The 127,862-nt window shown below is 49.8% G+C and overlaps 2 protein-coding genes and 1 long non-coding RNA gene across 11 annotated transcripts in view; 1 reads left to right on the top strand and 2 right to left on the bottom strand.

Annotated features, from left to right (window-relative positions):
* MMP17 (matrix metallopeptidase 17) overlaps positions 1-7,683 on the bottom strand; it is a 24,015-nt gene extending 16,332 nt beyond the window's left edge. Inside the window, exons 1-2 of one of the 3 annotated variants that reach the window (XM_082417141.1) lie at positions 2,140-2,459; positions 1,328-1,429 (exon numbers count right to left, since the gene is read on the bottom strand). In XM_082417141.1, the coding sequence (XP_082273267.1) occupies positions 1,328-1,429; positions 2,140-2,313 (276 nt within the window). In that variant the 5' untranslated portion in view covers positions 2,314-2,459. Of the gene's footprint in view, positions 1-1,327; positions 1,452-2,139; positions 2,460-7,448 lie in introns of those variants that run through there. The other 2 variants (XM_082417142.1, XM_082417143.1) reach the window with 2 other exon arrangements.
* Positions 7,684-21,702: 14,019 nt separating this feature from the next.
* On the bottom strand, positions 21,703-110,964 carry SFSWAP (splicing factor SWAP). Of its 7 annotated transcripts, XM_082417331.1 has the most exons (19): positions 110,362-110,964; positions 107,641-107,810; positions 106,926-107,057; positions 101,676-101,761; positions 95,697-95,922; positions 94,635-94,747; positions 93,549-93,684; positions 69,891-70,131; positions 68,750-68,881; positions 68,114-68,207; positions 67,000-67,171; positions 59,558-59,788; positions 58,269-58,459; positions 40,234-40,499; positions 35,101-35,310; positions 33,679-33,804; positions 23,643-23,798; positions 22,399-22,471; positions 21,703-22,016 (listed from the first exon to the last, which is right to left on the bottom strand). In XM_082417331.1, exons 1-19 carry the CDS (start codon positions 110,577-110,579, stop codon positions 21,951-21,953), a joined length of 3,039 nt encoding a protein of 1,012 aa, XP_082273457.1. In that variant the 5' UTR covers positions 110,580-110,964; the 3' UTR covers positions 21,703-21,950. The 7 variants fall into 7 exon arrangements, with proteins under 7 accessions (XP_082273457.1, XP_082273452.1, XP_082273451.1 ...); XM_082417326.1 differs by lacking the exon at positions 35,101-35,310 and having other exon boundaries at positions 23,643-23,795; positions 110,362-110,961; XM_082417325.1 differs by lacking the exon at positions 35,101-35,310 and having other exon boundaries at positions 110,362-110,960.
* Positions 110,965-118,996: 8,032 nt separating this feature from the next.
* On the top strand, positions 118,997-125,501 carry LOC309639897. The gene is made up of 2 exons (XR_014251914.1): positions 118,997-119,141; positions 125,215-125,501. It is a non-coding gene; the product is annotated as an uncharacterized lncRNA (long non-coding RNA).
* The last annotated feature ends 2,361 nt before the right edge of the window (positions 125,502-127,862 follow it).

Below are 127,862 nucleotides of genomic sequence, written 5' to 3'. Positions count from 1 at the left end.
GTCCAGTACCACGCGGAATCCCTCTGGAGTTTCCTCAGACCGTTCACGATGCGGGGTGAGGACGCCGTCCCCACTCTCCTTCCCAGGTAATGGTCCACCCAGGCAAGTGCCTTTCCCCACCCAGGCCAGTCGCTTTGGGTGGGCAGGGGCTGACACACCCTGGGAGGACCACCCGTCTCCCGGCCGTTCCTTCTGACCGCAGCAGACCCCTGCTCCCAGCCCTCGCGGGGCTCCACGGGGTTCACAGAGGGGCTGTGCCCTCTGCTGCTGGGCAGCCTGGCCAGAAGGCCACGCGCAGTTTTGGGCTTCAGGCCTCAAGAGCACTTCAGGTGGTTTGGAAATGTTTGCTAACATTGAAAAGCAGGAGGTTTTAGCCGCAGGTCTGAGTGGCTGGCTCTGTGTCAGCTTGCAGCACGAGGGCAGAGCGGAGGGCCTGTGCCGGCCTGGGACAAGCACCGCTCTGACCACGGCCAGCAGGGCCCTGCCCGGGCCCTGGGCACTGCAGCGCGCAGCCCATTCCCACAAGAATGGGACCAGATCTGAGGGGCTGGCGGGAGGGAGGGGCTCCCTCCCCCCTTTCCCCACAGGCTTGGGCTCAGACATCCCCCCTGGCCCCAGTGCAGCTCCCTCCCCCGTCACAAAGCCGGTCCCCTCTCTTCACACCCCCGGCCCACCTCCTCCCCGGGGCCCCCCCAGTGGTGGGGGGCTTCTGTGTCGATTCCTGGACAGCTTGCTGGGGGAAATCCTCAGGAGGTGTCTGACAACAGGACAAGCCCCTGGTGGGTTTGCTGGGGGGACGCCCGCAGGTGATGCATGAATCGGGGGGGCCTGAAGAGCCCATGGGGACCCTAGCTCAGCCCTGAGCCATCCTGTTCTCTCACCTTCGGTGGAAACACAAGCGTCCCCAACAAGAAGCCCCCATCCCTGCTGGGAAGGAACAGTCAGCCCTCGAGCCCTGGGAGGGAGGGGGCGTCTCAGACAGCCCCTTTCTCTCTCTCTTCCTCTCTCCCTCTCGACCTGCCAGCTCGTCCCACTCTTCAGGGGAGACAAGCAAATTCCCAAAGGGCCGGGGTTTCATTTTTTTTCCTGGTAGTACGTACACGTTGGAAGATCACAGAGGAACCAGGCTGAGAAGCCGTCCTCAGGGCCGGGGTCCTTGCATGGGGCAAAGGCTGACAAAAGCCCCGCCTCGGCTGCCCCTGGAGCCCATGCAGCCCCGATCCCTGCACCCACCATAGTGGTGCCTGCGTCAGGACCGCCCCTGGGGTGGGGGCCCAGACCTCTTGCCCCCCAGGTGTCCCCAGCCCTGCCCCTCGCCCCCCAATACCTTACAGAGCCTGTGGGTCGCCTGGGCCAGCCCCCTCCTGTGCTCATCCACTGGTCCTCCCTTCACTGTCACCACGGTGACCGTGTCTCCAGGGCAACAAGGCTGTGTGGGTGGAAGGTGAACTTTCCAGAAGGCTGAGGGGGGGGGGAGCGAGGGGAGCCCCAAACTCGCAGGGGCCGCCCCGCCTTGGAGAATCCCTGACAGCCAAGGACATGCTCTCACCCTCCTACCCACAAGGACCCCCGTGAGCTGAGCCATTACTGCAGATGGGGAAACTGAGGCCCAGAGAGGTGGGCGTCCTGCCCAAGGCACTGGCAGGAAGTGGGGCGCCGGCCCCTCCCGCAAATGCAGTCACCTACCATCCCTCCCGTGGCTTTCCCATTCCCCCCGCCCAGCCCCCGCCTGGTCTTGTTTTTCTCTGCATCGTTTATCGCTGGTTGACACAACACGCATTTGTTCACAGCGCTGACGATGTTTAACGAAGTTCAACGCACACACCACAAAACTCCCTCCTGACCTCAGCAAAGTCACAGGCAAGCGGGCCATCGCCGCCACAGAGCGGCCTCGCGTTCACGTCTTGGCGGCCCCTCGGCCCAGCAGGTGAGCCGCCAAGCGCAGGCACCCGCGGCCTCGGTGCTGGCTCCCAGGGGGCGCAGCAACCAACCTTCCGCAGACGGGCGGACCCGTGGGCGAGGCAAGGCCGCGCTGTGCTATGCTTTACGGCGCCGGTAAACAAGAAGTGCCTACTGTGTGCAGTGCCCCCGCAGGTCCTTCCCATAGCCCCAGGCCTGGCCACTGCTGTCCCCACTTACAGGTGGGGAAACGAGGGCTCGCCGGACGTGCTGGCAGTGGGAGCAGGACTGGAGCGAAGCCAGCCGGGACCCCGGGACGCCTGTCGGCTCGCCGATGCCCCGTGAGGGGCCTGTGTCTGGCCGGGACGGTGGGGACGGACGGCTGAACTGTCGGCGCCCCCCTTCGCCCTCCATCTCTAACTGGACTCCGCCAGCCTCGTCTGTAGGGGGTATGGAGAGCGGGTGTCATTAGCCCCACGGCACAGTTGAGGAAATGCAGGCCCGGGGCAGTGCAGGCACCGTCACAGCACTGGGGGGGCGGAGGTGGGCGGGCAGTGGCTTTAGAGCACCCACCCCCAGACCCAAATAATAACAGACCCTTCAGCACCCACTGCGTGCCGCCGGCTCTGCACCTTCACCCACTCATTCCTCAGCACCCACGAGGGCGGTGTCACCATCACCTCCACGTGCAGCGGCGGAAATGGCTCGCGGTCACAGCGCGCAGCTCTGGCTCAAGTCTGTGTCTGACCCGCTTGGCCATCCGGGCGCTAAAGACCCAGAGAGAAAGGAGTTGGTGGCCCCCCGGCAGGGTGGGTCTTCCTCCAGCGGCTGCCGGCGGTTGGGATGACCCCTCCCCCCAGCATCTTCCCCAGGGGGATGCTCCCAGAACCCCCTCTGACGGTCCACCCATCCATCCGACACCCTCGCCGAGGGATCCCTGTGCCAGGTGCTGGGGGGACAGGGAAGATCTGGGGAGACACCGTCCTGCTGTCTACCCAGGAAGGAGTCTTGTGTGGAAAGCCAAAATAGACATGTGATAAGTGTCACAGATGATAAATGATAAGTGATCCTAATGGCCAATGATTATTGAGCGCTGCTCAATTACTCACAGCACCCACAGGGGAAAGCTGTGAGAACAGGGGTCTGTGGGGTTCAGTTCACGCTTGGCACACAGTAGGCGCTCAATAGAGAACTACTGAAATGATCTTATAGGTGGGCGCTATTATTATGACCATTTTACAGATGAGGAAACTGAGGTGCAGAGAGGTCAGGACACTTGCCCACGGCCACACAGCCAGACAGTGCAGAGCTGGGAGGGGAACCCAGGCTATCTGGCTTCAGGGCCTATTCCCAGGACCGCTGTGCTATGAGGGGAAGTGAGACAGGCTGGAGGGGCTCCTTAAATGGGTACTGGGGGGGGGTGGCACCTGAAGGATGAGAAGGAGCTGGCCAGATGATGAGCCGAGGTGAGAATTCTTGGCAGTGGGAACAGCTAGTGCAAAGGCCCTGTGGCAGGAACCAGCCTTGGAAGTTCAGGGAGCAGAAAGGAACGGGTAGGACTGGGACACAGAGGGAAGAGAGGATGGAGGAGTGGGCAGGCGGGCCAGGTAAAGGCGGGAAGTGGGCTCCGCATCCTGCCCAGGCCACTGTCCATCCGTCCCGAGAGCTGGACAGTGCCTGGGGGGGACACAGCAGGCTGTCGGCTAGCGTGTGACAGACGCACCCGTCACCCCTCCCGTGCTCAGCACAGGCCCTGCACCCACAGCATCTCACTGGAAGCTCCGAGCCACCATTAACCGAGAGGCAAAAACCACATGCAGGCAAAGCACCCTCGGAAACCCCCAGGAAGGCACTGCGTCAGGGAGGAGCCCGGTGAGCCCTCAAGCCCTTGTCCCCGTTCCGGCACCCCCTCCTCAGACCACGAAGGCAGCTTACTTCCTGCAGACGCTGTGGTGAGAGATTCAGGGGCATCACCCAGGGAACGTCCCCACCGCCCCGTTCTCATGGCCCCACTTTACAGACGAGGAGACTGAGGCCCACCACTCAGATCCCAGGCTGTGAGCAGCAGCCTGGGATCCACACCCAGAGGCTGGTCCCAGAGCCCCTTGAAAGAGCAACGACATTTCCTCAGCTGCCAGGCTGGTCGCCAGCCTGTTTAGTCAGTATCCACAGTCCCGGGGCTCAGACCACAGGCGGCCAGTGTGGTCCTGCCCACGCCACAGGCCCCCGCTACAGGCCCCCGCGAAAGCACCACAAAGACTTCTCAGTCATCCAGACCCCCAAGGCCATGAGTGTCTGGGAAATGAACTCACTTGTTGACAACGTGCCTCCAGGGTCGGGGAGGGGCCCAGCTGGGTCCTAGGACCGTCACATTTAAATTCAAGCTCTGGGAGGGGAACTGGGAGCCGAGGCTCCCCTCTTGCCGGCTCAGTGAGATCATCCCTGGTCCCCTTGGTTGGGTTCCCTGACTGCAGCCGAGAGGGATGTTCCTGGCCCCAAGCCAGGTCTGATACGGGTCCTGAGTGCACCGAGGTGCCAGAGGCTTGCTGGGGTGCTGGCACTGAGCAGCGGCGACCCAGAGGCGACTGGCTGAGGTCACCCCCGCCACCCCCCTCCCTACCCCCGGGAGGGGGATATGTGCTCACAGATGCTCCAGCCCCTGCCCAGCCCCGTGGGCCGCTGAGGGCGCTGCTTATTCCCGGCCACCCGCACATACTCTCAGCCACAAACCACTGTCACCGTCTGGGTGTCAGAGATCAAAAGACCTGCCGACACGCGTGGTACAAGGCACAAGAGCTCACAGACTTTGTTGCTGGGATAGAAACCTGAGAACGAACTTTAGAGGACGGTGGCATATCTGCCAACATACGATACGTTACGTGCATGCCTGTCACCTGGGCTCCCCCAGGGCTGGGTCCCTCACATACTCACGTCGCAGTAAGCGGGCATCCTGGCAGCTCCTGGCTATGGCGCAATATTAGGAACAGCCTGCACGTCCGTGCGGGGGTCTGGCTAACGGATGTGACATCCGTGCAGTGAAATGCGACGGGTGGGCAGAAAGAACCGGGAGGACCTAGACGTTCCCATACGGCCGGTTCTCCAGGCTAGACTGGGAAGTGAAACCAGCAGGGCACACAGCAGTGGACAGCAGGCTGTCATCCGTAGCAATAAGGGACCGAGGTCCCCATGCCCTTTTACGTGCCCAGACAACCTCTGGAAGGATCCTCAGGAAATGAGGGAGACAACGGCCCCTGCAGACCCTTCTGTACGGCCTGAATATTTTGCTGTGGGTATTACCTACTCAGAAATAAAATAATGAAAACGGGCCCAGAAGGACTTGCGGCTCAGTCGACAACCCCAGGAGGGCACGGGGCTCTTTTGTCCCGCTCCGCCGAGGCCGAAAGCCCACCGTTGGACGGCGAGGCAGGCCTCAATCCGCTGCTTTGTTCTCTGAGGCTCGGGCGGGCTGGGCTGGGGAGCCCCCTCCCGGGGACAGCCAGCGCACAAGAGGCCCGCTGGGCACGGCTCTGTCTGGCAGAAGCTGGGTCACACTTACAAAGGGGCGCTTCTCCTCACTGGCAGCCCTAGACCCGAATATCCAGAGTCAGTGGGCCCCTGGGGGCAGCCTGCAGAGCGGGGGGAGAGGAGCCCTCCCTCCTCCCCGCAAATCCCTGCTGGTCTCCCAGCCTTCCTGCACCTCCGGGTCTGATGCGCTGAGGTGTCATTCCCCCGAAGGCCACCAGAGACCGCCCTCGGCCCACAAGTCGGGGGCAGGAGGCAGGAAGGTTTCTCTCATTCAGGCTGGAGGGGCCCCGGCCTTCCCTGGGTGGGGGTGGGGGGGGGGTCTCCCTGCGGGGGGCAGCATCCTCTGCTCTTTACGCGCCGGGTCGGATACCAGGGCCCTGCTGTCTCTGGGGCTCCAGGCTGGGGAGCCACGTCCCCTGCCCAGTGCCCCGGGTGCCGGGGGAACCCGGGGGAGCAGGGAGAGGAGGAGGCACGGAGGTGCAAGCCAGGAGCAGGAGTGTGGACCTGACCCGCTTCCTCTGGGTGGGCGGCGAGAAACTTCAGAACGGCACTGGGTGTGATACACGAACTTGGCTGGGCCCGGAGCTCCACGTCCTGACTGTGCGGGCCTGACCCCCAGGAACCCTCCCGTGGGGCCCCTCACAGCTGGAAGGTGGGAGCCTGGTTCTACTACCACCCAGCCCAGACCTAGAGACCTGATGCCCTCAGAGCATGCGCCCGAGGAGGGCATCCAGGACACCCCAGGGCCCGGAGGAGGTGGGTAAAGGCACTCCAATTTCAGAGCAGTTTGGCTGGGAGGAAGCGGCTCTGGGGACCCTCTGGCGTCTGGAGGCAGACAGCAGGGACTGTGGTTGTTCCCCCCCAGGCGGCTGCAGGGGTTGCGGCAGCTGGGCGGGGGTGGCCCAGCCTGTTTCTCATCCAGAAACTGTGGCCGAGTCCTGCCAACCACGGGGCTGCGGATGCCACCCAAATGCCTGCACTGGCCTGAAAGCCACCTGGAGCTCGAGAATGCCACCGGCCTGGGAGAGGAGCCTTATCGCACCCCTTTAGGAGACTGCCATGGGCCGGGGGCGGGGGCAGGGAGCCAAGGTCCCCGGCCCTGTCCCTTCATCTGTGCAAGTGAGGGCAACTGCAGGGGCGGAAGCCTCAGAAGGAATCTGCTTCACCCACCGCCCTGCTCTCGCCCTCGCCTGGCCTCCCGGGGCCCGGGGGTGGTGAGACCCATAAAGTCTGATCTAAATCTTCCAGGTCCCGAACAGGAGACTCCAAGCCTGGCGGGCTGAACGGGGGAGGGGTTGCGGGAAGAAGCCACTGCGCAGTCCCCCAGTATGGTTTCCAAGCCAGTGGGACAGCTGATACTGAGGGAGGGGCGCAGGAGAAGGCGGGACGGCGACATCCGAGCCTGGGAATGGGAGGGGGACTCCACCAGGCTCAGGACAGGGACAAGGGTGGCAAGGCACGGCCGGCCACCCTGGGGGTGGAAGGGGACAGGGACTAGGGCCAAGACCCGTGCCCAGTGGGGGGCTGGGAGGCCGGCTCCCTTGCTCCCCAACATCTTCAACATCTCAACGGAGCAAACTCGAAACCACCGACTTTCCGGGGCGCCCACACTCAGCAGCCCTGTCTTTTTCTCGGTTGTGGGCGCGCACCCCTCCCCCCCGCCACTCCCACTGGGAACGCACTCGGGACCGCCCTGCTCTGGGCGGCTGCGACTGCTGTCCCACCCGCCTCAGGGGCCCCTTCGGGGCTGCACGGAGCCGGGAACGGGGCTGGGGCCAGGTGAGCCCCCAACCTCCGCGGGCTCCGGCGACTGCGGCGGGCTCCGAGTGCACGGAGCCCGGGAGGGACCCGCCGCCTCTTTCCCAGACCCGGGTGTGCGCGCGTAAGACACTCAGCCTGTGACCCAGCCTCAGCCTTCCTGCCCAGGAGATGGGTGCAGGGCGTCCGAGTTCCCGCAGGCACCGAGGCGCCCCGATGGGGTCTCCCCGGCCCGCGGGAGCCCCGCATCCCGGCCGCGCACTCACCACTCCCAGGCTGAGGTCCTCGGCTCGGGGCGCGGGTGCGGCGCAGCCCCCACGGGCGGCCAGCGCGAGCAGAAGCAGCGGCAGCGGCGGGACCCGGGCCCGGGGAGGCGGCGAGCCGGGCCCCCGGGTGGCGCGGCGCCGCATCGCGCTCATCGGGCGGACGGCGCGGCGCTTGCAGTCCCCGCTCCCGTGCGCCCCGCGCCCGCGCCAGGCTGCCTGCCCGACCGAGCCCCGCGCCGCCTCCCAGCGGCGGGGCGGGGCATGCTAATATATGCTAATGACCGCCGCCTGCCCTCGCCCCGCCCCCGCCTTAAAGGGCCCGCGCCCCGCTCCCGCCAGAGTCCCGCGCCCCCAGGAGGATGCTCAGACCTCACCCACGCCCCGCCCGGCGAGTCCACACGGGGACCTTGGCTGCGGCGGCCCGAAGGAAGACACTTCCCGAGTGTCCCCAGACGGCCCCGGGGCGGCGGAAGCCTGCAGGCGGGGGCACAGTCCGCGGCTCTGTGCCGACCCCCGGGGAACGGACCCCGCCTCCCGCCCGACCGCGCGTACGTGGACCCCGCGCCAAGCACGGGTTCACGGTCGGGGCTGGGGACCCGGAGCGGCAGCCGCAGCGCGGCCGGCGGGCGCTTGGGGGAGCCTTTGCACCGTGGTAGAAAGGAGGTGGGGTCGGGCGGCGGTGGAGGAGGGAGGGTGGGAGGGGTCGGGGTAGGGGTGGGGGCAGGGAGGGGCTGGGGGCGTGGGGGGAGCCGGGCTGCAGCGGGGCTGGGGGTGGGAGCTCGGGAGGGGCTGCGGGAGGGGGTGGGGTGAGAGACTAAGAGGGGCGCGGGCGGCGGCCCTGACTCTGGTGGGGTCTGGGCGCAGCTGGGAGTCAGCGAGGACCGCGGGTCCGTGGTCGCTGTGGGTTTGGGGAGGAGAATGATAGTAGGTGACGTGTGTTGGGAGGTCAGTGCGCGCCCGGCACAAGCTCAGAGCCTGCCATATATAATCGTTCACTTCTCACAACATCTGTCGTGATAGAAACTATCATTGCCATTTTTCAAATGAGGAAACTGAGGCCCAGAGAAATTAAATAACTTGGAGGGGGGGTGGGTCACAGAGCCAAAGGATCCTGGGCAGGGCGTTCAGATGCAAATGCCCCTACACCTTAGTTCTGTTTCTAAAACTGCTCCCCTCCCCCACCCCTTCACGCCTCCCCTCCCCCCATCACAGCTGGTGCTATCAAGATTGAGGTCCCATTCTACGGACAGGGAAACTGAGGCCCAGGCGCTTCTGCTTGACCCACATTCCCCCAGTCTGAGGGGAGTGGTGGCCCCTCCACCCAGGTGAGGGCTGGGTTTTCGGGCAGAGCCTCCTCTCCACTGTCCTCCCGTGGCTGGGGTCTTGCTCATCCTACCCTGTTACTCTCCAAGCCTCAGTGGCCTGTTCTGGAGCACGGAGATTCTGCACCTGCTCAGAAGACCGTTATACTGACCCGCTGAGATCACTTGCAGTGAGGACCCTGCATACAATGACCATTCACAGGCACATCCCCCAGCTTTGCTCAAGTGCTACTGGCAAAAACCTAGCTCAGACTGGCTCTGGTCAGGGAAAGGAAATTTATGGGCTCATTAAACCAGGCCATCTCAGAGCAGGCTGACGTCAGGCAAGGCTGGATCAAGTTGCACAAGGACGTGATCAGAATAGGGTTTCTCTCTCCATCTCTGTGTTGGCTTCATCCTCAGGCGAGATCTCTCCAAATGGCAGCAAAGACAGAGCGGGCAGCTGCACCCGACATTCTTCCAGTTCAGCAAACCCGGCCGACCGACTCTCAGGCCACAGTCCCAGGGCCATCTCTCATTGGACGCTGTGGGCCGTGTGCCCATCCCTAACCAAGCATGTGGCTGGGGGGGTGGAAGTGAGCAGAGCCACCTGCACTGATGGTGGGAAGGAAGGGGTTTTCTAAAGGAACTGAGATGCTGACGTCAGAGTAAAGGAGGGCGGGTGGCAGCCAGGGCCGGCTCAAGGGGCTCGGAAGAGATGCCGGAGCAGTCGAGCCCATGGTGTAACAGTTCTTCCTGCATTTGAGAGGGGACGCTGGCTGAGGAGCTGTAGGCGGCACTGAAGGCGGTGAAGAGCCACGGCAGTGGCAGTGGCAGGGCCACAAGCATAAGAAGCGGCCGACAGACAGACATGGTTCTCCCTAGGTAGGTCCAGATGGTGCCTGGTGAATGGTGCGGGAACCAAGGATGCTTGGCTAGATGTCGGGGGACATGTCACTTCATGGCGGGTGCTGTGTGGCACCACAGCTGCTGTTTTCTCCTCGAGCCTGCCACTGCATTCTGGCATTTGAATGTGGCCCAAATACAAGCGCAGACGAGAGGCCACTTTTCACCCATCAGATGGGCGACGTTGAGAAAGTCATCTGTCATCACTCACCGAGGAGGGAAGGGGGACTTTGGTGCTCCTGGAGGGGGTGCCAGCTGGTACAGCCTCGCTGGGAGGCCATCAGGGAGCAGCTATTAAAATTTGAAACGTACATTTCCTATGGCCCAGCATTCTTGGTGTCTGCCCTAGAAAAACACTCGCATCTTTGTACAAGACGGCTGATGCAAGATGTAATAGTTAACCAAAAAAACCCCCAGAAACTGCCTAACTGTGTGCGCTGGTGCTGGCCGTGGTCAAGGACACAGGTGACGGGCAGAGTCCCCCTGCGCCCGTTTGCCGGCCTGTGTTTGCTGCGGTGGGGTCATGTCCCGCTGCAGAAATGGGCACCTTTTCTAAGACCCGCAGGTGCTGTGTAGGCTGGTGGCTGGCCTGGGATGACCACACTGGGACGTACCCCAAAGACGGAACACCACACTGAGTGAGAAAGAGTGGACTAGATCCAGGTGTACCAACGAGGCTACTCAGACTTACTGTTGAGTGAAAAGGAAAATTATGAGAAAAAAAGCAGAGAGCAGAAAAAGCCCACGAAACAACTACATAGTTCCATTTACCATGTGTACCACGCACAAACACGTGTGTCATCTCTTCTGAGCTTGGTCTGCTCAGGGGAACAGATGAGGACCAACAGGTAGGTACCAGGATGTGAAGGGACCAGGGCCTTCAGTGTCTCAGCACGGTTTTACATTCTTACCAGGAGCAGCTATTCCTGGTTTGCTTGTGTAACTTAAGGTCAGTGGGAAGAGCAGGGTACAGGTGTGTGTTGGATGGGAAAGGTCAACTTGCTCAAGGAGGTCCCTCCTCCAAGATGGGGCCCCAAGGGGAGGTGGTGCCCTTAGACCAGGCCCCAGGCCTTCAGTCTAGCAGAGCGACGGGGCACTGGCCGCATGCCTGAATCCCTGCCCTTGTGGGGCTGACACCCGGCGGGGTGGGCATAGATGAATCGGGTGCAAAGTGGAACAGTGGCTCCCAGAGGTTCCAGGCCCCATCCCTGGAATCCACGGATGTGTCCCCTTATGTGGTAAGGGGAGCCTTGCAGATGTGATTAAGTTAGAGATCTTGAGATGGGGGTGGTCGCAGTGTCCTCACAAGGGCCCTTGAAAGAGGGAGGCGGGGGAGGCTCAGAGTCAGGGGAGGAGGCCACGTGGTGATGAAAGCAGAGGTCGGAGTGATGCAGCCAGGAGCCGAGGGATGCAGGTGCTTCTAGAAGCTGGACGAGGCGAGGAGCAGAGCCTCCCCGGGAGCCCCAGAAGGAGCCAGCCCTGCTCACACCTTGCTTTCACCCCAGCAAAACTGTCTCTAGACCTCCGGACTCCAGAACGGTGGGAGAACAAATGTGCCTCACTTTGCACCACTAGGTTTGTGGTCACAGTTACTGCAGCCACAGGAAACTCCTGTGCATCTTATGGGCGGGATCGGGAGGATGGGATGTCAGCTTCGCAAAGGCCTGAGGGAAGAGCAGTCAGCCAGGGGGCCAGCCCGTGCAAAGGCCCCGGGGCAGCCTCTGTGTGTTGGAGGTTCAGGCATGGGGCTGGAGTGCCGAGAGGGGGAGGTGGTTTTAAAACTTGTCCTTGGGACTTCCCTGGTGGCACAGTGGTTGAGAATCCACCTGCCAATGCAGGGGATACGGGTTCAAGGCCTGGTCCAGGAAGATCCCACATGCCGCGGAGCAACTAAGCACGCGTGCCGCAACTACTGAGCCTATGTTCCGCAATTACTGAAGCCCGTGCGCTCTAGCGCCTGCGTGCTGCAACTACTGAGCCCGCATGCTGCAACTACTGAAGCCTGCACGCCTAGAGCCCGTGCTCTGCAACAAGAGAAGCCCCTGCTCGCCGCAACTAGAGAAAGCCTGCACGCAGCAACGAAGACCCAACACGGCCAAAAACAACGACAAAAAACTTGTCCTTGAACTCTTGGCTATGCTTCCCAGCAGGGGCTACACCCCTGGTCTTCGTGCCCCCCTCCATCAGCAGATGGTCCTGAAGGGCTCACGTGATGACTTCTGAGCCTGCCTTAGGAAAGGCCACAGGCTTCCCTGGACCCCCTGGCACTCAGTGCAAGACACTTGCCATCTCAGTGGGGGCGGAGAGAGGGAGAGAGAGAGAGGACGCACAGGAGCCCCAGCTGTTCGAGCCGGCCCTTTGCGTCTTCCCAGCTCAGCAGCCAGCTTGCGGGTGAAGAAGCTTTGGGTGGTCGGCGGGTGGCTGCAGGGAGGCCTTGAGGAGCACTGCCCGGCCGAGCCCGGACAGCTGCAGGCGTGGGCGGTAGTCAGGATGGCTGGGACGTGTTTAGTACTGCCACATTTGGGATGTTTTTGCTGGTATCTAGATGCCGTGTGAGTCTGCTAGGGCCGCCGTAACAAGCACCCAGACATTTATGGTCCCGTGTCCTGGAGGCTGGAAGTCCGAGATGGAGGTGTCGCAGGGCTGGTTCCCCCGAGGCCTCTCTCCTGGGCATGTAGACGGCTGTGTCCTCCCTGTGTCCTCACGTGGTCGTCCCTGTGCGTGTCTGTGCCCTGATCTCCTCCTCCTATAAGGACACCAGTCACACTGGACCGGGGCTCATGCTATGGACTCATTTTACCTTAATCACCTTTAAGACCCCATCTCCAAGTACAGTCACATCTTGAGGTGCTGGGGGTCAGGATGGAAACATCCAGATTTTGGAGGAACACAGTTCAGCCCATAGCAGATGCCCAGATGGAGGGAGAGGGGGTCGTAGCCAGAGGTGAGAGGTCGTCAGGGCGGGGACCGGGTGCGCAGGGGGTTGTGCGGGCCGAGTGGCCATGGGGGCCGGGGTGGGATGTCGCTGGTGTCCCTGGGCCCCGCCCCACTCAGCTCCCAAGTGCAACTCTTGGTCCTGGAGCTGGACCCTCTGCCCAGCCCTTGCCCCCGGGGAGCAGCCCAGCCCCTCCCTCTCCGGGGGACCTGCCTGAGAGGGAGGCGGGTCCCCATGCCACGGCCTCCAGAGAGGGCGTTACAAGAGAAATCAGTTCCGGTTCAGAAGACTTGTATTCACCTCTTAGTATTTGAAGAGAAGCTGCTCTAACTGCTGGGATCGTCTGTGGGACGTGCTTTCCGGCGCTCCCCGTTGTCTTCCGTCCAGGACGAGTCTCTGGCCCCCTTGGCCCCATGGGTCCCTGTGCAGGAGGAACAATTTTAGGCGCCTCCGAGAAACCCAGTTTAAGAGGGAAAATTAGAGAGTTGGTTTCAGGCATGGCTGGTTCCAGGGGCTCTGGGCCCAGACTCTGCTTCCTCCCTTTGGCTGAACTTGCGTGCTCCCCCACCCTTCCCAGAAGAGGAAGCCCTCCTTTTCTTTTGGCCGTGCCACGCGGCACGCAGGATCTTAGTTCCCCAAACAGGGATCAAACCCGTGCACCCTGTGCTGGCAGCTCGGAGTCTTGACCACTGGACCGCCAGGGAAGTCCCGAGGAGGCCCTTTCTAACGTTTCAGGGAAGGTCCTGGGTTGTCTCACTTGGGTCTTGTGCTCTTCCCTGAGCCCATCACTGGGCCAAGCAGAGGTGAGTTCTGATTGGCTGGCCTGGGTCTTGGGCTGATGGCCTGTCAGCCCCACCCTTACCACATGGGCCAAGTCGGGGAGGGGTGGCTTTCCGGAGGAAAATTGGGGTGCAGGTGCCAGAAAGGGGTGTCGGCAGGAAAGAGGCCGACAGTGAATGTTCCCGCACCCTTTCCAGGCTTGTCGTCCGTTCGCTGTGCTCTGGGAGCTGATCTAAGGATGTACAGACCCAACTCAGTGAATTCTGGCTGCCCTACTTGGAGGCGATGCAGCTACTCCCAATTTAAAAAGAACCAAAGCTGAAAACCTATGTCCACAGACAAACTTGTGCATGAGTGTCCGTTGCAGCATTATTCATAATGGCCAAAACATGGAAACTGCCCAAATATCCATTGACCCGTGATGAATGGACACACAAATGTGCTGTATCCACACAATGGAGTATTATTCGGCCCTAAAAAGCTATGAAGTTGTGACGCATGTTGCAGCGTGGAAGAGCCTGGAAAACACTATGTAAGTGGAAAAAACAGGAAGACAAGGCCACGAGGTGTACGATTCCATTTATAGGAAATGTCCAGAACCAGCAGATCCAGAGAGATGGGAAGCAAAGCGGTGGCTGCCAGGGGCTCGGGGAGGGGAAGGGGGGCGACTGGTAATGAGTAGGTGGTTGGTTTATTTTGGGGTGGTGGGAATGTTCTGGAATTGGATAGTGGTTGATGGTTGGACGGTGCTATGAGTGTACCAAAAGCCACTTTAAAGGAGTGAGTGACATGGTGTGTGAGTCGCCGCTTAAAAGGAAAGATGGGGATGGCGGGTTAGGGGCTCTGCTCCAGGCCCGCTGGTGAAGGGCCGGCAGGCCGGACCCGCCTGCCCCGTCTGTGCTGTGTGGCCGCTGCTCTTCCGGCCCCGGCTGCACAGTGGACAGCTGCTCGCAGGGGTCAGCAGGTTGTGAAACTGAGACGAAGCCAAGTTACTGTGCATCACTGAATCAGCGGTACCACGATCTCAGAGAGCGCGAGGAAGGGGAAGGGCCGCCACGCACACGGTGACGGGCTGCTTTGTCACGTGCACTTGGTTTCCGACTTATGCGAAGAGCTTTCTAGACTCAGCAAGACACAGCTCTTCACCATGCATCCCTATTAAACACACATTAAAGAACAAGGAAAGTTAAGCAGGCTGGTGAGGTGTTGGAGGCGCTGTCAGGTCTGTGCTCTGTCCGTGTGGCGGGGAGGGGTGGGTGGAGGGCGGGGGAGGGGAGGGATGGGAGAGGGCGGGGGAGGGCGGGGGAGGGGGTGGGTGGAGGGTGGGGGAGGGGTGGGATGGGGAGGGCGGGGGAGGGGAGGGTGGGGGAGGGGAGGGGAGGGGAGGGTGGGGGAGGGTAGGGATGGGGGAGGGTAGGGGAGGGGAGGGATGGGGGAGGGCAGGGGGAGGGGGAGGGATGCTCCTTCGTAAATAGCCCTGGGAGGAGCGCAGCCGGCTGGGAACGCACGGAGAGCGTCTGACGCCCACACTGCCCTCAGCCTATAGCCGAGTGTTCCTCGGAGCTCAGGCCTGCCCCTGCACAGCATCTGGAGTTTCCTTCCAAGGCCCTGTATCAGGGCGAGTGGTGTCCCCCCAAACTCACGTCCACCCAGAACCTGAGAATGTGAGCTTATTTGGAAAGAGGTTGCTGCAGATGGAATCAAAGCTGAGGCTGGAGATGAGCCCATCCTGGATTGTCCGGGTGGGGCCTGAACCCAGTGACAGAGTCCTTGGAGAGGAGGTGAGAAGGCGGGAAGCACACGGGCAGGTGGCAGCAGGGCCGGGAGCCGTGCGGCCACGAGCCAAGGACACAGCAGCGCCCAGGACGCCGGCAGCACCAGGGGCGGGACGAACAGCAGCGCATCCGCCCTCAGAGCCCCAGCCCTGCGGCACCCGGGCCTCGGGCTTCTGGCCCTGCGGCATCCGGGCCTCGGGCTTCTGGCCCCCAGAACTGAGCGGACAAACTCCTGAGTTTTCAAACCCTGCTTAGTGGTGGTTTGGGCGGCTGCCCAGGACCCTGACACACCTCCCAGCTGTGCCCACCCTGCCTTCCTGCTGTTCGCTAAACCAGGGCCGGGGCGACCTTCCCCACACGTGGAGGGATGGTGCCACCTGCCTCAGCGTCAGGGGCTTCCGTTGTGCTCGGGCGGCAAGTCCCAGCTCGCACCCCAGCCCGTGGGCCCAGTCTGCTCCGCCCCTCCTCCTTCACCCCGGGCCCCCCGGCCCCAGAGCTCCACCCGCCCCTCATCACTTCCCGCAGGTCTCGCCCGCGCCTCTTCCTGAGAGGTGCCCCCTGGCTGAAGCCTCTGCAAAGCAGCCCCTGCCCTCGCCCCACTCCCCGCTGCGCAGTCCCCACCACCCGCCGTCTGGTACCTTCTCGTCTGTTCATTCCGGGCCCCCCTCCAGGCCGGGGGCTTTGCTGTCCCGCCCTCAGTGGCTCTCAGCAGCACCATGAGGGCCTCAGGAAGGATCCCCCACCTCCGAGGGGAGGCTGCCCCAGCCCACCGCCAAGGCGGCGAGGAAGTGAGCGGACCAGCCACTGCCGGGGCTCCAGAGGCCTGGTGTCCCGGGTCCCCCGGGCCCTCAGCTCCCCCCGCCCAGCCCTTCGTGCGGGGCTCCCCAGAGGCTGGTCCTGGGTCGCCCTCTCGCTGCTCTGCCGCCCGGCATGCTGACTCTGGCGGCTCCAGTTACCAGCCACGTGCTGGGGCACGAGGCCCCTTTGAGACCTTTGGCCGGCAGCCTCCTGCCTGGACAGTCCATGGACGCGCCACGCCAGGCAAACCCGTGTGTCCCCAGCGCGGGTGCGTCAGCTCCCCACCACACCCCCTGCGCTCCTGACTCCGTGGCGGGTGTAGCCGTGAACCCCGAAGCCCAGGCTGGAAACCTGGGCGTGATAGTTATTTCTGTAGAACTGCTTATTGTGTGTCTTTAACCCAGAAGCGCTCATTCTGAACAAGTCTGTTACAAATAATGGCAAAAGGAAATGCAGCTCTCCACCTTGACTTGATTGAAGTCAACAAGTATTTCCTCTGGTAGCGTTCGAGCCCCTAGTTCCAGCTCTCTATTCACACGACGTTTTGGAAGATTAGCTCTGGAGCCCAGTCGAGGGGCACCCGCGTTCGGATGGCAGCCTCAGCAGCAGGCGACGGTGCCCACCAGGCGTTCTGCATACGATGGACGCCGTGTGTGACTGAGGCCACTCTTCCCGAGTGACGCCCCTGTCCCCTCCCCGCCGGACTCTGGGGCCCAGGGTTCCAAGCGCGCTGGGCAAGCAGGTTTGACAGCTTATGTGCGCTCACCGCACAAGCTAACGCGCGTTCAAAACGCGGGCGTTCCTAGGTGCCGGCTTTAGAAGGCAGAGTTTGCGTGTTTGAGTTTCTCTTTTCTTCTTTTTTTTAAAAAAGTAAACTTTGGGAATTCCCTGGCGGTCCAGTGGTTAGGACTCTGCTTCCTCTGCAGGGGGATCCCTGATTGGGGAACTAAGATCCCGCGTGCCCCGCGGTGCGGCCAAAAGAAGAAACTTTAAAATTTGGAACAGTTTTGCATTTACAGAAAACTTGTGAAGACAGTGCAGAAAGGGCCCGTGTGCCTCACACCTACTTTCCTGTGCTGTTAACATCGTACGTGTTGTGGAGCGTTGTCACCAGCAGTGAACCGATGTCCACGCATTATTATTAACTGAGGTCCCTGCTGGATCAGACTTTCTCATTTTCCCCCTAACGTCCTATTTCTGTTCTGGGATCCCATCCAGGTGCTCCTGGGGTCTCGTGTGCCAGCTGAAAGAAGTATGTGTGTGTAGTAACCCGCGTGTGTAGTAACCTGTGTGCGCGCGCATATGCATAAACGCTTCTACATGCAACCTCACGTAGCTACGTTCAGCTAGACGTGCGCTCACGCTGAGGTCTCCGCATCTAATCCGTCACCACAGGCATCATCTGGCCTCTCCCCTTGCCGACCTGGGGCCCTGGGAGTCACTTTGGGCTCCTCTTTCTGTGTCTCTGTCTGTCTCCCTCATGGGTCACTGAGCCCCGAAGGCCTGGCCCCGCCCCCATTCCCGCCCTCTGCTCGGCGTCCCCTCTCCCCCAGGCCCACCGACCGCTGCCGTGGACCAGGCTGTGCTGTCGGGCCTCCCGCTTCCAGGGCTTTGTCATCACCTGGCCCGTGTGCTGAGCCTGGGCCCACGCTGGGCTGGAGGGCGCTGGCCCCTGGAGTGGGTTTTGCGCACCGAGTTGAGAGCTGGGAGGCCCCGTGCGCCCACAGAGGGTCTCCGCGTTAGAGGGCGCAGCCGGCCTGCCCTCCGCCACCTGCCCGCCCCCTCTGTCCCGGGAGACCCCGGCGCTGGTTGTGCAGCTTGAACGTCGGAATGAACGGGGAGCCGCTGGCCGTGCTTCCTCAACCCCCCGCTTAACGCCTGACCCCCCCCCCCAGCTCCCCTGAGCTGCCCGCGATGAGTAGCTCACGCCCCCCGAGGTGGAGTGAGCTGGGGCCCTGCCCTCGCACGCCCGTCTGTGGAGGCAACGCGTGCCAGCATCCTGTCCCGCCAGCCCTGCGAAGCCGGAGCCCGACGCCTGCTGGCTGCGTGGACGGCGGGGCGGCCTGGTCTGTCACGGGGACTCAGCACCGGCCCCAGACGCCAGGCAGGCAGCCCCCGACCTGCGGGCACGGAGCGGGGTGAACGGCTGGCTCTCGGAGGGCCCGGCGTCCTTCGCATCTTCTTTGGGCAGCCGCGCCCGATTTCCCTGGGGCTTGGCCTGCGTCCCTCTCTCGCCCGGGGACCTATGGCCACGCCGTGCCCGCCGAAGCCCCTGCCGACGCTGAGCCCGGACAGAGCTGGAGGGAGACCGAGAAGGCAGCCGCTCGCCTGCTCCCTCGCCGGGAGGTGGAAGGGCCGCTCCTACTCGGGCTCGCCCAGCCCCACGCCGGGAGCTGCCCTGCCCGACTCCACCCTCGGCCAGGTCAGCGGAGACGCCCTCTGCCGCTCCCCCCGCCCGTCGTCAGGGGCTCCTGGGGCCCCCCGAGGAGCTGGAGGCGGCTGGAGGGAGGGGCGCCGGTCAGAGGCAGGGCGGTCTGAACGCGTGGGCGGCAGGTGGCGGAAACGGATCAACGTCGGCCCCGGAGAGCGACCCGTGTCCCTCCCGTCGGTGCAGCGAACTGTGCGGGGTGAGGGGTGCTGGCCGGCCTGTGAGAACTTTCTCTTCATACTTTTTCAATAAATCGAAACGTGTTCTAAAGCTTATTACAGAGAAGATAAAGGAGCTTTCTGTACAGATACAGAAGTAGCTCCAAGACGCAGAGTAACCGCAGGCGCAGGGGAAGCAGGCACGCAGTTTGCTTTTCTGTGTGTAGGAGACGGGGATGCGGACGTGGGCCGGGCGGAGGAGACCATAATTTCCCACTTCCTTGTAGTTGTAAAAAGCAACTTGGAAGGACACACAAGGAAGTAATATTTAAGCAGGTGGAGGACTCACTTGAATATATCAACACAAATGGAACCCCAAACTGCTGAAAACCGCCTGTCGGTTCGGCCGTCGGGTTGAGCTTCCAGCCCCTTCTGGCAGCAGCCCGGCCCCGGCGCTCTCTGCTTGGCTTTCTCCCGCTGCCCGTCGTCTCTTCTCTCCGGGAATCTGGGTCACGGAGAGCGAGCTGATCTGGACGCAGGTCTCACCCGGGCGGGTGGGGACATCCAGGCAAAGCCTCACTGGAAGCTGGTGGGAATGTGTTTTTTAAAAAATATTTATTTTTGGCTGCGTCCTGTCTTCGTTGCGGCACACGGGCTCAGTTGCCCCGCACGGGCTTAGCTGCCCCGCGGCATGTGGGATCTTAGTTCCCCGACCAGGGATCGAACCCGGGCCCTCGGCAGTGAAAGCGCTGAGTCCTAACCACTGGACCGCCGGCACATTCCCAAGGAGAGAATATTTTTAAAGGGGAAAAAGTATTTAGCAGAATGTTGAGAACACGGGAAGCTGCCCAGTGACAGGAGGGCAGTCCATCCCCGGGGGCCCCGAGTTCCCCATCCCCAGTCGCCCACAGAGCACATCCCGGGGCCGGTGTGCGTGGCTTCGGCAGCAGCAGGGATGACTCGTGCGTCATACACACCGTGAAGAGCCCGATTCCCTGGCATTTTTAGGTGCAGGAAGCTGCCACGCCTGCCCCACCTCCCGCCCGGGATCCTGCCTGGACCAGCGCCGACCGATGGGAGACCGGACTGATGACCTCTTCTCCTCCAGTTCCCGCGGCGGTGATGGTGGTCGCCAGTCTCACGTACCCTGACACCGAGTCCATGGCAGGTGTCGTCTGGGCGACGTCCGTGTAAAGACCGCGTCTCCTCACTGCACCATGAAGCTCCCCTGGCAGCTTGATGTCACCCGTCATCACCCCAGCCCGCTTGGCTGCAAACAGAAATGTCCACCGTGTTAGACGGGGCCTGACAGACGCCGGACGAAGCCCACGGCCCCAGCCCGGGCGTCCTCTGCCAGGGCTTCCCCGCAGCTGACGTCGGAGGATGCACCCCCATGACAGAGGCCCGCTCCACAGCGCTCGGTCAGTGACTGTCCTGCTGGTGTCGGCCCAAGTGGTCATTTTCCTGCCAGGACTCTTCCTCTGGCTCATAACCCCAGTTCCTTCACAGTGGAAATGATGCAGCCAATCGACGGCTCTGCACAAAACAGCAAAGGCGTCCAAGTAGCAGGGAGAGAGAAGGTCACGGTCGGGGCTCACCAGTCTTGTCTAAGGACACAGAACCCATACGCCATGAGAAAAATGAAGGACCGTGTAAAAGAAGCAGTTTTTGCAGGTTAAAAATATAAAGTCAAGAGAGAAGTGACAAACTGGGAGAAAATTATTTACAAAATAAATAATACAGAAAGGAGCGCCTATAGTGCAGTAAGAAACTCAATAGTAATAAACAGCCAAAGTACAAGGTTGGTTTACAGAGGAGAAATACAACTGGATTTTTAAATACAGAGAAGTTGCTCAATCTTACTCATGATTAAAGAAATGAAATTAAAATGTGAGAACTTTGTATCTTTCTGATTCAGCCAAGGTAATGTTTGCGTCACACGGCTTTGGGGAGGGTGCAGAAAAGGCACTCGGGTTTGGTTGGCAGAGAGCCCTTTCTGGAAGGCAATTACTTGCATCGAAATCAAAAGCACACGTTCCCTGTGACTTCCACCGCTAGGGATGGAGTCTGCAGCCTCCGTGGTACCTGTGTGCCCAGGTGACGCCTGCACCAGGATGTCCAGTATGGCTGGCTCTCGTGGGGGGACGCTTCAAACAGCAGGAAACTTGGCGTCCATCCGGGAGGATGCCCCCGACACACACGCACCCGGTCCGTGTGCCAGGACCGTGTCCAGTGGACGGCGATGGCCAGGGCAGGTCCTTAAGTGCCGACACGGCCCTGTCTCAAAGGCAAACACGTAGGACAAAGTACAGAACTATGCGTGAAGTGGCCACCACTGTGCGAAGGGACAGGTGTGCACGACACCGATTTGCGTACGCGTCTGCCGGGCAGCGGGACCTCGGCCAGAGCGGGAAGTGGGTCCTCGCCCGCGGCCCCGTCCCCCGTGGCCCCGCCCCCCGTGGCCCCGCCCCCTCCCATCCGCCCACAGACAGCTCCCAGGGGTGTGTCCTGCTTTCCCGACGATCTCGAGCAGGACTCCTGGGAAGGGGTCTACTTTCTAAGCAGGAAAACGTCAAGGTTCCATTTCTGGGTTTTGGACGATGGGCAGAACGAGGGCGGACTCCGTCTCGGGCGCAGGCGCGTGTGAGAGGGCTGCGCGGGACCCTCGTGCTGCGGCGCCGGAGGCCCCCACTGCTGGTGCTCGAGGGGAGGCACAGACCACCCGGGGCCGTGAGCACTCTGCAGAGAAAGGCCCGGGACCCCGCGTGACGCGACCAAGCGCCCCTCCGTGGCCGTGGCTGAAGCCTGCGGTGGGCTCACCGGGGGCCAGCCGAGCAGGGCCCAGTGAAGGGACGGCCTCATTCAGCACCATCCACCCGGGTGAACGTGGAGGACATCTTGGTGCTAAACATAGAAAGAAACCCACCCAAACGGCGACGCCCTGCCCAGGGGGCGGGGTGGGGCGGGACCTCCAGGCCACCTGCCTCTCCTGCTTTGCGGGGGCTGAAACGGCTGTGGCCTTGTGCCCCGGTGCAGGGCCCGGGGAGCAGGACAGGCGACTCCTACAGCCGTCCCCATGCCGCACGACACCCACGTAGCAAGTGTTAGAGGCCAGTGACAGACGGCAAACAGTAAAGAACTCACAAGCCAAACAAGGAAGAAACTGCCCACGGTTACTAGCTAGAAAAGGTGTTTTCCTCCCATTTTATTTGATAATACATTTTCACAGAAACAGGATATTATTTACAAATATACAGGTAAGAGACTGCTGGTCAAAAATCTTAAACCTAAAATGTCATCAAAAATTAATTTACAAAACCCGCCAACCGTCCAGGAGCCCCAGCGGGATGGTCTTTGCAGGACGGGGCTCTCTGCTCTGCCAGCTCCTGGGGCCCCAGGCCCAGCCGCCCACGGCCGAGTCTCAGGAGGCACTGGTCTGCATGTTTTTGGAAGCTGCGAGCATCGCTCTTACTTTGGCCATGAGGTCCTGTGCGAGGAGAGACAGAGGGCATCCCTGGGGCTCCCGTTAAGACTCGGGAAGCGGACGCTCCACACAGGGAAGTAGCTCGCGAACGTGTTAGCGGGTGAAGACCGAGGAAACTGGGGGCAACGTGCTGGGTGGCTGGGGACACACCCAGGCAGGCTCAGGGCCCAGGAGGAGACGCTCAGGCCTGGCCGGGAAGGAGGAGACGGGGCTGCCCGGAAAGGGGGGCCCAGGGACCAGCGGCCCCGGGCAACGCCGACACCACGGCCTCCAGGGGACCAGCCGGGACCCCCCGTCAGGACCCACAAGATGAGGGGACACAGGGAGTGGAAACTAGGCCCTTTAGAAGAAGATGGGAGGAAAGAGAGACCCACTCCCACCTTACCTGAGTGATTTTGCTCTGCACGGAAGAAACAATTGCTGAGGAGATCTGACCGTCTTTTTCCTGAGAAACTCCCCTAACGCAAGTAAAGAGAGAGGTCAGAGGCTTAAAATATACTTTAAAAAGCCGTTTTACCTGTTTCCGGTATCCTTAAAAAAGAAATCAACATTATAAATATATGTATTTCACTTTTATATTTTATGTAACACATTTGAAATATTTCATAAAATGCAACATTACTCAAAGATATGTTCATATAAACATTATATAAGACACATCAAAAAAAAAAAAAAGAGATGAAGAAAAGGACAGAAGCATAGAAAGCTAGCGCCACACTCCCTGAGTCTGACCACAACCCGAGTGGGCGCCTCTGGCGCATCGTGAGGACTTTCGGGGGCCTGGACACGACACACAAGTGGTGGTCGGGGCCTGCACTGAGTCACATTTTACCTTTAAAGAAGCCGCACCTTAGATTCTGACCCACCTCACGTGAGCTGCGGCCTCTGCTGCTCACCCACCAGCATCGGGCACTGTAACGCACACTTGCGGAAGCAGGGGGTCTACAGGCGGGATGGAGGACCTGATCCCCTGCCCCCGACCCCTGCCCAGGCTCTGGGTGGGTGGGTGTGGGCGGGCGGCTTTTCGAAATGGGACTGTCTGGCAAATGTCCCCCGACAACCACGGGCAGCCAGGCAACGGGGGTCACCTGCGCTGGCACGGGGAGACGGCGGGACCATCAGTGTGGACGCCGACATCCCCACGGCCTGTGCGGTCAGGAAGTGACGGGTTCACCCCTGCCTGTTCGGGCTAAGAGGGAGCGATGGGTGGATGGGGGTCCTGGGACCCTGTTGCTGCGGAGTCCAGTGCCTGACCCCTACTTTGGTCACAGCGGGCTCCCCAGCTCCCACCCCATACGGCCCACGTGAGGACAAGGCACCATCGGCGGGGAGCCTGGAGAGACACTGGTTTGGGGACCGCTGCTGGCACACTACGCGGCCGCCCCGCACCCGCTCACAGGGTTCCCTCTGCCCGAGCGCGGGGCGGGCGGCCCGGGGCACCGGAGGCGGCTTCTGGACCCGCGCTGCCCAGGCGGCCTCGGTGCTGACCCACCTCGGTGTCCGCCCTCTCCTCATCCGGAGCCCGAGTGACACATGCAGGAGGACGTGGGGCGCAGGGCCCGGGGCCGGGGGTCTGCCAGCCCGCCCCTCTCGGAGACCCCCGTGGCCCAGAGGTCAGGGTGGGGTTACCTGGAGCGCTCCTGGCTGGAGCCCCGACTCTCCACAGGAGAGATGCTGGCCGAGTGCCGGCGCGCGGCCTGCTTGCTCGGGGAGGCTGGCTGGGAGCCGGCCTTGGACTTGGTCCGCGACCGTGAGCGCCTCTTCTTCTTCTTCTCATGGGGGCTTCTGGAAGGAAAGCGGTTTTAGACAAAGGCACAGCGCTGGCTCTGAAGGAGTTCTGGGCGCTCTCCATGGGACAATGCGGCAATTTCACCCACCCTTCTATACACATTGACTCCTTTTTAAAGCTATACACATTTAATTAACTTGAAACGGATGGATATAACAAAATAAAAGTCGTGCAGAAGTAAAACGTAGACCACCTTCTCGGCAGAAGTCCTGAAGTCAGGTGTCTGTGGGTTTAAAACACGATCAGCACTTTATCTGCATTTAAAATAACCCAAGATAAGTAACCAAGCGCTGTTTGTACTGCTTGTTCCTTTACGCTGACTTAATGGGAACTTCCAACCAGAAGTGGAAAATCATTAACACCGAGTGCTGCGAGCACAGACGCTCGCATGTCCTTCCGGCCCGAGGCTGACGGGCCCCCGGGGCCACCTGCTCTCCCGCCGGCCCTCACGGCCGTGCCTCGCTGCCCACGGCCCACGTCCTCCGAGTCGCCAAGGCCCGTGATTCCACGTCAGAAACGCCCCCCAGCTCCTCCTCCCCCTCCAGACCCGCAGCCCGCACTGCACTTTGCCTGGGCCCACCGCCTCCCGCCCAGAGGCAGGTCTCACTCCACTCCACGCCCTGCCCTGTGACCCGCCTCCCCACGGCCCTGAAGCACAGCCAGCAAGAGGGAATGTGCAGGTGGCGGAAGCGCTGAGGTGCAGGCCCCTCCCCGCTTCTCCTGAGACCACCGTTGCCCGCCCTTCAGAACCCGCGGGCGCCACAGCTGCAGGCCGCCCTCCTGCTGGGACCGTCTCCTGGAGTCTCTGCAGGCACAGGTCACCGCTGGTTTCATCAGCCCCCGTCTCAGTTTCTGCCGCTCCCCCCTTCCTCCCGGGCTGCGTGTTGCTGCAAAGCACGAGAGGGTGGATCCCTGGCCGTGGGCAGCTGGGCGACCCGACAGGAACTGGACCTCGGGAGACACCGCCCGATGCCCGCGCCCTCGTCCTCAGAGCGCGGCCGGGGGGTGGACGACGGGCTCCTGGCGCTGTCACTTCCCCTGCGTGTCGCCACTGCTCTCGATACGCACGTCCTGGGTCACCGCCTGCACAGCTCACACCCCTCCTGGCTCCTCGGGACTCAGGTGGCTCACGGGCCCTTCCCAGCCTGGAGACACCCCAGGGCCTGTCTACACGCCCACCCACCCCAAGACCAGTGCACCTGTCAGCCCGCCTGTCACTCGTCGGGGCACTTCCCTGGGGCGGTCCCGTGGACCCCTGGTGCAGGCGGCTGCTGGCCAGCGAAGCAAGCTGACCCTCCCGCCGGGCAGGGCGCGGCTTTCTGGCTCTGCCTCAACAACACGGAGCTGGCCCTGGGTGGTGGCAGCCGGGCAACTTCAGTTCAGCTGTGGGAAGTGTCCCTGGTGCGCTGGCCTACGTGCAGGCCAGGAGCAAGAGAAGTGGTCCATAAAGAAGAGGTGCTGGGTACACAGAAGTGCGAAGTGCACACCACAGGCCTACTTCCTACGCTGCAGACGTTTTGTGACTTTTTGTCTGTAAACACATGGCTAGGATTTCAAAGGAAGCAGCAAATAAAAAAATAAATAAAATATTTATTTGGGACATGACATACGTCCCAAATGATTTCAGCCCCAAATCCGGCTAAGTTCCTACGGCTGCCTACATGAATTAATTAAAGGTAGGTGAGCAATCCTGAACTGTAAATCACGTTCAATTTCACTACAACTTGATCTCATGACAAGACTTTCTAAGCGTTTCCTTAAGGAATTAACTAATCTTTTTGTTTTTTAAATTGAGGTGTGCTTTATATCCAGCGAAATGCAAAGGTCTGAAGTGCTATTTGATGAGTTCTGGCAGACATGGTGAAACCCAGACCCCTGTCACGACCAGGAAATTCTACCATCCAGAAGGTTCTTCCACTGATGCTGTCAGGCATCTGCGTCCCCTGCCCCACCATCACAGATACGCACTGCTCTGATTTCTATCACATGAATGAAAACTTCAGATAAATCGCATCACACAGTATTAGTCTTCTGTGACTGGCTTCTTTCGCTCAGCAGGATGTTTCTGAGATTCTTCGTGAGGTGGGTTTCTTTTCGCTGCTGGGTAGCATTACACTGTATGAATCTGCCATCACTGGTTGAGGCTTTCTCCTGTTAACAGACACTTGGGTTGTTTCCGGTTTTTAGCAATTACAAACCAAGTTGCGTCTGTGGTCAAATGTTTATGGCGAGTAAACACCTGGGACTGGCACGGTCAGGCCATGCAGCAGTATACGTTTAACTCTGTAGGAAACCACCAAACTGTTTCCCAAGTGTTTCAACACTTAGTCATGCCCGTCTTGCTTATTTTCGGCCGTTCTTGTCAGTGTAAAGAACACCTCACTGTGGTTTTAATCTGCATTTTCCCGACAGATGACTGAGGAAGCTGGGCACCTTTTCATATGCTACCTTCACTGGCTATTTAAATATATTCTTTTTTTCCACCAAGGTATCTGTGGTTTATTTATCAAGAGAAACTATTCCTTAGCCCAGATATGCACAGTTCATAGTTTCGAAACACAAGTATGTGACAAACTACCGTGGAACTCAACCCAAAGAGATTCTTTACATTCCAAAATCACTTTGCACTCTAAGAGATACCAGCCTTCCTCATCTCCTCAAAATCTTCTACGGAATCATCACTTCTGTAGACATCCTCCTTCTTGGTTCAGCCACAGCAAGCTTACAGACAGCTTGCAACACCCGGGGACACACCGAATGCCCCAGCAGCAGGAAACTGCAGACGCCTGGCCAGGAGGCTGCACAGCTGAGGTCTCGCTAAGGGACTCGAAGCTCTTCTCCTCGACAGCTCGATGACGACAACCTTCCAGACCGATGGAGAAATGGACCGCAAATACATTCTTCTATGAAATGTCTCTCAAGCCCTCTGCCCCTTTTCTAATTGGGCTGCCTTTTTGGAATTGACATAGGCCTTTGTCAAAGATACACATTGCAAATATTTCTCCCCGTCTGGGGCCTGCCGATGCACTTTCTTAACTGTCCCTTTTGAATGAAGTTTTTAATTTCAATGAAGTCAAATTTATAATTTTTTTCTCTTACGGTGGGATTTTCTACATCCTCAGGAATCTCTGCCACCTCATAAATGTATTCTCCTTGTTTCTTCAAAAACAGAATGGTTCTAGTTTTCATGTTTAGGTCTGTGATCCATCTTGAGTTAAGCTTGGTATCTGGGGTACAGGTCACTTTTCTTCCATTCTGATGTCCAGTTGTTCAATCAAGTTGTGCTGAAAGGACTTTTCCTCACTGCACTGTTTTGGCTCTTCACCTTTTTCAGGTGTACAGCGCACACTGATTACTGTAGCTCTCTAGTAAAGTCTTGAATTGGTAGCAAGAGTCCTCCAACTTAGTTTTCAAGGTTGCTTTAACCGCTAGTCAGCGCGCCAGTATCTACAAGAAGCCTAGGGGAGTTTTGATTGGGATTGTATTGGATCTGCAGATCATTTTGTGGAGAAGAGCCATCTGAACAATACGGAGCCTTCCAATCCATGAATATGGACTTTCCCTCCATTTATTTAGGTTTCCTAAACATTTTCTCTGAAATGTTTTGTGATTTTCAGTGTAGAGAGATCTTATACATATTTCCTTACATTTATCCATAAGTACTTTGCTTTTTTGATACTGTTCCAATTAGTATTGTTTTTAACTTCATTTTTCGGTTCTTCTAGGCCAGTATACAGAAATAAACTTAGAGGTTCCTTAAGATTTTACATGATTATGTAAGAAGACACAGTTTTATGCTCTCCTTTGCAATCTTTAGGCCTTCTATTTCTTTTTTCTTGCCGCACTGTCGAGGCTATGAATTCTATTACAGAGCAGACACCTTGGCCTTGTCTCCGATCTCAGGGGGAAGGTACCAGTAAGTGTGATGCTAGCTGTAGGTTTTGCAAAGATGTCCTTTGGGAATTCCCTGGCGGTCCAGTGATTAGGACTCCACACTTCCACTGCTGAGGGCCCGGGTTCAATCCCTGGTTGGGGAACTAAGATCCCACAAGCCACAGGGTGTGGCCAGGAAAAAAAAAAAAACATGCCCTTTACCAGATGGAGAAAGTTTCCTTCTATTCCTGCTTTGCCAAGTTTTTTTTTCCCCCCCTTTTTTCTTTTTAATGAATGGGTGATGAATTGTGTCAAATATTTTTTCTGCATCTATTGAGATGTCATATGATTTTCTTCACTTTTTCTGTTAATACTGTGAATTACAATGACTGGTTTTTGAATGTTAAAGAACCTTGCATTTCTGAGACAAAACCCATTTGGTCCTGATGTATTATCCTTTTAGTTAATTGCTAGACTCAAATTAGCTAATACTTTGTTAAGGATTTTTGCACTTATTTTCCTGAGAGTATTAGTTTATGAATAAACACATGCGTGTGCACACACATCCACACCCCCCCCCAACAAAACACACCACACTCCACACCACACAGATGTGCACACACTGTTCATCTGCTTTAGGACGGTCTCATGAAATGAACTGGGAAGTGTTCTCTCTTCTATTTCCTTTGAAGTGTCTTTAAAATTGGTTATCCCTTTTTTCTTGAATGTTTGTTAGACTCTATTGATAAAAGTCATCTGGGCCTGGAGTTTTGTGGAAAGGTTTTAAATTATAAATTCAGTTTCTTTAGCAGATGTGGAGCTACTTAGATTTTCCATTTCTTCTGCTGTCCATTTGGGTAGTTTGTTTCTTTTTTTTTTTTTTTAATAAATTTATTTATTTATTTATTTATGGCTGTGTTGGGTCTTCGTTTCTGTGCGAGGGCTTTCTCCAGTTGCGGCAAGCGGGGGCCACTCTTCATCGCGGTGCGCGGGCCTCTCACTGTCGCGGCCTCTCCCGTTGCAGAGCACAGGCTCCAGATGCACAGGCACAGTATCTGTGGCTCACGGGCTTAGTTGCTCTGCGGCATGTGGGATCTCCCCAGACCAGGGCTCGAACCCGTGTCCCCTGCATTGGCAGGCGGATTCTTAACCACTGCGCCACCAGGGAAGCCCGGGTAGTTTGTTTCTTTCAAGGAATTTGTCCATTTCACCTATGCTGTTAAATTAACCAGAATGAGATTTATTTCCTTATTATCCTTTTAATGTCTATAGGGTCCTTCATTCTTGATCAATCTAAATAAAGATTTATCATTTTTAAAAATCATTTTCAAAGAACCATCATTTGGTTTTACTGTTTTCCTCTGTGAGTCTGTTTTCTATTTTGTTGATTTCTGATCTTACTTTTATTATTTCCTTGCCTCTATTTACTTTGAGTTTAATTTGTTCTTCTTTTTCTAGCTTAAGACAGAAGATTAGTTTTTAGACCTTTCTTTTTTTTTCTAATATAAACACTTAAAGTTACTAACTTCCTTCTGAGTACAGCTGCAGAAGGAGTATGTTACATTTTCATTATCATTCATTTCAACATATTTTCTGCTTTCTCTTGTGATTTCTTCTTTGACCTATGGGTAATTTAAAATGTGTTAACTTCCAAGTATTTGGGGACTTTCCAGATACCCTTCTACAGATTTTTATGTGGTAGGAAAACATACTCTGTGTCATCTGAGTCTTTTGGAATGTGCTGGGACTAATTCAGTGTTACAGGGAACGATTTAGCCTGGTGACTGACCCACGCGCATGTCACGAGAGTGTGCATGCTTCACTGCAGGTGGTAGCGTTTAGCTGGTTAACAGTGCTGTTCATATTTGCTGCATCTGTAGTGTTCTACTGCCTGCCTTTCCCTTTAGTTCTGTCAGTTTTGTTTCAAGTATTTTAAAGCTCTTTTATTCAATGCACGCATATAAAACATTATGCCCTCATGAAGAGCTGGCCCCTTCATCATTATGAAACTGCCTTCTTTATCTCTAGCACCACTTTTTCAAGTCTGCATGGTCTCCTGTTAATACAGCCACACAACCTTTCTTCTTATTAGCATTGTACAGTGTATCTTTTTTCTATCTTTTAGATCTTAACCTATCTGTATATTTAAAGTGTCTCTTATAAGCAGCTTAGTATTAAGTTTTGCTTTTTAATGCAGTCTAAAATCTCTGCCTTTTAACTAGAGTTTTTAGTCTGCTTACATTTAATGTAATTATTTGTATGGATGGTGTTAACAATCTTCTTGTTTTCTAGCTGTCCATTTGTTCTTTTTCCTCCTCTTCCCCACTTTTCTGCTGTCTTTTACATTAATAAAGCATTTTTATGGTTCTCTTTAACAGTCTCTATTGGATTTTTAACCTTTTTTTTTTTTAGTGGTTGCTCTAGAGAATTATGATATGCATCTTTCAATTGTCATAATCTACACTGAGTTAATAACGCTTCATGTATGATACAAGAACCACAGAACAGTAGCATATTCCCATTCACTCACTCAACAAGCGTTTGCTGATGTGCTCAGTGAGTGCTGAGCTGTAGGAATTCAATGCTAAACCCTGCCCCCCACCCTAACCAATCACATACTATTTACTGTCATAAAGTAACTGGAACTTCCTGTTGGAGTGTACTGTAATATGATTTGGCTAAACATTTTCATGAATTTTACTTTTAAAAATATTCACTCTGCCCAGATCTGGATCTCCAAACACTAGAAGGAACCAGGATTCCTAGGAGAAACAGCTGACCCCAGGTCTGGGGCAGGGAAAGCACCAGCTAAGCCTGGAATATCTTGGGCCAAAAGTGACAAAGTACTCAAAGAATAATGGGGCCAAATGTGAGACAATGTTACCATCAAATAGAATATAATGGCAACGGATTGTTGCACAACAAATAAAAAACAAATCCCCAAACCCAAAGTCCACAGTGATACTAAAACAAAGGGGGGTGTTTAGAGAAGAAATGAGGAGAAAGCTGCTGGCCACAGGACACTCACACTGTTCCAGTGCCACCCCACAGATGACTTGTTAGTTCAAAGAGGAAAAGGTACAATTACACAGCAGACACAACCAAGTGATCAAACTCAGTGTCACTGGCAATGGGACAAAGGGACACTTGTGTGCCTCCTGGTGTGATGCAATGGGAAGTTACACAACTTGCCAAAAATACTTAACATGAACACAGCCAAAAGGACACAGTAAGACAAATCCAGAGTGTGGGACCTTCAATGATACAGGTGACCTGGGCTTGTCAAAGTCATGAAATATACACTCACAGGAGGGTGTGAGGGAGGGAGGAAGAGGAGGAGAGAGAAAGGAAAGCAAATGTGGCAAAACGTTAACACTGAATCAAGCTACAAGTTACATGCAGATGGGTGTTTTTAAGTAGTAAGTTAAAAACTTTCTAGTAAGTTAAAATTTTTTCAGAAATAGAAGTCAGGGACCTCCCTGGTGGTGCAGTGGTTAAGAATCTGCCTGCCAATGCAGAGGACGTGGGTTTGAGCCCTGGTCCAGGAAGATCCCACATGCCGTGGAACAACTAAGCCCGTGCACCACAGCTACTGAGCCTGCGCTCTAGAGCCTGCGAGCCACAGCTACTGAGCCTGCACTCTAGAGCCCGTGCTCTGCAACAAGAGAAGCCACCGCAGTGAGAAGCCCATGCACTGCAACGAAGAGCAGCCCCCGCTCGCCGCAACTAGAGAAAGCCCACGTGCAGCAACGAAGACCCAACGCAGTCAAAAATAATAAATAAATTAATTAATTAAAAAAATGTTAAGTTAAAAAAAAAAAAGAAAAAGAAAATAGAAAAAAAAAAAGTCAGTGAAAGCAGCACTCAGTGATCAGCTTGTAGAAATAATCCTTCAAATCTGGCAGGAGGCACTTTCCCCTCAGTCGGGGTGACCTGACGGGATTAAAGAGACCCTGACTTGGCGGACGAGTTAGTCGCCTGCTGCCACACTGAAGCAGAGACCCTGAAGCTACTCCGAGTAGAAGGACTGAGGGGACAGCCTGACTGCTGGGTTCACACAACTCGCCTGCTAACAGAACACATTCTTGGCCTACAGAAACTCGGGGTTTGTAATCAAGCCCAGGAAGTCGACCAGTAATCGTGCACGTGTTCACCTCTACTGGGCTCCTCCTGAGTCCACCACTGTCCGCGACCCCTGAGTCAGGTCACAGGCTTGATCCCGTCTATCAGGGCAGGGTAGCCAGGCCCTGCAAGTAAGCTGAATCTTAACTTCTTTTGTCTGACTTATTAAAGTTCTGATGATAACACAAGCTCTGATGAATCCTAATATAATCACCGTCTTCTCTAGTGATAGCTCTTTTAATGCAAAGGTTGATTTGAGGGCAAAGCAAGAACTCTTCTGTTAGGAGAGACCTTCGGCTACAAGGAATTAATTTTAGACCATGCCCTTTACATATACCAAGGGTGATGATAAATTTCAAATGTCAATTACTTGCATAAGGAATAAAATTTAAAATGGACTTCAATTTTCATCATTTTACCCTGCAACAGTCACGTATGCTTAGTGTGGGAGTTCCAAGGCAAAAAATGAAATTTATAAACAGACGGAGTGAGTCTGTACATGAAGCCTTCACTGAAATATATCAGTTTTACAGCTCCTTTCCTGATTTTTCTGTTTTAAGAAAAAGAGATGACATTTTATCATTTAATGGAACTATTGCATAACTAGCCAGACTGCAGGAACATTTTTCAGTTAGAAATGCCTTTCAGAACTGCTCCTGCATGTATACATGTAGCTGATTCACTTTGCTATACAGCAGAAACTAACACAACATTGTAAAGCAACTATACTCCAATAAAGATGTTAAAAAAAAAAAAAAAAAAAAAGAACTGCTCCTGTTGAGGGTGTTTGCTGATGGAGGGGCGTCTCTGAGGCAGGTTTGGGTGATGGCTGGGTTCATTTGTCCAAGAATGGTGGACACCTGAAATGCAGATGTGTCCTCTGGAAGACTCTGGAAGGTTCTGGAACCCCGGGTGTCCTGACACTCAGCAGCATGGCGTCATGAAGTCTGAGACTACGATGGGCAACAATGGCGTCTTGCCCTTTTCTGGGTGTCTCGGTTACCGGGACGGCAATGTTCCTTGTCTACCTAGCAGAGCCGGGGCCCGCCTTAACTCCAGTGCAGGGACACAAAAAACGGGAAGCCCTCGTTTTCAGAGAGAATGGAAATACAGAAGCCAAGTGACATAAAGCATTCAGGTGGCATCACCCACGCTGGACGGGACGATCCCCAGATGGCACCCCTCAGCTGAGAGGGAAACGCCCACTGGTCCACCGGCCATGCTCCTGGCTTGGGTCCTGTGTCTCAAGTCAGTGGTGGTGCCAGGGCCTCTGGTGGCAGAGGTCAGCCCCAGAGCTCTCTTCCTGGGAGCGGGGGCAGGGGCCCTGGCTTGCTGAGCGTCCAAGGCCCAGACTGGGGGTGACGGCGACATGGGAACCAGCCTCTCTCACTCTCCTCAACTAGACAGGTCTCTCCTAGCGGTCAAGGGGCCAGAGGATGGGCCCTCTCCCTGCTCTCAGACCCCACGAGGACCCTGTGGCCTTCTCCTGGGAGCTGCAGCCGAGGCGTGGCCACCTGGGCAGCAGGAGGGATCCACCTGAGACCTGAACTTCGGATTCTCCTTGTCACTCGTCCCTCCACTCCTTTCCCTTCTCGACACGTACAGGGTAAGGAGCTGTGTGTGGGGGTCTAGGGGCAGCTAGACTTGGGGGAAATGTGACCCCAAGAGCTCCCAGCAGGGCCAACCAGCTGCAAAGACAGGCGGGCTCCAGCACAGGCAAGCGCCCTCTGCTTCTGAGTTCCAGAGCAGTGCAAACGCTGCCAGGATGACTCGGGATCGGCCAAAGCGGCTGCTCCCCGGTTCCGGACAGCTCTGTGCCGGAGACGTGGGAGCCCCACCTTCCAGCGCAGGTCCCGTGTCTGCGAAAGCTCCGCCGCCTACCTGGACCGGGTCCGCTTCCTGCTGACTCCAGGGCTGTTACTCATTCGGTAGGCGGTGGGGACACTCCTGTCCTCCCGCCGTCTCTCGGGGGAGTGCGCTCGTCTCCGAGGGGACCGGGACCGGGACCTGGCAGAGGAAAGCAGGCATTTCAGTCCTGTGTGGGGTGGGCAGGGGAGCACCTCCACTGCTGAGACGGAGGCCAGCCCTGGCCTGAGCCCGTGGGGCATGGCGGGTCCCTGCCTGTCCTTTCAAGGCCCGCCCCCCGCCTCCCTACTCTGCTGACCCGGAACTGGATCCAGGCTCACAGGCAGAACGCTCATCACACCAATGCTAAGCTTCTAAGCGGGGCACAACTCATGCTGAGGCCGGAGCCATGAGCTGCTGGTCCGGACGCTCAGCGGTAGCCAGCTCCCGCGCACCGGGGTCTCCCTGCAGCTCCTGGCGGACGCGGGCCTACTGCTGCTCTTCCTTCCTCTTGCCTTTGCCCATTTGGTCTCCCTAAAGAACGTTCAGCTCACTGGTATTTCTGTCAAAATTAGGTAAGGAAAGGCAACAAGATTCAAGTGAGTTGTTTCCTCTTGTTCTGAACACTGGCAAGAGGAAGAAACGGAAACGTGATGAAGTTCGAGGACCCCCTGGAAATCTCTCTTGTTTGCACTCGTCTTATGGCCTCTCAGCGTGCAGAACAGGCTGCAGGCCCGCTGGCAGGACGCCTGAACCTTCAATCCGATTCAGACCATGCCGTTCCCAGGAAAATTTTGGCTAAATCGTTTGTTTACGAGATGTCTAATATTTTTTCCTCCCTTTCCTGTGCCTGGAAAAGGACTAGTCTATTCATGCAGTGCCGTGATCCACACAGGGCAACCATGGCCCACAGACACCAGCACGCAGAACTCCAACTCGAGACCCTCACCCACGGGGTCAAGGTCCTAACGGAGGGCCCTTTAACAATGGGTTTAGGACTCTTATTTTAGTTTTTTGTCTATTCAGTGAAATTACTGTTTTGGGGAGACCTGAAATAAGCAGAAATCTGGGCGGGGGGGGGGGGAGAATTTCTTTCTGTTCTGTTTCTATGACAACCCACTCAAAAACGATACACAGAAGAGATGTTTTGATTTTGTCATCTAAAGAAGTTCTACAAGGAATCATTTTAGTCACAGTAAAACCCCCAACAGCGCACACCGTTGTCGCAAAGATCAGCCTGTAATCACATTTCACCCTCTGTGTCACAGGGGAAACCCTGAGTCACTCCGGAAAAACACCGCAGCCACGGAATGACCTGCTCCGAGAGAAACGCGTGCCTCGGCTCTGGGGCTCCTCTGACACAACTGCTTTTCAGCTTATACAATGGTTGTGATTTTTGTTTCCAGAGCTTTCCTAAGATTTAAGTAACAGATTACAAAGGTGAGGTCAGTCAGACACCTTGACATTTTACCAGGCTTTCCCTCAAAAGAGCTCCAGGAGTCAAATCTGTTCGTGGTCGAGGCTGCCCGGTAACTGCCTTGCTGTGCTGCCGCCACTGCCGAGCTGCCCTGACAAGCCTCCGAGCTCAGCATCCCTGGGAGGCCGTGGGTCTGTGGTACGGAGGCACATACTTCACATTCAGAAGGACATGTGCTGGCCTGCGCGGTGCTAGAGCCCCGAAAAAAGCTCTGCTCAATCAAAGCCATAGCACCTACGGAACGCTTAAACACAGACTTCTACAATAAACTCAATAATCAGGAAAATAAATTAGTTTTTAGTGTCTGCAAATCCCTAACTTTGACATACAAGAGCACTTTGCAGTGGCCACTGGTACTAGCTTTCTTTGAAGTGAAGTGCCTGTTAGCAGTAGAGTCCAAGTTACCTGGGAAAAAGCCCATCTCAGAACGAAGGGCCATGAGCTACACCAGATGATACTTAGGTTTTATTTTAATTAAAGAAGCTCCAATGCTTTTATTCTGTTAAGTAGGGTCTGAATATTGCTACCATGACACAGTGCAAGAAACAGGAATTCCATTTTAGTAAGTAAATCATCTGTATAACGTGACCAGAGGCCTTCTCATAAAGAAAATGAAATAGTCTGAATTAAAAAATTTTCAAGCATAATGCAACTCAGATTTTTTTTCTTAAATGATCATAATGGTTTGCTTTCAAAGAGAGTCATAAGGAAACTTCTCATCTGAATGACAGTGATATTTATAAGTAGCTTCTTTCCACCAGCGTTTAACCATTTCAGGAACCCACTTCCTCCATTCCTGTTACTTTACTACTCACAGGTCCTCACGGAACTGAACAAGCAGCGCTGGGGACCCGGCAGCAAGGATCTGGTACCAACCAGGCTCAACAAGCAAGAGGCTCCCAGGTTTTAGTTCTTCTCAAGCTTGAACTGTGGACCCGACTTCACCCGCAAACCCTTCCTCCCCTCCTGCGGGGGCAGCGTCTCTCCCCAGCGCTGTCACCAACACGGCGGCCGGGCTCTGCCTGGGGTTACGATTCACTTCCTGGAAACCAGCACGTGAACCGGCGCCTCGGGGGAACGCCAAGCACCCCACCCTCCTCTAGGGGCCAGGATCAGGAGATTAAACCAATCGCCCTCACCGGTTTGCTACGCAGTTATCAGGGGGAAAACGTAAGGAATTACAAATTTCAAACTAAAATACGACCCCAATTTTGCCCGCCTGAGTTCTTTTTGAACATTAAATATAGCACTTGCAAAAGCCACATTAACCCCCAGATCCCAGACCCCTCCCCGAGTGAAAGCCCCGAGGGAGCCTGACTTCTGGAAGCGACACGGGGGGCCCTGACCCTCCTCCACACAGAGCACCTCGCACCGCGGGGCTGCAGAGTACCACCCAGAATCCCCCCAACCTCAGAACGAGCGAGACCAACCCCCCACCAACTAACCAACGACACGATGCCGCAGGCAATCTCATCAAAAGCTTTACAAATAAGCTGAATTTCAAGCTTCAGTCTCATTGAGCTTTGTTTTAAAATACCTACACTGTTACAAGTGGATTTTAATTTTAGGCAGTGAATTGCATGAGTACATCTTCATCCCATTAAGGTATAAAACCTAATGTGATATAAAAGTAGAAAACAACAGAGAAAGAAGTCTTATACTTTAATCAATATTGATTTAAAAGACACCGAATACTGTCTTTCGGTAATCACTATGCTTTCTGAGAAGCAAAAGACTGATTTCCAAAACTAAAGATTTTTCTATGACGAATTCACCTTTGGAGAGCCAGAGTCATCTATAATTTAAGACATATTTGATAAATGGGACTTCAACCATACGAGCATTAACATATTAACATAAAAATTACTTACGACATAAAAGCTTTTTAATCTTAACTTTCTACATTTTATATAGGATTTCAGTAATTTAATATACAAGAGAAAATATATTTCAACTGTAATATCCTACAACAGGTAGAAAGAAATATTAACAAAAGTCATTTTACTTGGAGCTGGCGGTAGTCTTTTTAAAACAATTGATTAAGTTGTGTCAGGCCCAAGAAACAAGTCTCATATATCCTATGCAGACATTATGTCTGTTATGGGTTAGTCTATCTGAAAAGACAGATAGTTAAAGAGAAAATTATGACAGTATCATTAGCAACTTCAATATTTTGGTTAAAATTTAAATTTCTTTTTTTTATACTTCAAACAATTCATATCACCAAGAATACCAACCTCTCTCATTTTATAACTGTTTATTTTATAAATCCAGTTGGATCCCTAGAAATTATTAGTGTGAGCCTGGATTAAGAAAGCAGGTCTGTAACCAGCTTAAGAAAAAATGCAGTATTTTCAAATAAAAGTCACTCTTCTCAGAAATAAGAGCTGAGGCAGGATTCTACCTGGTGAAGGTGACTTATCTGACTTATGTCCGCAGGGCCCGGAGACCCACCACGAGACAGCTGGTCTCTCCTCCGTACCTCCGGTCAGAGACCTGCAAGCGGCCTCCGGGCCCTGAGCTCAGCGGTGCTCTGATTTCAAGAAGCAGCACCGCCACATGGAAGCTTTCAAGGCAAACGCTCCTGGACAAATACTCGGAAGGTTTGGTTTTATAATATTATTTTAAAAAAATGTTATAATAAAGTTGTGCTCTGCCTTGATATTTTATCTAAACTGCAACATCAAACATCAAAGATCTGACTTATTTAGTGAACTTAAGTCAGCTGATTTAACTCAAATTAAAAGTATCACACAGATACTATTGAGATTAAAAAAAAAGTTTGAGAGTTATGAAAATACTCAGCTCTTTTTACACATAAAATATTTTAACTATAGGTCAAATTAAGGTATAATTGGTGGTTTGCCATCACAGAACTCACACTAAAAATTTTTTGAACTTAACTTTTTCTTTTAACTGAAAATTACAAACTAAGGATTAGGATTTTGCTTCTTGCAGTTCTCAGCACCGAATATATGAAAACAATATAAAATATACTTGCATATAAAATATGTAAATCTATTCTAAAATTAAAAAATATTTTAAATGTATTAAAATAATATACAAAATGACTTACTCTATTATATATAGACAGTCAATAAATATCACATAAATCCTAGAAAGTTAAAATTCCAGTGTTTCACGAACACTTCCAGTTCTGAACAGACCAACCTGTGGGAAAGGTCTGTGGCCATCACATCTGACCAGACAGGCTCACTTCAGTACTAGACACCAGCATCTACTGTATGTGCTGAGCACTCACCATGAAAACCAACTCATTTCTTACACTAGGAAACAATCTAAGGAACCCTGAGAGTTACCAATCCCCCAGATGGAAGTTTATGAATGAATTATACTCTCTTCTCTTTGAGCCCTGGAATAAAGGATAACTAGGAAGAATTTTACTGGGTATGTTATTACTCAGAGGGCTTGTACAGGCCTATTTATTTATTTCCACTATATAATGTTATAAGAAATTTTTTCAAATAAGAAACTTTAAAAAGTTTTGATATATACATACAAATTTCTGGGGACTTTCAAAAATTGAAAATATGTCAGCAAACTTGTTCATTTAATTAAACAACAACAAGCTCTGTGTGTGTGTCTGTGTGTGTGTGTGTGAGAGAGAGAGAGAGAGACAGAGAGAGAGGGAGAGAGAGAGAGAGAGAGAGAAGGAGAGGAGAGAGAGAGGGAGGAGTGATGGAACTTCTAAAGAACTAGCAAAAACGCAGAGGGCGGGACTTCCCTGGTGGCGCAGTGGTTAAGAATCCACCTGCCAATGCAGGGGACATGGGTTTGAGACCCGGTCCGGGAAGATCCCACATGCCGCGGAGCAACTAAGCCCTTGCGCCACAACTACTGAGCCTGTGCTCTAGAGCCTGCGAGCCACAACTACTGAAGCCTGCGCGCCACAACTGCTGAAGCCCGTGTGCCTAGAGCCCGTGCTCCACAGCAAGAGAAGCTACAGGAATGAGAAGCCCGCACACCTCAACGAAGAGTAGCCCCCGCTCACCACAACTAGAGAAAGCCCGCGTGCAGCAACAAAGACCAATGCAGCCAAAAATAAATAAATAAATAAATAAATTTATTAAAAAGAAATGCAGAGAGCCAAAGATCAAACTTATTCTAATTTCATTGTAGACAAGTGTAAATACTTGTCAAGCCTTTAAGGTCTGGTCTGGGTAAAAATAGGGAAAGCATGTTGTTCTAGGATATATTCAAGACAGGCAGATGTGTATACAAGTACACTTTTTTTTTTAAACATAAAAAATAAAAAGTATAGGGCACCTGCATTTTTCCCATGGAAAGGAAAGAACTAACACCAGGTGTAGAAGAAGAACTAGATCAGTACAAGTGCTGTGCTAAAGAGAAACTGAGAGAAGTCCAGTCAACATTCAGTAATAAATCAGAAGGCATGAGGTAAGTTTTAAAATTAAAAATTTGCTTTCCTGAACCTCCTGCAAGGCAGGTGCTTTAAAAAAAAGAAAAATACCTGCTTTACTAAGCAGCAAATTCTGTGATCCTTACAGGTTTTCATGTTTATTACTTCTGTTGCCTGAAATGTTAAGCTGCTTCCTCAAAAGCTGGCTCCTTGTAAAGGTGGTTTTTGGTCGAACAGTGACTGTGGGTGAGAGGTTTGGAGAAGCAAATTAATCGAGAAAACAGACGTGTGCCACTGTGCTCCCTCCTTTATGTGCACTTGTAGGTGCTGTGCCAGGGAAGCTGAACACAGCCAAGGTACAAATTCCTGCTGCTTCGCCATCTGCACATTCACAAGGAGTTAGCCCGGGAAAGCCTACTCGTTCACACCAAGCAAAAGACCCCCAACCTGTGAATCTTCCACACATTTCAGCCGATATGCTAGGCTTGCTTCTAAGACCTGTTAAAATGTAAACACCACTATTTTTAAAAAACCTGGCAGTAGCTGATGAACCTTAGAAAGTCAGGTTAAAAAAATATTTTGAAAAGATCTTATTTGGGTTGGCAGGGCGCATCTCATCAACACACGCAGGCGTGTGGGTCTGTGTTGACGGGGGGCTGGGCTAGGGAGGCCCCGCCCAGCTCTGCTGGTGAGCAGGTGCGGGGGTCTGCACCCACACCAGACACACACCCACCTTGAGCGCCGTGCTGTCCGATAGGCACTGGGAAGGCAATGCTTTGCTTTCGAGTGGGATCTAGACCTGGACTTGGATGACGAATGGTACTTGGGAGAGCGTGATCTTGTTCGAGACCGTTTTTTGTGCTTTTTCTTTTTCCTCTCTCTCTCTTCTTCTCTCGGCGGGTCTTTGTTTTTGCTTGAGCGCCCTTCCGGAGGCTTAATGTCTAAAGTGGGCAGAGGTCTGCCTCCGGCCAGTAGAGGGCAGGACACAGTACTGGCTTCCTGGGAACAGAAGCAAACGTCTGGATGTTAACAGGGAAAATGCGACATTTAAAAATGTGTGTTTATAAGCTTCCGACTTTGGGGCCCTCTCACCAATAACAAACCAACACCTCTTAGAGCGGACCATGCCTCCCTCTGTGGCGCTAAAAATACTGCCCTGGCATCTTAGGGAGAATGACGGCTCCTTCGAAGTCAAGAGCTGAATGCCCACCTCTCCTGGCCGAGCCTTCCCGTGCAGGGTTCCCTCCCAAGCCTGCTGGGCGGTGGCAGCTGGATTTGACGAAAGGAACGTGGCACGAAGGGCACCGTGTTAGGAAAAGAGCCCCGCTTGCTCTTTTGTAAATAATTGTGACTTTCCACCGAAAAGGAGATTCCTCTGGTACTGCGTTTTTATGAATCTCTGCTCTGCCTGAACCAAAAGAGGTTCCTCTTTGATTTTTAAAAATCTCTTTGTCACAAGGAAAATACATTTCTTTCCTTCTTTCTTTGTACCTGTATGAGGTGATGGATGTGAACTCCTAACTCCTACTAACGTACTGCGGTAGTTATTTTGTTTTATATGTAAGTGAGGTCATGCTGTGTACCTTGAACACACAACGCCGTGTGTCAACTGCTAACCAGAAAACGGTCACTCGCCGTCTGCTCTACAAGGATGAAGTCACTGGCCACTGCCGCCGCTGACCTTTGACACACACTGAAAGGAGTTCAGGGTGGAGATCAGGAAGGAAGCCCTCTGTGCTCTGGGAAAAAGTGGCAGAGCAGGCCTTCAGATAGACATTTTCAGGAGAAGATTTTATGGGCCTAACTTCTTGCACCTCCTCATGCCTAGAAAAGCACGGACGTCACGAGTGGTGACCTCTGCGCCTCTGATCTTCTTGCACCTCCTCATGCCTAGAAAAGCACGGACGTCACGAGTGGTGACATCTGCGCCTCTGGTCTTCTTGCACCTCCTCATGCCTAGAAAAGCACGGACGTCACGAGTGGTGACATCTGCGCCTCGTGACCAGCGGCCACCTTCTGCCGAGATGTGTGCTCGACTGCACGCACCCCTTCACCAAAGTCACGTGTATGCTGACCCCCGGCCCCCAACCTCTGCGCTCCTGAGAGGCTATCATCCTCATGTTGCCCCAAATAAAACTTAACTCACAACTCTCACGTTGTGCACTTTTTTTCCGTTGACACAATTGTATCTCAGTAAAACTGAAAGAAAAAAATAAAGCCACTAATGGGAATCACAACAAGATAACCCCATCAGTGCAAGTCAGCTGTGCTCCACACATGCGAATGCACCATACCACGGCAGCGCACGTAGTAAGTTATCCGTCGCCCTTAAAAACCTCTCTACCCAAGCATGACAGACACACGGAGGAGTGCGCAGACCTGCAGCACGCTGCCTGCTAAACTCTCACAGTGGGGCACCAGCACACACATCAAGAAGCCCCCACCCTCAGCGCGGTGGCATCCGGAGCGCTCCCATTTCCAGGACTTTGTTCTAAAGACACAGCCACCTCAGTGTTGGGGACGCGCACCTAGGACCACATCGCACTCTGTGATGAGCAACAATTCTAAACCGCCTGAATGACCATCGAAAGGGTACTCCTGGTTCACTGTGGTCCGTCCAAGCAGTGAATTAGTACTCAACTTTAAAAAATGATGTGGTAATCCTATTTTTATTGACATTAACATTTGTCCACATCACACTGTAAGATGAAAAAATGAATTTACAAAAAAAAAGAAAAAAAGAAAAACCCCAACAAACCCAGAACTCCAACAAACCAGCACCAGTATTTTATATTTGCATCTGTGGCCACCCACCGGCAGCCCTTCCCCTTGTCCTGAGAAAGGTCATTTCCTCAATGCATTTTACGTGAATTTTAACTACAGCCAGTAAATACCACACGCAGAGATACACCAAGGAATCTGCAATGTATCATTTTGTGCCTCGGAGGAGTCAGCCGTAAGGTTTACGGAAAACAATCCCAGGCAGGGGCTGCGGCCCGGCCCCGTCTCGCGGGCCGCGTGGGTGCTGGCTGCTGGCGGGCGCTGGGCTCCAGCAGGACCGGCCTCCCCTCTCTTCTCCGCAGGTCCACTGGGACAAGGCCAACTGGATGAGGGAAAACGACACTTTGTGCAAATGGCTCTTCTCAAGCTGCGCTTCTTGCCCTGGCTCTGAGAGGCCCAGCGGCGGTGCTCCCGCGGCCGGACGAGGATGCCACCCTGGGTTAGGGGTCAGGGCTGCGACCCGAGGGCAGTGCTCTGCCTGCCTATCCTTTACACTCGCAACACCGTCTCTCACACCTTCCCTTCCTTGTGAGCTGAGAGGCAGCAGGGCCCAGAATCGCTCAAGAACCGTACGCCCTGTTCCCAAAGCAGTTTGTTCCCGCCGAGGTACCCTTTGCAGCCGGGGCCACCGCAGAATTGGGGGCGCACGGGCGGCCTGGCGTTCCTGGCTGGGCTTCACTCGCCTCCTCCATGTCGGCGCTGCCCAGTTCACTTTTACGGTTCTGCCTAAACTGCCTCCAGGGAACCCACTTCACCGTGAGACAGTTCTTCCTATCAAAAAGGTCTTTCTCACTTCAAATTCTTTTAGTGCAATAATATTTTTCGGGTTACATTTTAAAATAATTGGTTGTTGTTAAACAATTCTAACATGTAGAAATGAACTTTTACTTCTAAGGATACCTAACTCCCGCTCTGGCACTCCATAAACATATATACAAAACGATATGTTAAGACGAAAATAAATAAAACGTGGTGCGCTTTCTGACTTTACAGGCTGGCGGAAGGGAGACGCTGCTGTGCCGCCAGCCACGCTGCCTAGTAGAGAACCCGCTGCCGCACGGCTGGAAGAACCACTTCTAGTGCATTTAAAAAAATCCCGGTAACTGTGGACTCTAAATTAGGAATATACATGGCACGAACAAGGAGACGGAACTGGGCTAAGAGCCGCCAGTGAGCACGTCCATGCCGGCACGCACGAGGCCTCCGGCAATGGGGAGTTAGTGGGCACGGCCCCAGGGGCCCCAGGAGCCCCAGGGCGGTCAGGGCTGCTGCGGAGATTTCCCCCGGGGAGCAGAGAGTCTACTTTAGGAGAACTGAGACGTGGTTCCCATCCTTTATGTAAGTGGTTTGTTGAGTGAGGAGAAACACAGGATGGCTGTCCTTCTCCCTCGGGGTCCTCCCTTGCCTGCACATGAGGACAGAACCACGGCGCTCACGAGTGATGACTAGCGCTGCACTGAACGGGGGAGCGATGGGGAAACACGCCCCCCCGTGACGGACGCCTGCCAAGGATACGAACCAGGTGGGCGAGGCACTGCACGTGCCCAGTCCAGGACAACAGGAGAGGGTGAGTGGCAGCTCAGGAGATGAATTCCTATTTATACGGTATTGCCAACCTGAGAATTTGTACCTCTGAACTTTATTACTGCTTCTTTTGCCTTCATCCTAACTAACGCCCGTCATTAGGAACACTTATTTCACCACTGTGGTTATAGTTTAGTACTTCATTTTGAGGCAAGGGAATAAGTGAATCAATATATTCAAAATATAACTCGTCATTAAGTCATGGGGTCTATTTATTCCAATAAAATGATTGATTACCCTTCACCATTAAAGTGAAAATCAGCAACTGAGGGGCGGGGGCCTTGGCTGGGCTGAATTAAGAAGATGCATTGTGACGACCTCACTGTTTTTTTCAGCCTAAAAGTATTAAGAGGATATTAAAAAACCCGGCAGTTAAGACTTGAGAATAAGAAAAAAAAAAGGATAACCAAGCCCACACGCCCCGGGGCAGCCCCCCAACGATGGTGACCCCAGGGGCAGGCCGTCTGTGCCAGCACGTCTCGGGGTCCTGAGATGTACGCTCTCCCCAACACGGCTCCACTTCTGAAACCAAGCAACCCCATGACGCGTCCCACCACGCAGGGCGGCGGCTCTCGTGACTGTGACTGCACCAGGGGGAAGCAGGCGCGGGTCACGCCCCTCACGCAGGGTGAGGCTGAAGAGACTTCCAGGCCGCCCGCACTGCCAGACAGGACGGCTGGATGCAGGAGCTCTACCCAAACACAAGCCGAAGGGCCTGGTCTGCCCGGGCCTACAGGGCTGCTCAGAGGCAGGGCTTCCGTCACGTCCAGTCTCAGGGAGCGGCCAGCACCTGGGACACGTCCGGACAGGCGTGTGTCCTGGCCTCTCCAACTACACCCAAGGCGTTCCTGGGTGCACAGCTGGTGCCGGGGGCACGGACTCAACAACACAGAGGGAGTGGTTCGCGGATGTTAGCGACATGAGCAGAACTATTTCAGGAAAACATCACTCGGGCTGTTGAGAAAAGCGCGGTGGCCACCTGCTCCCTCTGCAGCCCGGCACCCTCTCCCCTACTTGCAAAAGCACCGCCGGTGTGGCCAGTGGCCCTCTCTGCGCTCTCAGCGCGTGAATTCTGGATGAAGATCTCCAGCTGAAGCGGAAGACAGACGAGACATTCTGCTCTCCCCGGCCACCGTGCTACGCTGAGGGAGAAGCACACGACCCGAGGCTGGCCCAGGTCAGCAGGTTCAAGGCCAGGACCTCGGCTGAGCGGGGCGGGGCTGCGGAGTGAGCCGCTGAGACAGGGGCCGGAGGGAGCAGAGCTGCGGAGCTCAGCCCGCCCGGGAGGCCGAGCCTGCAGACGAACCCTCGAGACATACGTGAGCCCCAAGCAGGCTGCGCCGCCCTCACAGCTCAGAAGGTGAACCCGACTAGTCACTGGACTTGCTTAAGTCATTTGGGGGGCAGTCGGGTGGTTTTCTAGCAGGTGTAATCAGGGCCCTGACTGATGCAGCAATCCAGGCTTTCAAACTACTGGAAAAAAGAGATTTAAATGCCCAGCTAGCTCTGTAATCTAGACCTGGCTGCAGTGACGGAAACGTTGTTTCTGCACTGCCCCCCACTGCAGTTAGCTACCAGCCGTGTGCGGCTACGGCGCGCTTGAGACGTGGCCAGTGTGATCAAGGACATGAGTCCTGAACTTTAATGGAGTGAAGCTGAAATTGCCACGTGTGGCTGGTGCCACCGTACTGCACGGTGCACATCCTGAAGGGGCCAACGGCCCTGCTAATTTGTACCATAAGTTATATGAAACCCCAAGACCAAGTCACTGCCGGGTCAACACCCTCGCTGCAGCCCCACACCTCCCTTGTCTGGTTTCTGAAGGCGCCTGGCTGAGGCTCTGCACAGGGCGACCCGTGAGGAGCTAGCTGCCTGTGATGCCCGCGGGGGACACAGCAACAGAGCCGTGCGGCAACCAGTGTCCGACAAGCAAAGCGGCCTTTTGGGGATGGAATGTTAATACTCCAGCAAAAATGATCAAAGCACAGATCCTCATGGGGGCGGAGAACACACAGGTTGGTCTGAGTCATGACTGGCAAAATCAGGAAGGAACTTTAGACAGATCAGTCATTTATAAGAGTATTTAAGGGCTTCCCCGGTGGCGCGGTGGTTAGGAATCCGCCTGCCAATGCAGGGGACACGGGTTTGAGCCCTGGTCCGGGAAGATCCCACGTGCCGCGGAGAAACTAAGCCGGTGCGCCACAACTACTGAGCCTGCGCTCCAGAGCCCCTGAGCCACAACTACTGAGCCCACGAGCCACAGCTACTGAATCCCACACGCCTAGAGTCCGTGTTCCGCAACAAGAGAAGCCATCGCAATGAGAAGCCCACGCACCACAATGAAGAGCAGCCCCCGCTTGCCACAACTAGAGAAAGCCCGTGCGCAGCAACGAAGACCCAACGCAGCCAAAAATATAAATAAGTAAATTAAAAAAAAAAAGAGTATTTAAAAACTTGCGCCCCTTATTTTGGTAACAGTGGGAAACAATACTGATCAGTCTTTGATCACAATGAAGTATTTGTCAACAAATTAGCACACAAACTAGCAACTGTTATTTCCTGCTGTGGGAAAATAAATTGCTCTAAAGCAGACTAACATACATTTTAAAATAAAATCTTATTTCTGAAGTAACACTACATTAACCACGAAATGGGATAATTACACAACGAACTCAAGATTTTTTATACGTTTGAAATCAGACTTTGAAACGCATCCTCTAAAACTGCATTTGCAAATGTCTACCCGTGCACGTCAAGCCCGAGTCTCCCGACTCGACCTCCCAGGCAGGGCAATCGCCCAGATCTGACTGCTGAGGCCTCTTTCCAGATGACTCCGCCTTTTCCACTCCGCTGGCACCCTCTCCTGACCTCTAATCAGCAGTGCCCGCTCAGAGTGCTGTTGCCGCCGTATCCATATTCTTCCGTGGAAACGTACTGCAGCGGTTCAGCCTCTCCCAGACCTGTCCCCATCGCCGTGCTGGATCTGCCCCTTCCTCCACAGACCCTGCAGTGCGGGGTGGGGCCAATCACTGCTGCCTGCGCAGGCTTCACCCGCCTCCGCAGCTTGTGGGTCTTTGGCCCCGGAGTGCCCTCGCCCCCGTCACCTCTCCAAATGACCGTGGTTCCCCAAGACCCCGCCCAGTCCCCAAGCACTCTACAGACCCCGCCCTGTGCCACCTCTGCTGTCCTGGGGGCCCGGGGCCCTCACCCTCTTGCTCAGAACTGCTCTGTGCCCCGCAGGGCTGACCTGGTGGAAATGTCCACGGGCAGACGCCAACCACACGAACGCGACCGGTCACGGGGTAAGAAACAGGCTTCTGATTCACACCCCAAAGCGCCCTGGATTACAACGTAGGCTCAACAAACGTGGGCTGGTTTTTGTTCCCCTTTCCTTTTCAAACTCTTGTTGGACCTGTAAACTTGGCAGGATCATTAACTTGCAAAAATTACTGTTATCTAAACAATGTCCTGAAGTCTGTTGTTACCACGTAAATGACGGCATGATTCAACAGGGATTCAATTCAAGACTTCTGATTTCTCTTTGTTTTGAATTAAGAGCACACACAAGCAAACACACACCAAAAATGGGATGGTATATACACAGATTCCTAAGTACTACTGAAGAATAGTGTTTTAAATATTTTATATACTGCTTAAAAATGTAGCATACTAGTGTCTGTCCACATCAATAAACACACTCCAAGGCATCATTAAAAGTTATACCTGAGCATGTAAAAATCACCTCTCCTAAGAGATCGATGGAACCGAACAGACAAGCACGCACTAACAGAGCATGTACAGCTGGGATTGAGTGTATAATAAAGGGGCCCTTGAACTAGTGCAAAAAGACGTGTGATTTAGTGGGTTGTGTTGTGTCTAGCTATATGCTCCCCAGAATGAAATAAACTCCCAGTGGGGCGGATTAAAAGACAAAAAGGAAAGTGTTGGTAACTTTGGTGATACAGAGTTAACACAAAACAGGAGAGAAAAGCCAGCCAGCCAGGAGAAAAGTAAAGGCTATGGAAGGGGTTCACAGCAGGGGAATAAAAAGGCCACAAAATCCGTAAAAAGTTACTCAGTATCACCTATAATTAAAATATGTAGGTGAAACCAAACAGATACCATCTTTCCCATCTATCAGACTCCCAGAATTAAGGTGGATGGCAGCCAGTGACGGCGGGCATGCAGACAGTTACGTTCACACACCACAGAGACAGACAAAATGAAAACAAAACCCCCCAAATCTGCTATAATCGTTCTAGGTGCTAATTTAGCAGTAAAATAAATTAAAAAAATTTTAAATCTGAAATTTAAAAATCAATTCCACGGTCAGGGATTTATCCTGTGGATATACTCACCTCAGTGAGTGCACAAGGCTTAAAGTAGCACTGCTGTAACAGTAAAACCCCAGGAGCGGCTTGCATTTCCACCAGCACAAGTATGGCACATGCAGGTGGTGCTTGATTTCAGGACTGATGTATGAAAGGACTGATAGTCACTCATCCTGTAAACGGTTACCAAGTGTCTATTACACACCAGGCACTACTCTGACATTGATATGGAAAGATCCCTAGCAGAAGGGAAAAAAATCGAGATACCAGAATAATGGATAGGGCACAGTCCTATTATTGTAATATTTAAAATCTATACCTAGATAAATAGGATGATGGGTGCCAGGGGCTTGGAGAGGGGAGTGGGGAGCTGGCGTTTAATGCGGACAGTTTCAGTTTGGGAAGATGAAAAAGTCCTCGAGAGGGATGGTGGGGACGGTTGCACAACTACATGAATGTACTTAATGCTACTGAATTATATGCTTAAAAAGGGTTAAAATGATAAATTGCATGTATATTCTACACAATAAAAAATTAAAAATGGATACTTCCACAGGAATTAAAGCAAAAGAAGGAAAAGACTTTTACTCTTCATTTTATACCTCTCTCTAGCATTTGAACTTTCAAAATCACTGGATACACTGCTTTTGTAGAAAGCAAAGTGAAAATAGAAAGCGCCTCTAAGGCAGATGAGCTGCAAGATGACAGCAAAACCCTGCCAGGTTTTGAGCCAGGCCTTCTGAACAGTGTCCCTGTTCAGCCCTACATGTGTCTGCTCAGACGGATCTGGGGTGCGACCTATTCCCAATGGGCCAACCCCATCAAACTTCAAGTAATCCCCCTGCCACATACACACTAAAATTATACACCTGGGCAGTGAGGTCAGATGTGCCAGCATCTGAGAGTCAAGTGCACACAGAACAGTCAACAAACTCAGGGTCACCTGTTTCCAGAAGCTGCTTTAGGCTGAAAATATTTTCAAGTGTGAATCTCATTTATGACAGTTCCCAATTTAATTCAAGTATTTTTGTTTCAAAGCAATTAAAGACATCACCATCAGAGGACCTTCAAGATGGCGGAGGAGTAAGACGTGGAGATCACCTTCCTCCCCACAAATACATCAAAAATACATCTACATGTGGAACAACTCCTACAGAACACCTACTGAATGCTGGCAGAAGACCTCAGACTTCCCAAAAGGCAAGAAACTCCCCACGTACCTGGGTAGGGCAAAAGAAAAAAGGAAAAACAGAGACAAAGAATAGGGACGGGACCTGCACCAGTGGGAGGGAGCTGTGAAGGAGGAAAAGTCTCCACACACTAGGAGCCCCTTCACTGGCGGAGACAGGGGGTGGGCGGGGGGGGGGGAAGCTTCGGAGACAGGGGGTGGGCGGGGGGGGGGGGAAGCTTCGGAGCCACGGAGGAGAGCGCAGCCACAGGGGTGCAGAGAGCAAAACGGAGAGATTCCCGCACGGAGGATCGGCGCCGAGCAGCACTCACCAGCCCGAGAGGCTCGTCTGCTCCCCCGCCGGGGCGGGCGGGGCTGGGAGCTGAGGCTCGGGCTTCAGAGGTCAGATCCCAGGGAGAGGACTGGGGTTGGCCGCGTGAACACAGCCTGAAGGGGCTAGTGCACCACAGCTAGCTGGGAGGGAGTCCGGGGAAAAGTCTGGACCTGCCTAAGAGGCAAGAGACCATTGTTTCAGGGTGCGCCAGGAGAGGGGATTCAGAGCACCGCCTACATGAGCTCCAGAGACAGGCACAAGCCGCGGCTACCAGCCTGGACCCCAGAGACGGGCATGAGATGCTAAGGCTGCGGCTGCCGCCACCAAGAATCCCGTGTGCGAGCACAGGTCACCGTCCACACCTCCCCTCCCGGGAGCCTGTGCAGCCCGCCACCGCCAGGGTCCCATGATCCAGGGACAACTTCCCCGGGAGATCACACGGCGCCTCAGGCTGGTGCAACGTCATGTCCCACATTCCATACCCCTCCCTCCCCCGGCCTGAGTGAGCCAGAGTCCCCGAATCAGCTGCTGCTTTAACCCCGTCCTGTCTGAGGTCCTGTCTGAGCGAAGAACAGACTTCCTCAGGCGACCTACATGCAGAGGCAGGGCCAGATCCAAAGCTGAACCCCGGGAGCTGTGTGAACAAAGAAGAGAAAGGGAAATCTCTCCCAGCAGCCTCAGGAGCAGCGATTAAATCTCCACAATCAACGTGATGTGCCTGCATCTGTGGAATACCTGAATAGACAATGAATCATGCCAAATTGAGGCGGTGGACTTTGGGAGCAACTGTAGACTTGGGGCTTGCTGTATGTGACTTACTAGTTTCTGATTTTTATGTTTATCTTAGCATAGTTTTTAGCGCTTGCTATCATTGGTGGATCTGGTTATTGGTTTGGTTGCTCTCTTTTTTTTTATTACTTTTAAATTTTTTTATTTTAATAATATTAAATTTTTAAAAAATTTTAATAACTTTTAAATTTTATTTATTTTCTTTCTTTCTTTTTATCCCCTCCCTTTTCTTCTGAGCCGTGTGGCTGACAGGGTCTTGGTGCTCCAGCCTAGTGTCAGGCCTGAGCCTCTGAGGTGGGAGAGCCGAATTCAGGACATTGGTCCACCAGAGACCTCCCAGCCCCACGTAATATCAATCGGCGAGAGCTCTCCCAGAGATCTCTGTCTCAACGCTAAGACCCAGCTCCACTCAACGACCAGCAAGCTCCAGTGCTGGACACCCCATGCCAAGCAACTACCAAGACAGGAGCACAACCCCACCCATTAGCAGAGAGGCTGCCTAAAATCATAATAAGTTCACAGACACACCAAAACACACCACCAGCTGCAGCTCTGCCCACCAGAAGGACAAGATCCAGCCTCATCCACCAGAACACAGGCACCAGTCCCCTCCACCAGGAAGCCTACACAACCCACTGAACCAACCTTAGCCACTTGGGTCAGACACCAAAAACAACAGGAACTACGAACCTGCAGCCTGAGAAAAGGAGACCCCAAACACAGTAAGTTAAGCAAAATGACAAGACAGAGAAACACGCAGCAGATGAAGGAGCAAGGTAAAAACCCACCAGACCAAACAAATGAAGAGGAAATAGGCAGTCTACCTGAAAAATAATTCAGAGCAATGATAGTAAAGATGATCCAAAATCTTGGAAATAGAATGGAGAAAATACAAGAAACATTTAACAAGGACCTAGAAGAACTAAAGAGCAAACAAACAATGATGAACAACACAATAAATGAAATTAAAAATTCTCTAGAAGGAATCAATAGCAGAATAACTGAAGCAGAAGAACAGATAAGTGACCTGGAAGATAAAATAGTGGAAATAACTACTGCAGAGCAGAATAAAGAAAAAAGGAATGAAAAGAATTGAGGACAGTCTCAAGAGACCTCTGGGACAACATTAAACGCACCAAAATTCGAATTATCGGCGTCCCAGACGAAGAAGAGAAAAAGAAAGGGACTGAGAAAATATTTGAAGAGATTATAGTTGAAAACTTCCCTAATATGGGAAAGGAAATAGTCAATCAAGTCCAGGAAGTGCAGAGAGTCCCATACGTGATAAATCCAAGGAGAAACATGCCAAGACACATATTAATCAAACTGTCAAAAATTAAATACAAAGAAAAAATATTGAAAGCAGCAAGGGAAAAGCAACAAATAACACACAAGGGAATCCCCATAAGGTTAACAGCTGATCTTTCAGCAGAAACTCTGCAAGCCAGAAGGGAGTGGCAGGACATATTTAAAGTGATGGAAGGGAAAAACCTACAACCAAGATTACCCAGCAAGGATCTCATTCAGATTTGACGGAGAAATTAAAACCTTTACAGACAAGCAAAAGCTAAGAGAATTCAGCACCACCAAACCAGCTTTACAACAAATGCTAAAAGAACTTCTCCTTGCAGGAAACACAAGAGAAGAAAAAGACCTACAATAACAAACCCAAAACAATTAAGAAAATGGTAATAGGAACATACATATCGATAATTACCTTAAATGTAAATGGATTAAATGCTCCAACCAAAAGACACAGACTGGCTGAATGGATACAAAACAAGACCCATATATATGCTGTCTGCAAGAGACCTACTTCAGACCAGGGACACATACAGACTGAGGGGATGGAAAAAGATATTCCATGCAAATGGAAGTTAAGAGAAAGCTGGAGTAGCGATTCTCATATCAGTAAAAATAGACTTTAAAATAAAGACTATTACAAGAGACAAAGAAGGATACTACGTAACACTCAAGGGACAAGAAGAAGATATGATAATTGTAAATATTTATGCACCCAACATAGGAGCACCTCAATACATAAGGCAAATGCTAACAGCCATATAAAAGGGGACGTCGACAGTAACACAATCATAGTAGTGGACTTTAACACCCTACTTTCACCAATGGACAGATCATCCAAAATGAAAATAAATAAGGAAACACAAGCTTTAAATGATACATTAAACAAGATGGACTTAATTGATATTTATAGCATATTCCATCCAAAAACAACAGAATATATTTTCTTCTCAAGTGCTCATGGAACATTCTCCAGGATAGATCATATCTTGGGTCACAAATCAAGCCTTGGTAAATTTAAGAAAACTGAAATCGTATCACGTATCTTTTCCGACCACAACGCTATGAGGCTAGATATCAATTACAAGAAAAAAATCTGTAAAAAATACAAATACATGGAGGCTAAACAATACACTATTTAATAACCAAGAGATCACTGAAGAAATCAAAGAGGAAATCAAAAAATACCTAGAAACAAATGACAATGAAAACACGATGACCCAAAACCTATGGGATGTAGCAAAAGCAGTTCTAAGAGGGAAGTTTATAGCAATACAATCCTACCTCAAGAAGCAAGAAACATCTCAAATAAACAACCTAACCTTACACCTACCACAGTTAGAGAAAGAAGAACAAAAAAACCCCAAAGTTAGCAGAAGGAAAGAAATCATAAAGATCAGATCAGAAATAAATGAAAAAGAAATGAGGGAAACAACAGCAAAGATCAGTAAAACTAAAAGCTGGTTCTCTGAGAAGATAAACAAAATTGATAAACCATCAGCAAGACTCATGAAGAAAAAAAGGGAGAAGACTCAAATCAATAGAATTAGAAATGAAAAAGGAGAAGTAACAACTGACACTGCAGAAATACAAAGGATCATGAGAGATTACTACAAGCAACTAACTATATGCCAATAAAATGGACAACCTGGAAGAAATGGACACATTCTTAGAGAAGCACAACCTTCTGACACTGAACCAGGAAGAAATAGAAAATATAAACAGACCAATCACAAGCACTGAAATTGAAACTGTGATTAAAAATCTTCCAACAAACAAAAGCTCAGGACCAGATGGCTTCACAGGTGAATTCTATCAAACATTACAGAAGAGCTAACACCTATCCTTCTCAAACTCTTCCAAAATATAGCATAGAAAGGAACACTCCCAAACTCATTCTATGTGGCCACCATCACTCTGATACCAAAACCAGACAAAGATGTCACAAAAAAAGAAAACTACAGGCCAGTATCACTGATGAACACAGATGCAAAAATCCTCAACAAAATACTAGCAAACAGAATCCAACAGCACATTAAAAGGATCATACACCACGATCAAGTGGGGTTTACCCCAGGAATGCAAGGATTCTTCAATACATGCAAATCAATCAATGTGATACACCATATTAACAAACTGAAGGATAAAAACCATATGATCATCTCAATAGATGCAGAAAAAACTTTTGGCAAAATTCAACACCCATTTATGATAAAAACTCTCCAGAAAGTAGGCAGAGAGGGAACCTACCTCACCATAATAAAGGCCATGTATGACCAACCCACAGCCAACATCATTCTCAGTGGTGAAAAACTGAAACCATTTCCACTAAGATCAGGAACAAGACAACGTTGTCCACTCTCACCACTGTTATTCAACATAGTTTTGGAAGTTTTAGCCACAGCAGTCAGAGAAGAAAAAGAAATAAAAGGAATCCAAATTGAAAAAGTAGAAGCAAAACTGTCACTCTTTGCAGATGACATGATACTATACATAGAGAATCCTAAAGATGCTACCAGAAAATCACTAGACCTAATCAATGAATTTGGTAAAGTAGCAGGATACAAAATTAATGCACAGAAATCTCCTGCATTCCTATACACTAGTGATGAAAAATCTGAAAGAGAAATTAAGGAAACGCTCCCATTTACCATGGCAACAAAAAGAATAAAATACCTAGGAATAAACCTACCTAGGGAGACAAGAGACCTGTATGCAGAAAACTATAAGACACTGATGAAAGAAATTAAAGATGATACAAGCAGATGGAGAGAGATATACCATGTTCTTGGATTGGAAGAATCAACACTTTGAAAATGACTATACTGCCCAAAGCAATCTACAGATTCAATGCAATCCCTATCAAACTACCACTGGCATTTTTCACAGAACTAGAACAAAACATTTCACTATTTGTATGGAAACACAAAAGACTCCGAATAGCCAAAGCAATCTTGAGAAAGAAAAATGGAGCTGGAGGAATCAGGCTCCCTGACTTCAGACTATACTATAAAGCTACAGTAATCAAGACAACATGATACTGGCACAAAAACAGAAACATAGATCAATGGAACAGGCTAGAAAGCCCAGAGATAAACCCACACACATATGGTCACCTTATCTTTGATGAAGGAGGCAAGAATATACAATGGAGAAGAGACAGCCTCTTCAATAAGTGGTGCTGGGAAAATTGGACAGCTACATGTAAAAGAATGAAATTAGGACACTTCCTGACACCATACACAAAAATAAACTCAAAATGGATTAAAGACCTAAATGTAAGGCCAGACACTATAAAACTCTTAGAGGAAAACATAGGCAGAACACTCTATGACATACATCACAGCAAGATCCTTTTTGACCCACCTCCTAGAGTAATGGAAATAAAAACAAAAATAAACAAATGGGACCTAATGAAACTTAAAAGCTTTTTGCACAGCAAAGGAAACCATAAAAAAGACGAAAAGACAACCCTCAGAATGGGAGAAAATATTTGCAAACGAAGCAACTTACAAAGGGTTAATCTCCAAAATGTACAAGCAGCTCATGCAGCTCAATATCAAACAAACAAACAACCCAATCCAAAAATGGGCAGAAGACCTAAATAGACACATTTCTCCAAGAAGATATACAGACTGCCAACAAACACATGAAAGGATGCTCAACATCACTAATCATTAGAGAAATGCAAATGAAAACTACAATGAGGTATCACCTCACACCGGTCAGAATGGCCACCATCAAAAAATCTACAGACAATAAATGCTGGAGAGGGTGTGGAGAAAAGGGTTAGTGTTGGTGGGAATGTAAACTGATACAGCCACTATGGAGAACAGTATGGAGGTTCCTTAAAAAAGTAAAAACAGAACTACCATACGACCCAGCAATCCCACTCCTGGGCATATACCCTGAGAAAACCGTAATTCAAAAAGAGTCATGCACCCCAATGTTCATTGCAGCACTATTTACAACAGCCAGGACATGGAAGCAACCTAAATGCCCACCAACAGACGAATGGATAAAGAAGATGTGGTACATATATACAATGGAATATTACTCAGCCATAAAAAGAAACGAAATGGAGTTATTTGTAGTGAGGTGGATGGACCTAGAGTCTGTCATACAGAATGAAGTAAGTCACAAAGAGAAAAACAAATACTGTATGCTAACACATATATATGGAATCTAAAAAAAAAAGCGTTCTGAAGAATCTAGGGGCAGGACAGGAATAAAGACGCAGACATAGAAAATGGACTTGAGGACACGGGGAGGGGGAAGGGTATAAGCTAGGACGAAGTGAGAGAGTGGCATGGACATACATACACTACCAAATGTAAAACAGATAGCTAGTGGGAAGCAGCCGCATAGCACAGGGAGATCAGCTCGGTGCTTTGTGAACACCTAGAGGGGTGGGGTAGGGAGGGTGGGAGGGAGACGCAAGAGGGAGGAGATATGGGGTTATATGTATACGTGTAGCTGATTCACTTTGTTATAAAGCAGAAACTAACACACCATTGTAAAGCAATTATACTCCAATAAAGATATTAAAAAAAAACCAAAAACAAACTAAAACCCCACAGTTTTATTATAAAATGGAGATGCAACCATGTAACATAATGGGTTACAGTATCTATGTATGCAGATACCTTTTAATTAAGCCCTATATTCCCTGCGCAAATGACATCAAAACAATAAAGGAAATTAAAATAGCCCACTCACACCCCTCCCATTGTGGCAGCTCCCTCGCCTTAAGTTCCCTGCCCCCGGCCCCGCACTATATGCATGTTTTTACAGCTGCAGCCATAAACGTGGAGCTGTTCTGTAGTCTGCCTCTCCCCGCTTTTCTATCTGTGGCGGTCTTAGCGGCTGCGTGCTTTCACGCCTGCACTGGCGCAGAGGTGCTCCCAAAGCCAGGGCATGACTGCAGGTGCTTTTCTGGGCCCGCCTGCCTGTGGCCTCCCCAGGCGGCCGCCTCCGGAAGCGGCACGGGGAAGCACAGAGGCGGCCAGGCTGGTGCTCCAGCAGGTGGCCGGGTGCCCAGGAGGACGGCAACAGCACCCAGCCCGCCAGAGCGCAGCCCGCAGGCCACAAGCTCTCACGGAAGCTGGCACTCGTGCTCCGCAGTCCGATCCAGCTGTTATTTTTGAGGTCTCCTGCCAGATTTGAATTTCAGACCGACTCCTGAGGTGAGAACGCTGATTCGACCTTCAACAGAATGCTGAAAATCTGAACTTAGAATGCTGCTTTCCATGGAGAAACAAATAAACCAGTGGCTACATGCAGCAAAAATCAGTTTTTAATAACGGCCTTAGACGCTCAGAAATGTCAACATAATTAAAGTAAAAAACGCACAGCGCCCGTTCTATGTTACAGGAAAAAGGCAGCTGCGAAAGACGTTTGGGGACCCCTGGAGAAGCGGCGCAGGCCGTGTTCTGAGCAGTCCAACGCCCCACGCCCCACTGCCATTTGAAGGGAGGAAATGGGCCGGGGGCTAAGCTCTGGTTCTACAGCTTAGGAAAGAGTTGTGAGGCTCTGACCCCTTTAAGAGAAGACGACGGTAACCATATCTTACTTTTCTTTTTAAGTAAAGTGCTGCTATTAACACAGAGCCCTGAGTAAGATTCCTGGCCGTCAGTGTGAGCCCAAGGGCCGCGGCTGTGGCAGGAGCACCAGTGCTCTGGCGAGCCTGTCCCGGCCCGCTGCGGCCCCCGCAGGCGAAGCTCTCCCGCGGCTCCTGGGAGGCTCACCGCGAAGCACGGGCCCCCAGCCTGGGCCCAGAGGCCCGCGTCCCTCACGCCGCACCCAGTGCTTGGCGTGTGCGTGCTTTCAGGGAGTCTTCCTCAGCTTCTTCCTGACCCCAGCTCCACGGTACACAGACCTCATTTTATTGTACTTCACAGACACCGTGTTTTTTTGTTTGTTTGTTTTTTACAAATTGAAGGTTTGTGGCAACTCTGCGTCGAGCAAGTCTATCAGGGCCACCTTCCCAACAGCATTTGCTTACTTCATGTCTCTGTGTCACATTTTGGTAATTCTTGTAATGTTTCAAACTTTTTCATTATTAGATCTATGATCAGTGATGTTACTACTGCAAAAAGATTACCACTCGCTGAAGGCTCAGATGATGGTTGGCATTTTTTAGCAATAAAGGGTTTTTAAATTGAGGTATGTATATATTTTTCAGACATAATGCTATTGCACACTTAATAGACTACAGTATAATGTAAACATAACTTTTATACACACTGGGAAACCAAGACATGCGTGTGGTGTACTTCGCTGCCATGGTCTGGAACCGAAACCATGGTATCTCCGAGGTCTGCCCGGAAAAGCACGCAATCCCACGTGGCAGAAGAGCGGGGTCTGCTCACAGCCTTCGTGCAGGCTCGAGAGCTGAGTGGCCAGAGGAATCCACACTCAGGCACTTTTACCAACCGCGCTTTGCCCAGAACACAGACGTGGACTCTTGTTTAACTTACCTCTACGTTGAAAGGATTTTCTTCCGCTTTCCCGACTTCTGCTTCTGGCAGAGGATTTTTTAAGGTTTGTAAAAATAAAGCTGCTTTCCTTTTACGTTCTGCTTGAAGCTGCTTCTCCTTTGATTCCTTAGACGCCTGGGCAAGCTTCTCCCTGGCAGCCGCTGCCAGTCGGTCCTCCAACTTTTGCTTTGCTTAAGGAATAAACGGAAAGAAAGATGTTTAGAGCAAGCAGTACTGCATAAATATCTTGCTATCTTCATTTTCATGGGCAGTAAAAGGGTCATGAAATATAATGCAGTTATTTTAAAACATGAATATGACACAGGTTTCAGGAAAGGTCAACAAAGCGGGCACACAGAATTCTCGGAGAATTAGCTTATAATGCTCACTATCGGTACTTCTCATATTTTACCTTCACAATCAAAGTCAGAAAGTTGATGGGATTCCACAGCAGTGAAACCTGAAATGATGAAAACCTTGGAATGGTTCTCATAAACATGTGCCCAAATTACCAGGTAAGGAACACCGTGAAAAGTGTTTTATTCCAAATGATCTGACACACTGTTCAGTTCACACGCAATAAACGCAGATTTAGGTACACATGCATGAACACAGGTGTGCCCGGGGAGAGCAGCACAATGCTAGTTCCCGAGAGCAGAGCATCCTGTGGTTAAAGGATTACCTTCCAGCAATGCTGCGTGATCTGTTTGTGTATACACAGAAAAATTAATTCACAAAACCAGTTAGAACAGATAAGAACTGCAAACGCAACTGTTAATTCACTGCTTTAGTGAGAGCAGAGTAGAATTTATTTTGGAGGAGGGACAGAACACGACACGACGTTCCCCACAAACACTGCCAGCCATGCGTCAGGGGCAAGCGGTGGCCACACCGTGACCCCTGAAGACGAGCCACAGCCTGAAAACCAGCTTGGGCCCCAGCACCTTCAAGGGTCCGATGCTTCTGCAGGGAGACGGCCTCACAAAGAGGCGTCTCCCAGCTCGGAACATTAGCCCGAGCTGGGCGCGCAGGCCGAGCATTTGCCCCAAGGCTGCCATTAGAGCCTTCTCGGCCACCCTCAGCTTATGCTCTGAAAACAAATCGCCGCGGGCACTGCATCCGAGCTTAAGGAGCAGCCGTGCCCCTCGCCCCACAGCGCTTCTCAGAGGGGCAAGAACAGCACACGGCCCCCGGCGCTCCTGATTTCCAAAGGCTGGAGGCTCTGCTTAGCAGGTTAATATCGTATTTATGCACTTTTCTTTTAAGAAGTTTAAAACATATCGACAAACCTTGCTTTGCTTCTAGCTCCTCCTGGGTAAGTTGAGGCCGCTTCTCCTCAACAACTACACAGGGTGGGGCAACTGCCGGGTTAGTGTTTGTAGCGCTACTAGAACATTCTTGGCCTTCTTTGCTTTCTTCATCATCATCACTGTCATCATCTAGCTTAACACGATTTTTTTCCAGGGGAAGTAGATCATTTTCTTTGGCCTTGATTGCAAAGCTTATTGGAGCAAATGAAGCTATTGAGAAAAGGTGAAAATGGTAATACATTTTTAAGTAACTGGAAGCACAGAGCAGAAACCTTCACGGGCCCCACCATCCACATGAGCATCAGCTGGTGGGAGCAACGTCTCGAGTGGAGCCACATCTTACGCAGAGGGAGGGTCTAGGGGCAGCAGGCAGTGCCTGTGAGGTCAGAGGGCATTTGAAAGGACGTCACACGTGCCGAGCCCGATGGAGGGGAAGGCAGAGCACCGGCTCCATCTCGGGCCACGTCAGGATGCACACGCTGAGCGCCAGCTGGGGTCACTCCATGGGCAAGTGGTCAATTTTTGTTGGTGTTTTCCTTTTTTTTCTGGGCTCAGCACATTGCTGAGTTTGCGGAAGTAAGCATATGATGGGACTCCACTATTAAAAGGTACTTCTAAAAACTCCCAACCATATAAGGTAACCTTTTCTTACAAGAGCAAGCTGCAGAATCTGTTCCTTTATTCAGCAAACGTTTGACTGGGTGCCTACTTTGTGCTAGGCGTTAGGTCAGACTATTCTCTGCACCTTCAAGAAAATTTTAAACCTAGTGTAACAAAAATTTAGGTGGTTCAATTTTTCTCTCCTAGAATATTTGGAAATTTTAATTTAAGAGAAATACAAAGGCCCAAAAGGAAACAATCTTCTTCCCCTTCCCCCCATCTACTCAACACTCACTCACTGATTCCCTTCCTCCTCAGACTATGGTAAACGGCTCTTAACAACATCTAACTGGTTGTAATGAGATACTTTATTTTTAAAAACCATGTGTTATTACTGATGAAAGTTATTCAAGTAAACCACAGTGAAGGGCAACGTCAAGTGCAGTGCAAACGGGCTGACTCTGAGAGGGAAGTGGATCTAGGTTACCGAAGGCAGGTTCTGATGTGGCTATAACTGTGGAGGTGAGCTCACCCAGCTGGCCCCCCCGGGGCTTCTCCACTTTCAGCATTTTACGGTTCCAAACCCAAGTGTGACTTGAAGCTGGTAAATAACCCAGATCTTTGACATATAATCATCTCTCATCAATAATCTCTCAAGCTACATAGCACACCCCAAGATGTTAAATGTTAGCAAAGTGATATTTTATAAGTCAGAATGAAAAGGGGGCAAAATCAGTCTCTGTGTTGATTATGCAACGCTATGCACTTGCACTGTATGTGGTGCGCTGAGGTCTACCTTCCTAACAACCGCCAAACAAAGATATAACATGGGGTGAAAAATACACTTTGCTAGGAGAGTCAATATTAACCATTTTACCGCGGTTATGTTAAGAACGGCCCTTATCTTTTGGAGATAAATGCGATCACACTGATGTATAAAATGTCATGATGCTGGGATCTGCCTCAGAACGTCCTGGGGGTGGGCTGGACTGAGAGTTCTCAGATTTGCCCTGCGTCGGCCACGGGAGCTGGGTGCTGAGAACTGCGCGTGCGGGGTGGGACTGTTGTTACACCAGGCTCTGTCTCTGTACTTGTGTGAAATTCTCCATAAGAAACAACTTCCATAATATTAACCCTTTATAACCTCTAGTAATATGGTCTCTTTAAGAATAGAGTCAAAGAAACAGAAAAGAAAACTTCAGTTAAATGTTAATCAAAATTACTCAAGTTAACTTGGGCTAAAGTATTATATCACAAAATAATTTTAAAACAATTACTCCCAATCTCTTCCTCCGAATTAAAAAATATGCAATCAACAAGTATATTAAAATGAAAACTTCTGGAACACAGTTTAATGCATGTCGAATACAGCGCCAAACAGCACCACTGTTCAATACATACATTAAAGTGATTTAGGGACTTCCCTGGTGGTGCAGTGGTTAAGAATCCACCTGCCAACGCAGGGGACATGGGTTCGAGCCCTGGTCCAGGAAGATCCCACATGCTGTGGAGCAACTAAGCCCGTGCGCCACACCTACTGAGCCTGCGCTCTAGAGCCCGCGAGCTGCAACTACTGAGCCCATGTGCCACAACTACTGAAGCCCGTGAGCCCTAAGGCCTGTGCTCCGCAACAAGAAGCCCGCGCACTGCAATGAAGAGTAGCCCCCACTCGCCACAACTAGAGAAAGCCCGCGCACAGCAACGAAGACCCAAAGCAGCCAAAAATAAATAAATTTATATTAAAAAAATAGTGACGTAATAAAAGAACTGACTAATGTGCAGAGTCTCCATGCCTCACCTCACTTAACATTTGCAAGCCCCGGAGGAGACAGATACTATCAGGCTTCCCCATTTACAGATGAGGAAACTGAGGCTAAAAAGGTCAAGTAACCTTCCCAGCATAGCTCAGCCAGAAAGCAGGGGATCAGGAACTATTTTCTTTGTAGAATTATTCAATTACACAACTACTGCTTCTACCTGGAACCTTATTTGCAAGTCACATCTCAACACGTGAAAAGCACTTCCTACAGCCTTCAGCGGTTTCCTGTTGTGTTAAGGATGAACAGCACCTGTGGAGGGGGCCCCCTCTCCTACTCCTCCCTTCCTCTGCCACTCCTCCCTTCTGCATTGCGCTCCAGCCCTGCCCTGCCTTCTGCCTGGAGCCGTCATCCTTTTTCCATGCCTGGCTTTCTTGCTCGTCTCATCTCAAATGAAGCCTCTCCTCAGACAGGCCCTGCCCGGCCTCTCTCCTTCACGCCACTCTTGACGTTCTGTGCTGTGTGTGTGGTCTGGTTACCCTGGAGCCTGGAGCAGGCAAACCGCAGGACTAACGTGGCCCCAGTGCGCACTGATGCAAAGTAGCCTGTGCTCAGGAAACACTCGTGAGAGAGCCGACGGTGCCCCGCCCTCCACCTTCCACATCAAATATGCTTCCTTGCTTAAGGTATCAAGTTTCATTGCTAACTTTTAACTTCTAAAGTAATATATATTCTCCATGGGAAATGTTGGAAACACAGGTGAACAAAATGAAAGACCAGCTGCTATTCAGATATGGGAAAGAAATGATGTGAACACAATGGTTCCGAGGCACGTACGTGTGCATGTGTACCAACACACGAAAAACGGGACCATACTTTATAGTTTTATAGCCTGCTGTTTTCACTTAGTAAGCGACACCTTTCCATAGAAAAAGTGTAGACATCTTTCCATGTCAACATACATCATTTTAATAAATGGCAATAATATTTCTTAGTATGGACATGCCAATTGATTTCAGTCTCCCATGATGGTTCCCAATTTTTTATTTTTAAAAGTCCACGGGCCTTGGGAGGAGCACCTGGTCGAGACGTCCTGGTGAGCCAGACGTTTCTAGGAGTGGGAGGGCATCCGCATTTAGGGTTTGGTCCCCATCATCGGGCTCTCCCCTGGAGAGGCCTTACCGACAACACTCCAAGGACAACACGTGAGTGAGGGTCCTGCCACTCGCACCCTCTTTGTTACTTTCTAACTTTACCAAATTGGAGGCAAAGAACAGTATCTTGTTAGTGAGGATATATTTTAAAAGTTTAGGACTTCCCTGGTGGTGCAGTGGTTAAGAATCTGCCTGCCAGTGCAGGGGACACGGGTTCAAGCCCTGGTCCAGGAAGATCCCACATGCCGCAGAGCAACTAAGCCCACGAGCCACACCTACTGAGCCTGCGCTCTAGAGCCTGCGAGCCACAGCTACTGAGCCCACGTGCCGCAACTACTGAAGCCTGTGCTCCGCAACAAAAGCCACCACAATGAGAAGCCTGCGCACCACAACGAAGAGTAGCCCCCGCTTGCCGCAACTAGAGAAAGCCCGTGTGCAGCAACGAAGACCTGATGCAGCCAAAAAAAAAAAAAAAAGTTTATTCACTGACCAACTGTTTTCCTTCTTTTGTGAACTATCTTTTCATGTCCTTTGTTTTTCTACTGTAGTGACTTTTCTTACTGATTTACAAGAGCTCTTTCTATAGCAAGGATTTTGACCTTTATCTTCTGTTATATTAGCAATCACTGCCATCCTGACATTTGTCTTTCAACTTTATACAGGCCCAGTTCCCATCAGACCTATCTTTCTTTATCATTCATGGCTTCAATTCTTAGAAAATCCTTTCCACTCTGACTAGAAAAAAATTACCTTTACTTTCTTTTACTTTATGATTTTATTTTTTACGTTTAAACACTTAAATCTATCTGGAATCACTATAATTGTCAGAGGTAACCTAAGAGTCTTATTTTTTTCAAAATGGAGAGCCTGTTTCTCCAACATCAATTACTGTCATACTAGGGAAGCTTTATCATAAAAATCTCAGGAAATGTTGGTGCTTTTCCAGCATCTGTTAGCAAGATAAGACTGTACTTGGAGATTTTTCGTGGGATGCCGCACTGGGATGGCTGCAAGGAACCCCACCTGCTCATACCTGCTCTCACTGTCATTCCAAGCTTGCTTCCATCTGAGGTGCTAATATCTGGGTTTCCCAGGGGTCCTGGCCTGCAGACTGCTAAGCTTTATGGGGTTAAGGTACTAGGGCTGGAGAGCTTCCTAACTTTCCATCTTTGGGCTCTGGAGTAGCTTTAATCAGACAGGTTTTTCTCTTTCTTGAGGGAAGTTACCTTGACTTTGACTTTGTCCTGGCCTGCCTGCTTTTAGAGGTATTTCACTGACCAATGTTTTCTAAATTCTTTCAGGCCTATAGATCTGTCATTTTACTGCCTCTCTGGAGATAGTCTTAGCAATTTATCAATATATTTTCTTAGAAAATTTTTTTCAGTTATTTTCAAATTTATTCAAATTTAGTTAAATATATTGTTCTCGTGTACTTAAAAAATACCATGTTTTCTCTCTCATTATGCTGTGCATTTGCTTTTTTTCTGTATTAAACTTGTACAATGATGATAAGTTTTACTGGTCTTTTATTATATCCTCACCCATTTCTGCTTTGATTTTTATTGATTCTCCTTTTCTGCTTTTCTGACATGCATTTTATATAAAGTTTCTTCCCAGGTTCTTGAGTTGAATGCTTGTTTTGTTTTTACTTTTTCTTTACCAACATAAGCATATGAGGTTATAGATTTTTCTTCTAAGTTTTCACTGCATTTGATAATTTTTGGATAATATTCTCATTGTCCTCACCTTCTTTGACTGATTAATTTCAGGGCATTGACATGTCTGTAAGAATCTTTGTGCTCCAGCATTCAGAACACTTTTCATTCAAAATTTCAGATAGATCTTAACTACCTGGCATTTAATGCTAGAGATACACGTCTGATGTGCCAGCCTGCTTTTTCTCCCCCGTGAAGGACAACCTGTCTATTTTCCCATCTGGATGCTTTTTCTTCCATCTCTGTTCTTTTCCTTGGAAATTTGAGGAAAATTTTGAATTTGTCTTCTCACCCAATCTGATTTTTAGTGCTTTTATTATATTTTAAAATTTGGCAATCTTTTTCTAAACAATCTTTTCCAGATGTCAGATTATCGCTTGCACTAATTTTACAGTATCTTTAACTCTGTGAGAATAAGAATCAGAGACTAAAAGAATTTTCCTGTCACTTAGTAACTGCTTCCAAGGTGCCCACATGCTCCGAGGCTCAGATCGTGTCCTTCTGAACTCCTGCCTCTTTGCAGGAGCCGTGACTCTCTGTCTCCTCATCCTCACCCTGATGGAGCTGAGGGCGGGGTGGGTTCTGTCGGACACCCGCAGCTCTCGGGAGCCTCAGGCTCAGAGGGCACGACGAGGGAAGTGGCGAGTGCTGTTTCGTCTGCCGAATCCCAGGGCGCTTGCGCACGGGAGCGCGGAGGGCGCTCCACGCGGGGCTGGCCCACTGTGCCCCGACCACACCCTGCTGGGGCCCCGCTGCCCCCTGGATGCTCCTGGTGGTTCTGGCCTTCTGCCCACCCCCTTCTTGGGTTGACAGTGGGTTCCCCTGGGGTCCCTGCCACCGAGTCCCCAAATGTCCTGATCTTTCCTATGAACTGAAGTCCGGGTGGGCTGGCTGGGCGTTCTTAAACATGGACAGTACCTCCCCCTGCTTCTGGAGCAGTAACTGTTTTTACTCTCTCCTTACTAATACGTTCCTTTGGTTATTCCAATGAGAGATGAAGGCGGCTGGGAAGGGTGAGGGATTAAACATGTGTGCTCAGGTGACCTCCCGGACTGAGAGGCTCACAGGTACTTCCATGCTTTCCTAAATCACTGAAGTTTCCCAGTTACCCATCTGGGTCATTTTGGTTACTCTTGATCACCATCTTTGTATCAGAAAAGGCATCTGTACGCACAGAAAAGGCCTTCCTGCAATCCTGGCCCATCCGCCCATCCTGCATCTCCTCTGCCTTTCCTTCAACCCGGGCACTGGCTCCTGCACCACCCGGCCATGACCCCTCCTCCACTTCAGGCCACCAGCGCCACCCCGAACCTCCCGCACGGCTTCTCTGCCTCGATCCCTTCACACACTCACCATACTGCATAAAGGGATTCCTCTGATCTAAGCCATAAGGTGTGCTGCCCCTGCTGGAAGCCCCGGGACCCGCCAGGAAGGCAGAGCCCCACGAGCTGGCCATGGTTACCTTGGCAGGTGTGCCCCCCTTGACACCCGGGTCCCTCAGACCACTTCCCGTCTCTGAACAGGCCACATGGCTCAGACCACGCCGTCCCGCCTGGGAGCTCCTCTGTCTCTGGGAGCCCCCTTTCCCCTGCACAGCCCTTCTCATTCCCACCTGGTGCAACTCACTGCTTCTTCACACGTCCAACCACAGAGCTCCCTGCTAACGTGCCTGTGTCAGCTTTTTTTTCTTTCTATGTATTTATATTTGCTCTTTTCATGTATGTCTGTCCTGGTAGACGAAAAACTCCTCCCAAGAACATAAGAGTAGGTAACTGAAACGGAGCGAGTGGAATACCGCCTGGTAGAGACCCTCAAGGGACTTGCCTTAACAAATAAAGAAAACTAATTCCACTGGCACTAGTTTGCATATAGTTTCAGAAGTCCAAGGGGGGGGTACAAAACATTATTTGAAAAATTCTAAACATTTCCATTAAATTGCTAGAACAGGCTGTTAAATAAACGCATACCTAAGATGAGCTTATATCCAAATGACCCCAAACCCGAAATCAGGAAAGTACTATGAAGTAAGCAAGTTTTATTAATAACAGCAACTTAAAAGGGGCAGCCATTTCCTCCTGTCCTGTGGCTAAAGGCACCTGACCTTAAGCGGTCCAGCGTTCTTCCTTGCTAATTTGAAGTGACACCTGTGAGGTACCAGGTCAAAACCGGAACCCTCGGCAGCGAGGGCAGCGTACCTTTCACCAGCTTCCCGTCGGGGACGGCTTTGCTGCACGCCGCCTCCTTCTTCCCCGAGGAGCCACCTCTGCCCCCTGCGTCGGCCACATCTTCAGACACACTATCCTCCCCAGCGTCACTCGGCTTTTCAGGAGCAGACTCTGCAGGAGCCTCTTCAGGTGCTGACACAGCCTGCAGAGGGTAAGCGTGACTCTGAACTGCTCCATTGGAAATGACACGGGATTTGCCAGAAGAGATATGCAGTACATACATTTCACGGGACAACAGCACGGCTACGTTACTGCCTAAGTAACACCAGGGAATATACTTGCTAACTCAGATGTACTATCTTCTGATGCAGCAGAATGAACAGAGGAGTGGAAGGAGGTACTCTCCCTGCAGTGCTGGTTTGGGGACCAACGCCCACTGCCTCTTCCTTGGAGACTGATCGCTGAGAACACGGTCAGAACACCAAATTATGCCCAGCACCTACAGATGAGTCTACTTCCTTCAGTTTGAGCAGTCAGAGAAAAAAGCCTGGAGAGATCCACTGATACGCAAAGCCTACGTCATCTCTCTACCAAAACAGGTTTTAGAAAGACATTAGGGTGTCCATGTAATTGAGGAGAGGAGAGGAGAGGCAGAAGAGAGGATTACAAGGACAGGAGGAAATGCTTCTAACAGGTGCCTGAGAACCAAGTGTGCGGACGTTTGCAGGGATGGGAGTCGTGAGGCGAGCTGCTGGCAGGGGGCGCTCGAGGCCAGTGGGTGGGCAGCACCTGTGTGGCTCCAGCCCGTCAGCTGGGAGCACCTGTGGTTACACTTAGGCATTTAAGTACATGTTAACACAACAGAAGTATAATACACAGCTTCCATCCAAAGTAGTTAAAAATAACAGCCAACCAAAACACCAAATGCTTGAAGAGACAGGATTACTTTGTTCACAACATTCTGGACAAATGATCCTCAATGAACTATGAATACGGGTCAAAGATTTCAACAGATGTAAAACAAGAGAGGTGGGAAAAATTAAACTCGGCAAATGCAAGACACACTTTACACCTAAAAGTGAGTGTAAAACCAACCAACCCTGTTAGTGCACATCCCGAGGATTACTTCTTCCCAGACACGTACCTGTGCGCTTTCGCCCCCTTCTTTCTGGAGGAAGAACTGCTTCTTAAACTCATAGTAGGCATTATACTGGTGCCACGGCTGCAGGAACTCAAACCTAGGAACAGAGAAGGGGACGAGTCATTCAGCAAGACACGCTCGCTCGCTGTGATACCCCTCGGCTCCGACAGACCACACCTGCTGCTCTAAGGCTTCGCAGTGACTGACCCTGGCGATCCCACAGATCACGTCGTGACCACAGCCTCCTGTTGTTATGTTACGACCCGAGCATGGAACATTATTTGATTAAAAAAACAAAGTGCAGTGTGTGTCTAAATTTCCACAGCAGATTCTTGAAAAGCATGAATTCCAGCTTTTTATTTTAGGTAGGTTCAACATTTTTAAAAAACAAAGCAAAACAAATTAAACAAACAAACAAAAAATAACAATAAAAAAGACCACCACCCCAACTCGAAGTAATTTAACAAGATATATTTATCTAAACACATAAGGATAAAAAATACATATACACACACATATATATATATATGTATATATATATATATATATATATAAACAATTATGTAGCTAGGTTAAAAAAAGAAGCTAAACTAAACCCCAAATACCATTCATCTACCCCACATAAACTCCTTCACTCACCTTTGATCATTCTTGGCACGAACGCTGGTCTCAAACTTAAGGCCGTTCCTGGCCACGTACTCTGCCAGCTTGTCAATCACGGGCTGAATGTCGGGGGGCGGGGGGATGATGGCGGCCACGGAAGCAAGTGCACTGCAGAGGAGAGCGGGGTCACACCCACAGTGCCAGGCCCTCCTCCAGATCAGCGGCAGGGGGGCGGCCAGCAAGGCTGCTGGGGGACTTGCACTGTCTCAGTTCACACCGGCAGGTAAGTTACACACAGACAGGGAGGCCCTTATCTGAAATGACTGGGACTACAGAAAACTAATCAAAGTCAATCCATTCGAAACAGGGACCAAAATATCACTGCCAATGATGAACATTGGGGTTTTACTCAAAGTGCCACTTAAGGGCATGAAAATAGGTTCACCTTTTCTCTCCTCACGTTTCCCCCCAGTTGTTAATTCTTAGAAACAACCAAGAACAAATCAAGTGTGAACTTTTGTTATATATATATGAAAGCATGCTGGCTAGCGTGATTCATCACCCTTCGTTTCATGTTTGACTTTCTTAGCACGATCAGAAAGTGGGAACTATCCAAGTGTTCCGTCAAGTTTCCTGAGCGTCTTTCCAGCTTGAGACATGCCAGTGCCTCGTATGACGTGCTCGCTCACCCACAGGTGCGCGGAGCCCCCTCCACGCTGCCCAGGACAGGTGCCGGGGCTCCAGTCCCTGCCTTGCCGGCTCTGTTATTCAGTGGTTCGCTGGGCTAACAGCCACACCCTCATTTCCTAACCGCTCGTGAGAGATTCACTTGCATCAGCTTTATGAAATCCTGCACTTCTGGCAGAAACTGGGCTTCACTTCACACTGACTGTGCCTAGTACTGCCCCACCGAGACGGTGGCACACAGGGAAGAGCAGATGCTGGATTCAGGGCCGTGCCGTGGGATGGTAACTGGGAGCTCCTTTTCCCAGTGGTTAGACCTCACTGCCGTGAGCGCTCACGTTATGACAGCTTCTGCTGCCCAATCAACCCTGTAACTTGGGGATTTGGATAATAAGTACTCGGATAACGGAGACCCTCTACGTGACGCACACTATAAAGAAGCCCAAACCAAGAACACAGGTGCCCCAGGTGACCAGCAGAGGTGAGAGCATACCTTGTGGTGATGGTGGTGGAGGTCACCCCGCTACTCGTCTCTGCTGTGCTTGGGGGGGGTGGTGGCGTGGTCCCCGGAGGGGGCGGGGCCGCGGCTGTCACTCCAGCAGAGCCGGACACGGCCACGCCGGCAGGCAGGGTGCTGTAGTAAGTGGCTGCGTCAACCCCTGGAGGGGGAGGTGCCAGGCAGTAGGTACCGTCGGGCAGCATGTAGTAGCTGTAGTACACGGCTGCCACTGTTGCTGTGAAAAGACACATTTCGGGGGCGTGAGAGTGGCAAATGACAGGCTAGTTGGTGAGTATCCACAATGCAGTAAAAAAGGGACACTTTTCCAAATGCAATGTCACTTCTGTCCAATGTCAACCACATCGTTTTGTTTTTCTGATATAAGAAAGGCTGCCCAGGTGACACACAGTTTGGAAGAATCAGGCAATGCCCAGACACACACCCAGGGACGATGGAAAGTGAACATGCACGGGGACATTCAAGGCAGCCCAACGTGGACGTTCCTACTCCACAATTGATGTCCTCCCTGACTGCAGAGCGGGCAGATTAGGACAAAGTCCACTGTCCAGCAGCACTGGCTCCCTTCCTGTGTGGCCTGTGAGATGACCCGTTTGAGGACTAAACACCCTTCGCTGGCTTCCTCGTTTGACACCAGCTCTCCACTCTCTCCACTCCTTACTTTTCTCATTTAAACATTTGTCTGGGCATAAATCGCAGCCATGTTTTCTTAGGTCAGTCTCCCAAGGCAAGACACAAAAGCAAAAATAAACAAATGGGACCTAATCAAACTTAATAAGCACACAAAGGAAACCACAAACAAACTGAAAAGGCAACCCACAGAATGGGAGAGAACATCTGCAAGTGATGTGAACGACAAGGGCTTAATTTCCAAAATATACAAACAGCTCATGTAGCTCAGTAACAAAAAGACAAACAACCCAATCAAAAAATGGGCAGAAGACTCAAATAGACATTTCTCTGAAGAAGACATACAGATGGCCAATAAACACATGAAAAGATGCTGGATATCGCTAATTATTAGGGAAATGCAAATCAAAAATACAACAAGGTACCACCTCACACCAGTCAGAATGGCCATCATTAAAAAGTCTACAAATAATAAATGCTGGAGAGGATGGGGCGAGAAGGGAACCCACCAACAGTGTAGGAGGGAATGTAAATTGGTACAGCCACTATGGAAAAGAGTATGGAGTTTCCTTTAAAAACTAAAAATAGAACTACCGTATGATCCAGCCATCCCACTCCTGGGCATATACCCTGAGAAAATTCTAACTGGAAAAGACACATGCACCCCGGTGTTCATAGCAGCATTATTTACAATAGCCAGGACATGGAAACAACCTAAATGTCCATCGACAGAGGAATGGATAAAGAAAATGTGGTACATATATACAATGGAATATTACTCAGCCATAAAAAAGAATGAAATAATGCCACTTGCAGCAACATGGATGGAACTAGAGATTATCATACTAAGTGAACTAAGACAAAAAGACAGACAAATATCATATGATATCACTAATATGTGGAATCTAAAATACGATACAAATGAACTTATTTACAAAACAGAAACAGACTCACAGTCATAGAGAACAATACCAAAGAGGGAAGAGGGAGGGAAGGGATGAATTAGGAGTTTGGGGTTAGCAGCTACAAACTACTATATACAAAATAGATAAACAACAAGGTCCTACTGTATAGCACAGGGAACTATATTCAATATTTTGTAACAAACTATAATGGAAAAGAATCTGAAAAAGAATATATTTTATATACAACATTCATATAAATGAATCTGGTATGTATCTCTTATATATATGTAACTGAATCACTTTGCTGTATACCAGAAACTATCACAACACTGTAAATTAACTATACTTCAATAATAAATAAACAAACACCTGTCTTGGAAGTCATCTTGTCTACAAAGCTGTGCTGCTCTGTAACCCCTGCGTGCCTTCACCCCAGCACAGAGACGTACTGCAACTGATTTAAGAAGTCCTGACGGACACTGAGTTCATTTGGGGCTTTATTATTATAAACAGTGAAGTACAATAACTTCCTATATATTTTGCCCACCCATGCAAGTATCTGTAAGATAGAGCCCATTTTTTAAAACAATCAAAATTCCTGTAAGTTTATTCATTTTTTATTTTGGGGGAAAAATATTCAAAACCAGTGAAATCACAGAAGATCCAATGAACTAATTAAGAATTTAAATTTCTAATCCTGTTGTAGATAAGCAACTGGTTCTGACTACACAGAGATTTAATTTTCTCTTCATTAGAGCATGGTGAAAGATTTTTCTCATTAAGGAACTTTATTTTGATCTTCAGTTAATTTACTTTAAAACAAAAACATCTGCAAATAGTGAGAGCTTTTACACTGACTCCAGTTTCCAGCACGGAAGCGCCGTGGGGAAGGTGTCAGTGGTGCAGCAGCTCACAACTGTCCTTGACAGCTACACCCCAGCCTTTCCGTCCTCGGCTGGAACGACTGCATCACTCACATGTGCTGCAGGCATCTCCGCAGCTGGTAACGACTTCCTTTCTATGAATTATACACGTCTGAACTCCCAAGTTGTGAATCGCTGGCTCGATGCTGTGCACCGACCACTGTTCACGTTCGCCACAATATTCCACATTTTCAAAAAAAGATGAGTGGCCTCAATATCCTCTCTGTGTGATCTTCAGCACAGAGACATTCAAACCATATCTCTGAAGGAAGGCGGGGGCAGAGGGCAGGAAGGACACGTTTGCTCTGTAACCCCAGCACTCAGCACACAGAATTTGTTGGGTGGACAGACGGATTCGATGCTTCAAATATAAGCTTCTCCTAACCCAATTAGGTATTCAAATATGAACAGAGGCTTCTGTGAGCTGTATCATCCTCCTTGAAACGATGGAACGACTTCCCCACTCACCCCACACTCGGTCGAGCGACGGGGGCCCTTCTTCTCACCCCCGGGCACAGACACCGCCACGGAGGAGGGGTGAGGCAGCAGGGGCAAGACCAGAGCGTAGCCCCGCCCACAGAGCACCCCCTGTCTCGGGAGGGGCAGCAAGAGCCGCTACCGCCCAGTGTCACATCTCAAGGACAGGACAGACACTCCATGTCCTTCCTATGCCAGGCGGCCAGCCTCTGGCCTGAAAACAGGCCAAAATACATCTCAAAGTCGTAGCTACAACCAATGAGGCGTATGGATTAGAAAAAAACAGTTTACAGTTAAGTGTCAACTATATATTATGCAATTGCAATTTAATGCATTCTTTATGTAACAGAAGTGAATAAATTATTTTCAAAACCAAGGATCATCCCTTTGAAAAAATGAACATGCAGATTAACCATCAGTCTGTACCTGAGCCACACATCACATTAAATTAAAACAAGGTCTAAAAATAACCCTGCCAGAAAGATGGCAGATTAACTCAGGAACTCACCCATTACAAATACCTAAAAATGCTTGTAAAATATAAGGAAAAAATTTAAATGCATAGCTGAGCTCACAAAGAGAAAAGGCTCCATTTCCATGTGTGAAAATCAAACAAAGCCTCCAAACCTGAAGGCATCTCCTAAGCCTGAGCCAAGTCTCACTCCGGATGCAGGGATTCCCACGCTAGAAAGCCAGCCCAGGGCACGTGCCCTGGGGATCTTGCAGAGGAGGACAGACTGGAAGCAGAAACCTACGGACCACGCACGCAGGATGCCCTCTCACTTCTTACGCACGCGCTCTGTGAGTCCTTTCCAACGAATTCTAATTACACCTTGCAAAGGTGAACAGGAATTTGAAAATCCCTCTGTATCCAAAGATAACCCTGAAGGCCATGAAACGCCTGAGGCGTGGCGAGCTGAGGACGCAGGCTTCCCTGCTGCGTGGTGCCTGCTCAGGGCACCGCCACAGCTGAGGACCCAAGAGTGCAGGCAATTCCAGTTATGCACTGCTTCTCCCAGATTCCCTTTTCACGTGCGGGACGTCACAGATGAACAGATTTTAGGGAGAAGGTTGTTTCTGTCCTTTTCCCCACAGACACTGAGGCCCGGGGCGGACGTGACAGTGATAGGCCAACCTCAGCCCGCAGCCACGCCTGGCCTGGCCTGCCCCCCAGTCTATGGTGAACAGTATCATGCCCCTCATTTCATTTGCAGGTGCCAGGGGCACCTCCAAACAGTGTCTTCTGCCTGCTGTGAAGCCCCTCCTAAGGTTTACCTCCAACAAATAACAAAGGTTGGTGAAGATGTGGAGAAAAGGGACCCCTCATATGCTGCTGGTGGGAATGTAAATTGGTTCAGCCACTGTGGAAAACAGTACGGAGGTTTCTCAAAAAACTAAAAATCAGGGACTTCCCTGGTGGCACAGTGGTTAAGATTCTGCGCTCCCAATGCAGGGGGCCCGGGGTTCAATCCCTGATCAGGGAACTAGATCCCACATGCCACAACTAAGAGTTCCCATGCCACAACTAAGGTCACACGCCTCAACTATGGAGCCAGTGAGCCACAACTAAGGACCCCGCCTGCCGCAACTAAGACCCGGCGCAACCAAATAAATAAATATTAAAAACAAAAACAAGTTAGATAGCCTCAACCACCAGAGGACAGACAGCAGAAGCAAGAAAAACTACAACCCTGCAGCCTGTGGAACAAAAACCACATTCACAGAAAGACAGACAAGATGAAAAGGCAGAGGGCTATGTACCAGATGAAGGAACAAGAAAAACCCCCAGAAAAACAACTAAATGAAGTGGAGATAGGCAACCTTCCAGAAAAAGAATTCAGAATAATGACAGTGAAGGTGATCCAGGATCTCAGAAAAAGAATGGAGGCAAAGATCGAGAAGATGCAAGAAATGATTAACAAAGACCTAGAAGAATTAAAGAACAAACAAACAGAGATGAACAATATAATAACTGAAAGGGAAACTACACTAGAAGGAATCAATAGCAGAATAACTGAGGCAGAAGAACAGATAAGTGACCTGGAAGACAGAATGGTGGAATTCACTGCTGCAGAACAGAATAAAGAAAAAAGAATGAAAAGAAATGAAGACAGCCTAAGAGACCTCTGGGACAACATTAAACGCAACAACATTCGCATTATAGGGGTCCCAGAAGGAGAAGAGAGAGAGAAAGGACCAGAGAAAATATTTGAAGAGATTATAGTTGAAAACTTCCCTAACATGGGAAAGGAAATAGCCACCCAAGTCCAGGAAGCGCAGAGAGTCCTATACAGGATAAACCCAAGGAGAAACACGCTGAGACACATAGTAATCAAAGTGGCAAAAACTAAAGACAAAGAAAAATTATTGAAAGCAGCAAGGGAAAAACGACAAATAACATACAAGGGAACTCCCATAAGGTTAACAGCTGATTTCTCAGCAGAAACTCTGCAAGCCAGAAGGGAGTGGCATGATATACTTAAAGTGATGAAAGGGAAGAACCTACAACCAAGATTACTCTACCCAGCAAGGATCTCATTCAGATTCGATGGAGAAATCAAAACCTTTACAGACAAGCAAAAGCTAAGAGAATTCAGCACCACCAAACCAGCTCTACAACAAATGCTAAAGGAACTTCTCTAAGTGGGAAACACAAGAGAAGAAAAGGACCTACAAAAACAAACCCAAAACAATTAAGAAAATGGTCACAGGAACATCCACATCGATAATTACCTTAAACGTGAATGGATTAAATGCTCCAACCAAAAGACACAGCCTTGCTGAATGGATACAAAAACAAGACCCATATATATGCTGTCTATAAGAGACCCACTTCAGACACAGGGACATATGCAGACTGAAAGTGAGGGGATGGAAAAAGATATTCCATGCAAATGGAAATCAAAAGAAAGCTGGAGTAGCTATACTCATATCAGATAAAATAGACTTTAAAATAAAGAATGTTACAAGAGACAAGGAAGGACAGTACATAATGATCAAGGGATCAATCCAAGAAGAAGATATAACAATTATAAATATATATGCACCCAACACAGGAGCACCTCAATACATAAGGCAACTGCTAACAGCTATAAAAGAGGAAATTGACAGTAACACAATAATAGTGGGGGACTTTAACACCTCACTTACACCAATGGACAGATCATCCAAAATGAAAATAAATAAGGAAACACAAGCTTTAAATGATACATTAAACAAGATGGACTTAATTGATATTTACAGGACATTCCATCCAAAAACAGCAGATTACACGTTCTTCTCAAGTGCGCACGGAACATTCTCCAGGATAGATCACATCTTGGGTCACAAATCAAGCCTCAGTAAATTTAAGAAAACTGAAATCATATCATGCATCTTTTCTGACCACAGCGCTATGAGATTAGAAATGAATTACAGGGAAAAAAATGTAAAAAACACAAACACATGGAGGCTAAACAATATGTTACCAAATAACCAAGAGATCACTGAAGAAATCAAAGAGGAAATCAAAAAATACCTGGAGACAAATGACAATGAAAACACGACGACCCAAAACCCATGGGATGCAGCAAAAGCAGTTCTAAGAGGGAAGTTTATAGCTATACAAGCCTACCTCAAGAAACAAGAAAAATCTCAAGTAAACAATCTAACCTTACACCTAAAGAAACTAGAGAAAGAAGAACAAACAAAACCCAAAGTTAGCAGAAGGAAAGAAATCATAAATATCAGATCAGAAATAAATGAAATAGAAACAAAGAAAACAATAGCAAAGATCAATAAAACTAAAAGCTGGTTCTTTGAGAAGATAAACAAAATTGATAAACCATTAGCCAGACTCATCAAGAAAAAGAGGGAGAGGACTCAAATCAATAAAATCAGAAATGAAAAAGGAGAAGTTACGACACCGCAGAAATACAAAGCATCCTAAGAGACTACTACAAGCAACTCTACGCCAATAGAATGGACATCCTGGAAGAAATGGACAAATTCTTAGAAAGGTATAACCTTCCAAGACTGAACCAGGAAGAAATAGAAAATATGAACAGACCAATCACAAGTAATGAAATGGAAACTGTGATTAAAAATCTTCCAACAAACAAAAGTCCAGGACCAGATGGCTTCACAGGTGAATTCTATCAAACATTTAGAGAAGAGCTAACACCTATCCTTCTCAAACTCTTCCAAAAAATTGCAGAGGAAGGAACAGTCCCAAACTCATTCTATGAGGCCACCATCACCCTGATACCAAAACCAGACAAAGACACTACAAAAAAAGAAAATTAAAGACCAATATCACTGATGAATATAGATGCAAAAATCCTCAACAAAATACTGGCAAACAGAATCCAACAACACATTAAAAGGATCATACACCACGATCAAGTGGGATTTATCCCAGGGATGCAAGGATTCTTCAATATACGCAAATCAATCAATGTGATACACTGTATTAACAAACTGAAGAATAAAAACCATATGATCATCTGAACAGATGCAGAAAAAGCTTCTGACAAAATTCAACACCCATTTATGATAAAAACTCTCCAGAAAGTGGGCATAGAGGGAATCTACCTCAACATAATAAAGGCCATATATGACAAACCCACAGCAAACATCATTCTCAACGGTGAAAAACTGAAAGCATTTCCTCTAAGATCAGGAACAAGACAAGGATGTCCACTCTCATCACTATTATTCAACATAGTTCTGGAAGTCCTAGCCACAGCAATCAGAGAAGAAAAAGAAATAAAAGGAATACAAATTGGAAAAGAAGTAAAACTGTCACTCTTTGCAGATGACATGATACTATAAATAGAGAATCCTAAAACTGCCACCAGAAAACTGCTAGAGCTAATTAATGAATATGGTAAAGTTGCAGGATACAAAATTAATGCACAGAAATCTCCTGCATTCCTATACACTAATGAGGAAAAATCTGAAAGAGAAATTATGGAAACACTCCCATTTACCATTGCAACAAAAAGAATAAAATACCTAGGAATAAACCTACCCAGGGAGACAAAAGACCTGTATACAGAAAACTATAAGACACTGATGAAAGAAATTAAAGATGATACAAATAGATGGAGAGATATACCATGTTCTTGGACCGGAAGAATCAATATTGTGAAAATGAGTATACTACCCAAAGCAATCTACAGATTCAATGCAATCCCTATCAAATTACCAATGGCATTTTTTATGGAGCTAGAACAAATCATCTTAAAATTTGTATGGAGACACAAAAGACCCCGAATAGCCAAAGCAGTCTTGAGGGAAAAAAACGGAGCTGCAGGAATCAGACTCCCTGACTTCAGACTATACTACAAAGGTACAGTAATCAAGACAATATGGTACTGGCACAAAAACAGAAACATAGATCAATGGAACAAGATAGAAAGCCCAGAGATAAACCCACGCACCTATGGTCAACTAATCTATGACAAAGGAGGCAAAGATATACAATGGAGAAAAGACAGTCTCTTCAATAAGTGGTGCTGGGAAAACTGGACAGCTACATGTAAAAGAATGAAATTAGAATACTCCCTAACACCATACACAAAAATAAACTCAAAATGGATTCGAGACCTAAATGTAAGACTGGACACTATAAAACTCTTAGAGGAAAACATAGGAAGAACACTCTTTGACATAAATCACAGCAAGATCTTTTTTGATCCACCTCCTAGAGTAATGGAAATAAAAACAAAAATAAACAAATGGGACCTAATGAAACTTCAAAGCTTTTGCACAGCAAAGGAAACCATAAACAAGACGAAAAGACAACCCTCAGAATGGGAGAAAATATTTGCAAACTAATCAACTTACAAAGGATTAATCTCCAAAATATATAAACAGCTCATTCAGCTCAATATTAAAGAAACAAACACCCCAATCCAAAAATGTGCAGAAGACCTAAATAGACATTTCTCCAAAGAAGACATACAGACAGCCACGAAGCACATGAAAAGATGCTCAACATCACTAATTATTAGAGAAATGCAAATCAAAACTACAATGAGGTATCACCTCACACCAGTTAGAATGGGCATCATCAGAAAATCTACAAACAACAAATGCTGGAGAGGGTGTGGAGAAAAGGGAACCCTCTTGCACTGTTGGTGGGAATGTAAATTGATACAGCCACTATGGAGAACAGTATGGAGGTTCCTTAAAAAACTAAAAATAGAATTACCATATGACCCAGCAATCCCACTACTGGGCATATACCCAGAGAAAACCGTAATTCAAAAAGACACATGCACCCGAATGTTCATTGCGGCACTATTTACAATAGCCAGGTCATGGAAGCAACCTAAATGCCCATCAACAGACGAATGGATAAAGAAGTTGTGGTACATATATACAATGGAATATTACTCAGCCATAAAAAGGAACGAAATTGAGTCATTTGTTGAGACGTGGATGGATCTAGAGACTGTCATACAGAGTGAAGTAAGTCAGAAAGAGAAAAACAAACATCGTATATTAACGCATGTATGTGGAACCTAGAAAAATGGTACAGATGAGCCAGTTTGCAGGGCAGAAGTTGAGACACAGATGTAGAGAATGGACATATGGACACCAAGGGGGGAAAACTGCGGTGAGGTGGGGATGGTGGTGTGCTGAATTGGGCGATTGGGATTGACATGTATACACTGATGTGTATAAGATTGATGACTAATAAGAACCTGCAGTATAAAAAAAACAAACAAACAAAACAACTAATACTAAACTTTCATTGGGTTATTTGTATGGAAATATGTTAATATAAATGTTTCAGACATTACATGAAATTTCTAAAAATCTTATATGTTCTGGTATAATGTTATAAGTCATAATCCTAGTTATTACTTTAAAATGTATATCTCAGAAATAACTAATTTTCTTGTCAACTGCATTATTATGAACTTTCATCATTTCTTTAACCGTGGTCATTTTTAAGTCTTTTGTCATTTACAGACAGTTCTGGGTGTACTCTGATGCTTTTGCAAATATGTTCCTATAAAAGGGTTTCATCTTCAAGAAATTCATGGAAAAGACTCTGACAAGTACAGGTTTCTGGTAACTGACTGTACTGCTGAACTGAATGAATAAGCATTTTCAGAACTCTAATGAAAAACTGATGAACTCATAAAAGTGCTAACAAAAGATCAAGATGAAAAAAAAATTAATTACATGGGACCGAGTGAACTGATGAGGATGAGTATAATTTTTGTGATTTTCTGTTTGAATTAAAAAAAAAAATCCCACAAGGACTCAGAGGCAAAGAATATACAAATCAATTTTCACTGCAAAGTAAAGGAGCTGCTCCAGTGGAGGATTACTGGACTGAATGTCAATATTATGACATAGTATGAGTGTGTTTCATGTTTGGTAATTGCAGTCATTGTTGCTTTTGTTGTGGTCATCCATGTACAATGCTTGATGTCAGTCTATTTATCTCCTGTAAAAATAAAATACAGTGTGTGTGTGTGTGTGTGTGTGTGTGTGTGTGTGTGTGTGTGAAAAAAAAAAAAGAGAATAGGCATCTTAGAAACACACAACCTTAGGAAAAAAAAATACCACATTATAAAAAACAAAAAACAAAAACAAACAAAAAAACCCCTTAAAATCGAATAAATATATATCTAAAAAAATGAAAACACTAATTTGAAAAGATACATGCACCCTAACTTTCAAAGCAGCATTATTTACAATATCCAAGATATGGAAGCAACCTAAGTGTCCATCAGCACATGAGTTGATAAAGAAGATGTGGTGTATACACACACACACACACACACACACACACACACTCACTCACACAGTGGAATATTACTCAGCCATAGAAAAGAATGAAATAATGCCATGTGCAACAACATGGACGGACCTGGAGGGTATTACACTTAGTGAATTAAGTCAGACAGAAAAAGACAAATGCTGTATGACATGACATATGTGGAATCTAAAAACTAAAATGAGTAAACATAAAAAAGAAGCAGACTCACAGATACAGAGAACAAACTGGTGGTTATCAGTGGGGAGAGGGAAAGGGGGAGGGGCAAGACAAGGGTAGGAGATTAAGAGGCATAAACTATTACATATAAAATAAATAAGATACAAGGATATATTGTACAGCACAGGGAATACAGCCAATACTTTATAATAACTATAAATGGAGTATCACCTTTAAAAGTTGTGATTCACTATGTTGGCCCCTATAACTTACATAACATTGTACAGCAATTGTACTTCAACTAAACCAAAGCTTTTACCTCCAGGACCACCTCCCGCCCCAGGAGGCCCCTGCCCTGCCCGCCTGCACACACGTCCCTGGGGCAGTTCTCTGCAATCAGGGCTGTGGTCACAGAAGGCAAAGCACCTTGAAAGCAGTGAGAGGGAGGCTGCACAGCTCCCAGGTCAGAGCGGGCACCAGAGGAGCGTGTCACGAGCGAAGCCCACTGACGGCAAGGCGCGTGCTGAGGCATTCCGCGAGGGCGGGAAGCCAGCCCGCCGACACCACCCCGTGGCAGACACTGCAGATGTGCACTCGTCGCTGCAGCGGGGCCTCACAGCTCTTGAAATCCTTGAACTGGAAACCCTTTAAAATGACTACCAACTAGAGAACATGTGTTTTTGTGTACAGCTCCCAACTCAGAGATTCTCATGAATGCTAAGTTTTGAGAATCGCTGGACCAGACGGGGCAAAGGACAGACAGAGGTCTGGCTTCCTGGAGCTCGCCGTCCTGTCCTAGACACGGGGTGGGGCGGTGTGCAGGGTCCCAGAGGGCGCCCGCAGTCCCACTTCTCACCGGGCTTCCAAGGCATGAGACTCCTACTAGGGCTGTTGCTGTTCTCAGGACTCTCTGTTGAATTTTTCAAGAGGGGATTGGGTTTTACACAAAGTGAAATGCCGATGTGATTTTAATAAACATCATGATAATGTTTATTAAAACATGCCTACTCCAAATAAATCTAAGACAGAAATGTCAACGGGTGCCTACACTTCCCAAGGGCAGGCATAGTTGTGTGGAAAGATCAAGCTGCTTAAAACCACCGGCACATTCTTAAGCACTTCCTCCCTGACACCCTGTGCGCTTAGAAACGTGCAGAGCTGCGGAACCCAGGGTCAGACAGACCTGCCTAATTACCTTCCAAAGCCCTTCTATTCAACAGGCTTCTTGCAAAAATCAGAGCCAATTTACTGATCCTTGTATGTGATCTTAATCTTGTATAAATCTAACTCTCAGAAGAGAATGTCAGCCTTGGAAGGGTTCTTGGAGATCAGCTGGCTGGTCAGCAATCCCTGCTGTCAGTTCAGAAATATAAACGTGTAAGAATGAAAGAGGGCTTCCCTGGTGGCACAGTGGTTGAGAATCCGCCTGCCAATGCAGGGGACACGGGTTCGAGCCCTGGTCTGGGAAGATCCCACATGCCACGGAGCAGCTGGGCCCGTGAGCCACAACTACTGAGCCTGCGCGTCTGGAGCCTGTGCTCCGCAACGAGAGAGGCCGCGATAGTGAGAGGCCCGCGCACCGCGATGAAGAGTGGCCCCCGCTCGCCGCAACTAGAGAAAGCCCTCGCACAGAAACGAAGACCCAACACAGCCAAAAATAAATAAATAAATTTATAAAAAAAAAAGAATGAAAGAAAATAGCTTTCCTGAGTTCCATGGAGAAAAATAAGTATACTCTTAAAAGACTGATCTACTTTATCCACACGAGATCGTGAAAAAGAAGCACTGTGCTACCAGCTGAGCAGGCCTGGGCAGCAGCAGCAAGACCGCCCGCCCACCCGCAGTGCCCCTGCCCACCCCGGGCAGCGCCTGGCCCCCTGGCCTCCGCCACTGGATGGCCAACCGGTCTCCATCCACCTGCATCCTTGGGACTTCCCTACTAACTTCAACGGCTTTAAATCCTACTTACACTTGCTGGTTCCAGAACTGCTATCTCCAGCCCTGAGCTGAACTGGTATGTTAAGTGCCTGCTCGACACGCGCACTGGGACATCTCATAAACCTCTCAAAGGGACGGCGTCCAGAACACAGCTGTGCCCACACACCGCCGCTCCTGCTTCCTGCGGCCGCACCTCCTCCCGCTGAGTAAGCCCGGGCTCCGTGGTTTCTCTCGGACCCATACCGCCTCCCGGGAACCAGAGCCCTTCCGGCTGCTGCCCTAGAGGCTCCAGGGACCCCTTCCTAGACTAGCCAGAGCCCCCATACTGCCCGCCCAGCCGCGTCACTCCCATCAAGGCCCCAGCCACGTTCCCTTTCTGTGAGGCACCTGCCTCGGGCCCCATGCCCCCCCCGCCCCCCGGCTACCCAAATCGGGCCTCACCCGGGCTTCCTCAGGCCTCTGGGCCCCGGAAGCCTTGGCTCGAGGGCCTCCCTGGTTCCGTCCACCAGCACTGCGGACTCCCCAGGGGTCTCACTGATTCTGCTCCACGATGGAGGGAACGCCGTGCACTGCTCTTCCCAGCATGGCTTGCCCGCGATGCCAGTTTGCTCAGTGAATGTACAAGTCACATGTGGAAGAACAGGAACTGGAATGGCACAGGGCAAAGGCTTCTAGGAGATGGTGGCCTGGAACCTTCCAAACTCTGAAGGGCAATATTCAAACCACAATTCTGGGCCCATCCAAATGACCTACCACGAGTGAGAGGAGAATTAGGGCATTTTCAGACACTCGAGGATCAAAAAACACGGCCTTCCTGTGTATCCTTTCTTCGCAAAGTACTGGAGGACGTGCTCCAGCAAAATACAGGAGCGAACAAGCAAACGCGGAGAGGACAGCACTAGCAACACAGGAAAGCAACGAGTGGAGGTCAGCGGGGCCCCCGGCTCGCAGGCGGGGCACGGCCTGCCCAGATGGGCGCCGGCGGCCCACAGCTCAAGAAACAACAGCGGTCGCGCTTCCCTGGTGGCGCAGCGGTTCAGAATCCGCCTGCCAACGCAGGGGACACGGGCTCGAGCCCTGGCCCAGGAAGATCCCACGTGCCGCGGAGCAACTCAGCCCGTGCGCCACAGCTACTGAGCCTGCGCTCTAGTGCCCACGAGCCACAACTACTGAGCCCACGAGCCACAACTACTGAAGCCCGTGCGCCTAGAGCCCGTGCTCTGCAACAAGAGAAGCCACGACAATGAGAAGCCCACGCACCACAACAAAGAGTAGCCCCTGCTCACCGCAACTAGAGAAAGCCCGTGCACAGCAATGAACACAGCCAAAACTAAAAACAAATAAATAAATTTATTTAAAAAAACAAAAAAACCCAGTCTACTTGATTGGAGAATCTTTTTCTGCCTACAGTTAAGAGTTACGCTTTCTCACACTGAAAACCTTTACCTGAGGATAGGTTAAACTATAGGAGTTTAAATATTATGCATCAACAACACAATTCAATGGTAAGCAAAATTATCACCGAATTCTGCATTTTCAAGGGTGAGGAAAGTGCCCAATAATCCCAGGGAATATTAAAAACGTTCAAGGTGCTTCAGAAGTAGAATGAGAGAAATCAAAGCTGAAACCTCCCTTTCTATCCCTTTTCTTAAAACTCTCGTATCCACTCAACTGTCTCTTGATGTCTGTTCTCAAGCCTTCTGGCTTCACCGCCTGGACTGGGATAATTTTCAGAAGTTCCTTAAAAACCCCTTCTGGCCACCGTTAGCTCTAGGCAGAGCACTTACCTACTAGCTCTCTACCATACACAATCTATGATACAATTGTGTATCATACACAATTGCAAGGGAAAACTACAGTCAAACCAAAAACTCCCTCAAATTCTACGTCCACAGTTTTTAAGTAAAAAAATATTATGACCCTGGGACTTCCCTGGTGGCGCAGTGGTTAAGAATCCGCCTGCCAATGCAGGGGACACGGGTTCGAGCCCTGGTCCGGGAAGATCCCACATGCCGCGGAGCAACTAAGCCTGTGCACCACAACTACTGAGCCTGCGCTCTAGAGCCCGCGAGCCACAACTACTGAAGCCGAGCACCTAGAGCCCGTGCTCCGCAACAAGAGAAGCCACCGCAATGAGAAGCCCGCGCACCGCAACGAAGAGCAGCCCCCGCTTGCTGCAACTAGAGAAAGCCCGTGCACAGCAACGAAGACCCAATGCAGCCAAAAACAAACAAACAAACAAATAAATAAATTTATTAGAAAATAATATATTATGACCCTCCCCATCCCCCAAACACTTAAAAGCTTTCACCATCTGGATCAGCACATACCGCGTCTAAAAACCCTGAGGCTCCCCTCTCCGCAGTGAATGGCGGTGGCCGACGGCCGTTAAGGGCTCAGGAGCCAGACACTGGAGAAGACGGAAGCTCACCACGGGCTCACGGTAGCCACCCTGCTTAATTTCCTGCACTGTGACACACAGACAGCCCTGTGTTTAAGGAAAAAGAATCCCCAAACAAAAGGAGACTTGTTTTGCTGTCACCAAACTGGAAGAGGAAAATCTGAAGACTTCTGTAGTGACACGGAGAATTTCTCACTTGTAAACTCACTGGAAACCACCCAGATGGATCCGTTTTAGATACATGAATGGGTGACTCAGGAACTTTAAGGCCAGTGTTGAAAAGCGACTGCTCTTTTTTTTGCTTCTCGAGATGCCTTGTGTCCAACCATTACTTTAAGTCTTCATCAGTGACCCTCAAGCAAAATGACCTGAATTTTTTATACCGTATGGAGGTTTTGGAGGCAAGTTACATAAGAACAGGTTCTGGAGAGTCCGGGTGGAGAAATCAGGCGGCTCAAGCGTGAGACCAGGAGCTCAGGGTGAGGCAAAGCCTCAGGGGTATGGGAGGTGGGAGCCGGCGGCCGGGGCTCTGTGCTGTCAGAAGTCTCCCCCGGGCCCCCGACTGGGGGAAAGACATCTGCTCCAGGGCGTTCTGGGGACCTCGTGAGAGCAGAGAACGGAGTCTCCAGAGGAGCTGCACTTGGGAGGGACGACAGAGCATCTCAGGGCAGGCGAGGACGGTGTCTAGGAGGGGTGGCCAGTGCTGGGACGAAAGGCCTGGACGGAGCTGCCGACCTGAGCGGGGGAAGGTGTAAAGGACAAGGCCCAGCGAAAGGGGCCCAGCGAGGAACATGCCGCGCCAACAGCGAAGAGCTGCGTCGGGAAGGAAACAGAGCCCAAGCAACCTCTGAGCTCTTCGGGCCACGGACGAATTCGGAGAGACAGGAATTCAATTGAGCACAAAGAAAAGGAAGTAAAACAGGCAATGAGACGGGAGGGATTCTGCTGAGCAGGGTCAGGAACCGGGCCTGGGTGCCTGCTTCAGCCCAGCTTGGGAGAGCTCAGGATGGTTTCACATTTTCAAACGGCTCAAAACCAAAACCAAAACAACCCAACAAAACACCATTTCACGATGTAAACACTCCATGACATTCAAGGTTCGGTGTCCATCAATCAAGTTCTATTAGGGCTCAGCCACGTGCCCTCGTTCCCGACGGTCAGTGCGGCTTTCATGCTCCACCAGCACCAGCAGCTGCCACAGAGGCTGCTCGGCTGCCACACTGGGAACGCTTACGTCCTTTACAGAAAAGGTCTGCAAACCTGCTGGAGAGTTTAGAAAACAAACTGAGGAGCAAAATACCACCATTATTGACTAGAAGGAACAGAACAGTCACAGCTGAAAAAAATCAAGTCACCAACCAAGGAGAAGACGGATAGGAAGAGGGTGTCATCATGCTGAACGCCGAGGAGAAACAGATGAAAAAAAAAAAAAGAAAAGAAAATGACGGATGTGGAAGAAAAAGATGATCCGAAATAAGGAAACTGGTGTCTGTTGAAAGACATTCAGAGGTATAACAGAAAATACTTTCCCTGAAATGAGAACTGCATCTTTGACTGAAAGGGTACAAAATAAATTCCAGGAAAACTGGGGGCTTCATGCTGATTAAGTTATTAAAATTTAAGGGCAAAAAGAATTCTTTAGGTATCCAGGCAGAAAAAGCAAGCTCTTAAGGGGTGAGGGAGGGGAAGATGGAGCTGGCCTCGCCCCTTCCACAGCAACATGCAGCAAGGCTCCCAAGTTCCAGGCAAGTGTGACTAAGTGTACTATTCTCTGCCTAGTTGCTATTTATGTCAAAGGGCAGCAGACATTTTCAAACATAAGATCTCAGAGAACAGCACCCAGGAGCAACTAATGAAAGCCAACCAACTCACTCACTCAACTAGTCAGTGGCAGAAGTCAGCCAACCCAGGTTTCTCTGATACGAAGGACCATGTGAGATTCTAGTTTACAAGATCTCAGAGAAAGAAAATACAACCCAAGTATTTTATACCCAGGCAAGTTTTCCTTTCTACACCAGGGTCGATGGCAGGGACTTTTCAAGAATGCATGAAATGGAACCCTTGTAAAAACTTACTTGTTTATGAAATTCAAACGACCAAGAAACGAATCAGATAAAGAACTCAAAGAGAGATGCTCTGAGAAAAAAACTAATCCGTAGAACTCAGACTAACCAACCAGGGAAAAGAACAGAATGTAAATACTACTTTAAACTCTCACAATCTAAACACAGTATTTCTTAAAAAAAACCCAGCAGTTAGGGGAGGGGTGAAGGGAAGGCATTTTACTAGCGCTGAATTTTCTCTAGTTTCTTAGTTGATTAATAACATCTAAGATAAAAAACATATAGCTTGAAAAAACCCCTACAATTCCAACCTCTCTGATGTTCTCCTTTTAGAACTGAATTCTTGAGGTATGGAAGAAACTTTTAACTGAAGTTCAGGAATTACTTCATTTTCATTTTGATTACAGTTCTTCAGCTAAATTCAAGTAAAATTATAAAGCTTATTTCCACTTTAACACAAATATTTCTAACTATACATCAACTTTTTAATCTATCTTTGCATAGAAATTATCTTTGTATTCTAAAGATACGAGCTTTCTTTTTTTCCCCTTTTTCCCACAATATCTCAGTCTTTTTCACTGTGCCAATGATGCTCACCTAATGTTAAAAATGGCTATTTCTGGATGGTGGCATCTTGGGTAATATTTTTACTTTTTCCCTTTTACTTCTCTTGAATTATAGTACAGCTATTTCTAAAAAAGAGTTTGGAAGGTAAGTAAAGCATTTCAAGGTCATGACTTCGCAGAAAAGAAAAGCTAAAAACAACAGCAAAACCACATTTTAAAAACTGGGAAGAAGCATGAAAATATCTACTGCAGCCACGTGATGTGGTTTAATTTCACTTAAGCTATTTATAGACCGAAACATCAAAAAAACCGAGCTGGCATTTTATTTAAAAAAACCCGCATGCTGTAACAGTGGGTAGTATTTCAGCATTACTGATTCCGGCATAATTTATTTTATTTATTATGCTTTTTTGCAAGGATTTATAGCTAAATAGCAGAAGACAACTAAATAATAACAGAAAACAGCATGAAAGACAGTTCCCTGTCAGGCTAATAAATGAAACAGATTGTTTAAGTTTCACATATCTATATTTAAGGAGCTTCTAGAAAAAAATTCTTTTAAAATAAAAATAGATGCTTTTCTTCCTAGACTGCCAAATCTAGGAAAACCTCTAATCAGCAGAAAGTAAATAACAAGGGACGACTGAGTACATTCTAAGGTGATTATTAAACACCAAGTAATGTAAAGAGACGGAAAAGCTCAGTGACTCCAGCTGCCTGGATGGGCCCCAGCAGGTGGGCTCCCTAGCCGCTGTTTGGGACACAAGCTGTCACAAGGACTGCTTCAGCCTCAACAGGATACATACAGGGAGAGCTGACAAAACGGTCTTGCCATTAAAATCTCAAACCTGCAAAGAATTAACTCAGGATACGAGTGTTTCAAATGAGCATCACACAAATCTGTAATTTTTCCGAAGGTTCAAAGCACTACAAATGGACAGGGAAGGAGTCACCGCCTCGCCCTGCACCCTCTTCTAAGCGCACTGCTGGTACCAGTCTCTTACCTGCCCCTCCAGTCTCACACCAAACGCCCCCTTCGGCCGCACCCTCGCCCACCAGGAGCCCCAGGCAGAGCCTCCAGAAGCCGCTGTGCCCTAACCCTACTCCATTCGTCCTCCCTGAGGGACACACAGGGCATCTCAGTCTTTTGCTGCTAATAAAAATCGTTCTTACAATGAACATTCTTGTAAGCTCAGTCTTTACACATATAAGCTCAGTTCTGGGTCAAAGGCGCGCATTTTAGGTTCTGGTCTACACTGCCAGCTTGCCCTCCACAAGTCTAACACTCCCACCAGCAACATGATGTCGACCTTTTCCTTCTTTGCTTATGTGACAGCTGAAAAATGGCATGCCTCTCTTTTATTTAATCTCTATGATTACTAAGAAATTCAAACAGGTATACGTGAAACAACATTTTCCACAGCCCAGAAACGTCGCTTTTATCCTAAGACTTATAATTTCAAAGTGCTCTTGTGTGCCTGCGAGTGGATATTTTTCCACCATAACAAAAAGTCTTGGATTCTTCATATATTTGCTGCAGCCTGATTTAAATGAAATGCTGGATTTTATTTTCCACGGAGGTTAGGTTCCAAAGTCAGCAGATACAATGCCATTTGAGTGAGCAGCAAGGGTAAACCTTTAAAAAACATTGTACGGTCATTTTTACCTTTGTGAATTATTCATACTGCAGTTCATTTTTCTACTGGGCTATAAGTTTTTTTTCCTATTTGACTGTAAAAGCTGTTTGTCTGTTAGTTTCTTCTGTTTTCTCAACGGTTTTGTTTTTTCCATTAGTTGAATATAATGTCTGTTGGCTTAAAATAGATGATTCTTGTTCCGTTATTTTCGGGCTTCCCTGGTGGCGCACTGGTTAAGAATCCACCTGCCAATGCAGGAGACACGGGTTCGAGCCCTGGTCCAGGAAGATCCCACATGCCGCGGAGCAACTAAGCCCGTGCGCCACAACTACTGAGCCTGCGCTCTAGAGCCCGCGTGCCACAACTACTGAGCCTGCAAGCCACAACTACTGAGCCCACATGCCACAACTACTGAAGTCCGCGAGCCTAGAGCCCGTGCTCCGCAACAAGAGAAGCCACCGCAATGAGAAGCCTGTGCACCACAATGAAGAGTATCCCCCGCTCGCTGCAGCTAGAGAAAGCCTGCGTGCAGCAATGAAGACCCAACGCAGCCAAGACTAAATAAATAAAATAAATTTAAAAAAAAAAGTTGTTACTTTCCTGACAACTCTCACATCTGGCACTTACACCTGGAAGTAGTTTTGCTGTTGGATAAAAGGTGAGGCTCTAATGGGATCTGTTTTCCGAATTGCTTTTCCCCGACACCATGCTTTTCATAAGCCAGTCCTTCCTTGTTTGAACCTGTCTCTGGGGGGACTCATTCATCCTTTCCCTCTGAAGAGTCTCCTGGGTTTTGGGCTGGGGAGGCCCCCGGAGGCACTAACACACCAGGCCAGGACGCTCCTCTTTAGAATGCTGAACCTTTCTGCTTTTACCAGCAGAGTTTTTCACTTAAACTTTTTCTGGTTAAACGTACTGTAATTACATATTTAATTAAAATTTATGGAAACAGATGAAATCTGAGAAAAGAGAATTACTGATTCTGTGAAAATGAAACTGAATCCTTTGAAAAGATCGGATAAAACACCAATTGCTTAAAAAACAAAAACAAAAAACCGTTGTGGAACCCAAGGAGGGAGAAAGAACTGTGAAAGCCTTGAAGTAAGACACTGCAAGCCTGGGGTTCTGCTCTTGGGCGCCTGGCGTGCACCTCACCTCACAGAACTCAGGCTGGCTGTGGTGAGGACGTCCGTCAGAGGCAAGGCCGTGGCCCACGTCAGAAGCGGGTCAACAGCAGCACATGTCAGGCACGTACGTACGTAGCATTTTTAGACCTGTTTTAATCACACATTTTCTGTAAACCACCAATTACTTAGGCCTCCCAAGGACTTCTATTGTAACATCTCATTTTATTATCTGATGGGCCATGTCGCCTTTATTTGCCTCTTTTTCAAATTTTTCATATTCTTGCTTGCTATTTTTTAAGATAACCATAGACTCTAGTCACAAATAAAAACATCTTTGAGAACCCAAGTACAGGTGTCTGTGTTCATTTCTTCTACGCATTTTTCTGATCGAGATCCAAGTTCTAAGGCCGCCTCTCCCATCCTATGACTCCCGGATGCTAGATGGGCTGTTGTCATGGCAACCCAAGGGGCCGATCCCGGAGGCAGGGCTCTCAGGGAACATTTTCTCCACTAGGCACTGCCCCTCCCCTCTTCACAAAGCGGCCCGTGCTCAGGTCTCCACTTCTACACCACCCATTCACTTCCCACCCGGGTGGAGTCTGGCTTTTGTCCTCCCCATTTTAACGAAACTGCTCTCACTTCCCGGCACGATGCGTTTAAATCTGTGTGAAATCTGAAGGACACTTGACAGCCCCTCCCCAGCTTCTGGGCAGAGCTGACTACTACTACCGAGCACGGTCTCCACAGAGAAGCTCTGCGACCTCCCTCTGTCCCGCTGCCCAGGTACCCTCCTGCACCCACAGCAGAGGCTGGACGCGGGCACCTATGAGTAGCATCTGGCTTGCCTTACGTTTTGTATTTTTACAAAATACGCCTTGTATTTTTACAAAATATGAATTCACTACTGACATTTGTAAGTTGAGATGTTTCACCTAAACACGCTAGGTTCCTTGCTTCTCTGGAAAACCCAGAACCTGGTCCCGGCCCTGTGGCATGGCTGAAACCCACGTCTCAGCAGCACACCCTCTGTCGGCACCGACTCCCTCCTTCATCTCCACTGGCCTGGGCACACGTGAGGCTGGCCCTCAACGCAGTGCACGTGCCCAGCACCAGGCGTGACCCCCATACCGCCTCTCCTGCTCGTGGCTGTCACCTTTGCATGTGTGAAGGAGAAGATGACTGTCAGAACAATTATTTTATCGAGGGGAAGAGCTGGTTCCTAACTGGTGCCCCTGCTGCTGGAGCACCTCCGGCCGGGGTTAGGGGCCAGGGAGGGAACCAGGACATCCCGCCCATGCACTGGCCTGCAGGGTTTGCACAGAGCAAGGGTGGGATCTCCCCCGGGGGAGAGGCTGCCAAGGGTCACCCTGGCCTCTGGGGCCCCTAATGAGTGGCAGGAGGGACTGAAGCCATGGGGCTCCAGGCTCCCTGGGTCCTGCCCACCCCTCTCATCCTCCAGCCGGCCGTGACTCGGCCCAGGCCATGGTCAACAATCAGAGCGTGGGACCTCGCAGTAAAATCCCGAGTCACAGAGTGGCCTCTCTCGGCTACTCCCCTGCCCAGTCCTACAGGGTGTGTAGAAACACAGAGCCATCACCGACCTCATAGTTAACTGCACACACACAAGTGATAAGCAGCGCGAATAACCTGATAATGGCCACTCAACCCTGAATTTTTATTCCTTTCCGATGCAAGAAGTTTAATAGCTCTAGAAATCTAGAGGAGGTGCAGGGACACTGCATTCAACTTGTGCAAATTCAAAGACAGGTCTGAAAAGAGAAAGCAAGGAAAAAGGAAGCCAGAGACATCCCACTCAGTGAGCTTATACCCTGGACTGAGGTAAAGATGCGGGCAGAAGCTCCCGGTCATGCCCAACTCGCGATTCACGGGCTTCACCCGGGCCGACGCGCTGTCTGTACTGAGAGCCCCACCGGGAGGCATGAGGAGTGATTTACAAAGCGCTGCAGGGATTACCGCCCACTCTGACGCCCATCACACCCCCAGCCCGGAACCAACCGGCAGGTAAGATGAGACCGCACCAGATCTGCTCTTTGATTCGAATGTTTAAAGAAACTAGATTTAACTTGATTTATGCATTAAAGAAATTATCTGAGTTCTCTAAGAGATTTTTTTAAAGACACATGCATTAAGTTCACTCAAGTAACTGATTTTTGAAGTCTAAAAATGTTAATTTAGCACATCAAAATTACACATGGCACGCCAGTGCCAGACGGGAATTGCAAAAGGAGACAGTTATCATATCTAAAAAAAGCTTCTTCCTGAAGTAACAAGCAGCTTACATTTTAAAAGGGAATTAACCTCAGGCTGACCCTCCAATCTCTGAGAGTGACGAGCTTTATAAATTCATTGTATCAGATGTCCCTGTGAAGTAGGCTGAACAGATGAATTCCTGTGGCTTTGCTAAAGGTTCTTCTCATTCAGTATTTAACCTCTGAATAAAATAATTTGAAAAAGACCTGATAATGAGACCAAGGTTAAATACTTTCAAATGATTTCTTGAATAGAACTTCAAGATTTACCTTCTATTAATAATCTTTAAGTAATTAAAAAGAGAAAAGAGTGGCAATCAGCAAGAACAAGTAGGAACTGTAGCCAATCCCGAGGCGCACAGAAGACCCCTGTGTCTTTTAGGAAAGCAACCACGGCAAACAGTAGTACAATACATGTCCGCCAATGTCCACTTTCCCCGTTCTTCTTAACAGAACTCTGATTCTGTTCAGGGCAGTGATGTATCCAACTGAAAGCCCATTTCCCAGCCTGTGCTGCAGGATGGGAAGACCATGTGAAACTGCTTTCTGCTCTTGCCCTTCCCCTTCATCCTTTCTGGAATGCAGGGCTGATGCTGGTGACAGGGCAGCCATCTTGCCAACGTGAAGTGACAGGCAAAAGGATGAGGCCACATGCTAAGGATGCTTAACATGAACGCTCCTCATGGCACCTCTACCGGACCTGCGTACCTGCCCCTGCACCTGACCCCCTGCCCGGAGGCGCACAGTGAGGTACTCACAGTCAGTGGTGTACTCCACCTGGGAGGGCTGCACGGCCGTGCCATCTGCCGTGGGTGCAGTGGGGGCAGGACTGTCGGCCTGGGCTTTACGGACCAGTGCCGCAAGGGGGTGATCTGGGTCCACCACCTTCAAAGGCTGCAGAGAGAGAGGGTGCAAGGTCACACCACATCCTACATTCTGAGTCACGCAGAACCCTTCTGTGGCAAGAAGGCTTTAGGACGGTGTCTACGCTTCAGAAAAACCTCAGCACACGCATGCATGCAGCACACACGCGTGCACCACGCCCACATACGTGGGCGGGCGCACAAAGGGAGGCCCTAACCGTGGCCGACGAGAGCTCTAGCTGGTTGTGAGTTCCAGAGGAACTGAATAAACAAATCACCTCAATCTTCCTAAAGACATGAAGGAAAAGAAGGAGGGATGACCAAGACTAGATTGCTGCTGAGAAAAGTGTGAGCCTCCAAATTCACTCAAAACCTCAAACTCTGTCCGTCCTTAAAGCAATTTCTGATTTTTAATCACCAACAGCTTTTAAAGTCCAATCAACCAGCCACACTGCGTGACTGCTGAAATGATATGCTTAGGTCTGATGGACCCCCGTTTTTTCACATCACAAATGGCACAATGAGTGGTGTGGATTAACTCCTTATAATAAGAATGAAAAGAAAATTTTTCTTTAATTTATGTTTCCTGCTAACACATTATGTTATCTGTGACGGTAACAGATTATTTCAAGCGGCACATACCCTGGACACCTATGAAATCTAATCCTGTTTTAATAAAACCTGCATGAAAAAGTAATTTTCCAAGTCTTAACCAACATTTTACTTATTCTAAATATCCCAAATAGTAAAACTATAATAAAATGAAAATAAATTGCTTGTGATTTTATAAAATGGGATATATAAGAAATAAAGGGAGCAAATCCTTTGCCACCAAGCCAAACAAAAAGGCGAGATATACGTCAATGCTAATAAAATAAAAAGCAGCTGTTATACAAAGAAATGCCTGCTTAACAACTTTCCAGAGTTAAATGAGCAGTTTTGTTATGGCATAAAGCTACAGCTCAGTAACGAGACGAGAACCTTCATGAGCTCCTCCAGGCGGCTGCACTTCTTGGAAGCGAAGAGGGACGGGTGCAGGTAACTCCCGCCCTCTTCGTCATCGTCATCTTCATTGTCAGAGCTCACCCCCGACTCTGAAAGCAAAACACACGTCAAGACGTCAAGGTACAAATAAATTACGTAAGACCTCAGACGCACACAAAGGCAGAACTATATGCAGCCATTTCTTGGTTATCTGTCCAAAAACCACCTTTGGAAAATATTCCCTATCTTGCTGCCACCCAAGTCATTCAGCAGAATGACATTTGCTTGTGATTTTATCAAGTGGGATTATAAGAAATAAAGGCAGCGAGAAAGGAGCACGACCTCGGCCCCGCTGGCACCTTCCCTCTGGCATTTACTAGTCCGGAGCCACTGAATATTTAAATTTTTTGGAAAAAAGGCAAAAATCTTACTGATTTATGAAGGTAAAATAACAGCAACAGATTTTTTTACAAAACTACAGCAAACAAAGAAACATGGAGAAGATGAGGTCTGTAGTAAGATGTATGCAACTGATTTTGAAAATCGTGTTTCAGCTAAAAGAAAAATTCAATGGCAGACATATGTACTGTTGTCTTGGAATGTTATTCAAAATACTTAATTGGTCTTTGTAGTAAGAACTCCAAATTTAGACACTTATAAAAACAACAGCTTAAGGTAGAGTAAAAAAAAAGAGAGTAAGATTAGCCACTTCATCCTGTGGACTTGTGTAATTCAGCCTCAGGCCCTAACACGGGGTGCGCGCTAGAACCATCCACGGAGCGCGAGGCTCGCTGTTCTGTCTGTGACACGTTCAACAGCCAGAGGGAGGGGAAACGTTTCCAACCTAGATGGTTATGCCCTGATGGCATCAACATTTAACTCTATGTCACCCATCTATGAAAACAGTAATTAAGAATCTAATTTATGTTCAGACTTATTGCACAGCAGGTTTAATCCTCGTGCCTTAGTGGCAGGATTTCACAAACGTCCAGGAAGTCCTACAGCGCAGATCTCAACCCCTCCCCCAGCCCAACACAGGACAGAAACAGTTTCACATACTCTTTTTCTCTTCACTTTTGTTTTCTGCCAGGACCGTATACCGTCCTTCTTTCATAGCTTTCTGGATGAATTTGTAGTAGGGGTTGAGGTAGTGATCAAAGCGTAGAAAGTCGAATTGAGAGTTTCGGGCCTGTTTGGCCTTCAGCATTATTTCAAACTGTGCACCCTGTTTGCACACGAAGTTGGCCGTGCGCTCAATAATGGCATGCATTTTGGCTGTTGGTGGCTACGAGAGAACACACGCATTCACGTTATCAGTCTGTCCTCTTTTCCACTGAGCGTGTGACTTAAAACATAGGAATAACCCTGGTTTTACTAGTGACTAGAGACATTTCAATGGGAAGAGCCCAGTTTGAACAGACTGTGGCACTGGCCCCATTACACGACACTCAATCAGTTTCTGAATTTTGCAGTATTTTGTGGGGAGAAAACTCACCTGCCGAGGCAGGCCATTCTAGCTTTGTACTGAACCCACAGGAGGCAAGCTTTTCCGCACCAATCAATGTGTTTCCGTATATTGGGGGCCCTTAACCAGGGTTCCGTGATAGGGTTCAGGGGGTTGTGAATCAATCCTCTGGGGAGTTGTATGCAAATTTTGCACATACACATGCAATTTTCTAGGGAGAGGGGTGCATGTTTCAATAAGTTTCTCAAGGATCTAAGAATCATTTCTCTTCCCTTTTTCTTAGCAGGGACTAGTGTTTAGAGCTTGGAAAACACTCCTTTTGTACACCCAAGGAAAGCCGCAGGCTCACGCCCAGCCTTTCCTTCTGCACCTGAGCTCTCCTCATCCCGTTCCTCCTTCCTACTCCCTGTAAGACTGCCCCGTGGCGCCCGTTCATCAACGCTCCCACTTAAAAGTACAGAGCTCCAGGGACTTCCTTGGTGGCGCAGTGGTTAAGAATCCACCTGCCAATGCAGGGGACACAGGTTTGATCCCCGGTCCGGGGAAGATCCCACATGCCGCGGAGCAACTGAGCCCGTGCGCCACAACTACTGAGCCTGTGCTCTAGAGCCCGCAAGCCACAACTACTGAGCACGTGTGCCACAACTACTGAAGCCCGCAGGCCTAGAGCCCGTGCTCCGCAACAAGAGAAGCCACTGCAATGAGAAGCGTGCATATCGCAATGAAGAGTAGCCCTGGTTCGCCACAACTAGGGAAAGCCCGCGTGCAGGAACGAAGACCCAACGCAGCCAAAAAAAAAGTACAGAGCTCCAAACTGAGGCCCAGCTACCTGTGGTCTGGCCAGAACAGAGACGGTTTCACCCACGTTTACTGGGCGAGTCACCTGGTTGCCTTGGAGCACGTTCACTACCTGGAGCCAGACCCCACCTCTCTCCTGCACGTGCTGCGAAGTTACCTCCGCCCCATCATGAGCTGAGCAATTCCTACCCACACATGGAGCCCTTCGGACCAGAAGCTGGAAGCCACACATCTGAAATACTTTTAATATTAATGAAGAGATTACACTAGAAAATTACATGCAAATAAAGTGGGAAATTACTCTAATAATGGGCGGTTAAGAATACAAGATGCTTACTGTAATTTCAGGGCTGAATCCTTCACAAAATACAAATGCCTTAATTCTCAAATGTAATTCCTGAACTAATGATGTCCTTCACACTTAAACTGGATAAATGTCTATGATTAAAGTTATTTACTGATCCCAAAATACACTAGAGTCCACGTTAAAGGCCCACCGTTGCACCGAAGTGCGGATCCTGACGCACATTTTCAGTAGCTTTGGCTCAACAGGAAGATTAATTTTTGCATTAGTGTATTCCGTATATATGACAATTATTAATGATCACTTCAGAATGATGATCCTTAAAGGAAAATACAACCCCTCCCGCCCCCCAAGTAGAGATGTTCTCTATTGACCAAACTGTTGGTCTAAAATTTCTTAAAAGCAGGCCCTCTTATGATATCATATTATGGCTACAGCAGTTACAAAGCAATGTATGGGTAATTTTACAAAGCGACAACGATTATAGAAAAACAAAGCACCTTATGAGCATCCTTCAAGATCTGCTACTGAAGCAAGTGGATATAAGATAAACACTTGGTTTGGAGAAAGTCATTCTCTGCTCTCCTTATCATGTAGGTTTTAGAAAAATCTTCTTCTATTTAAGAATATGATTAGTCCTACCATAAGATGGGATTTTAAGGATGTAGCCAACATATAAATATTTATGTGTTACAAAGACTGACTGGTCCAGGGGAAAATGCTTTTCTAATTTATGGAAGCCTTTAAAGAAAGCAACTGAGCCCAAGAAGGGGGACTAACACCTCCCGGCATCTCCAAAATTAACGTGGCTCTAGAAACTCCAGAGTAGGCATCGGGAAATGGGACAACAGTATGTGAGGTCAGAAAACCTGCACCGATTTTCCAAAGAGCTTTGGAAAATGTTGCAGCTCCGATCCCTGGAGCAGGGTGGGGCTGGGGGCCAGGCTGGGCGGCAGATGGGGTGAATAAGCGAGGAGCCCCAGGCGCAGCTGGGCTGGCCCTCTCTCCTCCTCTGTGATCAGAGCCCCAAATGATATCAGACTGAGGCAGAACTCAACTGTCAAAACAAAACTATGGAAGTAACAGCAGGGAGTATAGGAAAATATTCAAAAATTGTCAGGGGTGGAAAGGTCTTCTAAGACAAGATTCAAAATCCTGAAGCCAGAAACGAATATGGTGACATATATGGTGACATATATGACTTCACAAATACCTTTAAATTCTGCATGGAAAGAGGAACAAACAGGTAAAAGACAAAATGCCAGGAGAACAAAAGTGCACGAAACTTACTGGACCAGGGCTTAGCACTCATCATACGTGAAAAGTCCTCGCATACCCCCAAGAAAAGGCAGGACTCCATAGGAACACAGGGGTAAATCATGCTTCTTTTTTCTCCCCATCCCCATCCCATGGCAACACAGCACCTGAACTTATGGTGAGACTAACGCTCTAATCAGAACAACGTTCAGTAAGGCGTAACCGCAGTGGCTCCGAGCTCTGAGTGGCTCTGGGCTGGAAGTGCAGGCCTGACCCTTACAGGATGACCTGGGGCGGCTGCTCTCGACGGCTCTGCCCCGTGTCCCCGTCAGAGGTACTGGTGTTGTGAGGACGGAAGATCTGAGCAAACACAGTGCCTGGCACACAGCACACGCTCAATGAATACTCATTATCTGGTGTTGTTATTAACCCACTGGTGTCACCGCGCAGGACCAGGACGAGACTTGTACATTGTATCCTTCCCCCCTTTTCCTTCTGTCCATAAAATATGTTAAACAAGCACATTTCCCTTGTAAATACACTCAAACGGGTGTGCCGAGCAGCAGCACTTCTGGTCCCCTTGGCTGATCCGAGGGGAACGTGAGGTGGTACAGAACAGGCGGGGGGCTCACGAGACCTCACGCGCCTCTGGACAGTGTTTGTGGAAACCTCGTTTGGGCTCAGAACTCGGATCTGCGGCGTCTCGGGTGGGTGAAAGACTGAGCGGAGACATGCCCTCCACCTTCCCCACAGTGCAAGACAACACAACACAGCCAGAAAGGGACCTGGGCACGTGTAGAACTCAGGAGGTGACAAAGACAGCCTTCAAGTCCCTGGGAAAGGGACAGGTAACTGAAAACACAATGTCGGGACAAGTGATGCTGGGCTACATATTCCGGGAGAAAATAGGTCCTTACTTCCCAAGAAACATACAAGTGGACAAACAGAGTCACTACGAAGAGCTAAAATAAAGCTGTGAGGTCACCCGAGGAGCTGGAGTCGAGGGGCCCAGTGGGACCAGGCGGCCAGCCTCGAGCAGGCGCCAGCACGTGGCTTCCAGGGCGCTGCGACCTCTCACTGCTCCTGACCCTTCGCACGAAACCCTAGAGACCCTGCAGCCGTGAGGTTCTAATCCAAAAGCCTAGCTGAAAACCTGAGAACCCCTCAAGCACCCGCTCTCTTTACCACCCCCGCCTCCGCCGCTGCCAGAGCAGCCCCTGCCCACCGAGGCAGCAAGTGTCACCTAAACACGAGCCGGCAGTTTCATGCTTGGTCACCAAGATGGAACGTACGACGCAGACACCTGTCTCCTAGACAGTCTCCCCACGAACGTGGACACGACAGTGTGTGATGTATACAGCGAGTCACTGCCCCGATTCACAGCAATTCTGAAGAATGACGTCCTGATGCCACCACACAGGAAAAGCGAGCTGCCCACAGGAGACCTGGTAAGCACTTACACACGGTTTCTACACAATCGCAGAGGCTTCCTGCTCGGGGGACCGCTGTACAAGAACATCGGGAGACAGCAGACCACGACAGGCCAGGCTTGCTGTGCTCTCCACGGGGAGCAGGCGCTCTCGGTCCCGGCAGGCCACTGAACAGCCTAGTGAGGCTGACTCCGGGAACATACAACCACTAAATACTTCAGGAGGAGTTAAGGCAACAAAATCTACTACACCTCCATGTGTATGTTTGCGTAAAAGCTTAAAAATGATCTTTCGTACCAAAACTTAATAAAAATCTATATAGTCAACCTTAAATAAAAGCTTTTAGCATTACATGTGGGTAAGAGAGCAACTGTTTTTAATGCGTCTCTCACGTAGAATAGCATATTCCAGAAAAAACAGAAATACAATACATAAAAATATATCAATACAAGTCTCAGGATATCAAATCCTCAGATAACATTTTCAGTTTTAACTGTAGCAAACTGATCAACGGTAGAAACGGGAATCAAACATAAAGAGTAATTCTACTTGGCAAAATCCAAAGAAATTTTTACCCACATTTGCAAGAAAAGACAAAGAGAAGGAGAGGATTTATAAATGAGTAAGTGGAGGAAGGAATGGGTGGAGGCAGGAATTAAATTCTGTTATCTCCCATCGTCACATAAAACCGAAGGGCAAGAAGCAGCCGATTCACGCTGCGCTGAATACGGGAAGTATCACGTGCTAGCGTGGGGGTCCAAGAGGCTCCTTCTATGAGGGGGTTTCAGCATCCACTGCTTATTCCACGATGTTGCAGCAGGACACAGTGAAGGAGCCGGAATACCCACGTCTATGGTGCTTGCAATCCAGTGAGGAAGGTGCCAAAGAAAAGCCTTTGCTCTGAGCACGAATATCCCTTTTCCAAGTATGTACACGCAACACAAATATTTTAAACATCCCTAATGAACATGTAAGAATCCCACAAAGCACAGTGACTCATGATGGCACAACAGCTAAGACCATGGGTTAGAGGTCCTGCCTGGCACGCGCGACCCAACTTCTTCACTTTTCTTCATCTGTGAAAGGGGAACAGGAAGCTACCTTACAGGGTTACTAGCATTAAATAATACTTAGAAAACCCTCAATGGGGCCTGTTACAATGTAACCTTGACTGGACGTAGCTGAAATAGCAAAGTGAGATCAATGGGAACTAGAGACCCAGCTGCAGAGCACTTAGGCCAAGAGGATGCCACCCAGGTGTCCCTCCCGAGGGCAGGGGCAGCCTGGAGATGCCACAGGGCCCTAGTCATAACGGGGAGGAGACCCGGGTGGAAGGGTGCCAAGAGAATGTTACGGTAAAGGTCCCTACCTTGAGTGCCCACAAAACCACGCTAGCAAAAGACAGGACACGGCAACTGCACTGAAGGCCACGCTGCCTCGGGCAGGAGGGTTTTGCATCTAAACACGGCTAGCAGTCCCCTCGCCAGTAATTCTGACTGGGTTTCCCGCTGGTAAAGTCTGGGGATTCAACCATACAGTCTCTGAGAGCGGGCCAGCTCCTCAGGCCCGATGCTCTGGTCTGGTGATTCTGCTGTAATTTCTCCCTTCTTCTTCAGGGGGAGAGAGGTGGTGTGTGACTTTTTCTCCATTAACTCGCAAATGATGTTAAAGCATCACGCACCCAAACTAGAAAGCAGCTGTGATTACGGTGCAGCGCTCACACTAGTACCTCCCGATAAGTAGTAACAAAGGTTAACAGTATTGTGAATGAGAAAGACACCTACCAGCTCCACATCAGACGGCACGTTCAGTCCTAAAGGGGCAATGAAAGGCTCCTCGTTTTCCTCCAAATTTTCAGCCTCGTGTTTTTCTGTATAAAAAGAAGACGTAGAACTTCAGAACCGTGACCTGCAGAGGAGGCACGTCCACCAGCTGTAAGCCGCTACGGGGCCGGGGGCGCGGGCATGACGGGCCCTTCCCGGTTCTGTCGCACACCACCCCTCCCGGGAACACTTCCGGGCTCTGCTCGTTCCACCACGTGTGGGCAGAATCACTTTCCCAAACCCCCGAGGGGCTGGGGGTACAGACGCAGCGGCAGCGTGGACTCCCCGGCCGTGGGGAGGGTGCAGCGAGACAGGCACGTGAGCGTTTCCCACACAAGGCTCCGCGCTTGGCTCTCCTCCTTCCCAGCCCCTCTGATCTGCGAGGACCGCCCTTCAAACTGTCGCTGTGGGTCCCCCAGAGCGTCAGGCACAGGACACGGTGCTCAATTCCAAGACAACCGCTTTCACCACTGAACCGTAAAAACCCTGCACGTAACTGCCAAGACTTCTCCCCACAAGCAAACCACCTCTCTTTTCACAAATAATCAGATGTATTTCCAATTCTTCTTCTTCTTCTTTTTTTTAAAGGACGTATTTATTATTTATTTATTTATTTATTTTTGGGGGCTGCATCGGGTCTTAGTTGCGGCACGCAGGATCTTTGTTGAGGCATGCGGGATCTTTCTTTGCGGCAAGCGGGCTTCTCTCTAGTTGCAGCGCGCAGGTTTTCTCTTCTCTAGTTGTGGCGTGCAGGCTCCAGGGCGTGTGGGCTCTGTAGCTGTGGCGCACGGGGTCCAGAGTGCGTGGGCTCTGTAGTTTGCAGCATGTGGGCTCTCTCGTTGTGGCACACAGGCTCAGTAGTTGTGGCACGGGGGCTTAGTTGCCCTGCGGCATGTGGGATCTTAGTTCCCCGACCAGGGATTGAACCCGCGCCCTGCATTGTAAGGCAATTCTTTACCACTGGACTACCAGGGAAGTCCCTCCATTTCTTCTTTAACGGTTCATTTAATAAACATTTGTCTACTGTATATTAGACAAGGCACTGCACATTATAGCCTTCTGAATTCTAAGGTACCTATATACAATTCAATCACTCAGATGATCAATTTAAAAGAATACAGTGAAATGTACAAAAAATAGTAGAAACCTTGTAAAAGCTAACAGTTTTAAGGATTTCAACATCTACTTAAGTTTTTCTTTCAAAAAAGATGACATGAAATAAACATTAAATCTTCATCAAAACAAACGTTTCCATCATACATAATAGAGTCTCTTGACGAGATGAACAATTTCAAAAGTCTCTTATCAAACCTAATTCTCTGTGAAGCCAAGAGGGAATTTTAAACAGGCTTCACAGTACACAAAGACCTGGGGACTGTAGTCTGATGAGATACAGATTGATTATAAGTTCCTATTAAGTTAGTATTTAATACTGTCCCACAAGCTCACGTAGCCTTACTCTCACCCAAGGACTAAAGACTTATTGTGACCTGAAAGCCCCCTATAATCAACAATATGCCCGTTCAGCTCCAGTAACCAAATGACACACCGAACTGGTATATATTAGAAAACACTGGTTTGCGACATGCCAAGTAACAGCTTAAAATCCCCAATTTCCTTTGGGAATGAAGCCAAAGGTGTCTGTATAAAAGTACAACTCTTACCGTATCTCCCTAAAATGACAAAGTGATGGAAACTAAGGAAATAGCCTTTCCTTAGTGCTAAGTTGTTCTCAAAAATAAAGCCACTGGGGGCTTTCCTGGTGGCGCAGTGGTTGAGAATCTGCCTGCTAATGCAGGGGACACGGGTTCGAGCCCTGGTCTGGGAAGATCCCACATGCCGCGGAGCAACTAGGCCCGTGAGCCACAAATACTGAGCCTGCGCGTCTGGAGCCTGTGCTCCGCAACAAGAGAGGCCACTATAGTGAGAGGCCCGCGCACCGCGATGAAGAGTGGCCCCCGCTTGCCGCAACTGGAGAAAGCCCTCGCACAGAAACGAAGACCCAACACAGCCAAAAATAAATAAATAAATAAATAAATAAATAATAAAAATGTTAAAAAAAAAAATAAAGCCACTGGAATCAAAAGAGCTGTTTGGAACAGGTGGGCTACACAGCGTTGCTCTATTCTTATACATACCTCTCTTTACGGAAAAATGGCTTTAGCAGCACAAAATAAAAACCAACCACTGCAATACTAACTCAGATTCAGATAAATTTAAATAACTTTTTCTTGTTTAAAAAAATGGATATGTAATAATGACGAAAAACTGAAAATCTAAAGGATGGAACTGGCATGAAAACGGTAAGCTGCAAAAAGGGAAGAGAGAAGTTAAATTACACAGAACTAAAGGTGCCATCAAATGCTTCTGTTTCATATCACAAGGTTTTAAAGTGCTAAAGACGCCCAGACAACGCAGTCATCCCTCAGTATCCGCAGGGGAAACCAAAATCTGTGGATGCTTAAGTCCCACAGTCGGCCCTCTCTGTACCTGCGGTTCCACATCTGTGGATTCAACCAACAGTGCAGTACTGTTTTATTGAAAAAAAAAAAATCTGAGAATGAGTAGACCTGCACAGTTCACACCTGTGCTGTTCAAGGGTCAACTGCATAGTAATTCTGGAAATCAAGGAATATTTAGACATGTTGGTGACTCAGGAAAACAGACAAAAATTTAAATTTTCAAAATTTAAGATAACGCAGCAGTAAAGTAAAATTTGGTTGTTAGTGGTATTGGGTACCAAATACCCAGTATTTTGAATTCCATTTAAAAAGTGTGTGTGTGTATAGGTACACATACACATATGTATGTGTTTGTGTGCATGTGTACATGTTATTTATAGATGTGGCATTTTATTTATATTAGTGTAAATTAAACATGAAGAGTCAAGCTGTAAGGTTTACACGTGCCCATTAATGGAATGGGCCCGTTCCATTAAAAAGTTAATCAGCATACAAAGCAAAGTTCTGCGGATGTGATTACAGAAAGAAACAACATTTTAAATACAGAGAACTTTACGTTAAAGAGAAAATACACTAAAACTTGGAAGAGAAACCAAGTCACATGGAAGTTCTTAAAATTCAATAATCATAACAAAGCTCAACATCAGTTAGCCCAATAATTACACCAAGACAAGTGCCCATCATCTAGAACAGGGGCTGGCAACCTCTTTCTGTAAAATGCCAGACAGTAAGTATCTCTGGCTCTTGGGGCCACGTGGTCTCTGTCTCATCTACTCAACTCTGCCACTGAAGTGCAAAAGCCGCACAGACAAAACATGAACAAATGAGCACAGCTGTTCCAATAAAACCTCACAGGAACGTGCCAGCTGGGCCTCGGTCATAGTTTGCTGATCCCTAATCTGAAATGTTAAGGAATGATTATTATACATGTTTCCAAAGATAGTCGATGGACCTTGCAAAAGACATCTGGGCTCTATAAATCTCAATTCTTCACTTGTGAAATGGTGACAGTATGCATTCCTTCCTTCTGATCAAACACTAGATATTTAAAGCAGACATAACGTATATGGTTCAGACACAACAATAAAACAGGTACTATTCAGAATCCCAAAGTGGATGAATTATTTTGGATAAAAGAATGAGTGTATACTTCTTAAACCTGCAAGAACATGTCTACCACACCCTAACTTCTGAGGTATGGTCAGATCCAAAAGTCAACGGAAAAAGGTGTTTAATACCTTAACCACGCTTTAACTCAATACGGTTAAAATTACGCCTGGAAAAGCTCGTTAGAAGCTCACAGGACAGAGCTGTGTCCATCAAGCAATGAGCAGAGGGAAAGGAAGGGCGACAAGGCGAGTGTCTGTACTGCTCTCCCAGGATCACGCCCCCGGCAAGGGGTCGGGAGAGCCCCAGTGCAGCTGCACCGCGCAGGGCAGACAGCAGCTTAAAATTAAACTGCTATAATTACTTCATACTTGTCAGGAGGTTTGTTACTTAAGGAGAAAACAATCGAGTCCCGCATCACAGGTTCAGTTAGCTCTAAAGTTAAATCCCTCTATGATGAGATTCCTGTTCATTGTTCTGGACATTTGGATAGGTTTCTGAAGTTCTCCTTCTCTTTAAACAGAATACCACGAATAGAGTGACCCATCCTTAATGTATCCACCCTTAATAATGATCATTACTGATAATTCATGACTGATCAGAATGCAGGGCTGTAATAAAGGTGCTCTCAGGTCTTACCAAAGTGACTACGGACATTTGTTCCTGAACTGCATGGGTCTGGATTTTTTAGTAGCACTATTTTTTTTTTTTAAGACACCAATTGTACTTGAACATTTGTTACTTTTTTTTTTTTAATTAATTAATTTTATTTATTTTTGGCTGTGTTGGGTCTTTGTTTCTGTGCGAGGGCTTTCTCTAGTTGCGGCGAGCGGGGGCCACTCTTCATCGCGGTGCGCGGGCCTCTCACTATCGCGGCCTCTCTTGTTGCGGAGCACAGGCTCCAGACGCGCAGGCTCAGTAGTTGTGGCTCACGGGCCTAGTTGCTCCGCAGCATGTGGGATCTTCCCAGACCAGGGCTCGAACCCGTGTCCCCTGCATTGGCAGGCAGATTCTCAACCACTGCGCCACCAGGGAAGCCCCCTATTTTTTTTTTTTAAATAAATATTCCGAGTTAATCCAGAAAGGCATAAATTTAAGATCATTAATTCTATGTAAACATTATTTTAAAACACCATGGTAAGTCTATGTCCTAGGGCCTACTGAGCCTAACCAGGACATACTGTGCTGTTTTCTGTTTGGTAATAACTGACTCCACAGGTGTCCTTCCGCTGGACATCTGCCATTATTTCAGTCCTGGAGGGGATATGAAGAAGCAGGTTAGCAGGAGGGTGGTTAATGCCTGTCCTTTCAATGCCCCAAGAACAAGTCACTGTGGATTTCAACACATATACTGTCTATCAAGAAACAAAGAATCCAGGGTGAGTAACTTCCTAGTCCCTGAATCCAAAAGAAATAAAGGAAAGGTACCCAGATCCTAGGCAGATGGCTCGAGTCTGAATTCACTCTCCATCTCCATTAACGATTCATTTTCTGGCCTTTAGCTTTGTTTCGCCCTAATGCCAACAACGCTCCCTTTCTGTCCCAGGGACGCTGCAATCGCTTGGCGCCCATGCCGTGTTTGGGAGCCTCTACGGCTACGCGTGGCACCTGCCCAGCGCCGTCGCCCTGGGCAGCCCCCCACCTCTCTGCTTCGAAGGCTCCTCTTCCTCTGTCGGCTCGGACGGGTCGTAGTAGTCACTGCCGTAAGTGAATCCCACTGCATCATAGCTCCCATCCTCCGCTAGCGCCTCACTCAACCGCTTGTATTCTTCCTCTTGAATAAAAATAAGAATGATGTTAACAAAAATAGAAATTTACTGAGAAAAATTTTATTTATTTCTAAAGTTGTAGCTATCAGTAAAGCATACAGCACACTTTTTCCAACCTCTTTTTGAGGCAAAAACGTTTCTAAAAATTCACACTTCGTATCTATCAATATGTACTTTTTTGCCAGTACATGTTTACCACAGACAGCAGAATACATGTCTTTTGTGGAAAATTTCTTCCTGCTGAGAAATTTGGGGATTAAGAACTGTATTAAAGATTGCTAAGGCAAAGACAAGAACATCAATTTTAATTTATACGATACTGTTAAAGAAGAACAGTTAAAGAGTTTGGTTTTTGTTTTTTCAAATCCCAGTCTGCCCTCAAAAGCTGGGAAAATTCTTTGTGGCTCTACATATAAACTATCCTGAGGTCCTCTCAGAACGCAAAGACTCCTGTTTTTCCAATCCACTGGGTACTGTCAAGATAATATCAGAAAGAGTGAGTATAAAAAAATGAATGGGAGTAAATTTTTAAATACTTAAAAAATTTTAAAGAGTTTGTTGCTTAAATAAGTTTTTCTTGAGCAGTACCTTGCCTTGCCTCTTCCTCAAGCAAGTCCGTATGCAAGGCTAAATACCTCTCTTCATCACACAGGGCCTCTATTCGTGCCTCCTCTTCAGAGAGCTGGTAATCTCTGTTCCACGTGGAATACTCAGCATCGCACTCAGAAAGGTCATGCAGGTGACCGCGCCCATCATATCTGTAATATGAACATGCTGGTCAACGGAAGGAAATTAACGTCTGGGTTGGTTTGTGTGGGACGTTTTATACATATACTTACCGATTAAGATAAAGAAATAAAAATAGGAAAACAAACATACAAACTCTTCTCAGATTTATATTTAATTTGGCTAGTCATAGCTCACCTGCTTTTAAGCTCAAGTTATCTTAACAAAGTCTAAACTCCTTTCTACAATATGGTAAAACTTATAATTAAAGGTAAACAATCCTTTAATAGCTTAAAATGGTATCCACTTCAGTGGCAGTTCTTACCGTGTATGGTTTGGTTAACCATTCAATGCCATGTGCAAAAAAAAAATAAAAAATAAAAAAAAATTTTTTTCTGAGAAGTCAAGTATCATCGCTTACATTCACACACACCGAGTACATAAATACCTATCCGCAAGGACCAAACGGTCGCAATTTCCTCGCTGCCTTCCGCTAGTCCCGAACGCTCAGCAGAGATCTTCACCAAAGAAACTTGCGTCCATTGGAGGTAAAATCTTGGCTAGGCTCGCCCCCTAGCCACTTGGCTGAGGAAATAAGTGCTGGGTTATGTGATAGAGAGACACACATACATAGGAACAGCGACATATACGTGCAGTTTAAGGAGGTTCACTAGAAACAGAGCAAAACTATTAGAAGATGCAGTATAATTATCTTCTTCCAGACTTTATGCCCCCAAGATATAACATACACGAAGACACATCCATGTGTACTTGCATGGACCAATAGATACTTCAGCCAAATTAAGAATAAGAAGAGCACTTTCTGCTGTGCTTTTAACACAGAACACTCCATGAAGATGCTGTCAATGTGCACCTCTCAGATAACGAGTGAATTAGTAAATTTCACTTAAAACACTCAGATTTAGGGTTGCAAAAACAAATGGAGAGAGACCAACAAAAGTCTGCTTAATTTTTTAATGCTGACTTTTGTAATGAGGACCAGAAAATACTACAGGTAAAAAAAGACATTTACAAGAAAAAAAAGGCCAAAAATTTCAGGGTAGCCAAGTTATTGCATTTTATTAAATTTCAAAATTATGTTTACTATGCTGTAAACCTCCTTAACTTACAAATGTAGATCATTATTTTAAAATATTACACATGTACATGTGCAGTGTTTGCTCCCCACTGGTTTTGGAAGACCTAACTCACATCATATACAGAATGATATGGAAAACTGTATAAAAAGCTCAGATTTCCTCGCTTATCAAACTTTAATAATAAATACCGCAAGTAACACTTTGGAAAAGGAAGCTGCCTGACAGCTCAGGCAGCATGATTCGATAGGAACCATGGTTTAAAGGCACAGCATGCTTGAGCAGAGCATGGGGGCCCTCAGGTCCAGACCTGAGCTGGCCAATCTCCGTCCATGAGTCCTTCTTGTCTAGATCTAACTCCAAATGGAAACGTCGGGGATGGAAAAAGGCGTCTGGTCATTAATGTGTCCATTCTGGCCAGCTCAGGGGCTATCCCTACAGTCATGGTCCAGGGCTCTGCAGAATCCAGTTTTAATTGTCTCAAACGATGGGCTTCCTTCACTCCGAGACTATTCCACAGTCTAACGGTTGGTCACGGTTACTTTTCAGTCCGGGCCCCAGAAGCAGAGTTGCCAAATTGGCAAAAACCAAACCGACTAACAAAAATCCCAAGGAGGAGAAGGAAAGAGGGACTGAAAACATGGGAGGGGAAGAGAGCAAACAACCTACATCACGTCAGGCCATCCTTTTCAAATCAAACATCTTTAGAAATCCAATCCCGGGACCCCTCTGCCCAAAGTGACTAAACACCCTCCAGGGTGATTACCTAAAGCACCTTTGATTTGAAAAGAACACATCTGTATCCCAGCTCCACCCTTCAGTTTTAAGAGACAGTGAAACCAGCCCTAAGAACGCTACCTCTAAGAGCAAGACCAGTGTCTGCACGAAGTCAGCTGGCCTCCAACTGATTGGCAACTTCACCCTCGGCCTGAATCTGTCAAACTCATGGGATTAACACAGGATGGGGGAGGAGTCGGGGGGAGTCAAATGTCAAGCCGGCAAAATACGCGCGCTCCACAGAGAGCGCTGGGAGTACGACAGGTTCAAAGCCGACTCATGGGACCCAAGAGGTATCTAATTGCGGCATCAAGCTTGAGGCGTTTCGGGCTGCCCTCCCACCCACACCGAGCTATGGGAGCGCGGAGGGCCCCAGAGCGCCGGTCAGGAGAGGCCCAGGGCCCGGGCAACTTCCACTGCCCGGAGTGGCAACTGCAACCCAGCGACAAGAGTGAGAGGTCGCGAGGGGCTGCGGGGGCAGAGACGATCCCCACGGCGACACGCAGCTCCAGCCAGGGCCTTAGGGCCGGTTTCACCGTCCCCCTCCCCCCCGAAAACCAGGGGGATGTGGGGACAGGGGAGTGGGTGCCCTCCCGGATCCCTGATGGCTCCAGAAAACCCCTTTCCAGTCCTGGCCATCAAGTCAACATCAGACGAAATCAAGCGGGCGAGGGAAGGGGAGGAGCGGCGGGTGGGGGGAGGAACCGACCTGTCGATGAGGATCTTGTGGTCCCCCATCCAGGGGATGAGGTGCTGTCCCTGCTCCTGGGCCAAGGCCCGCTCGTCGTCTCGGAACAGCTTGCAGGCATAGCCGAAGACCAGCAGCTCCACTCGGTTCCCCCCGCCGCCGGCACCGCCCGGCCCGGCCTCCTCCTTCGCGCCGCTTTTCCTCTCGGTTTTGGCGCGGCCTCCGGTCGCGCCGTACATGACAGCGTCCCCGGCGTCCAGGCTGGTTCTCTTCTGCGCCGCGACGATGTCCCCGATGTCTCCGCCTGGCCTACCCCCTCAGTCAGACGCGCCGCATCCCGGCCCCAACCTCTACACCGCCGCCATAGCGGGCAACAAAATGGAGGAAGCGCAACTTCCGGCGAGGGGCGGCCCTACTTCCGGCGAGCAGGCGCTGCAGATTCGCTACCCCCGGGGCAGTTTGAGCCGCTAGAAAAGATTTGGCTTTAGCCTTTCGCATTCGGAGGCGCCGCCGCGTTAGGGGCTGCAGTTATCAGAGGAGAGCGTGTTTTTCGTGTTGATTTTTCTCCGGCGGCCGTCCAGGGCAGTGGCGAAAGCGCAGCTTTGGATCGCGCGCTGCCCGCACCCTGGCCCTTCCCGGCTCTGGGCGGAAGGAGGGCGGGTGCTTCGTGGGCCGAGTGCGCGGCTCGGTGGGGGCGGATGTTCTTTTCCTGGGCGAGGTTTCCTGTTGGCTGTCGCCTGGGCCGGGGGACCGTGGGGTCGGGTGCTCTGGGGCCGGGGGGCCGTGGGGTCGGGTGCTGTGGGGCCGGGGGGCCGTGGGGTCGGGTGCTGTGGGGCCGGGGGGCCGTGGGGTCGGGTGCTGTGGGGCCGGGGGGCCGTGGGGTCGGGTGCTGTGGGGCCGGGGGGCCGTGGGGTCGGGTGCTCTGGGGCCGGGGGGCCGTGGGGTCGGGTGCTGTGGAGCCGGGGGGCCGTGGGGTCGGGTGCTGTGGAGCCGGGGGGCCGTGGGGTCGGGTGCTGTGGGGCCGGGGGGCCGTGGGGTCGGGTGCTGTGGGGCCGGGGGGCCGTGGGGTCGGGTGCTCTGGGGCCGGGGGGCCGTGGGGTCGGGTGCTCTGGAGCCGGGGGGCCGTGGGGTCGGGTGCTGTGGGGCCGGGGGGCCGTGGGGTCGGGTGCTGTGGGGCCGGGGGGGCCGTGGGGTCGGGTGCTCTGGGGCCGGGGGGCCGCGGGGTCGGGTGTTCTGGGGCCGGGGGGCCGTGGGGTCGGGTGTTCTAGGGCTGGGGCTCTGAGGCCCGGGGAGTGGCTGACAAGGCTGTGCCCTGGGATGGGTCGCATGGCCTTCTGGTGCCCTGGTTTGTTTTCGGTCCTGGAGGTCAGGACCCTCGTCTCGCGTACCACGGAAGGTTTCCTTAGCGGGTGTCAAAAGAGCTTAGTAAACCGGGAAGCCCCCCACGGTGACGGACTTGGGGGTCCTGGGAACCATGTGGGAGAAAAGTGGTTGGGGGCGCTGGTGGCGACCCCTTTTGCGGAGACCTGTCACTTGGATGCGGGGTGACTTTGTTTTGTTTTGTTTTGTTTCTTATTCTATTTATTTAGTTTATTGGTACAACCCCTTTTTAAAACCGTCGCTATCTAGTGAAGGTCAACATACTTACCAATACCCAGCAGTTGCACTTGTCTTACCTGATACCCCAAGACATGCAGGAGACCTGGACTCAAGTGTTTATAGCAACTTTTTGTTTCTTTTTATAACATCTTTATTGGAGTATGATTGCTTTACAATGGTGTGTTAGTTTCTGCTGTATAACAAAGTGAATCAGCTACAGTATACATATATCCCCATATCCCCTCTCTCTTGCGTCTCCCTCCCTCCCTCCCTCCCTATCCCACCCCTCCAGGTGGTCACAAAGCACCGAGCTAATCTCCCTGTGCTATGCGGCCGCTTCCCACTAGTATAGCATCATTATTGAATGACCGCAAGCTGGAAACAGCCCAAGTGTCCATCAACAACAGAATGCTTAAATAAATTGTAGTATAGTTATATACACAATGGAATATACAATGAAACTGAATGAGCTGCAGTTACAAGCAAGAGCCTGGATGAATCAGAAACAATTTTGAGCAAAGGAAGCAAGACAGAAAAGTACAAATAGTACTTTTGTGATTTCAATCCTAAAATTCAAACAGGCAAAACTAAGCTATAGTGTTTAGGTGGTAAAAGATTAAAGCAAAGGGGACTTCCCTGGTGGCGCAGTGGTTAAGAATCCGCCTGCCTAGCGCAGGGGGCACAGGTTCGAGCCCTGGTCAGGGAAGATCCCACAGGGCGCGGAGCAACTAAGTCCGTGCATCACAACCACTGAGCCTGCGCTCTAGAGCCCGCGAGCCACAACTACTGAAGCCCGCGTGCCTAGAGCCCATGCTCTGCAACAAGAGAAGCCACCGCAATGAGAAGCCCGCACACTGCAACGAAGGGTAGCCCTCACTTGCCGCAACTAGAGAAAGCCCACATGCAGCAATGAAGACCCAACACAGCCAAAAAATAAAATTTAAAAATAAATAAATAAATAAAATTGAAGTTGCTTTTAAAAAGAAAAAAAGATTAAAGCAAAGTACAGCAATGTTAAAAGAGATGATGATGTGAGGGAGGTGGGGGAAGCAGAGGGTTATGATCAGGAAAGGCTGATGGGGTGCTGCAAACATTTGTTGAGCTGGGTGATAGTTACAAGGGGGTTCACAACTCTGTCGAGTGCATTTTTTAAATATAATTTTATTTATTATTTATTTTTGGCTGCATTGGGTCTTTGTTGCTGTGTGCGGGCTTTCTCTAGTTATGGCAACCAGGGGCTACTCTTCGTTGCAGTGCGTGGGCTTCTCATTGCGGTGGCTTCTCTTGTTGAGCACAGGCTCTAGGCATGCGGGCTTCAGTAGTTGTGGCTTGCAGGCTCACTAGTTGTGGCTTGCGGGCTCTAGAGCGCAGGCACAGTAGTTGTGGCACACGGTCTTAGTTGCTCCACGGCATGTGGGATCTTCCCGGACCAGGGCTCGAACCGATGTCCCCTGCATTGGCAGGCGGATTCTTAACCACTGCGCCACCAGGGAAGTCCTGTCGAGTGCATTTTTGTTTAATGTTTTTAAAAAAGAATAAAGGGCATCTCGGGTGTAAGCTGTTACTATTTTTTGATATTTTTATTTCAGCCACACACACATATGGTCATAAGATGTAGTTCTTATTGTGGACCACAGTAAAAAAGTTTGCTTATATTATCTGGAAGATTCCTTCCTATTCTGTAATTTGAAATGGCCGATAGCTTCCACTAACATTCTTCCCACACAGGAATGCCTGCTTTTTAACACAACCGGAATCTTAAAGTGTGGGTGGGTTTTGGGCAGTCCTGATGGGTAGGATGGCCAGCCCCGTCCATTGCTGTGGACGTTAGCTCAGTCCAGCCAAACTGGAGCTCTTTGATCTCCAGTTACTTCATCCGTCCAATGAGGCTAAGCACCTAGCCAGGTCCCCGCCATGAATGCTAACTGGCCACGTGAATGGTAACGAGTCACAGCCTAGTTGGGTGAGGCCATAGAGGAAACGCCTCTCCTAAGATCACCCACGCTGGCAGGCAGAGGCTTGAAGGGGTGATAACGTTTTTGGAAGTAAATAGTCATAGAAAATGGGTCTATATGGTCTAGATTTCTAGGTCCATCTTCGTGCAATTTTGTCCTTTTCAACCAAATGGGATTTAGTTTTTATACATTTGCAAGAGTTTCTGTGAATAATGCAGTAAATCAGGAATATAAGTCCTACGTCAGGCCATGGGTCCCAGCTTGCGTTCAGGTTTATGAAAAAGCATATCAGTCAACCCATCTCACCTGAGCACTTACCGTGTGTCAGGCACTTGAGTGCACCTCACAGGACTGTGAACTCCTGCGTGATAGGAAACATGTATTTGTATCCCCAGTTGGACAAAAATTAAGGACAATGCCTTGTCTATCGTTTGGAAATTTCATTCAGTGGCCAATAAATAACATCGCGGCCCCTAGGTGAGATGCATTGTCTCCTTGAATAAAGATTCTTTGCTAACAAAGAAGGGAAGAATGGGTATTGGGTGGACAAATTAGCAGTATCTGTTACATTTTACATTATCCCTACTCATAAAAGGCAGGGGGAAGACATGTAAACACATAAATACTGTAAAGGGGCATACAATGTCTATGAATCTGAACATGCTTAATTTAAAAATAATAGCTTAGGGGCTTCCCTGGTGGCGCAGTGGTTAAGAACCCTCCTGCCAATGCAGGGGACACGGGTTCGAGCCCTGGCCTGGGAAGATCCCACATGCCGCGGCGCAATTAAGCCCGTGCGCCACAACTACTGAGCCTGCGCTCTAGAGCCCACGAGCCACAACTGCTGAAGCCCGCGCACCTAGAGCCCGTGCTCCACAGCAAGAGAAGCCACTGCAATGAGAAGCCAGCGCACCGCAGCGAAGCGTAGCCCCCGCTCGCAACTAGAGAAAGCCCGCGCGCAGCAACAAAGACCCGATGCAACCAAAAAAATAAATAAATAAATAATTAATTAAAAAAAATAGATTATATTATCGAGCACTTTTCAATCAGGGTTCACTTAGGAAAACAAAGGTGGATCTACAGACGGAAGGTAGTACCCTGGACTAGTAACAAAGGTGTAGGAAGAGCTGAAAACAGGAGTAGGTGGGGCAACCCTGAGACAGACAGGAGCTGGCGCCCCAACCATCCTGGACGCTGGCTGAGCGGGGGGGAAGGTGGCCCCGTCAGACCTGGGGTCATGAAGGAGGTGCTGTGCAGAGCCCTGGAATCAGGAAGAAGATACAGATAGAACAGGAGATGCCTTTCAAAACAGAGAAGCAGAGACGTCCACAGGCTTCTCCCCTCCCACCCTCCAACACCCAAACTGTCAGCATTTGCTGGACGGAGGTGACGCCAGTGGGCAAGGGAGCCTGGAGGCTCCGACTGCAGGCCAAGCCCCTCGTGACACTGGGCAGGAGGACCATAGCGGACATGAGGGCAGATAGGTGCCCTCCTGAGCACGTGTATTATCCAATTGGTCCTCACGAGGCCTGGCTAAAAACGAGACGACAGTCCCCAAATGGATTTGATTATGCTAAGCCCCACATCACCAAATTAAGACCTAATTTAATAACGGTTTTGGCTCTCCAGGAATGGGATCTTAAACCTGTGAACCAGGAATCACCAGATCAGCACCAGTTAGGTCACCTGCCTGTTAGACGTCTGTCACCTCCTACAGGAAAGTAACCTTGCAATAACCAACCCATTTTTGGTCTAGTATGACTTCCTTGTTCCTCTTCCCTTCTGTCTATAAAAGTCTTTCATTTTGTACAGCTTCTTGGTGCTTCTTTCTATCTGTTAGATTGGATGCTACCTGATTCATGAATCATTGCATAAAGCCAGTAAGATCTTTAAGGTTTGCTCAGTTGAATTTTCTCCTCTGATGGCCCCTTCATGAAGGTGCTCTGTGATCTCAGTCTTACCTGGAGGTGTTTGTTAACTTGTCCAAGGTCACAGATCCCTGGCTGCCTGCCCCCCGGGCCTGTGCTCCTGCCCACCAAGGAACTTCATCTTTCCGTATACATGTGTCTGGGTGTCAGTACCCACACATTCACTGCGGACATGGCCTCGTATGGCCAGAGGGACTTTGCAGGTGGGATTAAGTTAAGGGTCTGGAGTTGGGAGATTATCCCGGATCATCTGAGTGGGCTCAGCGTGGTCACAGGGATCCTTGTAAGACGGAGGTGGGCGTCTGGGGAGCCGGCCTCGAATACGGAAGCAGATTGGAGGGACGCAGGCGCCCCTAGAAGCTGAAAGAGGTGAGAAGCAGACTCTCCCCTGGAGCCTCCAGGTGGAACCAGCCCTGCCCACACCTTGATTTCAGCCCCTTTAAGACTCCTGACCTCCAGAGTGAAAGAAACTAAATGTGTTGTTTCAAGCCACTGCATTTGTGGCCATTTGTTACAGCAGCAGTAGGAAATTAATACATACGGTAACTCTGTATTTAACTTTTGGGGAACTGCCAAACTGTTTTCCAGATGGCTGCACCATTTTCCATTCCCACCAGTACTTGGTATGGTCCATCCTTTTGATCTTAGCCATTCTAGGGGGTGCGTACCTCATTGTGGCTTTAGTTTGCTTTTCCCTAATGATGAGTGTCTTTTCCCATGCTTATTAGCCATTCAGATATATTCTCTGGTGAAGTGTCTATTAAAATCTTTTGCCCATTTAAAAATCATGGTCTTGGGATATCCCTGGTGGTGCAGTGGTTAAGAATACTCCTGCCAATGCAGGGGACATGGGTTCGAGCCCTGGTCCGGGAGGATCCCACATGCCGTGGAGCAACAAAGCCAGGGCACCACAACTACTGAGCCTGCACGTCTGGAGCCTGTGCTCCGCAACAAGAGAAGCCACCGCAATGAGAAGCCTGCGCACTGCAGTGAAGAGTAGCCCCCACTCGCTGCAACTAGAGAAAGCCTGCATGCAACAACGAAGACCCAACACAGCCATAAATAAATAAATAAATAAATAAATAAATAAATAAATAAATAAATAAAAATCATGGTCTTTTCCGTATATCATGATACACTGATTTGTTTCCTCTTAAAGGTAGCTGTTCCCTGACTTTTGTCACGGTAGATCAGTTTTGCCTGTTTTTATGTTTTACGTGAATGTGATGATGTTGCGTGCTCTTCTGTATTCAGTGTCTCACTCGTCACGTTTGCAAGTCATCCATATCGTGGTGTGTGATTTCTAGTTTTTTCATTCTTAGTGCTGAATAATTTCCCATTGTGAAAAACCACCAGTAATCTATCCATTCTACTGTTTATGGCATTTGAGCAGTTTCAGTTTAGGTCAGCGCTGCTATGACTATGCTTATGTGTGCCTTTTGGGGCACACTTTTGCACTGAAATCGACAGGTATATACCTAGGGGTGGAATTGATGTGTTACAGCACTCAGCTTGAGAAGATGCCACCAAGCGTTCCCACTGGGGGTGTACAGATCCGGACCAGGTTGCTCTTGTCTTTGGACATTTTCACTGTGGGGACCACACCTAGGTGACACTGTTGTTGATCAGTGTGGCCCACGCTGTCCTCTTTGAGCTGTGGAAGCACAGGTGAGCGTAGAGATTGGAAACTAGGGCTGGGCTGGGGAGAGACCAAGGTCGCTGTAGAGATGAGTTAGTAAAGATCTATTTAGTGCCTACTCTGAGCCCAGCACCACTGCAGAAAGCACCCAGACCTTCATGCTGGGGGATTTAACTTAGAGGCACGTATGATTTAAGTGTGTGCGGGTACACCGGTGATCTGTGAAACAGGTGCGAGAGCATTTAGTATTTTCTGCTGTTGCCAAGTTACATCCTTTGCCATCTGTCAAATGAGCCCAGAAAGAACAGAAATGGCGGCATCAAACTGCCGTCCTCCAGGGGCATCCGAGAACGACCCTGTCCTTCACCCAAGACTCTCCTCCAAATCAGCAGCAGAAACAAAGTTTGAAAACATTTTCTTTCCACTGAGACCAATTCTTGGTGGATTTCCTTCCACAAGGAGCAGGTGGTCTTTGGAGTTGCTGACTTACCCTGTATTAAATCTCCCTTTTCTAAGCCTCAAAATTCTTACATCCCTCTAAAAAACAACCTGGTTCTTTACGAGTCTCCAAATAGTCTTTTCCTCTACATCGGGAACATGAAAGGGCTCAGGCATGCAACACCAATGAGGATGCCACAGCAGGGAAGGGGACCCCAGCCCAGGGGAAAGGGACCCTGGCCACGCCCTGCTCGACCTCAGCCCAGGGCCGCCGAGGTGCAGCTGAAAGTCTGGGTTTTTATGTGAACGTCTTTTCCCCCTTTTTAAAGTGGGAAGAAGCAGGCCCCAATAAAACATCTTACAATCTCTGCTTTACATGCTTTTATTTATTTACTTATTTTTTGGCCTCGCCCCACGGCATGTGGGATCTTAACACCCCAACCAGGGATGGAACCCGCGCCCCCTGCATTGGAAGCGCGGAGTCTTAACCACTGGACCGCCAGGGAAGTCCCTACATGCTTTTACATGTGATTTGAACCAGCAAAATCATACTTTAACGAAGGGGCTCCGTTAGGGGGGACCCTGCGGAGCTCAGCGCTTCTCAGACCGCTGGAAAAGCCCGAGCGTCTGCCCCGTAACCAGTCCCTCGGGCATGCCCCGTAGCGATCCACTTCCTCAGGAACTGGGACTGCTAAACGCTGCTGCGGCCGCCTCCGCCAGGGGCTCCAGGAAGTGAGAGGTCCTCCCGCCGGGCTCGCTGGGTGATGCACCCCCTGGCGTGTGTCCACATTTGAATGCACGGCTCTCTCTAAATTTAGCTCTCCGATCCCGCTGGGACTCACTGCGGGCACCATTGCCCCCTCTGCTCACCTGGCAGAGCTGTGTAGTTTTGGCGTCAGGAGAAGCCGGTAGGGAGGCATGCACGCAGAGAAGGCCACGGGCCGCCACATGCACGGACAGTCTTCACTATCTGGGCCCCGTGCACAGAGAGCTGGCCTCTGCCTCCTGCTTCCCGGAGCCTGGGATCGGTGGGAACCACCTACCTCCTGCCTACGAGGCTGGCAGCCAGGCGTGCGACAGGGCATCCAGCCTGGCCTACCTGGAGGTGGGAAAGAGCGGCAGGGTGTGGGCTGAACCCGGCAGATTGGATTTAAGAGGCCCAGAGGCGTGACTTCAGTGCTGGGACCAGTGCTCGGGAGTCTACTGGGCTGGAGAGGCTGATTAGCATACAAATGATGGCTGGTGAGTGAACAGCATAGAAATGATGATGGTGGAGAATGCTGTTTCCTGTGCCGGGGAACGGTTTTGTTCCCAGAGAGTTGAATCTCAGGGATCACATTCACTCTGTCGAAGTGCTGGATAAACCTGTCTGGGCTCTCACAGCCCTGCCCACGGCCCTGGGAGCCCGAGTCAGGGTCGTCTGAGCGAGTGGGCGGGGGAGGGGTGTTCACAGGGACAAAACCCACCTGAGCTCTCCCTGGGCAATGTCCCCAAATGCCCCAGCTCCACTCAGCTTCCAGGTCTAAATTCCCCGTGTAAATAAATGAAAATTGGTGGATTTAGGGGACCTGAAGATTTGCAGAATTTGGGATGTGTGGACATAGGTGGGTTTTGGACTAGAAAGGTCTCCCTGCCGCCTGCGGTCTGCATTCTGTCTGGAATGGGTCAAGTTTGGTCCACAGAGGGTTTTTTAAAAATCTGAAGCAATATTTATGTATTTGGAAACTTCTCTTGAAGAACTGGAATGTCTGCAACTTTGGGCGGCGATTCCGGGATTCTGGCATGTAGATGCTGTCCTGGGGCCGGGGAGTGGCTGTCCCAGTGGACTAAGTGTGTCCCTCCCCTGCCCCTCCCCGACTCAGCCTTGCCAGGCGTTAACCCCTTAGTCACCAGGTCCTGAGGAGGCTGGCAGAGGGCCGGGCGCTTGCGGGGCTTCGGGCACTGCCTGTTCACCACGGTTAGAGACGCATTCCCATATTTCAACACTAACAATTGTTAGGGCCTGTGAACTCAAAGCCACAGGGTGGGGAGGTGGTGGCAGTTGGCTGTGTCCCGAGCCTCCCCAGCTGCTCTGGCCTCTCCCTGAGCGGGTCTGACATTGATCTCGGAGAGTCAGCAGTGAGTGGTGGCATGAAGCGAGATCTTCATTCCCTTCCCAGGACTTGAAGCTGGGGAGCCTGGATGAAAACCAGGAATCCCAGCCAGCACACCCCCTGGCTCTTGCCCCCAGTGAAAAACGCATTTCTCATGGAGGCAAAACTGTAAAAACAGGCGCAAAGTTTATTATTAGGGACACAGCACAACAACAAGTGGGAGAGCACAGAGAGAAACAACTTGTTTGGTTAAGACAGAAGCAGGGCAGAGATGCACACCCGGAGAGGAAGGGTGTGGGCGTCCCCCCTAATGAGAAGGACCCCAGTAGAGAGGTGGTTAGGTCACTTATATGGGGCACTTCTTCCGGGTCTCTGTTCACCTCTGGCCAATTATCTGCTTTCTTTCTCCACACCTGCCCTGCCCTAGGACCTTCCCTAACATGCGTGTGCGCAGCTTCTTTCCAACATGGATTCCAGCCCAGAGGCCTATGGGACGGCCTTAGCATCACCTATTATGGGGTGGTGCCCCCTCCTTTTTGACCCCCAAGGAGGCTTTCTGCGCATGTACAATGTCTCCCTTGCCCCAAGGATGGGAAATGTATGACCTCTTGATCTTTTACCAGGGTTTAGTCCCACTCTGTCCCTGCCACAAAAATGTCCAATGTCCAGTTATTTACCCTATTTCTGTTGCTGGTTTTTATATCGAGGTGCAGATCTCAAAATATAGACAGGAGTCCCACCATAAATATGTAGTCCTGGAGCCCGTTTGTCTCTTGCTTCAGGAAATGTAAACAGGGTGCTGGTAATGAATGTCGGGCCTGGAGCCCATCTTCTTCTCCCCCCAGGAAGTGTGAACAGGAGGCCAGTTGTAAATGTCTAGCCTGGAGCCCAACTCCTGCCTCAGCACCATCACGTGGACACACGGACGTGCCCGTTGGGATCAGCGCTTCCCGTCACCGGGGCAGACACGTGAGGCTTCGCCTCCTCCCCCTCCCCCCATCCTCTGGCTCTGGTTCCACGTCTCTTTGCAGAGGAAGGAAAGAGGGAAACCCCAAATCACCCCCCTGCCCAGATCCCACCTCACAGGACTGGGGAGTAGGGTCCCGGCAGGGCCACCCTGCACCTCCCAGAAGACACTCCTGATGCCACTTCCTCTCTGTCTCTGTCTCTCTATCTGTCTCTGTCTCTCTCTCTCTCTGTCTCTACCTCTGTCTTTGTCTCTCTGTCTCTCTCTCCATCTCTCTGTCTCCCTGTCTCTCTATCTGTCTCTGTCTCTCTATCTGTCTCTGTCTCTCTCTCTCTGTCTCTACCTCTGTCTCTGTCTCTCTGTCTCTCTCTCCATCTCTCTGCCTCCCTGTCTCTGTCTCTCTATCTGTCTCTGTCTCTCTATCTGTCTCTGTCTCTCTCTCTCTGTCTCTACCTCTGTCTCTGTCTCTCTGTCTCTCTCTCCATCTCTCTGCCTCCCTGTCTCTGTCTCTCCTGCAGATTCAGTCGCTGAGCTGACAGGGTCAAAGGTGATCATTAAAAGCCCATCACCTCAAAAGAGCCGCTTCTGCACCCAAACGGGGTTTGAACTTGCACAAGGTCAGTGCATTAAGTCCGCAATCACAGGCGGCTGGAGCTCCCAGACCCCCGCTGCTGTCTCTGCGGTGAAGATGGTCCTGACTCTCCCATCGCAGGGTCCCCTCGAGGGGCCGTTTCCGTTCAGACGGGCAAACCTCTGCCTGGAAGGTCGTCGTAGGGGTTACTCTAAGTGTGTTTTCACCCGCTAAGATCCGCGCTATCGCTCCGAGGTGACCGCTGCCACTAGCGTGGACGGAGCCTGGCGCTCTGCCGGGATTTCTCCGTAAAGTATAATCGTGAAACCCTTGGGAGAATTCAGCTGGGACACCCACCCCCGCGGCAGAGGCGCTGGGTGGCCCAGGAGGAGAGACCCTCTTTGCGCAGCCGCAGGCTGGCCCCTGGGGACAGAGCTGGCTCCTGAGCCTGGGGACTGAGGGGGCAGGGCCCCCGCGGGGCTGTGAGCCCCCCTCGGCTGGGACGGCTCCCTCAGGGCCGCCTCTCCCCTTCCACAGCTCTCTGTCCAGACGCCAGCACCCCTCCCTGCGCTGGGCGTGACCAGGGGGCCCAGGGCCTGGGCTCAGAGGGAGCGCCCAGCTCAGTCCATCCGACCCCCCCTGTCAGGGGCAGGACCTTCCTCACGGCGCCCACCAGCATCCCGGCTGCCGCCCAGGCCCCGCCCTCCGCTCCGGCATCCACAGCCTCCCAGGAGCACGGGGCATGGCTGGTCCACGCGGGGTGAACTGTGGGGTTAGGCAAACCCTCAGGACCCAGGCGGGCATCACTCAGCTGGTGACCCGTGGGGGAATCCGCGCCTGCTGCTGACGGACAGGCCCAGGGGCTGTGGGCAGAAGGGAGAGGGCTCTGCACCTCACCCTGGGCAGTGTGCAGGGTCACCTGGATGAGACGGGACAGTCGCTGGCCCTGACCCCACCCCCTGGGGCCCTGGGGCCCCTTGTGGGTGGTTTCAGTCAGGGGACTCCTCTGACCCCAGACTCTTCGTCTGACAATTCAGCCAGGGCTCTGCTAGCACTTACTGTGCCTCTGTGCAGACTCGAAAATGTTACCTGCTCCAGGGGGCACCTGGATACCTGTGGAGTAGACCAAGGGCTCCTCCTCAGCCCCTTCCTGCCCCTTTTGGGACCTCTGAGCAATATGCAACCTGCACCACCATGCGGGGCAGCCCTGACTCAGGCCTTGGGAAATGGGCTTGTAGCAGCTTCAAGGTTAAAATGTGTTTACCCAGCAGCTCCTTCTAGAAATTCATCCCAAGGAAGTATTCAGGGGTGCGTGTGAATACTTATGATCATAGCAATGCTATTTATAATGGTGGAAAAATTGGAGACAATCGAAAGGTTTAAAAACAGGGATCCACTAAATAAATTATTGTTCAGTATTCTCACAGCTCTCCAAGCAGGCATTAAAAATAGTACTGTGATACGCACAAGGGCGTCCTTGCAAGGATGTTCACTGCAGGCTTGTCTGTTGAAACAAATGACTGAGATAAATGTCGGCAGATAGGGAACCACTTCAGTGAACCGTGGGCGTCTGTACAATGGACGCTCTGCAGCCTTTGACTGTAATGACGGCAAGGTAGTTCCAACAATGTGGAAGAATCTTTGAGATTTCTGTTCATTGAGAAAAGGAAGGTCATATAAAATAAAAAATGTGTCTAAGTTTGCTACCATTTTTGGACAAACGGTATGTAGAGATATGCAGATATGTGTATAAACTTGATCACATTCTGACTACCTCTGGTGAGGCCAACAGGAGGCTCTGTGGCCAAAGCAACAAAGAAGAAGGTCCCCCCACTGGATCCCGTTTTATAAACCACGCTTTTTAACCATTTCATACTTCATCTGGGAAGGAAGTAAGCAAAGCATAACCTCACATACAAGTATAATGGGCTAAGAGCACCTTGGTTGCCTTGGGGAAATGGGCAGAATTGCCAGGCCCAGGGTTCTCATGTCAACATCCAGCTTCATGCTGGAAATGACATCCAAGGGCCATGGCTCCGCACCCTTGTTTCCACAACCCCAATGCCCACTCTGTATGTATTCATGTAATTTTTAATAAACTTTAAATGTTAGAAGAGTTTTAGATTTACAGAATTATTGCAAAGATAGTACAGATGGTTCCCATCTACTCCAAACCCAGCTTCTACAATTATTGACATTATACAATTGTCACCATCAACGAACCAACAGTGACGTATTTTTTTGTTTTTGGTGTAACTGATATTTTTATTTTAAAAATAATTTCTTTTGGAGTATAGTTGACTTAACATTGATGCATTTGTAACTGAATTCCACACTTCATCAGATTTCCTCATTTTTCCTGAATGTCCCTTTTCTGTTCCCAGATCCCATCCAGGGACCACACTATGTTTAGGTGTTGGGTCTCCTAGGTTTACTTTGGCTGAGACCGTTTCTCTCTTTCCTTGTTTTGATGAGCTGGACAGTTTCAAAGAGCACCGGTCAGGAGCTTTGTAGGACGTCCCGAACTGGGATTTGCCTGGGGTTTTTCTCACGATTGCACGGGGTGATGGGTGTACAGAGGTGAAGTGCCCTCGCATCCCATCACCCAGAGCACCTGCCATCAGCACGACCCATCCCGTTGGTGTTGACCTTGATCACCTGGCCGGGATGTGTCTGGGGGTCTCTCCTGTAGAGTTGCCATCTCTCCCTTTCCACACTGGCCTCCTCGGAAGGAAGTCACCGGCTCAGCCCACGCTTGAGTCCACCTGCTTGAGGAGGGGGAGCTACATACAAAATATTATTTGGGATTTTTCTGCCCTGGAGATTTGAATACCCTCCAACATCTATTTAGTTATTCAATATCAGTATAAATTCATGGGTGTTTATTTCACACTTTGAGTTACAAGGCGACATGATTTTATTTTCTTGTTCAAATTGTGCCAGTTTGGCCATGGGAGTTCTTTCCGGTGGACCGTTCTTGCTGTCCTGTGATTGCGTTCATGGGCGTGTGTGCCTGCATGCGTGTGTGCATGTGATTTCACACTTCCTTAACCTCTGGCATCACCAGGGGCTCCCCCCTCGCCTGTGTGTTTCCCGCTCCAGCATTTCCCCAGGAGCCCTGCTCTCTTGTCCTCATAGACCGATGGACCCACAATGTTCAGTCTTTCCTTCCCCACCCGGTGAGGGAAGTGGCACATCAGTGACTTTTGGGTCAGAGAGACTGAGGCCAAGCCCTGCTCCATCCCCCGTGAGCTGTGGGCTTCAGTTTGTGGGGTATGAGGTCACATGATGCAGGGGGAGAAGCAGGACACAGAGCATGCTGGCGCAGTGAGTGTCCCCTGCTGCACGGTGCTAAGACAGAAATCAAATCAGTTGATAGAAAATAAAAAGCACGTTAGATCTCGCCCCCCCCACCCCAAGTCTGGAGCGGGGAGCTTTCCCTCCCAGGAGTTCCCTCCATGACTCCACTCCCTTGTCCCCATTCCCAGTCACCTCCTGGGGTCCAGGCTCACCACCTCCTCCCTCTCTCCTTGTCCTCTTGTAATAAGGAAGAACGTTTTTTATTCTATTACAAGTTAATCACTAAAGGGATGTTGCCTATGAACTTAAATTATCCATAATGGCCCATCTCTGGGAATCTTGCCTCCCAGGCAATGAACATTAAGCTGAAATACCTTTCTTTAGCTCACAGGAAACACCCTCACCAGGCCCACTTGTGAATGACTGCAGGGAGGACGAAATTAACACATCCCTTCCGGAGGCTGATGGGAACCCGGGAATGCTTGACTTTACTCCCTCCCCTTTGGGTATAAAAGGAGGCTAGAAGATTAAGGGAAGTAAAATGTTCTAAAAAAAAAAAAAAAAAAAAAAGAGCCTGAATTCTAACTCAGGCAAGATGGTTCTTTGGGACACGAGCCCACCATCTTCTCGGTCTGCTGGTTTTCGGAATAAAGTTGCTATTCCTTGCCCCAGCAATTCGTCTCTCAATTATTGGCCTGTCCCGCGGCGATCAGTATATGGGTCCTGCCCCCATCCGTCCCGGAGGTGCCTCAGGTCTTGTCCACCTTTGCATCTCCTCTAACCGTGGTCCCAACAAAAGCTACCTCGTGTCCTTTAGACGCAGGGAGGGTGCGCTGGCCAGCTCACCACGAGATGGGGACAATTCCACAGGCATAAACTAGGCATTTGGGGTCACAAGCACACCCAGAGTGAAGCTGTGGTTCCACGACACCTGGCAGGTCTTGGGAAGGACATAGGGGCTTCCTTGCGCAGACTCAGTCACTGGGCACAGGCAGAGGGCCTCTCCCCCTAGAGAAGGAGGTACATGCAGCCTCCCTGCCCATCCCCACCACCGCCCCTCAGCCCTCACTCCCCCAGGAGGACACCTGCCCAGCCTGTGTTCTGTCCTCAGCAGGGGCTCCTGGGGGCAGGGACAGTGCACACCTGCTGGGCCTTCGGGGAACCTGCGGCATTTCAGGAAGGATTTGTGGCCACATGTCCCACACCCTTTCTTTCTTTGATGCTCAGCAAAGATTCCACCCAGAGGGAAGGAAGCACCTCCTGAGGACATGGCCCCAGAGGCAGGGAAGGGAAGGCTGAGGGCAGAGGCTCTGTAATGTCCTTGTCACGCTGCCCTCCCATCTGGGTTCCTTCTAAGAACAGGGCCATTTTCTGCAACTGAACACTTTTTCTGTGATATTTCCTTGATCATGTGTAAATATTTCCTCAACTGGGTACATTTCAAGCTCTATTTAAAGCATAACGTAGGTGAATGTAACTTCCACATTCACTGGGCAGAAACGAGCACTGGAGCCGGTGGGTGTGATCTCCGTACTACCCCGGGGGCATTGCTGCCTGCAATAAAGTCAGGGCTCTCTCTCAGGGAGGGGCGAGGACATTTGATGCAGGAGGACACAGCTCACAGCAGGGGCGGACTCTACTGGTAGATCCGCTTCTGTTCAGCTGTTCTTAGCCTGCTGCTAAAACACACCATTGTGTCACTACCGTTTTTGTGGGGTCTCACAAGCAATGTTTTATGAATAGCAAGGTGTCAAGACTGGGAACTTTTTAGTGTTTAACAAATGAAGGGATTTGCTAGAGTAACTGACGTTTGGTCACGTGGCTCTCATTAGTCCCTACTCGTGAGGACTTGTGGGGGGGGTGGTGGCGAGGTGGTGGTGGTGGGGGGGGGTGGTGGTGGCGGGGGGGGGTTGGTGGTGGCGGGGGGCGGAGGGGCGGTGGCAGGGGTGGTGGTGGCGGGGGTGGTGGTGGCGGGGGGGGGGTGGTGGCGGCAGGGGGCGTGGTGGCAGGGGGGTGGTGGTGGGGGGGGGCGGGGGGGGAAGGAGGAGGGGGCTTGGGATTCCAGCCTGTGTGACATCTACTCAGCACCCTGAGGTTAGTCGTCCGAGGTTGTGGAGACTGCACAGCTGGGGACAGTTTCTGTGCAAAGCGCCAGAAACCCTGACCCTAATCGGCACGTAGAGGGAACCTGTTGGCTCACAAAATGAAGGAATCTGCGTATTTTACCTGGACTTAGGTGTGACTGCGTTTGTCTCCCTGAAGTTACCATCAAGAAGTTTTCTGTCTCTCCTTCTTAGCTCTGCCCTCCTCCGTGTGGGCTTCAACTTCAGGTCCCACAGTGTCCCCCGACAGCCCCCGGACCCCGCCCGGCTGGGACCCCATCAGTGCTGCAGGACCTCCATCCTCCCCTGCCCTCCAGAAAGGGCACCTGACTTCCCCAACAGCTCCTACAGCAGCCCGACACGACTCTGATTGGTCCAGATTAGGTCACATGCCTAACCCCAAATAACGCTGTGGCTGAGGATTCTGTGCATTTATTATGTGGACCCAAGTCACATGATTCACAGGTAGGAAAAGGCAAAGGCCCCACCTAGACCACAGGGACTGACAGTGCGGGGCGGCGGGGGGTGTCAACCCCTAAAGGAAAACCATCCCTAGAAAGAGGGGGAGCATGTGGTGGAGAGTGACATTTACTGAAAGCCGTCTGGGGCTCAGGAGCTGCTGCTTCCACTCACCCCCTGCACAGCCTTCCTGGGTCTGTCAGAGGCTAGATGCGCCCCGGGAGAGTGTCTGCTGCGCGTTCGAAGAGCATCCATCATGCGCACGCCACGGAGAAAAGGCTGAAAGCCCTGCCTATTTCACACCTGAGTGACTGAATGTTTAGTCCATGAGGACTTGGGGGTGGAGCCATGACTCAGGATGCTGGGCTCCTGGCAAAGCCTCCTCTGGTCCGCCGCTCAGGGGCCACCTCCCCAGAGCTGTGGACGTGCCCTTCTTTCCTGGCAGTCTGCTTGCTGCACTTTATTGCCCCA

The sequence above is a fragment of the Balaenoptera physalus genome (genome assembly GCF_965194825.1).
Source record: "Balaenoptera physalus genome assembly, chromosome: 12".
In the NCBI taxonomy this organism is placed as follows: domain Eukaryota; kingdom Metazoa; phylum Chordata; class Mammalia; order Artiodactyla; family Balaenopteridae; genus Balaenoptera; species Balaenoptera physalus.
The sequence above is the reverse complement of the archived record's forward strand: the minus strand, read 5'-3'. Positions and strand labels throughout refer to the sequence as shown.

Excerpts from the sequence above, each read along its gene's own strand:
- SFSWAP (XM_082417331.1), bottom strand. The coding sequence starts at position 110,579 with ATGTACGGCGCGACCGGAGGCCGCGCCAAAACCGAGAGGAAAAGCGGC. Across the intron at positions 70,132-93,548 it reads GGTGGAGTACACCACTGACT|CAACAGTGGCAGCCGTGTAC; the intron begins GTGAGTACCTCA and ends GTCTTTTCACAG. Across the intron at positions 67,172-68,113 it reads AAGGGGGCGAAAGCGCACAG|GCTGTGTCAGCACCTGAAGA; the intron begins GTACGTGTCTGG and ends TACCCTCTGCAG.